This window comes from Ixodes scapularis, unplaced genomic scaffold (genome assembly GCF_016920785.2).
Source record: "Ixodes scapularis isolate PalLabHiFi unplaced genomic scaffold, ASM1692078v2 PGA_scaffold1__304_contigs__length_218370807, whole genome shotgun sequence".
NCBI lineage: Eukaryota > Metazoa > Arthropoda > Arachnida > Ixodida > Ixodidae > Ixodes > Ixodes scapularis.
The window spans coordinates 68,836,848-68,981,026 of record NW_024609846.1 but is presented as its reverse complement, the minus strand read 5'-3'; the positions used below and the strand labels follow the sequence as shown (position 1 = coordinate 68,981,026).

The 144,179-nt window shown below is 45.1% G+C and overlaps 6 protein-coding genes across 12 annotated transcripts in view; 4 read left to right on the top strand and 2 right to left on the bottom strand.

The window, feature by feature from the left end:
* LOC8023102 (cuticle protein 64-like) overlaps positions 1–796 on the top strand; it is a gene marked incomplete at its 5' end in the record, with an annotated part of 6,899 nt that extends 6,103 nt beyond the window's left edge. Inside the window, one exon of the mRNA XM_042290222.1 lies at positions 430–796. Within this exon, the coding sequence (XP_042146156.1) occupies positions 430–796 (367 nt within the window). The remainder of the gene's footprint in view (positions 1–429) is intronic.
* Positions 797–8,406: 7,610 nt separating this feature from the next.
* On the top strand, positions 8,407–9,383 carry LOC115330799 (cuticle protein 12.5-like). Its single transcript, XM_029992834.2, has 2 exons — positions 8,407–8,423; positions 8,887–9,383. Exons 1-2 carry the CDS (start codon positions 8,415–8,417, stop codon positions 9,325–9,327), a joined length of 450 nt encoding a protein of 149 aa, XP_029848694.2. The 5' UTR covers positions 8,407–8,414; the 3' UTR covers positions 9,328–9,383.
* Positions 9,384–37,215: 27,832 nt separating this feature from the next.
* LOC115330798 (cuticle protein 16.5-like) lies at positions 37,216–48,377 on the top strand. The gene is made up of 3 exons (XM_040222747.1): positions 37,216–37,224; positions 38,342–38,629; positions 47,934–48,377. The coding sequence occupies exons 1-3, from the start codon at positions 37,216–37,218 to the stop codon at positions 48,375–48,377; spliced, it is 741 nt and encodes a 246-aa protein (XP_040078681.1).
* Positions 48,378–68,978: 20,601 nt separating this feature from the next.
* Positions 68,979–80,358, top strand: LOC8023968 (triple QxxK/R motif-containing protein). 7 transcript variants are annotated; one of them, XM_040498527.1, is made up of 4 exons: positions 68,979–69,138; positions 70,639–70,746; positions 71,288–71,376; positions 79,795–80,358. In XM_040498527.1, exons 2-4 carry the CDS (start codon positions 70,662–70,664, stop codon positions 79,906–79,908), a joined length of 288 nt encoding a protein of 95 aa, XP_040354461.1. In that variant the 5' UTR covers positions 68,979–69,138; positions 70,639–70,661; the 3' UTR covers positions 79,909–80,358. The 7 variants fall into 7 exon arrangements, with proteins under 7 accessions (XP_040354461.1, XP_040078698.1, XP_040078693.1 ...); XM_040222764.2 differs by lacking the exon at positions 79,795–80,358 and adding an exon at positions 75,747–76,076 and having other exon boundaries at positions 68,997–69,084; XM_040222759.3 differs by lacking the exon at positions 79,795–80,358 and adding an exon at positions 75,747–76,076 and having other exon boundaries at positions 69,013–69,138.
* A 4,965-nt stretch (positions 80,359–85,323) lies between these two features.
* LOC8023099 lies at positions 85,324–102,663 on the bottom strand. Its single transcript, XM_029992826.3, has 5 exons — positions 101,953–102,663; positions 101,692–101,806; positions 98,179–98,324; positions 86,845–86,977; positions 85,324–85,911 (listed from the first exon to the last, which is right to left on the bottom strand). Exons 1-5 carry the CDS (start codon positions 102,381–102,383, stop codon positions 85,690–85,692), a joined length of 1,047 nt encoding a protein of 348 aa, XP_029848686.2. The 5' UTR covers positions 102,384–102,663; the 3' UTR covers positions 85,324–85,689.
* Positions 102,664–105,255: 2,592 nt separating this feature from the next.
* On the bottom strand, positions 105,256–137,637 carry LOC8023100 (bleomycin hydrolase). Its single transcript, XM_029992825.4, has 11 exons — positions 137,330–137,637; positions 133,967–134,121; positions 130,006–130,158; positions 129,082–129,312; positions 125,538–125,630; positions 124,326–124,481; positions 123,432–123,590; positions 120,455–120,522; positions 119,732–119,852; positions 111,746–111,809; positions 105,256–105,634 (listed from the first exon to the last, which is right to left on the bottom strand). Exons 1-11 carry the CDS (start codon positions 137,604–137,606, stop codon positions 105,480–105,482), a joined length of 1,632 nt encoding a protein of 543 aa, XP_029848685.2. The 5' UTR covers positions 137,607–137,637; the 3' UTR covers positions 105,256–105,479.
* Between the last annotated feature and the right edge of the window lie 6,542 nt (positions 137,638–144,179).

Below are 144,179 nucleotides of genomic sequence, written 5' to 3'. Positions count from 1 at the left end.
ACTCTGTGGATATAAGTGTTCTAGATATTACCCCAACTTTAAGAAAACCTTTGAGGTGCATAGATATCAATGAGATGAACCGCAGCTGTTACAAGTCTCAATAACGCCTTTCCGTCATTGTTTAAAAACATTGTTTCATGCGCTTGGTTTTCAGATTCAGAAAATATTGTTAAAACAAATATGTTAAGGCTGCAACACACAGAAAACTAATCTATAATATATTTTTTTCCAACCGTCGCGTTCCGAGAACCCCAGCTTTTAAAAAGTGCACTTCAAAGTCACCCTTTATGGCTGAATGTAGTGCACTATTTCTGGTGTACGCCTTCTTGGATTGCTAATATTCTTCCCTTTTCAGTTCCGCACATGTGTCCTCTTGGCTTTGGCCGGTAGCGCCCTTGCTGGCTACGCCAGTCCTTTGTACGGCTACAGGGCCCCGGTGGCAGCCTACCACGCCGCCCCAGTGTACAGCAGAGTCGTGGCCCCAGCCGTCACCGCCGTCCACCACGGAGCAGCCGTGTCCCACGTGTCGAGCGTGAGCAGCTACCGCAGCCAGCACCCCGTGGCCACCCCGGTCGCCCGCTACGCCTCCGTCCACACGGCCCCGGCTGTGGCCACTGTCCACACCGTCCCGGCGGTCGCCAAGGTCGCCGCCTACGCTGCCCCGGCGCTCTCCGCTGTCCACGCAGTCCCAACATACGGCTACGGCCTCGGATACGGCTACGGTCTGGGCACCTACGGACTTCGCTACGGTCATGGCCTGAGAACCTACGGCTACGGACTCGGTTACCACCTGTGAAAACAATATTTGATTTAGCTAAAGGATATTAATAAAGTTCTGGATTTAATCAAAAGTTTTTACTTTGTACATTAGGACTCGCGTTCAGAAGATTACAGATTAAAATATGAGCTTCAGTGCTGCGTCTAAGAAGCAGTGACTTATTGTCATTCTCCAGAACTGCGATATTTAGATGGACTCTCTTTACACGTTGAAAACCACCTGGGATTTAAGTAACAGATTTAAAATCTTCAACAGCCACTTAGAAATAGTTGCTGCATGCCCAGTTATGAAAGTAAAAGGTCATGTTTATGCCTAATCCTAGAATGCCTCAATGTCCTTCTGTTTAGGGTGATGCCATCGTTTGTAGTACCGATGCCGACAGCACATGCTCACAGAGAAAAACAAAAGAAATCGCAGGAAACAAAAAGTCGCCGTAGCAGAGTCAGCGCCACGAGTGCGTTCAGGGACATGCTCTTTCACGCGCTTCAGAACAAAAAAATACAAATAAGCGTTCAAAACAAAATGGCCAGATGTCATCACCCCAAGCAAAGTGCACATGAAGGCAACCTACCTAAACCAATACGCCTATTTAAGTTCTTATCTTATACAGTCGTCAGAACTAGTTCCACGTATGTTTATAAAAAAAAATTTGAGGATTCAATTTTAGATATATTGAGGTTGCATTAACTTAAGTCGTGTTGTCTGCTTTGCGCTGTTGAGCCACTCGCGCTTCAGACCATTTCAGGCACGCTCAAGCTGAACTTATAGCATAGGAATAGTTAAGCCGCTTCAGAGTTTGTGCATGAAGTGCTAAGTTGCTCTGAATAGTTCACATCATTCAAAAAGAAACGTACAATGACTTTTCAGTCAAAATCGAATTTTATCAGAAAGCTTGAAACGGTAAAAAAAAAACACTAAGGAGACACTGTGGAGTGGTACTAAGGTGGTATTTCATTTATTCGTTTTTAACCCGCTGCCAGCCGTGAAGCCAGTGGCGGTATATAGAAATGTTAAAATAAAAAGCGACGTCAAGTGTTCAAAATATTATCCTGAGAAGCAGACTAGCACTATTTACAGCCTTCGTAGTTGGACAGTTCCATTTATCGATACATTTAACGAACAAGAGTTCCTACGACAATCGTGTGTTCAAGCGAGTAGGCATGAATATTTTTGTGTGTTTCATGCCTTATCACAGTTTTCACAGGTAACATATTTCCAATTATCAATACAGTAATGATTAGGTTAAAGATTAAAAAAATATTCATTCGAGTACACATCATCTTATACCTGGAGGAGTCTCTCTGTTCTTCTTTTTCTCGGTTGTTACGGGCGGATATACCTGGCACCTGCCATATATGTTTATTAATGGAACAAGCTTTGAGGGTTTTGGTGACCAAGCGTATATCTTTAAATTTCAAAATTAAAATGCTGTAAGATTTTAAATAAATTCAAAGCATGAATATGTTCGAAATTAAAGTATTTAAACGAGCACAACAGCTACCAAGTTTACTCGTGGTACGGATTGTCAAATCAGCAAGCAACCTTTAATGCCAAGCTAATTAAAAGCATTTTCAAGAACAAATTGCACCATTAGTATTCTAAATCAAATTATTTCTCAAGTGCATGCAGAAATGCCTCTTGCTTCCGCATAAATAAAGTGACAAGTGCTTAACTCATGTGTAAAAGAGTTACCTTAGTTGAATATGTTCTTCATTCAATGCTGATATTCAAGGGGTCATGAAACAATTTTTCAACTTTTCCCATCTTAGCTTTCCTGCTCAACTCACAAATCGCGCACTGTAGCAAACAGTTCAAGAAGACGGAAAGAAAGGACTCCCCTCTTGCTCTGACCCTCGTTTGTGTACCCAGACACCACCATTATCCCCCTGGAAGATTAGTCCGTCCCTCAAAACTCCAACAAAAGTTGTTTTCCCACTCCGTTGACTCCGAAGCTGACAGTACTGTGGAAGCTACGTGCTCGTTGGGCTAGACACACTTTTGCCACGGGATCACGTTCCCTCGAGCATACCCACAAGTAGAGAATGAGGGCAGGTGAGGAAATGGAGGCGGCTGATTGGTCCGGCAAGTGCATAACTTCTACCGCACTGTCAGCTTAAGTGTGAGTGGAATAAGTGAAGTCCGGTGTCGTGCGACGTGCGTTTGGGCTGGGTGACGCGCTTTGTGTACCGCGGATGTATGACAGTAAAAAGGCAGAGAGCTTTCGAAGGGAAGGAGGTACGAAATAGTCCGCTGTGTTTTCAAATTTTTGTACCGAAAATCAGGTTTTTGACTTTCTACCTCCTTTCTTTTGGCGCACTAAACGATATGCTATTTGTAAAATCCAAATCTAAGTTCATTTATCGCAGCCCAAAAAGCCCAAAATTCGTTTCATGTGCCCATTAATCGGTGATAAAAAAAAGTTGTCCTAACGGAATGGTTTCGGGTAAAATTGTACCAACGCAAACCCGGACAAAATATAGACTTCAGTGAAGTTTATCCCCTTCAAAGAACTTTAAAGAACTTTTCATATCGTATTGCTGCTGTGAAGTTTTTCTTCAACGTACATTTGAATATAGCATATTTATTTGTATCTAAGCATTTTGTTTTATGCTATTCAGGAGTAGTTAGTTCACAGCCCTCATTTCCCACATTAGAGCTCGAAAGATCCAGGTTTAAAAAGTGTAAAATATCTATCAATGCATTTACCAAGTTCTAACTTATTGTAGACATTTTTTATGCTTAGAAAAGTACACAAAATTGTATAGTTTTTTTTTTTTTTTATATATATATATAAATTTTTCGAATTGGTGGCGGCCAGAAAAACTGCGAACCAACTCAACGGGGTTTCTCGGTATACCGAGGGACGTCCAACCACCAATCAAGAGTGCAAACTTGTTAATTTCGTCCTGTTTGCTTCAGTATTTTTATTTCACGGGTGAGTTCCAAATCCACACTAGACACTTGCATGTTAAACTAAAAAGGGTGTTTCTAAAAACAAAGTTTATCCGTTAAATTTTCTCATTAAAGATAAACACCACGGACTGTAAACCATTCGTGATTTTACGTAAGACATTCTAAATTTTGTGCGGAGGTTGCCCTCCTGCATGCCCAACCCCGAGTTAAACCACGTAGCCTGTCAACACCACCTATATTAAAGGGCGACCCTACCCAGAAAAAAAAAAAAAAAAAAAAAAAGTTCTGCAAAAAACGTTGAGTTTTAAAAATGACATATTTACATCCTCCAACATCTAGAGAGTTAGTGAAGAATGGTAAAAAACGCAAGCGAGGTACTGAATGACGTCCGTAGTAACCCTGAGACGTAGTTAAAAAACGGACAGAACAACGAAGTCTCTAAGACAGTTTGAAATGTATTTAACAACCATCGCCTTATATATATGTCCCAGACCTCCATCACAATTCAAAAGACCTCCTCGCCCACTTCACAGTGTACCCTAACTTTCAACCTATACCGACAAACACACACAAAAAAGCATACGCGCCCGAAACAAAAAAGGGACACTAATTCGAAAAGGAAATGCAAGAACTTCCGCTTGTGGCAAGGTCAGACAGAACCCAGCAACACTTACGAACTCTTTTGTTCCCTTGTCGGGAGACAAACAAGGTTGTCCGACAAAAAAAACACAATAAACCACACCCAAAAAAAGAGAAGAACCCGAACCCCACAACAATTGACCGATCTTAAAAAAGAAACATGAATTATAAACCTAGAAATTTTTCGCTCCCTTATCAAGAGATAAAGAAGGTTAACTGATACAGTTCCCAGAGCTTAAAATACGCATAGTTTCCCTTAACACTCCCCTATGGCTATCCTTCTCTTTGTGTAAGACTTCAGTGCCCTCCCACTCTGGCACACAGTTGTTGCGTTTGACTACATGTTTAGCAATTTCCGAGTTCGTTGCATTATTGTTAACTGCCCTTTTGTGCTCTATTATACGATCGTTTAAACACCGACCAGTATGTCCTACGTGGGGAAAACAGCACCGCAGAGGAATATTATATACGACCTCTTCCTGACAAGGCACCGCAGAATCCCGGTGGTTTTTCGTACACCCCAAACCCGCCCCTGAAAAAGGCGTCAACCCTTCTAGCTTGTTCTGCGCTTTAAGCACAACGTTGTTGTGTTTAACACAACACCACGTTGTTGTGTTTAACACAACACAACGAGAGTATTCCCAGAATGTTTCATTAGTTTACACTACACAGTTCATTTTGTATAAATTATTTTCGGTCCGCCGATGCTAAAAAAAGAAAGGGTAGAGGCTGGAGCATTTGGGACACATTTTTCTCTCTTCCATTTTTTTGGCACAAATTTCACTTTAGGAAAACTATGGTTTTGTTTTTACAGAACTTGGATTCTTTTTTGCGTGTTTTTAAGGTTGCGATGCAAGTGAGTTGGTTCATGATTTAGGAAATTGGAAACAGCGCGCAAAAAGACGAAGATAACGAGAGAAGAGCACAGGACAAGCGCTGACTATCAACTGAAGTTTTATTAAAAACGGCTCAAACAAGAAAACACGACACAGCCAACCAACGCCGAAACAACCAGTGGCGTTTCGCTTACCGTGCATTTATAAAATCGATCTCTTTTTTGTGCAGATAAACCGAAGGCTGGCTGACGCAGTGCCCCGCGCCAGCTTTTTCGATAGCATGCGGTGCTGGAGGCGCAAGAGATGTGCTGGAGGCGCATGCAATCGAAAAAGCTGGTGCGGGGCACTGCGTCAGCCAGCCTTCGGTTTATCTGCACAAAAAAAGAGATCGATTTTATAGGTGCATGGTAAGCGACACGCCATTGGTTGTTTCGGCGTTGGTTGGCTGTGTGGTGTTTTCTTGCTTGAGCCATTATTAATAAAACTTCAGTTGATACTCAACGCTTGTCCTGTGCTCTTCTCTCGTTCTCTTCGTCTTTTTGAGCGCTGTTTTTAATTTCCTTTGCGTCTTTGTCTGGATGAAATTTTAAGGGAAAGATTGTTATAAGCTTGCATTTCTTTTGTCACTTTTCGTGCTCAAAAACATAACTTTTCGACATAGGAGGGAAATCTGGAAAAACAGAATGTGTATTTATGTGGCATTTCTGTCGTGAAAGATGGTATAGTATAGAAATATAGCTCTTAGCTATCTGCTCTGAACTGTCCTAAAGTAATATAACAAATAAAAACGCTAAATTTATACGTAATTTCAAAACGATGGTTTTCCTATGCAGACACGTCCACTTTCATTTTTAATCATTTGCAATTTTTATTTGTGTTTCACCCAGGTTAACAAATTTGGCAGAAATTTTCTGAACGTCAAAAGAAACGAGCCCCGTAAATGTCATTTAAATAAGACAAGTGGTTCAAACATTCACTTCTTTTTGGTTAGTGCCCCCAGTTAGTCAGGGCCTACGAACATCATCCTCTTCTCCATGGAACGTTATCACGGTCGGATTACACCAAGTCAGCTATTGAACCTGAACCCAACGCCGAGCATGCTTCAACGCGTTGACGGAACACGAGGCCCGCCGAACGCTGCACTCGTGTTCAATCTGCCGCCTGCACTCGATCTCATCGTCATAACTTCTAAGTTCTACTTCGCAGGTTTTGATTATGTGATTATTCTCGGTGGTGTTGTGCCATCATTCCCAAAACAAGACACTACATTTAGAGTTAGAAGAATAACACATTAAAAACGATGGAGGCAGATGACGTGCCACGGGCCATGGTGGGCGCTCGGAAGAATCACCGTCGCTTACGGCGGTGGTAATTTTGTAGGCAGGGCAACGCCTCCTTCGAGTGTTGCGTTCATCGCGCAAGCCCGGTGCGTACAGCTCATACCCCGGTGGCTGCTGTCAAGTGGCGACTGTACAATGCCGACTGAACGGTGTAAAATGTACGATGCCGCAATCGAGGTGCGTACAAGTTATGATACTTCCGTTCTAAGAACTAGCGGTAACACGGGAGTGCATAGCATTGGGTACTATCAGAGAACTTTAACGGCCCAATGCGCAACTAACACTACAACCACGCGGATGCACCGTTGCGCGCCGGGCCGTTAGAGCTCCCTGAAATTACCCAATGCCCCGCACTCCTGTGTTCCCGCGAACTGTGTTAAATATGGTACTCTATGCGTATATTCATATAAACAGCCTGGTCTTGTAAATAGAAAATCTCGATAATATGGACAAACTGGGTAAATGCACGCATCATCTCTTGGTCAATATAGACGACTCTTATTTTGAAAAAGTTTTGTTTTGTTTTGTTTTGTTTTGTGTTTTGAGGGGGAGGAGGGGGCGTCCATCATGTGGAGACGTAAACTGAGTATATCTACCCTGCTTGACGCCATTACTAGAGTGAAGGACTGAAAGTGCGCTAAAGTATTTTTCCACACATCAGGGTCTCGAGGCGTTAACTCAATCAAATCGCCCTTAGCATCCTAAAACAAAAACAAAAATGCAAACATGTGGCGTATTTTCTATTTCAAACGAAATCAAATCTGGCTGCATGTACTATTTCCTTTTTTTTATGTTTCTTAGAAAAGGAACATGTCGCGAACGGCGATTGCGTTTTAACCATACAAAAAATTAATCACATGATCGTCATTTTGGAAATTTTAGGATACTTAACATACAGATGGAGTGACCAACATAAAAAGACGAATTATAACTTCGCTTCAGGGTCCCTTTTAATCGAACTAAATGAATTTTAAGATGGCAAACGTTTCCTAACAATATAATTTTTCGAAGACTTACTTTTTCGAAATGTTCAATTTATATTGAGTATAAGCAATTTATCATCAACAAAATATTGAGACAACAATGCAATCAAATTGAAATAATTTCGTCGTAATTGTTGCATGTTGGACCATTTTATTCTGGCCATTTTAACAGGGTTCATTTTACCGTGATCATTCTGTCCGAGACCACCTTGTCCGGATCTCGATTTATATATGCGCAAGCAATGTACACGTGTGCGTTTCTCCAATTACTGATGCTCAACTAAGAGGTCATCGGCTACGGATCTGCACCACGTATTATGACACGCGACTCTAGACGTGCAATTTGTCTAGCTCTCGGAATATTTGTACAGTAAAAAATCCTTTCAGGTTTATCCAATGCCAATTGCACTAATAAGTTAGCAAAATTGAGAAAGAAAATAAAAATATATTTTTTTTTCTACCGTATAGTCACGTCTTTTTTTTTTCTCTCTTCTTTTTACACCTAAGGTCCTATCTATTTTTAAATATTTCAATATCCATAACCTTGCACTGCCTCGCTGCTTATTCCGCCTCCAGTGACTGACCCCTCCCACTAAGCTTTGTGTCCGCATGCTGAAAGCAAACAACTCAAAACGTAAAGGGAAAATAAGCTGACCGCTCTCCTCTCCATACGGCATTCCGCAAAGGAGACAACTTCATTCCGGCATTATATAAAACAGAAGCGGAAAGGCCGCCGTTAAAATGATCTTTGTACGTGATCCAAACACGTATTTTTTTTTTTTCTGCCAGATGTCCGCTTGTGTAGGCCTTGAGCGCGATGCTGGCCCCGCCTAGTTAGGTTCCCACCCTTTTTTGAAGTATAAAAAAGGCGACAATTCTTCGATTTATTACAAGAAGTTCTCACTCGGCTTCATTACAAACCATCATGTTCGCGGTAAGTCTCCTTTAGACGCTATGACACCGAATACCAGCTCACCTTTACTGATACCTTCATTACCTTTTCTAATCTCTATCCCAATGGTTAACTAACTCTTTACGAACGAAACTCGACTAGCTTTTGATATCAGCAGTATTGACACTAACCCTACAAAAAGCAAGCGTTTGAAGCCCGCAGCTCTTAAGGATGATCACCGAAGCAATTTCAGGCTTTGGTAAAGTCTCCCTTTTGATGTCTAAATATTAAATAATTAATTGATATGCTTGGTTTCAAAATGCAACTAAAAACTAATATGCGAAATGATGCAAAATCACAACCTGATCAACACTATCTTTCAAATGCCGTGTTTCGAAAACCCCTGCCCTTGAAGAGTGTACTTAGAAGTCACCCGTCGTTGCTTGGTTTAGTGCACTAATCGAGCTCACGCATTCACTAAATGCTAATATTATTTCCCATCCAGTTCCGTGCCTGTCTTCTCGTGGCTCTGGCCAGCTGCGCCCTCGCCGGCTACGCCAGCCCGTTGTACGGCTACAGCGCCCCGTTGGCAGCCTACCACGCCGCCCCAGTGTACAGCAGAGTCGTGGCCCCAGCCGTCACCGCCGTCCATCACGGAGCAGCCGTGTCCCACGTGTCCAGTGTGAGCAGCTACCGCAGCCAGCACCCCGTGGCCACCCCGGTCGCCCGCTACGCCTCCGTCCACACGGCCCCGGCTGTGGCCACTGTCCACACCGTCCCGGCCGTCGCCAAGGTCGCCGCCTACGCTGGTCCCGCGTTCTCCGCTGTTCATGCGGTCCCGACTCACGGATACGGCATCGGATACGGCTACGGTCTGGGCACTTACGGACTTCGCTACGGTCATGGCCTGAGAACCTACGGCTACGGACTTGGCTACCATTTGTAAACACTATAGTTTACTTTTAAAACGGCGATAAATAAAGCTTCTGGTTCAACTGTAAAGGTGTTTACAATGTAAATTGGCATTTGCGCTCACAATATCATAGATTACATATATTAAAACATATATTTTTCAGTGCAGAGAATAAGCACCCGTAAGGGCATGTCGACATGACCAGAAAGTGCAATATTTATATTGACTTTCTTGTACGCTCAATTGTGCTTGGACTATCAAAACAGATTCAAAGATCGTCTAAGCATCGGTCGAGTAATTTTCGCTGGATGCCCAAAGAAGAAAGTAAAATATATTTATGTCCAAAGCATTCCTCTGTTAATGTTATTGTAGTGTCGACGCAGGTAGTTACAATTGCATTTTTTAATACGATTATATCTAAATGCCGGATTCCTTGAGGTTACATTACCTGTGCGTGCTCTGACTATAGAAGGCTGATGAGCTAAGTTTGTTTAAAAATAATGTGCGGCAAGTTCAAGCTTAAAAAACAACATAATGATGGCTATTTTTCAAAAATCGACCATATCAAATGCCAATTTGCTCTGAATATTCTGGATAGTTATCATACGATCAGAATAAACTTGTGACCGTATTTTTGGGGACAAGACTGTACAAAAACACTTCGCATGTATTTTTATTTGTTACGTTTAGGTCTAAGGCATTAATCGTTATACTGAGGTAAACGCGATCGGTTCACCTCGTAGGTCGATGTACGGCTAGCTCACTCGGTAGCACAAGGGAGCCAACAGATGGCTCTCTCAGACAGTTGGCCCCCAAATATGAAATGTAAAATGCTTCGACAATTTCTTTCGTGACCTTCTCCCTGTAAGCCTCCAAGGCCCTGCCAGCACAAACTGTCCCTACAATGCAAAGAGATAAGGCCGCCCACCATTACTTTGAGCGAATACGTATGCTCTCGGAGTCTGTCGTCCAGACATCTCCCTGTCTGCCCAACATAGAAATTTCCATAAGACAGGGTAACTTGGTACACAACACACGAAACGCATGATACAAACGGTTTTGCGAGTTTTTTGTACTTGTGATTTTTACTCGCTTTTCAGTCCTTGCACCAACCCAAGCACAATTTTGGCTCATCTTCTGTGAAGCTGAGAAAACCATTGGCACTCCAAACCGACTTCCAACATTTTACAACTTACGGGAAACTCTGGGAGGGCACAGGGAGAACGTGCTGTGTGAGCCAACCATATATATTGCGTTGTCGCAAGAAGAGCTGACGTTCCTGGCATCTTCAATGAAGCGTCCGGATAGTATTGACGTAACGTGAAGTCACGTTTTGCCTGATAACAAGCAGCCGGGATGGCAAGTGTGTTTATGTGTCGGGATACTACCTGATGAAGGTATGATCTGTGTGCCATACAATCCCACCTAACATCAAGAGCAAATCGGGCGGAAATATGGAATGGGATAGCTTTCGGCGTACAATCAAGAAAAGTTTTAAAACATTGCTATTTTTAGGTTATGTCTCTTCCAAGCTTCTTATGGTGGCAAGAAGCAACGAAGCAAAGATGACTATTTCCCCGTCAGCAACGTTGGCTCCTATTCCACCATAGATAACCAGCCGCATTTACGCCGAGGCCATCATTTATCCCAACACTACTATTACTTGGAGTGTACTATCTTTCGGTGTCTAAAAAATATAGCAAATCACGTCAAAAACAGGGGTGGGCTATCTTTCGGGGGGGGGGGGGGGGGGGGCATCTCTTGTAATTTTACGTTATATATATAGCTTTCTTTTTTTTTCCTCTTTTTTTCGTCACAAGTAATACATTAAGTTGCGAATTCAGTTCCGTCCTGTTGTGTTTGTTCCTTCCTTCGTCCCCGTTTTCTGAAGCTGATTTTCATCAACTATGTTTAATTATTACCGAATTCCCAAGTTACTACTTTTTTAAAGTTTTTCAAGTTTTTACGTGTGACCAATTTAAGATATTTAATGAGCTTGGCATCCCCACAAAGCTCAAATCTAACTATCTTTAATTATTATATATTTAATGCTATAAGCACAAAATAAAATGTGTTGTATACATTCGATTGAACGAATGTTTCAGAAATCTAGCAAATTCAAAATAGATTTTATAAAAAACAAATTGTTATTATTTTTTTATCAGTAGCAGGGTATGATTGTGATGTCTTAGAAGAGATATATATAATATGATCTATTTTATATGAGCGCAATTAAAGATTGAACCTTGTCAGAAGCGCGTTTTAAAACGGCAAGCTTTGTTGCAGAGTAAAACACTTTTTACTCCGCATTACGCGTAATATTGCTTATTCCTAAGGTTACCTATTAATTAAAGTTTTAATATTATGTAATTAACTATACCACGCCACAGTATTAACCAGAATATCATCTATGTGAGGATGCAGTTAGAACGTAGAACTGAGAATGTCCAAGCTTTAATTGCGGTCATGCAAAAACAAATCATACAATAATTTGTTTTGTTTATATTTGCTGATAAACCACTATCATATCTTGCTACCAATAAAACTCAAATAAAATAGACACTTAATTTGTTTGTTTTTTAATTTGTTTTCAATTTGATGGATTTTGAAACATTGTTTATTCGATTGTATGTACCATATTTTCTTCTAACATATCGTATTCAATTTTTATGTAAATATATCTGCGTTTGAGATTCTCGGTGGTGTCAAAGTCATTAAAATACCTTCAATATGCCACACTTAAAAATTACCAAACTGTGCCAAAAGCTATCAAAGGACATAATGTGTTTTCTTCCAACTCTCGGAGATCGCATGTTTGACCGATCGTTATTGGGATTTTTTGTTGAACTCTCAAGATAGATTTATTGCGCTTAATAGATTTCAGAAGATTTTTATTTTTAAGTAATTTTTCACAAACTGTCTAATTGTGTCCCTTTCATTATTTTTGGCATATTTTCATAGCTCTGCAAGTTTCTTTAATGAACGCTGACATGGTATTACGCTCGTCAAGGTTTTTAAGTTGTACGTGACATATAAGAGCCCAACTACCCGAACACAATTTGCGGCACGAAATTCGTTTGCTTCCTGCCCGAAAACCGTCCATGTTGAACTGGCCGGTTTCAGTCGCGCTCATTCTATTCTCCGTGGTCACGTGCCGTTTTCTATGGTATAGACCAGGGGTGGTCAGGGTGACATGGGGTTAGAGCCGCAGACAAAGCCACAAACGTTCCGAGAGCCGCGGGAAAAAAAAGGGGGGTGGTGGCTACTTTTAAGAAGAAACGATATGGAGGGAACACTCTGTTCCAAAAGCAACAAGTATAATTGTAGACTACAACAAATACCACCAGGAAGCAAAGCGTTCCTTCAACCGCTAAGCAAACATAAATGCTTGGTTCGCTGGCGAGCGACTAATCCCCTGACACCTGTTATGCGTATACGGTTAGAAATTCTTTCTGGAACAATAAACAGTGCCCCTGGACACGTCTATGTGCCAACAAGCCGACCAGCTGTGTGTAGGCAGTGTAGTAAAACGCTGCCAAGATTGTGAGCTTGCTTAAAATTTTAGAACTCTTTTCGTCTTGGGGACGCGGGAGGGGAGGGGGCTACGCTTACCAAGGAGCCACGAACCGCCTTTGGACTCGCAAAAAGTCGCTTGCGGCTCGCAAGCCGCAGTTTGGCCGCCCCTGGTTTAGACACAAACACCAAAGCTAATCAGTCGCAGGTCATCGAAGGCACACACTCAAAACTAAAAACAGAAAAAAAATATATTCTTCCTATTTTTGCAGCTTTTAAAATGCTGCAAATACGTAGTCTCCTGACAACAAATTAGATGGCCTAATAAAAAAATGTAAACATAAATTTTGGAGTGTCAGTGTCCCTTTAAAGAATCACTGAAAAGAAAAAGTATGCTTTTCTATATTTTTTAACTGTCTGGTTGGGACACTTGTGTCAAGAAATAAATGTTAAGCGAAAACAAAAAATAATGTATGGCAATATTGACGGCACAAGATGCGATTTAGTGGGTAGTCACCTCCTTTCCACTTTTTTTCCCTCTCAGCATTGCGGGCGCGTGGAGAAGAGGTGGAACGGCTTGGCCATCACGTTGAGGTGGAGATAGTGTATGACCTTTTCATTGAGGTGGAAATAATGTATGACCATTCCGTGACTTAATGGACTTTGCGTGCAGAATTTAAGATAAATCTCGCGCCGTCAATATTTCTCTAAAACAATTTTGTTTCACGTACATTTCATTTTTCGATACGCGTGTCCCAACCAGACTGTTTAAAAAAAAAAACTTTTTTTGTCAGTGGCTTTTTATTAATCCTGGCGTATTTGTAAAAACTAATGTCTTTGACTTCACCGGAAAACTAAAACTAAATAAATTTTATTGAGTCGAAATTTCGTTGAATTGTTACCCCAAGTACTAGGACGCGCCTTCACACAATTAAATATTGGAAAGTAAATGTTATTGTACAAACCTCCTTAACTCATGAATTCATCCAGTGATATTTATTTCAATTAGATAACAAAAAAAAATTGCGGACGCTCGTGTATAATTTTTTTATTGCACTATGATGTTTGCAGCTTTTTTTTTTTTTTTTGTAACATCACACCCAAAGCCATGTCACACCGTAACTATTAGAGGTATTCTTATTTTGTGAAAGTATTGTACCTTTGCTCATTTCTGTCTCTGCAGCGGAAAACCCAAGCGCTCATATCCGTGTATTTTCTCAAGGCGTCCGCAGAGGATCTTACTTGCATTCATCTTTATTTAAGACGCATAATATCGTTCCGGGTGCTCTGAGGTGACGAGAATTATAATCGTGTTGTCTGTGGAAAACAGTTCAGCCAAGCACGTTTCGACAGACGCTCTCAAGCTTGACAACCAAACTTTCAGTTGCTATATAGGGTGACCGAAATAACCAGGCTCGATTCAAAATGGGCCGTAAAAATCGGCGCCTGCGCGTAGATGTCCAAACTTTTCGTCAAAGGTGTATTAAGCTAGTATGTTTATTTTATGTAAAATTAAAAAGCGTAGCATCCTTTCTGTGAAAAAAGAAAACAACCGGAAAGCTTGCTAGGATCAACGGCGGGCGGCGATGCAGACGACCGAGTCGAGTGACGGGGTGCGTTGGGCGCACGTATTGATAGATGGCGTCGGGAGCAGCGTCCGACGCTGTAGCCGGCCAGCGAAAGAAAGCGGACGACACGCAGACGAAATCCGTCGGCAGCAAAATCGCCTTCGTTATCCAACCGCGTATTTATTTAGTTTTTTACTTCAGGGTTTGGTACACACAAAAATATTATGTTCATTTAATTACACCACGGTCGTCGCGAGCAGTCTCGATAAGGAGGTAGCGCCATCTTTCAATACGTGCGTCAGACGTGCCCCGCTAATACGGTCGTCTGCGTCGCCATCCAGGGTTCACCCTGGCAAATTTTTTGGCCCTCTTTTTTTACGGAAAGGGATCTACGCTTTGTAATTTTACATGAAAAAACCCGACCTGTGAAATACATCTTTGAAGAAAAGTTTAGATTGCTACCTGCATGCGCCGATTTGTACGACCCATTTTAGTTCGAGTCTGGTTATTTCAGTCACCCTATACAATTACCTTCTGGTTCGCAAATTTAAAATAAAAAAGCATTAGTTTTTTAACCTGACCTAGGCAATGTAGAAAAACACTTTTTTTTAGCAAAAAATATGTTATATGCCTGGCACCTAACCATTACCGGTACTTAACTCTGTGGCGGAACCAGAAAACGCGAGTGCAAGTCGATCGCTTATGCCCGTGTCCCACTAGAGCGACAGGCAGAAACAAAAGACAGCGACAAGCCTCAAACACATGCAGCATGCTCGCGATGGTACCTCTGGCAGGCGTTTAGCCGTTCGGTGCTCGTGAAGTAAACACGAGTGATTGCCTGCCAAAGATACCCTGGTGTGCATGATGCTCATGTTTGAGCATAGCCTCCTTTATTCTACAAAAACTCTCAAATCGCGAAATACTCTGATTTGAGGCTTGTCGCTGTCTTTTGTCTCTGCCTGGCTCTAGTGGGAGTGGGACACGGGCATTACAGAACACTAACCAGACACGAATGCCAGGTGCGTCGTGCGGAGTAGATGCGAGTTACTACCGCGCACCCATCACGTGATCGATCATTGACGCCAGCGACGCAGTCTAGTTCTAGCACGATCGAAACCAGTAAGCTTTCCAAACTTTCAACGTTCCCGCAAAACAATCGCGGCTGCTCTATTTTTTTTTTTTTTTTTTTTTTTTTTTTTTTTACAGAGGTAGATGTTATGGACTTTTCTCACCACTGAAAATGACGTTCGTTGTTGATGATGTAGTTGTTAATGTTGTAGTTGGCGATGTAAGGCGTCCGTCGTCGATGTTGCCAAATCCTCGAAAAAGATCGCCCGCCGCCCGCGGGAATCGAATCTGCGGCAGCTGCGTGCGAACCGGAGGCGTTACCACTGGGCCACAGTGGTAACGCCTCCGTTAACGTTAACCCAACGTTAACAACCCGCGTTAAACTTAATTGCAGTACCCGATGCCCAGTGCACGCGCACTCTCGAAAAAGAAAATAGCAGATAACAAAACGCCGCCATTGCACTGTCAGTGCCAAGAGCTCTTGCTGGGAGACGCGCTTTCACGCACTTCGGAATAAAAAAAAAAAAAAAGAAACAAAGTTGTTCGGAACGAAATGGAACAAAACAAAGACGTTCGGAACAAAATTGAACAAAACAAAAACTTTTGGAACAAAATGGAAAAAAAACTAAAGCCTTCGGAAATAACAGGTGTATATTTTCTTCAGAACACTTTTGTTCACGTGCTCCATGGTACGTGAACGCCACGCCTATTCCCGACGACTTCGCCGAGACACCGCAGTTATCGCTGTGAATATAGTGTAAATTAACACAGGAATGTTCTTTTTTTTTTTTCGTTTTACTGCGTTACGTTTTGTTCTTTTTTTTTTTTTTTGGGGGGGGGGGGTGGAGGGGGGGAGGGCCGTTTACGAGGGAGCCGCAGCGGTTTCATCTCCGTTTCGTTGTGTCTCGCTCCCGGAATTATAATGTCGGAGTTGCCGCGGCAGTCAACCATTGTTGTGGAAACGCGCATGACACGTGCCACGAGCCGGTGCTCCGCCGCCATTCACTTCCAAAGGCCGCTCATTTCAGTGCTGTGCCGCCATCTGCTTCCAAGGGCCGCACGAGACACGAACCTCGTGCACTAGCGCATTTGACGCTACTTCCAAGACAAACGCAAACCCATCGAGGGGTTTTAGAGAGAGAGAATGACGTTTTAATACGAGGAGCTTTAGATTAGCCTATCTCGATACTACATCACGTTTTGTGGTATCACTTCTCTTGCCACGAAAAGGGGGGAAAGAAACGATATTTTTGGTTTCTTGTTTTACCTCTTAGAAACAATGACGGCTACTCTGGCCGCCCTACGGCTGCATTTATAAAAAGGCGCTAAAACCTTTTGTTCCAGAGGCTGGTTCAATCATAAAGCAAATTATTGCGTTCACTTTCACTTGCAAGTTGGCGTCAAAAGATAAACGTGAAACGCAGAAACAAATTACAGAAACAATAAATATCTTTTTTATTATTATTATTGTCTGCAATTCTTGAAGCTGCAAAATAAGTTCATTTGGATAAAGCAGCAAGGTCTTGTGGACTAGTGAATTGTACACAATGTGGATACATGAAACGGATGCATTGATGGTTAGTGAATCAAACTCAGCTTTGTAGTCCTTATAGTTTCTTTTTTTTTTTCTGGGTTATTTTTTTATTACACCATACTGAAAAGGTTAACGACTTAAAAACCTATTAGAATGAGCGCCGACATTTTAGTATATTCTTCTAATACCATTGCTACACGGTCACACTTAATTGCAGTTATTTTAAGTCACAGTTAGCGCACGATATTTGCGGACAACATTCTACAGCTATGCAGTGAAAGCTTTGTTCGAAAGTGCGATTCAGCATTTTGAGCACCTATCAATCAAACCAATGCACGCGCACTCTTCACTTCGTCTGAAATAGCTGTCCGAAAGTATAGTGCGGTAACTGTGGTGCCGTGTGACGGCAGTTAAAGCTGAGTTCACCGCGGTTAAGGGTGCCCGTGTAACAGGGGTATTACAGGGGTAAAACACCCCACAGCATTTGAGCAAAAGCTCGTGTTGCGTTCAGTCATTGCTAGTTCAATATCCACCTGTGCCACTTTCAATACGGAAGAACATGTGCACCTGCGTGCATCTGTGTTCTGAACAGAGTGCACGTGAAAACCTCGGCTTAGCAGTCGTACAGTCACCGTCAAATCTGCCATTTACAGCGCAAAACTAAAAACACCATGTAAAGACATAGTGACATTACACGTGGTCTAAATATTGAATTTCTAAATGTGATTAAACTACAGGGTAATATTTGTTTACTCTTTGCCCGCCCTAAACACATAACTCAAAAAGCAAAAAATAAAATTAATTTTATTATATTAGTGTTTGCATTGTCAATAGCACGCTGCATTATATATAGTGAATCAAATGGTAGCAAAAGCATCAATAAAGTGTTTCATTATTCTCCGTGTTTTCATAGAATGCGAGCTGTAGCCTCCGTTCAGCTACGGTAACTATCATCTTAAAAGAACGCAGGGCGAAGCGAGTTCCAATAAGAACACAGACAAAATCACAAAGCAACAAGCGTAAACATTACAAGTCACGTCCTGAGGTTCTCAAACTCTCATGGTATATTCGGCTGGTCACTTTCGAGCGCTCCAATCATCCGAGTCGGAGCTACCAGATCCCGGAGCGCCTCCGCATGGGAGCGAGAGAATCGGCGCGCCCAAGCCGAACGCTTCTCAACTTTTCGGAGCTGCAAGCCGAGCGGATAGAGGGTGGCCTGCGCCACTAGAGGACGATGCGAGCTGCCCTCTAGCGGAACTTTTGTTTCTCAGATTCAAAGGGTTCAGCAGTAATCAGTCATCCATCCATCCATCAATCCTTGAAAAATGGCGGCCGTCAACACGGACGCTGATAAGGTCATCGCAAGTCAGCGTGCCAAGCGGAAGTTCCTGCGAAACTATCAAAAAAGACAACATTACAGCTTGAAAAATCTCGTAGTTTGTTCTTACCCCTTTGTGCAAGTAGGTTCGCACTATAGACACATAGGCCTTGACCTTGGGCACCGTACAAGGTGCGTCAAACAACTCGGCAAACTTCGCTTCGTAAACACGGCCCTCGTCGTCGTCCTCCGAGCTGCTGGTGTTGTCGCTGTCTGCCAGCTTCGCCAGCAGCACTGACGGTGCCACCCTTAACATTAAACGTCTTCGTTTCAACGACATTTCACCTCAATTCGGGGGGCACAACACAGCGGTGACGGCGTCGAGACTGACGGCTGTTTTTCGCAGACCTTTTTCTGCGGAGTAGCTGCGTTCTCGCCGTCCGCTTCCAACACAAAAGCAAAATGGCGGAATGGCTGGAGTCACGTGACTGGTCGGCAGCCAGATCTTTCACGTGCTCCCACTTCCAAGTCAGAGCGCCTGAAACCGCTCCGATTCGGAGGACGGCGAGAGTCGGAGCTTCGAGAGCACTCCGAAAGAAGCCACCGAATATACTTGTAGCGCCTGGAGTCGACCAGTCGAATGCACGCCGGCTTTTCAGAGCACTCCAAAAGGCTGAAAAGCGACCAGCCGAATATACCATCAGTGACTGTAATCAGATGTCACCTCGCACGGCTTCACCGTTCACGCCCGCCAAACAGCACTGTCCGTCTGCAGGCCAAAGGCCAACCGTTACATCGCGATGAGGGTTAATAAACTGGTAGGAATCCTCTCCCGACGGCGTTCCTCGGATTAGGCGACTCGATTCAGGAAATATAAACATGGAAGCGACAAGGCCGATGTCGAAGCGATCTTTGAACGTGACCCAACGACCGTAGGGTTACCCCCCTTCCAGATGTCCGCTTGTTTGTGTGACTCAAGCGCAAAACAGGCTCCGCCCTAGAAGGACTTCCTCAATTCCACTCTATCAGAAGGTTTAAAAAGAGCGGCACCGTTCTGCCGTTCACTGCACACACCCAGCTCAACTACAAGCCGCCATGATCGCAGTAAGTCAAGACACTTTGGTTGAGCGGCGCGTATATCGAGAGAAAGTGAGGCGGCAGGAGGAGAGAAGAGCGCGTGGAGACGTCAGGGGCGTCGATCTTTGATTAGAGGGATAGTGGTTAGATACAGAGGCTATTTGCCTTTGCCTGTACTCATTTATCGCACACGCTCGAACGCCGAAAGTCGGTGTTCGAACGCGAGATACTGCTCGAGAAGCAAACGATTCTCTTGTTCGCTCTGTTGGAGGGAGAGGAGGGAGAAACCGGGTGGACTAAATACGGGTGTATCTCGAAACATCCCATTCTTATTTGAACCCTTCTCGTTTGAACCCATTCGCAAAACGCCCTTCTTGTTGTAACCTTTCGCGTTTCGACCCTTTCTTATTTATACCCGTCTCATTTGAACCCATTCTCATTTGAACTCTTCTCGTCTGAACCCATTCGCAAAACGCCCTTCGCGTTTTAACCTTTCGCGTTTCGACCCTTTCTCATTTGAACCCGTTGTCATTTGAACACCGTAGTGAGGTATAGAAAGAAGGAAAAACAGTTGAAGGATGGAGGTTGAAGATGAAGCGAAGCGGCAACATCTCTTGCATAGCATATGAAACAATTTTCCTTATGCCTGCGTGCCACCCCGAGTCTGTTGACGTAGCTACGTGGTCTCATGGTGACGTGGTTTCAAAAGTGCTAGCGCAGATTTGGTACTTCATTTCTCTTTTGTCGCTGTATGTCGTTAAAATGTCGTCGTGTGGAGCGGATGGATCATTGTGCTAGTCGTGTGTTATTGCTTGTAATGGCCAACTCGGGTGGTCATTTTCCCTGAAAAAACGTTTTTCCATATCTTCGGCAACGGCGTTCGCGTGGTCAAAGGCTGGCGGGTGCAAGCTTTTCGGGTTGCGCTTCTCAGTCGTGTACCGGCAATTTACCAGCAGAAGTTTTCCCGAGCTCCAAGAGGTCGGGCAGCATGTCTGCCAGACTATCTGGTATCGTCACATCCAAATCGGGATAGGGAACCAAACGAAACAATGCTCGCTGAGGCGGCAAATAGCGGGTTCGAGTGGCAAACGAAGCCATCGAGACAGGCACCCTTTTGTGCTCTGAGACAAGATAGCAAAAACAACGAAGAGAAAGATAATTCATGTTTCAAAGATAGTCAATATTTTTAGAAGAATTTATCCAGCCTGAGCAAGGTATGTTTGCTCTGAGACACGAACTGCATCATACATCACTTTATTTTACAACACTGTAATAAAAAGTTATTACACCATGAAAAAAAAAAGTATGCATAGTGATGCAGTTTGATACTTGAACACGCATTACAATTTCAAGCAGGGTGGGTGCAATGAGGAGACTGAGGATTCCAAAAAAGGTACTAGAGAGTTTTAGTAGATCGTTCCTATACCGCCGATAGCCCCGATAACGATACTATGCATGCGCAAGGGAGGCGGTGGCGGAGTATCGGGTATCGTTATCGGAGTCATGGGAACGATCTACTAAAACTCTCTACTAACAGTAAACAGAATATGGAAAGCGACGCTGGCAAGCCTCCGTGGCAACAGTTAATCGAAAATCCAAACGAAGTTTATTGAAGTTTCACGCGCGTGCGGGCAGCACCATACTGATATATACATCTGCCCTTTCATTGATTTTATATTTTAATATTCTGTCAGCTGTACGGACTGTGGTAATGCCAATATTTTGAAAAGTTTTGTGAAGCCGCTTCTGTTTACACAGATCTCAAAGAGTCGTAATTTATGTTGTTGGAGTATGCAGCGTGCTCATGGTACTATAGAATGATCGAAGAAGAAGGTAACAGAGCTCACTCGCGACCCAGTCAAAGAAAAACGCCAGTTCATTGTGCTTTGCATTCGGGTGGAGAGGGTCATGTGATGCGCCGCTGGCGCGTTTTTGGTTGCCGCTGCCACAGGCAAGGGCTCGAAGGCAATTAATTACCCGAATTCGCCATAAATACAGCACAAAGATTGCGAGATCAGGATGTTGGATTAATTTGGGTTCGAAATGAGAGAGGTTAAAATGAGAAAAGTCTTTCTGACAATGGTCAAAACCAGAAAGTATGTTTTGAGAAAATTTGAAATGAGAAAGGTTAAAATGAGAAAAGTCGTTTTGAGAAGGGTCAAAACCCGAAAGTTTGTTTAGAGAACGGTTTAAATGAGAAAGGGAGAAACGCGAAAGTTGTTTTGCGCTGGGTTGAAATGAGAAGGTGAAAACAAGAAGGTAGAAATGCGAACGGCTTCAAATGAGAACCACCCCCAAATACAGCTAGTCTCTGCTGTCTACCCACTATCTTTCCAAACAGAGTTCAGCGCCCTGACGATCCCGCGCGCTCTGATCTCCTCTCCCTCGGTTTCTTTCTGTATAAAAAAAAAATAGTTTTCGATTTGCTTCATGAGCTTAATTTCACCCGCATTAATATTTGTGCTGTAAACTTTTGGGAAATCAGAGAGTTTTAGATACCACTGGTTTCGACATGAACCAAATCTATTCAACCGTCTAAAGTCTCTGCGTAGTTATAAAATACAGTCACCCGACACTTCCAAGGTATGATAACCGGATACTCAAACAATATTGTTGCCTTTTAGAGCGTAAATTTGGTTTTACGTGCCTGAATCTGCAAGGTTTTCACTTAAAACAGAAAGGCGTTATTCTGTGCAGAACACGCACGGCTCAAGCTGTCTTTATAATGTCACCTTCCAAAAAAACAATATTTTAAATGGGCACTTTCGTACCACCCTTGTGGTTCCTTTGAACAAATCACTCTAAGACATAGTTTTCCCCTTCCAGTTCCGTGCCTGTCTCCTCGTGGCTCTGGCCAGTTGTGCCCTTGCCGGCTACGTCAGTCCTTTGCACGGCTACAGCGCCCCTGCGGCAGCCTACCACGCCGCCCCAGTGTACAGCAGAATCGTGGCCCCAGCCGTCACCGCCGTCCACCACGGAGCAGCCGTGTCCCACGTGTCGAGCGTGAGCAGCTACCGCAGCCAGCACCCCGTGGCCACCCCGGTCGCCCGCTACGCCTCCGTCCACACGGCTCCGGCTGTGGCCACTGTCCACACCGTTCCGGCGGTTGCCAAGGTCGCCGCCTACGCCAGTCCCGCGTTCTCCGCTGTCCACGCAATCCCGGCTCACGGATACGGCATCGGATACGGATACGGTCTCGGCACTTACGGACTTCGCTACGGTCATGGTCTGAGCACCTACGGCTACGGTCTTGGTTACCATGTGTAAACAATATGTTGTATTCTGATTAAGATGACAAATAAAGTTTCTGGCTCAGTGCAAAGGAAGAGTTTTGTGAATTAGCTTTCGAGTTTAGAATATCATAGATATTCTAAACTCGAAACTTCACAGCGTTCGGGATCAGTACTAATAATTTGTCCACATTTACAAAAAAAAAAAAGTGCAATAGTGCTAGATTAATTTTCGTTTACGTAGAAAGGAACTAGGCTTCTAAAGCGGTTTCAAAGACGCGTTCACGCAGCCTACTTGATGAAGGCTTTGCCTCTTCGTGTTTCATTTATGACTATCCTTATTTTTATGTATAAAAGTCTCAAGATATTTTGTAGTTCGTTTTAAGATTCTTTCCTTTGTTATTCCCGATTTGTGGTCGTCATTGAAGAAATGTTCAATAATATTACTACTGTTTCTATGATTTCCTAAACGTAGCACTCCTCGCTCCCTATACACAGCTTCTATGAGATCACTTTTCTTACTTTCTTAACCAATATTTCTCAGTAATTTTTCTGAATCAGATCGACTTTTAGTTCCAGATATTCGGCATAGTTATTTCATATTGCAGCGCACAATTTCCTAGTGAGCTGTGTAACGTTCTAAATACAAAATGAGGGGCCGGATTATGTATGTGATATAGTATACGTGCCGTTAAAGTTCTACATTTATTACATTTGAGGCTCGACATAGCTCTTTCATTTTAGATGGTTGTCAATCTGCATACCCGTGTATTTCATATTTTCACCGTACTTCACGGCAAAACATGAGCAGCGGCTAAAATTATGCTCGTAATTCTTTGTCCGTAATTCAGCTCCTTCTTTTTTGTGTATCTAAATCGTATCACCGGCATTTCTGGAACATCTATTATAGTGTTATTTTTACAGTACACCTGCAGAACGGATTAAATGTCTCCCTCTGTCGTCGGTATGTCCACTTCGTAAATCTTTTGGGCATGTACAGTTTCTGTATCATCCGAACATCAAAAAATTTTTAACCTGACCTAATGAATTTCATTGACATTTTTTTTATTTCTCGTTTTACAGCTTAGAAGTCATGAACTGGCTGATTGCCAACAGCCACCTGACTGCGTTATATTCGTTTATGAGAAGGGTGCTACACCCGTTCTTTCCAGAAGCAGATTATCTCTTTAAGGATATTAGTAATCGGGTCAGTTGCTTGTCTGCTACGAACAGTGAGCGCAAAACGCAGTAAAAGGAAAAAAAGAGGGAGACAATACATTACACTCAATACATTAATGCTACGGTTTCTCCTTGCAGAGGTTGGAAAAGTTTCTTCATACTACCTCTTTTTACCTGTATTTTTATTGTGATGATATGCTAATCCAACTAAGCTCACGGAAGCTATAAAAAATGCAATGCACTTTTTTCTGTTTTCAGCGCAGGTCTTAGGCGCCTGTTTACGGCTTGAGCGGCGTCGCCGTCAGCGTAACCGCGCGTTGCATTATGGGACATTCCCATAATGACATTACACGTGACGTCACCTGTGACGTAACGAGGGTCACCAGCAACGTCACGTGTGACGTCACCCTGGTGACGTCACACGGTGCCTAAATTTTAGCGGGAATATTTCCCCGGTATATTTAGCGGAAAAGATTCAACGCTATATTTAGCATAAAAATTTCCCCGCTTATATTAGCGAAAAATTTATCTGTACGTTTAGCGGGAAAGTTTCCTCGCTGAATTTAGCGTAAAAATGTTTTGGCTAAATCAAGCGAAAAAATTTTAACTGAAAAAGTTCCCCGCTAAATTTAGTGGCAAAGCTTCCTCATTAAATGTAGCGGGAAATTTAGCGAAAATGTTCCGCTAATTGGGAGGCTAGCGGAAGAGGAGGAGGGGAGAGGGAAAAGGGGCATACCCTCCCCCCCATACCCTCCCCTCCTCCTCCTGAAGAGCTGCGCTCTAATTCGTCATTACAGAAAGATATAAACGCCTTTCTTTTTTTTTCTTTTTTTTTTGTATTGCCTGATGCTGGAAAGATACACTATTTGGATATTGTTGTATGTATTCGCGTCTCCAGCAAAACGGGCGGCACCAAGCTGGAAAACCGGGAACCAGCCGGAACGGGTAGGTTTGCGCTTGTCCACGTCTCTTGTTGCTTTCGCGTACACGTGTTGTCGGCGCGGTGGCGAACAATGTAAATTGACGAATTTGACTATAGTTTGCCTCAGTGTACATTAGTGTGGTGAAGCTACAGTAGAGTGCTTCCTTTCATCACGTGTTTGAAAACCCGTTTACTACACAACCCATGGTCGCGTGCTTTCGATCTCTTGGATGGGGAGAAATCGCGGAACAACGTTTTGATATCTTGTCTGTCTCAAATCACATTCAAAGTGACGACTACTTGGTAACTGATAGGTGGTTTCTTTATAAGGATGTAAAACAGTGGACAGAAGACGACAGACGAAATGTTTCACTGGAGGGAACATCAATTTTGCAGTCAAGTGAATGGGAAGGTTCGATAGCTACCATTCTTGAGTTTGGTTGTGTCCGGTTATCTTCAAGATTGAGCCACCCACGTCGGTCGGTGCGTTGGCTATTCATCATGGATGCATTTCGCAAAAAAAAAGCCTCTGGACCACACCGAACAAGTTGGGCTGATTCCGCAATTACTTGATTACGGAAAACCTGCTCGCTGCATACGATTAATGAGGGAAATCGCCTGCTTTCAAAAGGTGGCGGACGCGTCTCGCAATAATGCATTTTATTTGCTGGGTTTTGTACCTATGAACAACTTCGCTCAGTGTAATCGGAAGTACCAATGCGGCTTATACTGTTTTAGATTTAGTTATTTTTAATGATCAGTGACCCCGAATTGATGCCTCCTGTACCCCGCTACTCAGAGTCGACAAGTATCATCCGCCTCTTGTACTTTCGGTCCCGTTGGGTCTCATGATCTCTATCTTTTTCGTATAGCAGGGGAGAGCAGTATGAATTGTACAAATATTTCGAAACCATTGGTCTATCGTAACAGAGATAAATTCCGTTGATAAAGCGACAGACACGATTTTGGAAGGAATGCGCATCTATATTTTCGTTGGTGCATCAGTTCCAAGTTTTCATTTTGGTTTTCTTTAGAAATTAGGCAGAACTGTCGTATAAAACTTCATTACCACAGACAGTATAAACAAACTGGCTTGCAATACTGGTGTAATACATACAGTGCGTGTAGTGTTTTGCTGAAAAACTTATATGCACAGGATGACAGGAGCTATAAAATTAGTGTTAAAAGAAACCTGAGCAAGAATCCTAGACGATTCATGGAAAGGATGTGACTTCTATTTTCCGGAATATTTAGCACAAAAGTTTTCTGAGGTGTTTCGTACTTTCCATCGAGCGCATTGGATGTAGAAACATTCCGTACTCATTTTAGTGGAGGAGACGGTACGGAAGCATGTGACGTGAACATCTCTGAAGTAATTGAGGTGGTTAAGAAGCTAAATCCAAACATATCCGTGGGTTTTCATGGCATTTCTAGTTTTATTTTCAAAGGTTGTTCCTGCATATTTGCAACGATATTGAAACACATTTTTGATTAGTCTCTCAAATCCTATTAATTTCAACTGTGTGGAAACGTACAGATATTTTACCAGTCTTCAAATCTGGAGATCCTACTAATAAAAAACACGTATAGGCCGGTTTTATTACAATCAAGCGTTTCTTTCAAGCGTTTGTATCGCTTCTTTGAGCGAAAAACTAATTTGGCGCAATGTGGCTAAATAAGGGCCACTTGGAAGTGTCTAAGGCTTGTACGTGTATGCATTTATGTACCTCATGAATACCAAGGGAGGTTGATGACAAAAGCATTCGATAAGGTCAGCCATGAACTGCTTCTAGTTAAGATGTCTGAATATGGTGTAACTAAGGGGTACATTAAATGGTTCAAATGTTATTCGTTCGGGGCGCTCAAACTTCGACCGCATACCCTGTCGGCCCTTGTCGGTCCCGTACACTTAAAATTCTGGAGTTCCTCAGAGATCTAATCATGTACCCCTTTTGTAAAGCAAATTTTCGAATGATTCCGTCAATTGTGTTCAGTTTCTCAACTGTTACAGTAGTCTTATGATGTAAAAATATTTCACGTGATTAAAGCCCGCTGTGACTGCATGGAAATAAAAATTGATATCGACGCAGTAAAAATATGGTGGAAAAATAATGATCTTGAGATAAATCTGAGAAACAAAAACTAGCGTTATTATATTAAGTCGAAAACAAATAGTGCATACGCATCTGTGGAATTCTTAAAGATCTATCAGTGAGACGGTGGACTTTGGCATCAGAAGGTCTATGTGACCGTTGGGTTTAATGGTAAAAAGTACAACACCCTCATCTTCATCTTTCTAAAGTCTCGATCGGTACTTCAATTCCTCGTGCCTTCTTCTTTCTTCTCTTCAACTTCCTCAACATCCTCCCGAGCAAGCAAAGCTGAATGTATTTCAAGTAGATGCAGCTTTTGAGCTGGTCTTCGATAAACGTTTCCATATTTGTCTCTGATGAGACATGCTCTAACGCAGCCATCTGTTCCAGCGTAGACTTCTGTAACTCGGGCGAGCTTCCAAAAATATCTTGGACATTTTTTGTCCTCTAACAGGACTACGTCATCAACTTTCAACGAAGCAGCCTTGACATTTGGGTACTGATGAGCCGATCGCAGTTACACGATATACTCTTTACTCCACCGATTCCAAAAGTGGTCCATAATCAGTTGTCTATACCTCAGCCTCCAAGTGGATTCCCTGTGAGTCATGGTCTTGGGAAGCTCAGAGTTTGAGCCGACTTCCGGAAGAACAATGAAGCTTTGACCAATCAGAAAATGAGCTGGACTGACAGGTGTCGGCTCCTTGAGGTCGAACGTATGTTAATGGTCGGGAATTAATAATGGCTTCTGCTTCTACAAGCACCGTTGCTAGCTCTTCAAACTTGAGACTGCTTTTTCACAAAACTTTCCTTAAAACTACCTTTACTGAGCGAACTAACCTCTCCCACCATCCTCCCCACCAGGGAGCGCTTTCAACAATAAATTTCCATCTAATTCTCCGTTCAGCAAGGTATGACGATAAGTCCGGATGACTCAGGGAGTTCCAAATTACCCTTAGGTCAGCCGACGCCCTCTTGAAGGAGGTAGCATTGTCAGAGTATATTGTACTTGGTATTGCCCTTCGGGAAATGAACCTTCGAAATGCGAGAAGAAACGCTTCCGTGGAGAGGTCGCTCGAGAGCTCCAGATGGACAGCTCTTGTTGTCGCGCACGTAAACAAGACAATATACGCCTTAGAGCTTCTAGTTCCTGCACTCGCTGCCTTCACATATAAAGGTCCTGCGAAGTCAATGCCTGAGATCTCAAACGGCTTTGTATCATTCACTCGTTCCGCTGGAAGGGGAGCGAACGGCACGAGTGTAGGCTTCGTGCGAAACCTCGAACATAAAAGACAGTTTCGGATAGTCTTCTTAATTACCTGTCGTGCTCGAGGTATCCAAAATCGCTGTCGGAGGGTGGCCATGGTGCTAGATACTCCTTCATGGCCGACTTGATAATGAGCATCCATAATAATCATCTCAGTCAGACGATGATCGTTCGGTAATATGATCGGCTGTGTCACGGAGCAAGGGGCGTTGAATTGTTGCAGCTGTCCCGTTACCTTGAGCGTATTACCATGGTCCAGAAATGGGTGCAGATCCGAAAGAGGAGAGTCCGGCTCAATGTCCTGATTGCTAGAAAGCAACTGATTCTCCCTTGAGAAGGCTTGTCCTTGAGCTTGCTTTATCCAATATTGTTCTGCTGCAGCATATTCTACGGCCTCCAATTGGCCGATTTGTCTATTTTCTTTAGAACTGCTCTTACGCGCAAACCTCATCACCCAGGCTGTTATTCTAAGCGCCTTCTGATATCCGTTGTACTTCTTTAGATCAAAAAGTGCGGCCATTTCTTGACCATCTGTTTCCAGGTACACCTGGGTCGGTTTCAACTCATTTGTTTCGAGCTCATTGAGTTCCCCTAATTGAGGTGGGGTTTCCGGCCAGTCATCTGCTCCAGAAATTAGCCATTTCGGCCCTTCCCACCACAGACAGCTATCGCAAAGAATCGATGGAGATTCTCCTCTTGTCAGCAGGTCTGCTGGGTTAGTCTCTCCCGGGCAATGTCTCCATTTCTCTGGCACGCTCTTAGTTTGAATTTCTAGAACGCGGTGTCTGACAAATGGCTTCCACCTGCTCGCCGGACCTCTTATCCAACTTAGCACAACTGTCGAGTCAGTCCACATGGTGTATGTTTCTTTAAGCTCTGTGTACATACAACCTAGGTATTCCAGCAGCCTCGTTCCAATTGTGGCTCCCATGAGCTCCAATCGTGGCAAAGACAATACCTTAAGAGGCGCCACTCTTGACTTTGCGGTAACTAAGGTAGTCCCAACGTGCCCGCTGTTATCTTCGATTCTTAGATCGGCGCATGCTCCATATGCCTGTGTGCTGGCTTCCACGAATATGTGCAACTGGACTTCTTTAAACGGTGTTTTTTGTCCATTCTTAATGTGCCTTGGCACATGTACTGCGTAGATGTTAGGAATGTCTTTGCACCAGTTGGACCATTTGACATATAGTTCTTCAGGTATTTCTTCATCCCAGTTCACTCCCAGTTTCCATAGTTTCTGGAAAAAGAGCTTAGCTCGTTTATTGAAAGGGGCAATGAATCCCATGGGATCAAATATTCTTGACGCACCTTGCAGAATGGAACGCTTAGTGTCCACTTTTGTGTGAAGGAACGATGTAAGAGAGTCCACCGAAAACTTGAAACTGTCACTGTCCTTGTCCCAAATCATTCCCAGCACCTTGGAGATTCTGGACAGCTTAAAGTTCCTGTCTGCCGGTACTGCATCTGCTTCCGCTTCGTTCAATATGTGCTTCACGCGCTTGTCGTTGGAGGCCCATTTTCTTAAGTTCATGCCCGCATCCTTCATGATAGAGTTAGACATCTCGTATAGCGTAATCGCTTCTTCGACCGTTCGGCACCCATCAAAATGTCATCGACATAAAAAGAGCTCCTCATCTTTTCAGCAATGTTCTTTGTAGCAGCCACATTTTTTAGGTGGTGTTGAATTGTCCCAGACAATAGAAAAGGACTGGAGGATACCCCGAAAGGGACTCTGGTCATTCGCCATTCCTGTGAGCTTTCTAAATCAAATGGCCCGGTGGGCTCATTGGCAAACCACAGGAATCTGACCGCATCACGGTCTTTTTGACTGATTTTTATCTGAAGGAAAGCCTTTTCAATGTCAGCTGTCAAGGCGATCGCATACCATCTAAATCGAAGAAGGATCTGGAGGATGTCTGGATTCAGGTTTGGTCCCTTTTCCAGGCAGTCATTGAGAGACTTGCATACTTTTGCATGTGACAAAGCGTCGAAGACTACTCGTAGCTTTGTGGTTGTAGCCTCCTCCCGGACAACTTCTCGGTGTGGCATGTAATAGATGCGTTTCTTGTTATCACCTTCCAAGTCGGATGGTACCACTTCCGCATGACCTAACTTTATGTACTGACGAATGGTGGTGTCGTACCGATGAAGTAAGCCCTCTTTGGATGAAAGTCGTCTGAGAAGCGAACGAAAGCGTGAGACTGCTATGTCTCGATTGTTCTGCAAGGACCCTGTGCAATCCTCCTTCCAAGGGAACGCTACTTCGTACCGTTGGCCATCTTTGATTATTTTGTCTTCAAAATATGCGCAGAGGCTTAGATTGTCGTCCGCAGCTTCCTTAGCCGAAATTCCCATGGCATCCAGCTCCCAGAAGGCTTTTAGTAATTCGGATGTAATTTCATCCTCTGTCAAAGTTTGGGTGTTCAGTACACATACCATCAAAGTCGATGCGGACGTCAAGATTTTTTTAGGTATAGACGGTCCCTGCAAAGTCCAACCTATTTTCGTGTTGACTGCCACCAGCCCCTCGCTTTCCTTACATCTCACGACCTCTCCTGTGAGGATTTTCCAAACTTGGTCTGATCCAATAAGTAAGCTGATTCCCGGCGTAACTTGCACTTCTGGAACCACTGTGTCATCTGCTAGATTTCTATTTTGTAGGCGTAATAACTCTACAAAACTGTCCTCAGAAATTTGCGTTGCAATGTCCTGGCAAATAACCGGAATGCTTACCGCTTCGATTAAGCACTCGCTATCGTCAAATTGACTCTTGAGGCGGACCTCCACTACATTGCTATGTTCAAACGCCTTGCTGGTAGTGCTGCCAAACGTGTTCAGTTTAAGCTTTGTCTTCCGCAGAATCTTGAGATTCAATCGCTGCGCCAAGTCTTCTTGAATAAATGATCGCTGACTGCCTCCGTCAAGAATTCCCCTTATATATCGGCCGGTGTCTTTGTTGATGACCCATGCTTTAAATGTCTGTAGGTGGACTCGATCTCCGATTGTCCGTTGACACGAGTCATCTCTCTTTTCATACGGCTTAGACGAAGACACACAGGCGACTGCTCCTTCTTTTGTTCGTGTGTATGACGGGTCACACATAGTGACGGCATGTCGACCACCGCATGATGAGCAGATCAATCTTTTTCGGCAATCCCTAGCACGATGCCCTTTTGTAGTACACCGGAAGCATCTCCCATCCCTTGCTAACATCTTTTTGTTGTATAGCGTCTCCTGAGCATCGCAAAATTGTGTCTCGTGCTTCTTCGAGTGACAAAAAAGGCATTCCCCTGGCGCTGAAGGTGCCGCACTATGGAGCGCTGATGCCGCCGGCTGGGACTGGTCCTTCGTTTCGTCTGTTTGCTCCTTGCCTCGAGCTGCGGGGTGGCCGCTTCGCTCTCTGCTTTCTACTTCGATGCGGAGGAAACTGAGAATCTCATTGAGATTCGAAGCGGCAGTGGATGTCTCTGATGCGGAACCGTCGCCCTGCATCACATTTGCGTTGCTTGAGAGCTTGTAGCTGACTTGCCGATGATATTGCACGACGATGTCATATGGCATTGCCTTCATCAGAATGTCGCTGAGCATTGCCGCAAAACTTGCAGTTGGAACATCTAGGGCGTTGAGGCAACGTATGTTCAGCTGCGTTGAATCATAAAGCTTGCGGAAACCCAGGGTGTCAACCGAAGATCGAATCTGAGGAAGGTTTCGCAGTGCTGATAGGTGCTCCTGCTTTATTCTTTCGGGGATCTCCGAAGCGCTGTTTCAGGAGTTCAATAGCATCTGCATAGCACCGCTCGGTCGTCGGTAACCCGGCAATTGCCGATGCTGCATCGCCTGCGAGGTAGCGTCGTAAGTAATGGAACTTGTCAGTTGTAGACAATGACCGACTTGAGTGGATTGTTCCATCAAATTGCTCCCAGAAAGTGCGCCAGTGGCTGATGTCGCCTTTAAAAATGGTTATGTCCAGTTTCGGCAATCTTGGACGACTCACTGGGGTGATACTTTCAGAAGTGCCTTGTAATTCGGCCGTTGTAGGAGGAACAGGGTTACGTCTGGTGATCTCCAGGTGTTCGATCCTGTATCGCAGCTATGCGAGAACCCTGATGGCGTGGTCTTGGTATTCGGCTACCGAAGCGTACTCATTTTCCAGCTCCGTCGTTGGCAATAATGGCTCCAGCTCCTCGTTGATGCGGTCTAGCTCAATGTTGCTGGCAGACAGCCGATCCTTGACCGCGTGGAGCCTGCCTAATGGTACGTTTACACCTGAAAAGAAATCCGCTGCCGCGGGAGCGGATCCGCTGCCGCGGGAGCGGATCCGCTCCCGGCGGCGGCGGCGACGAGCTGGTTGTGTTTACATCTATTTCCTTCGAGCAGTGGCGGCAGCGCCGGCTGCGGCAGCGGTTCCCGTAACGTCTCGTCAAATATGACGAGAAGGCGCGAGAGTTCCCGCCTCGGCTCTCTCTCTCTCTCCCGGGCGTTGCTGCTCCCGGAAGAACGCGTACTCGTGACGTAGGCAGCGTCGCGCTGCGCAAGAATGTCACATCCGGTCAGCGAAACGCCTCGTTCGGCGGCAGAAATAGATCCCGGACCTATACGGCTCGCCGCCGCGTTTTCCGCCCAGCGTTTCGCCCCAGCGGCAAAAGCTGGGCGGATCCGCTTGCGGATCCGCAAGTGTAAACGTACCATAAGTCTGTCTGTGGATCATTCAAGATAGTGTCGGCGTCGTTAATCCGCCGCGTGTTCTGGGCTCGTCGGGCTGAACGCTTGGCTTTCAACCGATCCATGGCTATTTGTGAGCTCAAAGGTCAGCTGATGCCGTTTCTAAGCTTGTAGATCTCTAAGCCGAAGAGTTTATCTTCGTGTTACTTCTCCCGGTCGTAATGCTTCCGTCGTTTGGCTCTTCGTGATCAATAAGATTTCCGTTTCACTTGCCTTCGCAACGTCTTGTTGAGCACGATACGATGACTTGAAGCTCTCTCCCGGGTTTCGGCACCATGTGGAATTCTTAAAGATCTATCCGTGAGACGGTGGACTTTGGCATCAGAATGTCTATGTGACCGTTGAGTTTAATGGTAAAAAGAACAACACCCTCATCTTCATCTTTCTAAAGTCTCGATCGGTACTTAAATTCCTCGTGCCTTCTTCTTTCTTCTCTTCGACTTCCTCAACAGCATCCTTACAGGCTCAACATGTCCTAAATATCAAGAACGTCTGTCATACGCGACCTTCGAGTGTAATGGTACTCCGCGCTTCGGATGGACTCTAACGTTAACGCTGTGGTGAGCTAATCACTAAAGATGCTCATTATGGTGTCAAAAATTATGCGAAAGTTCCAAATACTGTCATCTGCACTTGTGTTGTGGAATTGCCTTGTCCGCTCAAACTCGGAGTTTGATTCTACTGCTTGAATTCACTTAATTCTTCAAAATGTATGCGTATTGAAAGCATCCAGGGGCGCAGTATTCGTGTAGCTTATAACCGATACTCGAATATAAATTTTATTATGCCCACAGCTGACTGCTGAGTAAAATGGTATGGGCACATTTTCAGAAAAAAAAAAGATAGACCTTCATGATTTGTTATATTTGCACAAACTTCAAAACGGAAGAGTGTCATCAAGTTTTTATATCCGCCATGAGCTCTTGTTTGTAGTCTTGTGCGAATAGTAGATTTTGAGTTCGAGGCGAATTTGAAGCGAATAGTGGTTTCGGCCGAATATTTTTGAATCGAATATCGAATAGTTTTTTCACACCACTGCGTAATCACTACCCCTGCGTAATGCTTAGATGAAAACCCAGCTAAACTTATGAAGGTTCTTCCACTTGTTCATTTGCAAGCAACGTTTAATCTATCTATATTTATGAACTGTGAACTCAGAAGGTCTGGTGTTTTGGGATGGCAAGTAAACGACGGATTTGACATAAAATGAATCCTATAGGGATGGCAAACTATACACAATTGAGTGAATTTACAAATCTTGATATATAAAATATTCTTTATTTAATCTCGCGTTAAAACAGAATTAATCGGGCATGATGAATTCAGGCTGTAAGGGTATCCCTGCCTAATATAGTATACTCTTGCATAACAGTAATTTTAATTTTGAAAGTTTTACTACAATGTAGATATACACATTCACAATTTTTTTATTTATTTGAAAATACAGCCGGCACGAGTGCACCATTCCGCTTTGAACGTATGTTTTTCTTCCAAGCACGCAATGGCGATATTCGTACTTTTTTAAGTGTTTATCGCGGCATGTTACCTTGTTGAGTGCACTTCTTACCTATCTTAATTACAAAAGCGCAAAGGACAAGGACAGGACAAAGAATGAACAGGACAAGCGCTTACTAACAAACGATTGTTTAATGCATGATAAGAGAAAGAAGAAAATGAGAGGAGATTTAATAAATTAAAATGCCAATTGTATTCCGACGTAAAATGATTAAAAACTATTTGAGAAAAATTATGGACTGATAGAAAAACAAAAAATAAAGAAAAGCAGCCAGATTTTTTTTATTTATATTTATTTTTCTATCAGTCCTAATTTTTCTCAGATAGTTTTTAATCATTTTACGTCGGAATACAAATGACATTTTAATTTACTAAATCTCCTCTCATTTTCGTCTTTCTCTTATGCATTAAACAATCAGTTGTTAGTAAGCGCTTGTCCTGTTCATTCTTTGTCCTGTCCTTGTCCTTTGCGCTTTTGTAATTAAGATGTTTAACCAACTAGCCCAACAGTTAATTTTATTTCAGTATCCTTCTAACCTAGCACCGATGAAATGCAGAGAGCAACACCCGCGGAGCTCGCTTCCGCGGGTATTGCTTCACCGCAGTGCACCAGTGCTCGGTAAGAACCGCACTCAACGGAGCTAATCTGGCACAATCAAGACTTCGAAAAAAGCGAATAGTGCAGTTCTTCTCGAAGGGAATACCGAATAGTGAACTATTCGAAACTACTATTCGAAATTTCAAATATTCGCATAAACCTACTTGTTTGTCATATTGCTCATTGAGGCCAATGAAATTGTTTTATGTTGGTGGACGATCACAGTTTTCGCCTGTCACCCGAATATAAATTTTGTATAACTATTGTTATCATCTTCAATGGGCTTGTCTATATCTTAGAGCTATTTTAAAAGACTTAGCAATATCAAAACTATAAAAAGACGGTTAAAGTCCAGGCGAGCTGGTGTACGTTATACATGATGATTGAAACCTGAGACTGTGGTTTGAAAACAGAAGCTCGTGAAGTAGGAAGAAAAAGGGACAGACAACGTCTCAAACTCAGCTAAAAACTTTATTGCCTCTACACCTTCCCCGGAACGTCGCCGCAACCACAGCGGTTGATCACCGAACTACATACAAACAATACACCAGAATCACAATACACCGAACCGCGAACAATGCATAAAAAACACATAAAAAAAAAAGAGAGAGAAGCGTACCCTATCGTTACCATCTTCACCCAGTACACGGGGCCTCCAATACAAACAGAAACACAAGCTCGTCACCACCGCACCCGGAAGGACTTCGACGCGGACAGTGTACAGTGCAAACAGAAACCCAAGGTCGTCACCACCGCACCCGGAAGTTTACCCCACACGAAGTCCTCACAGTCAAACAAAATTTTTTTAACCATGTTGAATATACCTGAGACTGGGGTAGAAAATAACATAAAAGTCGAAGAAACAGAACGGGACAGGACGACGTCTCAATTTTTTACTCACTTCCAAGTTGCAGTAACGCTTGGCTAACGCAATTTCCCGATGTTTTTATGTGAACAGTCTCCCTCAACACGTGTCGTCTCCTCACGCTCTTTGTGTACGATTCCATTCTTCGACCAGTTCGCTGTACATGCTTTGCATTCCTGGAAATGCCTCGCTAGTTCAGAGTTTGAAGCGTTAATCCGCACAATCCGTTTATGTTCTATCTTGACCAACATATTTAAAGCCGCATTCCAAGGGAATTTCGTACACTACTGCACTCACACATGGAACAGATATGTCGCGGTGCATTTTTTTACATTCTTTCCGTCCTGCCTCAAAACGAGTCAGTTTCACTCATTTAATTCATGGTTCAGTTCAGGGGAAAGGGGGGTAGGTTAGAAATGATCATTGTGTGTTTCCCTGTGCTTGTATTACACTGCCCGCGTCAAAATCCTTCCGGGTGCAATGGTGACAACCTTGGGTTTCTGTTTGTATTGTACACTGTCCGCGTCGAAGCCCCCCCTTTCCCCTGAACTCTGTCTGTCTGTCTGTCTGTCTGTCTGTGCGTGCGTGCGTGCGTGCGTGCGTGCGTGCGTGCGTGTGTGTGTGCGTGCGCGTGTGTGTGTGTGTGTGTGTGTGTGTGTGTGTGTGTGTGTGTGTAGTTTGCGGTTCGCTGTATTGTGATTCAGGTGTATTGTTTTTTTTAGTTCGGTGATCAACCGTCGTGGTGGTGGCGACGTTCGGGGGAGGTCTATATAAGGCGTAGAGGCAATAAAGTTTTTAGCCGAGTTTGAGACGCTGTCTGTCCCTTTTTCTTCCTACTTCACGAGTTTCTGTTTTCAAACCACAGTCTCAGGTTTCAATCATCATCAAAGCTATAGTAGAATATGTGCATTTGTTTACCGCTTTTTTTTTTTTAGTTTGGTGTTTTCTGTGCATAATGTTAGAGCGTTTAATATGTGCCTATGTTTCTTCTTCGTCTGTGTTGTGGTGCACTACAGGGAAGGCATGTTGCTGTTGGTGGGCATCAGTAAATAATCATAAACATAAAAATAACTCGCACTGCTCCACCGTTCACGGACCCCGCAATTGCCGTTCCTTGTCGTCGAACAGCAGAGCGCGTCTGTAGGCTGAGGGCAAACCTGTGCGTCACGATGAAGGTCAATAGACTAGTAGAAATCCTTTCCTGACTTAGTTCCCAAGATAAGTCGACTTCATTGCAGAAATATCACCGCCGTCGATGGGGCGAGGCCAACGTCGAAGTAACCGTCGAACGTGACCAAACAACGTAAACTCGTTTCCACCCAGATGTTTACTTATTTGCAAAACAGACCCCGCCTAAACTTTTCCTCCTTCCCATCTCATTAAGATATATAAAAAGAATGTCAATGTGCTGTAGTTTACGGCCCGTACTCATCTCGGCCACAAGTCATCATGTTAGCAGTAAGTATTGACAGTTCGATTTTGCATCGCATAGATAATCGTTTTCAGTTTACTTGATGAGATTAATTTTTCCCACGCTCACATTTTTACAATTACCTATCGGTAATCAACACATTTTAGGTATTACATATTTTCTTTTTTCACATGAGCCATACCTACAACAACTGCTTGAATTTCCTGGGTAGCTATATAAGATACGCATCCAAAACTTCCACGATTTGTTAAAAAAATGTTATTAAAATTATATTTCTGCATTTTCAAGCAAAATATATGGTTTAAAATGCCTCAATCATCAAGGATAGTAATAGTAATCTTTAATGACTCATGAGAGCCGTGGAACCGCGGAAAGGCGACGATAGCCCGTACCATAGAGGCCCGCGGTGCCGCGTCTAATGGTGATAAGGGGTTGATATAAAATACAAAATGAATCTGAATGACGGTGTTGAAATGGAGCTTGTGGTCGAGGGTGCAGGCTGATGTTGCGGGTGATGGAGGCTCGTTAACTAGATCCATATGGGATGAGGTGATGATGGTATGGCAAAGAGGGTGAAGAGCGTTAGGCCTCACAGCGGTCTTCGCGAGGCCACCATGGGCTTCCGACGTCTAGCAGGCCGGTCACGAGCGCCTGGCAAGGGCTCCCAGCGTGCACAGCTTGCAGACGAGCCGGCCGAGTTTCCAGCGACGCAAGGAGTTAGGTACCGCCGTGGTGATCGCCCGGAGTTGGCGCCGGAGTTGGCGCCGGAGTTGGCGCCGGAGTTGGCGCCGGAGTTGGCCGGACGGCGGTCTTCGTGAAAGCGGGCTTTGAAATCTACCAACTTGCGGTCGAGCATGAAACCGAGCGGCATGTGCACCCTATCCATTGAAGACATGGTGTGGGCCACTGGTCCGGCTGGCTCTCTGACGATGAAAAAAACACGTCTTACGCCCAGCTAGCTTCCTCTTCCTGTGATGTGACTTAAAACTGATGCGTATGGCGCGCAAAAAAAAAAAAAAAAAAAACACAGCTCGAATTATATTTATAATGTCTCCTTCCAAAAGAAACAATACTTTGAACAGGGTATCTTCATTTCACACTTGTGATTCGATTCAATTGTCTAACACATATTTTTCCTTCCAGTTTCGTTCCTGTCTCTTCGTGGCTGTGGCCAGCTGCGCCTTTGCCGGTTACGCCAGTCCCTTGTACGGCTACAGGGCCCCGGTGGCAGCCTACCACCCCGCTCCTCTGTACAGCAGAGTCGTGGCCCCAGGCGTCACCGCCGTCCACCACGGAGCAGCCGTGTCTCACGTGTCGAGCGTGAGCGGTTACCGCAGCCAGCACCCCGTAGCCACCCCGGTCGCCCGCTACGCCTCCGTCCACACGGCCCCGGCTGTGGCCACCGTTCACACCGTCCCGGCGGTCGCCAAGGTCCCCGCCATCGGAATATATCCTGGACGCTAGCATAGCCACCAGGAATATGGAAGAGAGTATACTGCAGCAGCAAAAGTACCAAACAAGGATGAATTATGTTTATTGTAAGGCTGATTTCCGGGGGGGGGGGGGGGGGGGGGGGAATATACAGATATCCAATGTTGCCTGTATACACTTTCCTCTCCTCAGACAACGAGAAATTGAGTTTATTACAAATCAAAGTGGTAACATTAAACAGTATTAGTATTGTAATCACCCAAAACGAGCGAGCCAGGCAGGCCTTCTTCGCTGCGATGATGGCCCTGTGGTAACTTGGCCCGAAGCTACAGGGGCGACTTCAGCTGCAGGGGAAACTGGAGCTCCAGGCTTGAAGGGCTTGCTGTACGCCTGCCTTTGTTGGACTCTAGTTTCCATGTCGGCGAGAGCATGTACAGGGTTTGCAAAGAGCCCCGATGAATGGAACCCCACATAGTCCAGTCGGGATCCAGGAACACGACCATGGAGAAGCAAAGCAGCTGTCTCCCCCGTTGTGGCATTAGGTGTGCACCTGTAGACGCCCAGGTACTAAAGGGCGGTCACATCAAGAAGTCGACGCGCCAGAGCTTCCAACTGAATAAATCCCTTAAAGGCTTTGTTAAACCGCTTAACCTGACCATTGTATTGGTTGCGTTTACATGGATGCCAACGCAACGTGGCGAATTCTGCGTTGCGTTGGCATGGGCTATGATCACATTCATGTAAACCAGTAAACCAAACCATCGTAGGTAGTACACAGACGAGCAGCAGTGACGAATTCCAGGCTCGCACAAAAAGTATTCAAAGGCCTCAGCTATGAGTTGCGATCCACGATACGTCAGAACATTATCTGGGTAGCCTTCCCGGCTGAACGTAGTAGTTAGAAAATTTATCACTGTCATTTAGCCATGTGCTTTGCACAGGTTCGGTACAAATATGATACATCAAATTTTCGCAGGGATGATCGGTATATTATTGTCCTGCTTTGCCCGCTAAAGTGTGTTGCAATGCTCGATAAGAGCACAAAATCCTTTTGTTCCTGATTGCCGGTGACGTCGAGCGCAACCTCGGGGGGCCGGATGATCTTAAACATCTACTACAAAATATGCGAACAGCTCTGCAGGCCTCAATATACAAGGTTTCTTCCAATCAATCAGCGATGCAAGACACAATGAAAGCCAGATTTTCTGAGTTGAATAACTCATTGAAAGTCTTAACACAGCACACAGAAGAAATTAAGGATCTCCGGCTAGAAGTTTCTTACCTTAAAAAGATAATTACCGACCAGCAGAATAAATCGGATGACCTTGAAGACAGAAATCGACGTCGTAACCTGGTTAGCAATGCGAAAGCATTAACTCTCCCATGGAGCGGAGTCGGCGTTGTCCCTAACCGCGAAAAACGGCAGAGAAATTCTCTCCGCGCCGTAACCGCGAAAAAACGACAGAGAAATTTTCTCCTCAGAACGGCTTTAAAAATGGCTGCGACGCTGTTCACGTGCCGGATAGTTCCAGGGAACGCCGCCGCCGCCGCAGGAGCGCACATCTGCCGCTCCCCAGAGCCCGGCCGGCCGGCGTCCGCAGAGGCTGTCCGGCTGGCCTCTGTAGAGGATAGCGGGGCGTGAAGCTTGTAGGAATACGCTACGTATACAAATGCTTTCGCATCCCCACACCGTAAGCAGTCTTAAGTGTCCTCCTATAATTTTGGGGGGGCCTGCCTGAAATGGTAGGCGAAAACCCCGGACGCTTAAAACATCACGTTCTCAAAGAGGTCTTCCATGTAAAACTTGGTGTGATAGTTAACACCGTGGAAAGGCTGCACAGAATGGGCAAGAGCCGCTCAGCTTAAGCCCATCATGCTGAATTTCTTCGACTATAACGAAAAAATGCAAGTATTTCAGGATTGTTCGAAACTGAAGGGCTCACCTATTTCCATTAGTCGCAATGCCTACAAAGCTACTCTACTCAAACGCTCTAACTTATGGAAACACGGCAAAGAATTCAAAACCCAGAGCCATAAGGTAGCCCTCGACCATGACCGGCTGCGTGTGGACGATACTGTATGTATGTGGGACGAAGTAAACTCACGAGCGGAATGAGCCCACCCAGTTAATGTTCGACCAGAACAAGTTCACCAATCAAGCTTGGGGAAAGCATCTTCCTGAAACGAACTCAAAGTAGTCGGAAGCATTTTCCTGAATGCTCGAAGTATTGCAAACAAATTATGTCAATTAAAGTATGTGTTCTTTCTCCACAACCCACATATTCTAGCTGTTACGCAAACGTGGCTCTCATTAAACATTATTGACTCCGAAATTAGGCCCCCTTCACAGAAAAATAGTAAGACGAGATCGAGAAAGCAGATTTGGTGGCGTAGCAATTATAGTAAAAAAAAAAAGAAGTCCAACTAGGTTCAACTCGAAAACATTCCCGATCATTAAAGCATTTGGTGCAAAATTAATTATCGGAATTTTTCTACCTTGTTTGGCGTCGTTTACAGACCTCCTAAGAGCCCTGTATTTTATTTGGAATCCTAGGCGGACCATCTAGGACATATAATCACTCCTAATCAAAGATGTGTGCTCGCTGGTAATTTCGACTTACCAAGTATCAACTGGAGTACACAAGTAATCTCGGAAACTCAGGACGGTGACAGAGCGCACGTTCTCTTCTTGATTCAGCTTTTATTTATTTTTTCATGACCTTAAACAAATATTTACCGTCCCGACACGAGTAACTGATACAACTGAGTCTATCCTAGATCTTATTATTACTAAAAAATTTCCAGAAGATTGCACTGTTGGTACCAGCGAGGGAATCGCCGATCATAAATTACTCCATCTGAGTCTGAATATTCGTAATGATAAGAAAACTCGGTCAGTTCAAACTTTCTCCGATTTCGCAGCAGCAGATGATGAATCTATTCTCGATTGTTTTCAGTTTCCTTTCTCGGATGTCGAAGGCGCTGGTGACGCTTCGCTTCTTTGGGACAAGTTCAAGTCACTCGTGATGACTTGTGTTAATAGATTGGTTCCCACCCGTCGAAAAACAGTTAGACGACACAATCCAGGCTTCAGTCCAGAGATAATTCACCTAAAACAACGTGTTAAGCGAAAGGGCAGAGCAAATGTTAAGAGTAGCGCGGAGATGCACGCTCTAATTGACGAATAACTCTCTCAGCTGAGCAACTGATGTTACAAATTTTATGGGCGAACCCTTGCCAATTTTTGAAAACATTCTCCACAAAACCTTTGGCGCTTTCTCTCTTGCACCAAAGAATGCGTACACCAACTTAGAATTAACGATAGTGTAACTACTCATCTTAATATCATTTCCAATAAATTGAACGACAGTTTCCATACAGCGTTCATCAAGACGAATTCTCTTCTCACTCACTCCGCGAATTGTGTATCGTCATCTAGTGGTGTGATGATGCCTGATGTGGTTTCAAGCCGAGAGGGCGTATTTTCCTCATCATTGAATAGCAAGGTAAGCAAATCGTGCGATGCTGACGGTTTACCGAATGCTCTTCTTCCTCCCTACTCTGAATTATTTCCGAGTATGTTCACGTACTCTTCGATGCCTCACTCAACCAGAGTGCCCTACCCCGAGATTGGTTAACGGCTATACTCCGTTTTACCTTACGTTGGACTGCAAGCCAAAGCTACGGACTGCTAGAGTCAATCAAACGCATGGTTAGAAGTGACGTCAGCTTGCTCCTCAAGCGCGTATCAGTGCGCGGGTTGCAATGGCGCTGGCAGGAAGGCTTTGGCAGGCTCACTGGGGAGGAACCGGTCTCGTCTGCTGTTTTCGATGAGCATACCCGACTTTTTGCACTGTTCTTCACTTATTGCAGAACTCTGGAGCATTCTGGAGTCGTGAGGTCCACGCGCGACGGTTTTGTCGCCTTTCTGTGTGTGGGATAGGCTTACACGGATAGCATTACCCGTCGAGCAGAAGCAGGGTCCGTAAAAGTCGTTCGCTTTACTTACTGTGGCACACACAAACCCATACACGTTTTGAGTTACTCGACAATTCAGGTAAGCATTAACAATCGAACCTTGACTTTAACCAAAACGCTCTTGCTTGCTTGGAAGTGCGCCACATGCCCCTGCTTGCACGCAGAACGCGCAGGGTTTTATATATCGGAAAGTAAAAGTGTAAAAACAAGCAAAATGACAGTGATTTAATTCGTAGCTTTTTGCTGCAAAACCGTGCGTGCGTTTCACAAGAACTCCGAACATGACTGCCACGACGTAGAGGAGACGTTTACCAACCCTAGCTCTCGGAGAGCGAATGACGAACCCCGCACGGCGAAATGAAGCTGTTTTCGTTTCTTTTCTCTAACTCCGCAAAAACCATGCGGCATCGACGAATACACCTCCGTGTCACGGCGCAACCAGACATGTTGTCAATTGATGTTTTCTTTTCCATTCACTACCATGGCCTACCAGCTCGTCAGTCGTGATCCTGGCGATCACAGCTTTCTGAATCCACGAACGCTTCCGAGACGGCACCTACGTGCGAAGGCCCCTTGAGCTTCAAACTGCGCGAATTCGGACCTAGCGATGTTAGTCAAAATTATTCCAACTCGAACCTCGGGAAGTTCGTAACATCTCTAAAAAGTGTGTAACCCTGAAACCGAATTTAATGTTGCTCCCATTGCGTAAGCAGTCACGATGTTGTGAAGGTTGATCGAGTACAAATGGTATAAATTTTAGTTCTCAGTGTCAACAGTAATACCTATCGAAATAGATCCGGCTGCAGCAGGAAATAATAAAAACATAATTTTAATGAAAGGCACATTCACAAACAAGCCCAAAAGCAAAGTAAAATATACGTTAGTTCAAGACTGCCAGTGCGAAGTGACACTGGTTTATCCTATGGGTAAGAAATTTATCCAGTGCAGTACGATTGCACCACGCACCGCTGATAAATGACCGCACACCTGTATGATGCTTATTCAGAGGATCAAATATTTTCTTTATTTGGCTCTGGACAGGCGCCGCATCGCGGAAAGTCAAAAGCCCGTACCATGAAGACCCGCAGTGTTGCGTCTAATGAACATGACAATGCAATGAATATATACGAGAAAATGGGTTGCGTGTATGTTTATACAGCCTAGAACTTGGTCTGCCTCATCGGGCGATGAGTCTCACAGCTGTAGATGGGCAATTTAGCCAGTGTGGTACAACCGCTAACCTGGGGTCTTTAACGAGCACCACGCAGTAGTGATACACGACCGCACGTCGGTACGATGCTCATCCAGATCGAAACGGGCAGGGTTGGAGATTGAACCCAGGCTCCTGGGATCTACAGCGCGAGCTTTCGCTTCACGTTCTCCGAGCTGGTGTGCACTAGCCCACTCGGCCACCGATCCCCCCTGAATATATAACAAGATGACGACACTGCTGCAAAAACAAGCGCTGTTAGCACACACTGAGCAACAATCTCACTAGACCGAGAGTCGGTCGTAAACTATTAAGCAAGTTCAAGCCTTGGGACCAAACGACAGTGGTCGCAGGATGGTGTAGCCGACGCAGAGCAGACCAGTACGGCCTCATGAGGACGAGCAGCGGCGATGACACCCCACACTGCTGCGAAACAAGCCCATTAAGTTAATGTTAGCACACACTGAGCAACAATCTCAACCTCACTAAACCTCCGTCAGGAACTATTCTGCACGTTAAAGCTCTCCTACCATCTGAGAGTGCTTGAAGGGTGGTGTAGCAGACGCAGAACAGACCAGGATGTAGCAGACGCAGAACAGACCAGGACGGACTCGTGAGGACAGGCACCGACGAGGGCACCTCCCACACTGCTGCAAAACAAGCACATTGGGTTAATGTTAACACACACTGAGCAACAATCTCAATCACACTAAACCAAGACTCGGTCAAGAACTATTTTGCAAGTTCAAGCTTTCTTACCATCTGAGAGTGGTCGCGGATGGACGATCGCCTTGTAGGACTCGTTTGGAGACTCACTACAGAGATTGTAGTAAACGTTCAGCACAACTTGGCGCGCCTCTTTTCCATACGAGGTTTTAGCAAATGTCGTCTGGAAGCGAGCTGGCGATGGAAGTACCGGCGCCTTGGACGGAGACACGCCTGCCGATGCCGCAGCCATTACGCAAACAGCGGTAATTTGTCAGGCGACATAATACAAAAAAAAATCGTGGTCTCTTTTCGGTTATCTTCTCGATGTTTTCTATACTGTTCAACTTGCTATCTTTATGACGATGAATTGCCTGCCCATATTGCTCTAGTTTCTGTATTATGTTCAATTTTTTTAAGTAACGAGTAATTAAAGTAATTCGTTACCAATATTTGTAATAAAATTACATTACAAATTACTGCCGCAAAAAAAGTAAAGTGTCAATTACAAAATTACTTGAAAAATAACAGACTGCAAGTAACGAATTACAAGTAATCCGTTGCTTGTAACAGATTACTTCTCAATTCTGGCAGCACGTAAACGCGGATGATAATCTTAGCATCCGTGTGCTCACACCGCCAGTCTTGTGAACCTGCACACGTGGAAACTTTTGTGCACTACCAGGTTATCCACGCGCGCTCCAAATATTTCTCGAATTTACCAATTGAGTGGTTTTCGATGACGCTCAGGCAAGCGTCTATCCACTTTCACTAATTAAATAGTGAATTAACATATCTGAGTTAATTATCCCACTTATCGTCGCAATCAGCCATTCTATATATTGTCACCCTGGTCTTTAAGTATTGATTTTGTACACAGTATAAAAACGCTTGGAATTATTTTTTCTGAAACCTTGCTATGGAATGATCACATTAAATATCTTTGTGCTAAACTTGGAAAGGTAGTAGGAATTATGAATAAACATAGACATGTTCTTCCCACGAGTGTAAAAAGGGTGCTATACAATTCATTATTCTATTCCCATTTATGCTATTGTAACTTGGTCTGGGGCAATACATCCATGTCAAATTTAAATGCGATACATTTACTCCAGAAAAAGGTCGTAAGAATAATTACAAACGTTCCTTACATACATCCAACACAACCATTGTTTAAAATTTACAAAATTCTTAACATACATCAAATGCATGATTATCGACTGACACTCTCGTATAAGTATGCGGCACATGGACGTAACGACATAATTTTTGAACTCGCCGATTTAAAAGAAAAAGGTTACTATTACTCATCTAGACATCGCCAGCCTTGGCAGATTCCAAAATGCAGAACCAATTATGGTAAGCAGAAAATGAGCTACAGGTTACCTATGTTATTAAATTATTATTTTATTCGGAATATAGATGTTATTCAGCTTTCGAAGAATAATATCCTCGAATTGTTTTTTCTTAAATCTTGACCGTACATGTGTTACTTGTAATAATATCCTCGAATTGTTTTTTTCTTAAATATTGATCGTACATGCACAAAAAATGAAATGTTCATTGTAAATACATTTATGTGTCGTGTCGCAGCTGCTGAATGGGGGTCCGGAGCTTCGTCAAGCTGCGTTCATGCAGCTTTTTCTCTGGCCTCCCATTCACCACATGTATCTGTGGTGATGAATAAAGTTATTATTATTATTATTATTATTATTATTATTATTATTATTATTATTATTATTATTATATAACTCATCTGCACAAACCGCATTGTATAGCTTTCACAGCTCTTCTTTTTCTTTTTTTTTAGCATTTCGTAAAGTTTAGAAAAACACCCTGTACATTAACGCTTTTAAATCTTTCATCAGCAGGTTCACGGTCACTGCTCCCAGCGACGCAAATATGTTAGCGTAGTTTTTCCTTCTCACACGACACATCTGTATACGTTCAGGCAAAAACTAAGTGCATGCCTTCACGCGTCCCTACAGTGGCGAGTTGTTTACTATACGAATCGACGAAACGTACGAGGAGCGTCTCAAAATTGTTATTGGAAAAATGCTCGAGTCTCGATGCCCCACCCTTCTCTTTCCATAAAGAGTTGGGTATAAAAGAGGACGCGCATTTCCTGAATTTTCAAAGCAGTTGTGCATCGCCGACTCAAGTCACACCAACCATGATCGCTGTAAGTTAGCTTTCCTCTCTTCATGGTGCTCGGGGAGCCGTTTTATTGCGGCCAATGTATTATGCGGCCAACGATGGGCATGGCGTTCCAAGGAACGACGGCCCTGGAACGCGTTCCGTATAGGAGAAATGAAGGAACGCCGCTGTTCCATCTTGCAGCGGCAGAACTGGAAGGGGAACTCACTATGTTTTCGAGAATATACGGTAGTAAGAACGGCGTTCTTTTTTTTATTTATCTTCAATTTTAGCCGCATTTAGTAGGCATTTAGACTTTATCATCGACTATTTCAGCTTCCGACTTGAAGGGATGCGGAAGTGTCCGGGAGGCGTATAATAGTAGAAAACAAAGGACTGGAACAAATGTGATCGCGTCGACTTGACACGTAGTTCGATGCGGATATCTTCGCTCGTTCGCTTTCTTTTACATACGGATTATCCAGCGCCATAAAAATATTAAAATTAGTAAAAATAACGCTTATGTAACGACACGTTCGTGCCTTGGAAATTTAAAGGGAACGTGTTCCTTTCGAACTACTGCAACTTGTGACGGGAACTCGTTCCAAGATTGAGAAGGAAAGAGAAACGAGATTTTGCTCCTGCTTCGGAGGAACAGGTACAACACCGATTGCAGCAAACCACAGTAAAAAAAAAAAACAAAGAAAGAAACAAGGTTTTTAAAACGACTATGCTGCGCTTCGCAGTTCCTGAAGACGTTATCCGACGACGTAACACCAACGTAAATTGCGCAATATTAGAGTACACTCTTTTCTTTTTTTTTCTTTTTTTTTTAACAAAACATTTTTTGTGTGTTCTTATTTGTTAATGTGGTATTGCTCTTCCCTGCGGAGTGATAAGATGATTGGCACACACACTACTTTCCTTAAGCTCTCGATGACCGAAATTGCGTTGTTGGTGCTATTGTTTTTTGTTGTTGGTGGTGGTTTTTTTTTTTTGTTTTGTTTTTTAGTCAATTCAAGACATTTTATTGTGACGTGGTTTTTTCAAATGTTTTCGTGGCAAGCAAGTTTTGATGAACTAATTCCTTTCTGTTGTGTTTTTTTTCTGTTTTTACTTTAACAGCTGCTTTTGTGATTTAGGAGTGTTCGGTGCAGCATTCAGCGTGCTAATAATGTTGTCAACAATAATTTACGGTCACAAGATTATTAAGCTTTCCCTTCACAATTCCCAGTACCCAAATAGAGTATACAAATTTCTCGATTTTGCACGCAGCTCCGCGCAGGTCTTCTCCTGGCCGTGGCCAGCTGCGCCTTCGCCGGCTACGCCAGTCCCTTCCACGGCTTCGCCGCGCCTGTCGCCACCTACCAGCACGCGCCGACCTACACCCGAATCGTTGCCGCCGCCCCAGCCGTCACCGCCGTCCACCACGGAGCAGCCGTGTCCCACGTGTCGAGCGTGAGCAGCTACCGCAGCCCGCACCCCGTGGCCACACCGGTCGCCAGGCACGTCGCCGTCCACGCGGCTCCAGCGGTGGCCACCGTCCACACCGTCCCGGCTGTTGCTAAGGTCCACCATGCCTACGCTGCTCCGGCGGTCGCCGCTGTCCACCACCACGCCGTTCCCGCCTATGGCTACGGCTACGGACTCGGCACCTACGGCCTTCGTTATGGTCACGCTCTGGGAGCCTACGGCTACGGACTCGGCTACCACCTCTAATTACTGGCACTTAAAAGCGAATGAAGTGGGTGTTTAAAAGACTGGCTGGAGGGGATCGGGGAACGAGTGTGCTAAAGCTCGGAGCAGGTGGAGCGAAAACTTGCGCTCCAAAAGCCCGTGAGTTTGTGTTCGATCTCCACCCCTGCCCGTTTCGACTTGTCGCACCTGCGTGCTTTCGTAGACTATCTACCCCATAATACGCGATAAAATTAAAAGCCCCGGACTAACAATCGTATCGCACGGGCTAAATTTATCATATACAGCGGAGATACCGGACGCCTACTGGGGTTGACTAACTTCCGTCTGTCTAAACACAACACACATGTAAAATTCTGAAGATTTGGAATACTTACCTCTCTTGGACATACCGAGCAAAAAATAATTTGTTTGCCTTTTATGACGGGTTATTCGAGCTTAAACTGCCCCCCTCCCCCACAAAAAAAAATTAAGACGTTTACAACTCCCTGTAAGGCCGAATTAGAGCGCAGCTCTTGAGGAGGAGGTTGGAAGGGTACTGAGGGGAGGGTATACCCAGAGCCTTTTATACTGGGAGAGTTCGGCGGGTGGGAGGGGCTTACGGCCCGCTAGGTCTAGCGGACTCAGCGGGTGCCGCTTCCGCCATGATGTGCCTCCCAGCGAGTGGGTCCCCATGGACATGCGATGTATACGCGTGTAGGTTTTGCCGTTTGCGCCTTTGTTGGCGTAAGGAGAAAGTCGAAAAATCAAACATTTTGTTACGTTAATCATACGTTAATCATAAACTTACCTCGCACAATCGAGAACTCGGCTTCCAGTCAGCCCTTCTTGGTTTCCCAGATCTTGTGCCTTGCGCGGTTTTCTTTTATACCCCTCCTCCTCACCTCCTCATCCTCCCTGCCACTCCTCCTCCCCTCCTAACCTGCTCCTCCTCCTTCAATTCCTCCTCCCCGTCCCCTTCCCTCCTTCTCATCCCTCCTCCTCGCCTCTTCCCGTCTCCTCTTCTCCCCCATCCTCCTCCCCGTCCCCTTCCCTCCATCTAATCCCTCCTCCTCGCCTCTTCCCGTCTCCTCTTCTCCCCCATCCTCCTCCCCGTCCCCTTCCCTCCTTCTCATCCCTCCTCCTCGCCCCTTCCCGTCTCCTCTTCTCCCCCATCCTCCTCCCCGTCCCCTTCCCTCCTTCTCATCCCTCCTCCTCGCCCCTTCCCGTCTCCTCTTCTCCCCCATCCTCCTCCCCTCCCCCTCCTCCTCTCTCCTCCTCCTCCCCGCGCGGTGCATTATGGGTAGGGTTTACCAGACGTCACGTTTTGGCCGGGACAGTCCCATTTTTGAGGCTCGCCTCTGCCGTCCCGTCTTTTTGTCCCAATTAAGAATGATGTCCCGTTTTCACAGAAGTGCATAGTTTCGAAATTGCCACCAAGCGAGTTGAAGCAAACCGAAACTCGCTTTGAACCAAACGAGTCCATGCAACTGAACTGTGAGAGTGGCTGTTTTCTAGGCCCTAGTGCAACATGGTAACGTTTTGAAATAAGAGAATTTATTGCATGACATAGTTTCTCTTAATCTCAATCTTTAATATGGCCACCCCTTTCCCCCCCCCCCCCCCCCCCGTGGATGTCCCGTTTTCTACCTTGAGGAATATGGTCACCCTAATAATGGGAAATGTCCCATAATGCACCGCGCGGAACACTCGTGACGTCATACACGTGACGTCACGAGTGACATCACAAGGGTCCCGCGCGGTGCATTATGGGACATTTCCCCATAACATTTCCCGGTCGTGACGTCACGAGTGACATCACGAGGGTCCCGCGCGGTGCATTATGGGACATTTTCCATAATGCACCGCGCGGTTACGCCGACGCCGACGCCGCTCAAGCCGGAAACGGGCGCCTAAGAGCTGCGCTCTAAAACATGATGTTTGAACGAATTTTTTTTAATTGCATTTAAAAACTGACGTTTCACGAACGTGTGCGTATATTCCATGCATCATATCTCACGCGTGGTCAGAAACAGCAGGTAAATTTGATCTGTTATCAACGTCGGTCAATAAAAACGAGGTTTTAAATTGAAGCTTTGCTCTTGTATTGCTTTATTATACCTGTATCAAGGTTCCGATGACACGCAGATTTCACGCGTTTCGTTGTTGTTGTGTTTTTTCCACAGAAATGCGCCATGAATTTTACGGACCTATAACTGCAATTCAAAGAGCCACTAACCGAAAACAGCTAATTTTCCTTGCTAAATTGAAATATCCCCGGTAATAAAATTCGTAACACTTAGAACTTCAGAAACATCCTAATACTTTTGCCATGACAGCACACTGCCTGAAACGGATCTCCGACTGGAGTGTTTACCGCGTCCAAAAAAATGTTTCCTCGAATTCCGCCTGGTGACGGCATACAAGTGTCATGCTGCCACCAGCCGCGATCCTGGCGGTGTCGCAGCAGGTGGTGTACGTGGCAGACGCCTGTTTTATGACCAACTACCAGGATCGCGACATCCGACAGCATGACACTTGGACCTTTGGGACTTCATTTGTTGCTACTTCTGGACCACTTTCAGATGCATATGAACGGAATGGAACGCTGCTAAACACACCAGTCGGAGACGCGTTCCAGGCTCCGTACTGCAACCCATGAGATTGCGACATGGGTCCATAAAAACACCAAAGAACGAATCGGGAAGCAAGAAGCGTGGACATGATAAGCCACAAGCTGCGTTTTTGAAGCGGCAAGTGATATACTAGCTGAGTAGCCGTTCAGCAGCGTACGTACGTTCGTCATCGTCATAACGTTCATCAACTCATGCTATAATTGTTTTTTTCTATAGTGCCTGAAAAAAGCACACTTAATCAACGTCTGTTTCCTCGTGTTTGGTGAAACCTTCCGAACGCACGACGGGCCGCGACGAGTTGCTTGCGGTTCGTCGTCTGCTCCTCCAGGCCTCGCCGCCTCGGCCTCGCCAGCCTCGCCTTCGCTTCGCTCACATAAGCTCTGCCGGGCGGAAGCAAATGCAACACTATGGTCACGTGCACCCCATATGGGCACACATACCATATAAACTTTTTTTTTTTTTATGGCTGGGCATAAAAAAAAATCCCATAATCACTTCGTGATCCTCCTGAAAACACGTATCACGTAGTGGGTTCTTCATGAGAGGAAGAAGGCTGAAGTCACTGGAAGCGCGGGCAGGTGAATACGGGAGCACATACAGAATTAAATAGGCTAAAACCGCCGCAAGCGTCACCGATGCGTTGTGACGTCGCAAACGGTACTCCCGTGGGCAGCTACCCGCGATACTTGGTGGCCTCCCGTTATTTGGTCAAGATCGAGGTTCCGGTGATCTTTCCCTGTGGTTGTTTGGCTCTTACGGGCCTAATCTGTCAGAAACACACCATTCGAGTCCAAAAAGCGTGAATCGCCACCTTCTCCAATGAAAACTCTCTCATCACCTCTCTTTTTCTTTCTTTTTTTTTTTTTTGCAGTGTTGAATTGGCATGTTTCCACTATTTTCTTTGTTTTTTTGTCTCGTCTGAGCACCCATCCACGGTGATCAGGCGTTCAAAGAAGTCGTCATGGTCGGTTCGGCGAATCTGTAGCATTTCAGTTGCAGATTCCTTCCGGCACTTTGTTTCCATGGTGTTGAGCAACGGCGGAACCCTGCATCGCAACCTCCATGCATCGTTCTCAAACCATTGGCATAATGAGGAAAACGTTTTACAGCAATAGCCGTTATGGACAACGTTTCTAGATTAGCTCAATTACGGGACTGCCCATAGACGCTGCTTGCACGAGCAGTATATACCCCGACATCCCCCACAGCTCGTTCGACGAGCCAACGTTCTGGGGGGACGGCTGCTATGGTATACCTGCAGCGTATCCTATGGAATCCGTATGTTTCGAAGCACAGCGTCAAGATGGCATTTCACCGTACTCTATGGAACACACAGTTTTGAAACAAAAATCCAGATGGCGCTTCAAACGACAGAAGGCCAGAGGAAGGCGGACTGAAGGGAGTGAAGGGAGCGGTAGTTCCACAACTGAAGGGACTGAAGGGAGCGGTAGTTTCACAACTGAGTTAATCTAGTAACCTTCGGTTACGCGCTGTTCCCACAACTGGAAGTGACGTCCTGGCTGCTTGTAGCTGAGCTAGTTGAGCTTGTCCTGAGACAAAAACGTTTGCAAATGTTCTCTTCTTTTTTTTTTCCTTTTTTTTTTTTTTAGGAGGCCTCCACCATGTTTTGGCTAGCGCTGGCACTCTTAAAGCTCACGGACACTGAAGTGTTATCAACTGTAGGAACATCGAGCTAGAAGGGGACAACTACAAAAATTCACATGCTGTTCTTATTCCGTCGGTGACCATATATTATGCTTCTAAATATTGTATGTAAATTATAAGTTTGATGTTAAATAGCGTTATCCAGACAAGTCTCAATGACCTTCCCAAAGACTCAGCCAACTGCGTTACTATTTCCCTGTCACTGACAGGCGTGCATGTAAGATTTTCACTCGCCAAGGGGGCACTTGTCCGGTCCACTTTCTTTCAATTTGTCCTTGTCTCTGGGGGTCGTTTTAGGTCCCATTCCAAGTTCCCTGACCCCTCTTATACTCTGAACACTTTAAGGAAAGTGGGGATTGCAATAAAATGGTTACCTCTCAGGATTCGAAACACGCCTTCGTACTGCGAAACAAGTCGTAAACTCGTCACCTCACGAAACGAAAGATATTAGCAGTCAGTCACGTAAAGACATCACGTATCCTCATCTTGGCACTTAAACGTCTATGTTTCACAGGGCGTTTTACATTGACCGATGAATTTGAAGATACAGTGCTTATTCCTGTGTTCCGTTCGGTCGTTAAATGGGTGTGCTCTTGTAAATCGCGCGTTGCTTGTTCTCGCGTTGCTTGTGTGAGTGTGTGCGTGCTTGGGGGGGGGGGGGGGGGGATTTGTTGTTTCCTTGGAAATATTCTTTGCATGCGGTTGTTGCTTGCACGCTGTTCCTCTCAAGGCTGACGCGCTGTTTACAGACAAGCCCGCGGTCGCCAGGTGTGGGCACTGTATGCACGCAGTAGTGAGGTTCCCGTGAGGTGAAGCGCCTGCGCATGCTCCGTGCCGACAGCGGCGCCACCACTGCGTGTGACGTCAGAGCCCTGCGTTTGTCTATATATATATAAGACTGAAGATATGTCTGCTCTTTTCAAAGCCACACCAACCAGAGACTTGTTGTTTTGTTTTTTTCCTTCAGTGGCGCAATAAACAAATTGCATTTCTTCGTTGGCAATGCCCCAAGGGGCGTAGTCATGGGGGGGGATCAGGAAAATGTTTCGAAATATTTTCGCCCATCTTTCATTTATTATTATTTTTTTTTACGTACACTATTAAGGCATTGGCTCATACAGCAAAAAAAAGACGACGATGAATAGGAGGGTAGCTCGGTTTACAACCTTTATATCGGCGACAACGTCCTTCCTATCTCACACATCATCTTCCAGAGAACTTGATCAGAGTAATATTGGTTCGAGCCCCGAAACCCACACTTTTCCAGGGAGTGGACACAGTGGAGTGTCCGCTCCCTGGACCTCTGACGTTTACCCGCGCGCCAAGGACATGTTTCTCGAGCCCGTTAGGACACTCGAGAGAAAGCTATATGGTTGAAATCGCGCGGTTCTCCGCTGACAGTAAAATGGCTAAGTGGGCCAGTGGGGTATGTTTAACTAAAAAGCGCCTCAAAAATATTTCCACACGAGAAAGATGAGGACAGGGCCAAGCACTTCCACTGAGTCCCGCGCGACGCTGTCTCTCTGCTACTGTGGTTCACCCAGCGTTGGACAAGATACTCGACAAAAGTTTTTAAGATAAGTTACTAAATACCGGCTTCATAAAGTATTCAGAGTACCTCTCAAGTTACTTTCAGTAAAACAACTTCAGTAGAGTACAAATACTTAGGAATGTAGTCCAATTACTTTCAACCAGGGATGGGCAAAATACATGCAAATACGTATCGAAATACAAATACAAAATACTTCGTCAAAAATGTATTTATTTACAAATCTAATTAGATTTTCAAAAGAGCATTTAAGTACAAGATACAAATACAACTAAATGTATTTGATCTCCTCCAAACACTTTTTCAAAATACACTCCTCAAAATTTGCGTCAGCGACTTCAGGGCACCTGCAACGGGTTTATGGGTCTCATTTTAATTTTGCATCGCACACTCGGGAGTTAGTGTGCGCGGCTCTAGTAACGCAATAGAAATATAATCACAAAAAAATGTAATCAGCGTGGACGTAATAGGCGAAAACAGTACAAAGCTTCAAGCAGCTTTTTTTGCCGATTACATTTTGGTATAGACCAACAAAGAACCGAGACGACCAAGAGGCGTAGCGCCAGCTAGAGAATTTTTATTGTTGCAACTCGCACCAGTTACGAAAATCTGGACGACCCGCGCATTTAGAATGTTCCAGGCAGAAATATGGATGGAAATCAGGCTGGAAAGCATCGCAAGTTGTCGCAGGCACTTATTTAGCCAGTCTGCCTGTGAACGTCGATTTCGTCACTATTCTTGCCCTCGACTAGCACCGTAATCACAAAGTCGCTAAACGCTTGTGCATGATTGAGAGACACTGCATTCGGTGCAGGACGTAGTTTTCTTCCTGCTCTGGACAGTGACAATAAAGTTGAGGGATGTATTTTCGCCCACAAAATTGTATTTAATTACAATTGTATTTGAAATACCCACGTTTTAGTATTTAAATACACACGTCAAATACATTACCCAATTTGTAATTAAATACAAATGCAAAATACACAAAGTATTTGAAATACGTATTTCAAATACTTGTATTTGAACTACTGCCCCTCCCTGCTTTCAACGATACTTCTGCATTGCGCAGGTTGTACCGACTTTTGTTACATCAGGATTTATTTGCAACTAACAGAAGCAAAGAAAACCGCAGCGTTGTTCTATCCCGGTACAACGAGTAGTATTTCTGGTACGTCTTACGAGATAATATTTTTACGAAGCTGAAAATTATATTTTGTACCGGTTTTAAAAAATGCACCTTGAACGCATAGTATTACTTGGCGCCGTGGTTATATATATCCGGAGTTCTCGTTAAACAGATTTTTGATACACGAAAGAATAGAATAACACGGCACTTGACGCGCCTCCCTTGGCTATAGTTACCCAAAAACCTCATCAGAGATGACTAAACTTCAAAAAGGAATTCGGCACAAGCGGGTGCATGAGGAGGACTGCTGTCTTTCTCGCGATTGTCATTTTCTTTTTTTTTTACGAAAATTGTTTGCCTTGTCCGTCCTTTTTGTCTAACTCTTTTGTATCTTTGAAGCTCAATACTTCGTTTTAGTTTAATGTGGTCATGAAACAATATCGGGCTGGAATGTTCATGACTTTGCAGATGCATACTGGTCCTAGTCGCACAGATCGCCACTGGTTCGGAAGCTTCTTAGCCGCGGTGAAATAGCGAGGCTAAAAGGGGACTCTTTCTTACACTCTTTCCTTCTCAAAGCTTGATGGCGTGATTGTGGGCTGGAAATCACCTGCCTGGCGGCAATCGAGCGCGGCTCATGGAGTGGACACGAGAACTGCGTGAACACACGACTTCAGCAATGCATCGGCAGACCCTCGGACACTCGGGTAGTGGCTCTGTAAGGATGAGAATAGCCGAACTCTAACAATGCGTTTTCTACTTTGCCAATCCCAGCGCGTGGGTGTGACTAACGTTGGTGGCATAGGAGAGGCACCAGGCCACGTGGCCGCTCGTTCTGGCTCCAAATTGAGGGGATGAACGATGCTTATATGTCTCGAATTTTTGGGGCGACTGCCATTGACAGAAAGAAAACTAATGCAAGATCATTCAGTTGTTAACGTCCGCGAGTGATTCTAAGTAGCCTTTAGCGAAAGTAGACATATCGTTTCAAGACCCCTTTAAGTCCAGACGCTGTCAACGCTACGAGGTAACGGGACCAGTTGAGCAGCGTCAAAAGCGCAAGTCACTGCGCCTTCTCTGTTCATTATTGGTTTCGCGATGATAGACCACGTAAAGAAACATGACGAACACCATAATGGTGCGTTTTTGACGCTGTCTAATTGGTCCCATCAGCTCGTATAGCGTCGGGTGCGCAGTGTAGAAGCGCGTTCAGAAAAGCGCGTAACATTGGGAGGCCTCTTTGTACGCATTTTGAGAGCCCATTTTACTTAGCTTTGTTTCCTGCCTCTTTGCGATCTTTGTCCTCGTGACTCAGGGTCGGGGTTATCCCCCTCCCTCACAGGCAGTACTCCCGAAAGCCAGACTGGCGAACATTAAACATTAAATAAAAAAATATATTATTTATCTTCTTTTTTTTTTTTTTTTTTGGGGGGGGGGGGGGGGCGGGGGGAGGGGGAGGCATTTTGGGTGTGCATATTTGGTTCTGGCTTACTTCCTGCTTCGTGGTTGGTCGTGTTTGCTTCAAGTTTTTCAATCGGTCCAACTTTGCGCTGGGGTGTGCTGATTCCTATTCCGGTAAATATTCCTGCAACAAGCTTTTCCCAAAAATTGAAAAATGTATTCGAGATGATGAGTAGTAGTACAAGATAGTGAGAAATAAGATTAAAATAGAACACTAAATGCTCTCAATCAAATGTATTTGAAAGATATCAAATTACTACCGACGGTAATTTAAATACAATACCTTGAGTAGAGTGTTTGAGATAGGCACAAGTCTGGGTTGACCTAACGCTGCGCCCGCACTTTGCACGTCCATCCATTTTCGCAACTTTCAGCGATGGTGGTACCGCGGTGCGAGAGTCGCGATTCCTTGCCCCCGGGTGATCATATTCAGAATGAAGGTGCTTGCTTACACCTTCCTGAAGTGGAAGTGTAAGGTAACGCTCTTAAATCGCTCATATTTTACAAAATTTGATTTACTTACGCGTCGCAGACCCAACTCGTGCTACTGTTTTACTACAGTCATCCGGAAGACAGCCAAGTTGATAGGAACTAGTGCGCCACCGTAAATTTTATTTTGGTTCCAGTTTTTGTTTCAGTCATGCAGGGATATGTTTTTATAGCAGTAATATGTACACACTTGCGTACGTTCAGATTTTTAATCTGAGCAAATATTAAAGACAAAGTGAATACTTTTTCTCGGCTCCTCCTTCTCATTCCCCTCCGTCCGATAGAAATGGAGAGGTCCCGGCTTCGATACCCGAACCAGCCGTATTTTTTCGGTAGCGCACCAGCCACCTTGTTGTGTTTGGAGATTTTTGTTGTCCTTTGTTCCCCTTCTCTGCACCTCTGCATTAATTGCATTATCGTCATAACCTTAAAATGCAGGCCGTTCACCCTTGTTGGTGTTAGACTGGTGGCAGATGATAAAACCCATGTGCTCTACCGACGTCTAACTCCTGGTTAGCTCAGTTGGTAGCTGAGCGCTCCACTGGAAATAAAGAGGTCTCTTGTTCGATACCAGAGCCAGGCGGATTTTTTCGGTTGCGCACCAGTCACCTAGCAGTGTTTGTACATTTGTCCTTGTCCTTTGTCCCACTTGTTCCCCTTCTAAAGGGATTATTATCGTCAGTGTTGCCCAGCTCGCTTGCACCTTTGCATTAATTGCATTATCATCAGGACGGAACAGAGGGAGTTCTTTGCTTCAGTAGAAGCAAAGGACTCAGTAGAAGCAAAGAATTCAGTAGAAGGGAACAGAAACTGATCTTTCTCGATTCCCCCCAGCCCACCCCACCACCCTCTCACGAACACTTCAGACGCCCGTGGTTCTATTGTTTAAACGCAGCGATGTGGTTTGCAATGCAACAGTTCTGCAAGGTTGTCGCGCAGCGCTGGCAGGGTGTATTCACTCTCACATCAGGCAAACCAAATCGCCCCGAAGTCTGTGAAGTGATCGTGGATGAACTCGTAAAAACAGAAGGTGAAGAGCAGAAAGGTAAACTAATCGAATATTGCCACCTGATGCATATTTGGTAAAAAAGCTAAGTAATACCTCGAGCGTAGCGCGACACCTGTAAGATCAATACCGCTTAACACTCCTTCATAAAGCAGCAGTGGACATTTGCCTCTGCGCATACACGCACCCTCTACCTCAATTCCCAGTTCTTTTTTGCACTATCCCACTATTTCAACATTGTCAGTACATATTTTAGCCCATGTTTCAACATCTTTTTCTTTTGTTCTTTCTTTGGCATTTATAGCGTGCCTCCAGTGTGATTATCCGTGGTGTGCAGGGCAACCTTGAGACGTTTGCATCACTAAAGCAACTATGTCAGCATAGAATTCTGTCCTGCTAGAGTAACAACACATGAAATTGTGTTCACCAACCATAAAAAAAGATTAAAGTCAAGTTAGCGCTGCGCCGGTTTCGAGCCACGGTGTGGGCGCGGAGCGAGCGCGCTCGACCACTGCTCCAAGTTATCCGCAAGTGTTCGGATACCAAGTGAAGAACGATCTTTGAAGCCATGCGCCAACAGCCGTGAAACAGGCGGCGCTAAAAACTAGGACAGTGCCTCTTGTCTCCAAGAAAAAGGTCAGAGCACGAAATTCCAGGCGATAGTTGCGCGCACAGTTCTAGACACTGCTCCTCATCCTTGTCAACATTGCTGGTGTCATTGTCATAAAATCATCTGAACAAGAGTGCAATCAGCTCTCAATGCTTTACTATTGCAGTAAAGAGGTTATTTCTACAGTATCAAGACTAAAAGCTGTTTGTGGGTGCACTGAACTGAACAAAGTGACCTCAGCACCAAATTAGCAGAGAAAAACAGCTCCCCCTATTGTTAATTAGAGATGTCGCCAACGTTTTTGAGGTTGAGAACTATTATGAAATTGCCAAAACCTTACTGAGGTTAGAATTAGCAAAATTCATTTCCAGCAAGTTTCTGAAAGTCCGAGTTAGACAATTGCTAACTTTCTTTAAGCTAAAACATTAAAAAAAAAAAAAAAAAAAAAAAAAAGCTTCATTTTCAAGTTGAAAAAAGTGAGAGAAAATAAAATCTCATTCCTTTGCATTCTCAGTTTGAACTCTCCAAACCCATTGACGGGGACGGCGCACAACAGTTTCAAAGAAAAGTTTTTATGGTTCCCAATTTTTGGACATGTCTTTATACACATTCACTTCGAGGCTGGTACGTGAGCTATGTTTCGCCGTGCTCAAGTGCGGGATCTAGTGTTACGGCCCTGTAACACTAGCCCTCTAAGTAATTTTGAGCGGTGAACCTCGGTGTTTGGAACGCTGCCGGTCGAAAGGGTATGACACATCCTGTCATCAATATTAAGATGATTAATTTCTCATAAGGGAACACTGACAGCAAAATATATTTACTGCCTTGATAGGAAAAAGATGTTTCAAACTGAATTTTCATAAAACAAAAATCGTGCAATATTTACGGTGCAATACAGTTCTTGAAACCAACATTAACCTTGATTCGGCTATTCTGAGCATAGGTATAAACATTGCAAATTTTTTTTTCAATGCAGCACTTTCTTTTGAGATGTGCCTGTTTTATCCAGGCAATAAAACATTTTACTGTCGGAGTAAATAAAAACTTTTTTTTTTTTTTTGTGAAGAAAGGTAAAAAACACAGGCGAGCTAGTGAATGGTATTTATAATAACCCTGAGACGAAGGAAAAAAAAAAAAAACGGACAGTACAACGAAGTCTCTAACACAGCTTGAAAATTTATTTAACAACCATCGTCTTATATACACGTCACCGGCCTCCAAAACAGTTCAAAAGACCCCCTCGCCCACTTTACACAGTTCCCTTTTCGAGTTAGTGTCCCTTTGTGTTTTGGGCGTGTTTGCTTTGTGTGCGTTTGTCGGTTTATGTTGAGGGTGAGAGTACTGTGTAAAGTGAGCGAGGAGGTCTTTTGAACTGTTTGGGAGGTCGGTGACGTGTATATAAGACGATGGTTGTTAAGTAAATTTTCAAGCTGTGTTAGAGACTTCGTTGTACTGTCCGTTTTTTTTTTTATTTTTCCTTCGTCTCAGCTAGGGTTATTATGTTTTTTTTTTCGTTTTTTTTTTTTTATTTACAAGCTTCTGCTTTTGTGTGGCTCATTATTTTCAATGTCATCTGGACTAATCCATACCATTGTCACACCTAGTGCGTTTTGTTGCGAGGTTCTGCCGTACACCTTCGTCTTGTTTCTATTTACATTTAGGTGTTTATCTTGTACAGTTGCAACTCAAGTTTCCATCGTTTAGATGTCTAGTCCAAGGGAATAGGATTTTATGATCTACGTTAGAGTTGTAGGCTGAGATATTTTGTGATGAGCGTATTTATTCACCCAACAGTCTAGCCGTCTTCACCAAAGGCGCAGGGTGTATCACTTTCAAGTTGACATTTCTTGTGTATTTTACACTATACTTGTGAATGCCATTTTCTCCTGCTTTTTTCTCTATTGAGCGGGTGAATCTATAGCCGGTTCCAGAATAGAGCAATTCTTTTGCTCTACGTAGGATAACTAACGTTTTTTTGTTTTTTTTTTATCTTTTTATGTCTTCATTGTACGTTTTCCTGCCATACTATTTTTATTTTCTCATGTGTGCCAAATTTTGTCGTCCTATTTTTTTTCCAAATATTGTGATTAGCTCCACATATATAGCTCACAAACGTGCAAAGATTTTCGGTGTTCCCGTTTTATACATTGTTTTTGCCAAAGAGTATGACCCAAGACTGAAATAAACTTCTACTTCTTAAATTTCAGAAACCATGATTTTTCTAGCATTGTGACGCAGTTGTCATCTGGCACTATTTGTTCCTTGTTTGGGCATATAAAATAATCAGACTTGTATACGTTACTGAAAAAAAGTAACTGATTACAATTACAATTACTACAGTCAAAAAAGTAACCGATTACCGTTACTGATTACTGCCTCCCAGAAGTAATTGAACAATTACTGCAAAGTAATTGATTACTTTTCAAGTTACTTTCACGTTACTTTTTATTGCGATGACAGAAATACACAAATACACAGTAAAATATTGCGTACACAATTTTGTTTGGTTATTGTTCCCTTTTTTGTTTTCAGACCCGGACCTTGTCGTGTAGCTGACGCGTCGACCTAAGGAACAAAGCCCACTAAAAAGTCAATAGCGAGTTCCCGCTTCCCGTCGACTTTATCAGCAATCTGCAACGAGATCCGGAACTCCCCAGCCAAGGCTGGTGGCGCGCTTGTAGAAGAGCGTGGCGTAAAAGAAAAAAGGATTTGCCGACTAATCCTAGTTTTATTTTTTTAGATGTTAAAAAAAATGTCAATTATTTTTGCTCCATGGCTGAGTGACTATGCTGGTTTTTGTGAGAAAAAAAAATTGTGGGATGAAAAATGTAATTGGTAATTGTGTAATTGATTTTGTAATTGATTACAGAAAAAAAGTAATTGAATTACTCCAAGCGTTACAGCTTGACAAATGTAATTGAAGCGTTACAAAATTACACTTAACTGTAATTGATTACAAGTAATCAATTACTTGTAACGCGTTACGTACAAGTCTGGGCATAATCTCAAATGTCAGCGTCGTCAGTATTTTTTTAGTCACTGCTGTCTACTGTGCAGCACTGGCACAGTTCTTTTAGAAAACAACAAACTTCCCACAGGGGAGGCACCCAAAAAATGTCTGTGTGATTAATTCCTGACAGAGCACTTAGAGATGCAATCCCTGTGATCTACAGATAGAGGTTGGCGAATGGCAAGCCTTGAACTAAGTTTGGACCTGAAGATTAATGTTGAGTGGGGCACCGAGAAAATCTCAAGGGCTAATTCTTTCATTGCAGACTTCATTTTTGCATCTGAATATGTTTCTAGCTTCGCTTTTTCACAAAATGCGCCGCAAGACAAGGACAGAGTAAGTAACACAACACGAAGCGCTACTTTCAACTGAATGTTTATTGAAAACACACTATTTATATACCCAATCGGGCTTCTCAAGTAAGAATTCAAATTCTTTGTCTGTCAGATGCACTGACGGGGCACTAATGCACTTGTCATCCCCCTGCATTCTAATATTAAATGTCTCGGAAGATTTCTCTCGAGATTTTACTTCTCAGCTTTCCCAGAATTTTTGTTTTTTCTAGTACCGGGGCGCAAGGGCATCTGTCGCAATGAATTGCTAAGTTGCCCGAGGGGGAATTCTTTACTGATAGCGCGTGCTCTCTTGCCCTTTCATTAACGCATCTGCCCGTTTGACCCACGTACCCTTTTCCGCATGTCATTGGAATTTCGTATACGACCTAAGATGCGCATTCCACGAATTTTCTAGAGTGCTTCTTTCTGCAAACGTCACCTCCTTCTTGTTTATTGTTAATTCTTTGGCACAGGCTGAACAGCTTTTCCGGGGCCGAAAACACAACCGGCAAATCAAAGTGTGCCGCCACATTTTTTTAGGTTGTGTGAGACCTTGTGTATATACGGTATAACAGCGGGTCTCACTCTCCTCCTGGGCTCCTGTGCTTTCTCTTCTTTCTTTTTAATCTTGGAAACAAATGTTTCAGCCACCTCTTGAAGAAAGCGATCAGGGTATCCCGACGTTGTTGTTGAAAAACTTTATTGAGTTGAAAGATTTAGGAAAGGGAAGGAGAGAAAGGGGAAGAAAAAGGAGAGAGTGGTTGTGTGCCCCTATTCCGGGGCTCCAAGTGCGGAGTGAACTCGGAGTGCTCGGGCCACGAGCAGCCTCTGCTCGCTAGCCGTCGTGTACTTGAGTCCCGCTTCCCACTCCTCGAGTTTGGGCTCCTCGACTGGAGCCAGTCCTGGGAGGTTCTTGCATGCCCAGACAACGTGATAAACGTCCACCCAGGGCTCACCACAGAAGGGACAGTCCGCCGTGGCGTACCGCTCTGGGTACCACAGATGTAGCTGGATCGGTGTGACGAACGTGTTCGTCTGAAGTCGTCTCCACGTGAACTCTTCTTCTTTGCTGAAACCTTTGGCCGGCCCAGGATATTCTGCCCTATGTGTTCGTAGAGCCTTTAAGGCCTCACTGTAAGTGAGCGCACTGTCCAGATCCCTCTGGGGCAGAACCGAGTCCCGGTATAACGCACCTCGGGCCGCAGCATTCGCCGCCTCGTTTCCGACTTGCCCCATATGGCCGGGGGTCCAGATTAGATGTACTCCCTCTACTGCGGTTTTGCGGAGGAGCCTTAAAGCTGGTTGACCCACGACCCCTCGCGCAAAGTTTTGACAAGCTCTTTGTGAATCCGAAATTATCGTCGCACGAGGATTGCAAGCCACCGCCAACGATTTTAGGCGTTCCACCTGGGGCCCTAAACTCGTCAAACACAAAGTTGGAACCCAAAGTTCGCGGAGTGCGCCGATTGGATGTCGGCGAAAAAAGCGCGAAGTCATCGTCGGGATAGGCCAATGGGTGTGCTCCGTCAACTTCGGCCCCAACTTTGTGTTTGACGAGTTTAGAGGCCCTGGTTGCAAAAACTTCGCTTGTTCGCTTCATTGATGGCAGTCATTGGATCCCCGAATGGTGCACTGTAAATCAAACGCATAAACTTTTGTTTGTTTGTTTGTTTGTTGATTTTTTTTTTTGGGGGGGGAGGGGGAGGGGGGAGGAGGAGGAGGGTGCGCAAGGTTCACCCCTTAAAATACACCCAAAAAAGTGTATTACAGCTCCCCGAAGGAACAAAACATAATGCTGTACCACCCAAAAAAAAAAACAAAAAAAAAAACAATTCCTTAAAAAATCTTGCTGGCAAGTTATCTTAAAATTAAAAAGATTTGTACTGTTATTTTAATTTACGATAGCTCTGGACGATAGTCAAATACAATGCTAAGGTGCTTTACCGTGAAGGACAACAGTGCATTCCTTCTAAAAGGAAGTACCAGGGTCGGCACGATAAAGCAGGGCTGTTTCTTTCTAAACGAATGTTTTCATCTTTAACCCCCACCTATTAAAAATAGCGATTGCCATTAAAGCGTTCATTGATTATTCGGAAAGTTAATCTATCAATTGTTCAGCAGCTAATTGTCATTAGATGCGCCGCCTAAGCCTTCGGTGTAGGGGAGCTACTGGCGTTCCTCCCGCACAATGTTGCTGGTGTTGTTATTGTTGTTGTTGTTTTACGTATTACAAACAGCACGTTTCACTTTGTAATAGCTGCAATGTCGATGCCGATGAATTTTTGAAAACTGGAGCGCGTTCACTCAGGGAAAACACCAGTCCTAAGACGAACGCAGACTGACCATGATGTCGTACGTGACAAATTTGAGGCCCGTGTTAACCTTTCTTAGGTGACGTCAAAAAAAAAAATCACCACTCCGTTTTTTTTTTGTTTTTTTTTTTTTCATCTAGGCAGTAGTCAAACTAAGTTCGCTAGGTTCAACCACTATCGCCGTCTCACATCAGCAGATAATATTTTGTTTTGACAATATCTGGCGTGATTACGTGGCAGGCCGAACATTGTTAGAACAAAAGATTATATGCTGATTTATTAAACATATATCAAAGAGGAGAGGGAGTTATGAACGTTATTGCCCCTCTCCAGAGATTATTATCGTTATTCTTGTCCAGCTCGCTCACACTTTTGCATGAATTGCATTTATTGTGCGTGATTGGTTTAGTCGATGATGGTCAATTCCCACCAAGGTGATGAGCGTCGTGACCCGGTCTTCATAAACTATCGTTAGAGCAGCCGATCACCCCCAGGCAGATGAACTGATACCGCGGGTGCCATCAGATGCTCGCAACTTATTCTTATGCACCAAACGTAAGATACAATTCCCGACTTTCCGATTCGCACAGTAAAAAAGAAAACGCATTAAAAAAATACATAAAAAACGGCGTTCGCGATAAAGGATCACGGAAGTATAAAGAAAAGGGTAGTGGATGGCGTTGCATATATGTTAATGTTTCCGGAACTTTTTGTCTTTTCAGAGGACGGGAAGACAAGAAAGCCCCTGGAGGCCTGTATGAAGGGACAAAGAGCGACACGAAAACTCGAGATTTGTATTCATCGCGGACGCGCCGCTCCAGAAGCGCCAAGGCCGACCTTTGACTGCCTGCTGGAACTTTTGCCGTCGGCGAAGAGGACGGTACCGGTGAGCTAAGCCGCAGCCTCCAAGACCTCGGTTATCTTCCGCCAAGTTGGATCCAGAGCTGGGCTGTGGACGCGCTCGCGGCGTTTAATATTCCGCAGAGGTAAGCTACTGCGCATGCGTCTACCACCGCCCAGTGACTCGGCATTTTCACCCGCTTCGCAGGCGGCGAAGGCTACGGTCCCAGTGAGCCAATCGGAGCGTCGAAGAGAGACACGTCCGACGGCAGGGGACATAGCACGTGATCCGCTCTCCGCCCGCCACTGCTTCCCTCCTCCAACGTCATCCCACAGCGGTCGGTCCTAAGGAGAAACGGAACATACAGTTGCGCGCAGTGCTCTCGAAGCCACGTGGCGGGAGAGAGGAAAGACGTATTTCTACCAATTTTGAGCGACGGGCTCCGAGGGGGACAAAAGCGACGTTTGGAACACGCAAAAGAGGACGAGGAGGGTTCCTCCTTCCCCTCTTCTCCAACTTCTTGGGTTACGATATGGTCCCTGTACGGCCTGCAAGTTCGTCCGCTCCTTGAGCACTCGTGCGTTTGTTTACCACCCCCCTTCCCCAAACGCGTTCACCTGCTTTTGTCCCCCCAATAAAAATAATAATAATAATAATAATAATAATAATAATAATAATAATAATCTTTATTTGCACAACCAGGTGTTTTCCTGGGGGCGCGCGAGGCGAGAGAGAAAGGCGGAATCCCGTACGCTGGCGCGTCTGTTGGCCCAACCCCCAGGAAACGAAAACAAAGCTAAACAAAACAAGAAGCACGTAACATACAAATGTAATGAATTTATTAGCCCCGAGAGCGAACACAAGCGTCGCTGCGGTCGCCGCGCCCTGATTGGGTGAGGTGTACCGTGACGTCAGGGGGAGGACTCCGCTCCGCGATCTCGCATCGGCTCGCTTCCCAGCACCGGTTTCCTGGTTTGGCGTTGTGTGCCGCAAGCTCTTCGAGGAGCTGGACTTCGTTTATCCGGTGTACAAGACGTTGAGTTAGGCCGATATTGACGTGCTTCCGTACATTTTATAAGCCTGCTCGTCCCTTTTACTTTTAAAATTGGATTACAAATCCCGAAAGCTATCGGAAGAGGCAATTCCGCCGATGAACCTTCCCGCCCGTCCACACGACACAAGGCAATCTTGCGAGGGGTCGGTGAAGCGGTGGCGCAAGTGTTTCAGACGCTGGAATTCTGTTGCTTGCCTGTTCATGATTTAGGACGATATTACATCCCGCTTTCAAGGCATTTGGAGTGGCGTTTATATCAAGGGCCTTTGGGTGGTCGGCAAATCAGCTCGCGACCCCGACCCTGCGCTTCCACTCTGCACGCGCTGGTTCGCAGATGTTTTAAAGACCCTGCATCTGATGATCTTGGAAGTACTCGTGGAACAGGGCTGTTTTACGTAAATGTAGCTTCTTCGTGAATTAATTAAACTGTTTATACACGTAGTAGTTTATAGTTTATACACGTATGCAGGCATATTTCTTAGAAGAGGCACAATTACTGAAAATTAGTTTGTATGGTAGCAGCAAAAACGGCCGAATTGCCGCCAGTTGCCTGTATGATATGTATTGAAATGCCCAAAATATGCAAAGCAATAGTGCCGTAATTTGGAATGTTTATACTTTTTCCTGACATTCTTTATTCCAGCCTTGGGTATTAAAAAATACACGGTTTAGTCTGAATTGTCATTTCCAATTAAAAGAGACTGCTACAGGTCCCCAAAACCTTCCTCAGCCTTCAAACTCCCTACCGCTGGACTCTCTGCCAACAGAGCAAAACAGGAGTAAAAGCACGCATTAGAACGTCTGTCCAGCGGTAGATGCAGCACTAGTAGCAGAAAATGTGGAACCCGTGAAGGGCGACAGTCTGCGTGAGAAATGCTTCTGGTATTTTAGCTTCAGGACACTTCGATTTAAGTAAAATCTCAATTTTAGGGCTTAAGCGACTGATAACGAGCTAGACACCTTCGCTTACGTTTGTTATACATTACTTGAGGGTTGATATAAACAAGTCCACAAATATCACCCGAGTAGTCCTTTGAAATACTATCCGAATCCAGCAAAGGTTAAATGCGAGCAATATATATAATAAATGTTCCTTTGTTTTTTTTTACTTTGCTCCTGCACTTGGGCTGTCTTACTTTTTCTCCCCATGGCCCAGAGTGTATTTAGCATGTTGCTCGAGGAGCATGCAGCTTTTCTCCTTCGGCGATCTTGTTTAAAACAGATACAAAAGAAAAATAGTATACATAGCCGGCCAATTTATTCAGACCATCGACAGCATTTATTGTGCGAGATGTAAATTATAATGATGCTCCTGCAATTGTGGCCATATTTCTTTATTTTCATATACCAGCTGCGATTCATGCGTTGCCTGCCCTGTCAAGCATGCTTAAAATGTTGGTTGAAGTTTCGCCTGTAGCTACAGGCCATACCTAAATAAAGGCTCATATAAAAATTTACACTTCCTACGGAAAACACGCCTAAAAAAAATGAAATAGAAACGAGCGCGCCGACAGCTAGCGTCGTCACAGCCTCCACAGGGCGAGCGGAGCGAGTCGGGGAAAAATTCTCTCCTCGCCGTGACGTCACCCCGGTTCGCCGTAAGGGGGCGCCACGCGAACTTCTCGGGGCTAATAGGCTCCTTGCACAGGACGTCATTTCCGTTGCCCTCCAAAGAAGAGGGAAAGAAGGAGATCCCCTCTTATCAGGACCCTCCTTTGTACCTCCCGGATTTGTACAGGCGTCGCTATTCTCCCCCCAGAAGATTATAGAAGATTAACCTGCCACTCAAAATTCTTACAAAAGCAGCTTCCCTCTCCTCCTCTTAGTTGGTGTTCAAAAGTGTGCGATGTGACGTCAGTGCAACGTCATTTCCGTTGCCCTCCAAAGAAGAGGGAAAGAAGGAGATCCCCTCTTATCAGGACCCTCCTTTGTACCTCCCGGATTTGTACAGGCGTCGCTATTCTCCCCCCAGAAGATTATAGAAGATTAACCTGCCACTCAAAATTCTTACAAAAGCAGCTTCCCTCTCCTCCTCTTAGTTGGTGTTCAAAAGTGTGCGATGTGACGTCAGTGCAAGGGGCCTATACACAAATAACACTTGCCAAGCACTGATCACACGCGCTTTCATGTGAAATGTATTGAGGAAACACAAAACAATTATTTTCCGCGCTTAATATTTTTCTTTCCGCGTTTGACTACAACCGAAGCAAATCGAATTTCATCAAACGCTCGACCGGCAATCGAAAATCGGAGAACAGAACAAAACAAAAACGACAAAATAAATTGCTGGTTGCAGCGTTGCAGCAGGTTGGATCGTCGGGTGGCAGATGACCCGTAAACAAAACTGAACTCGTTCAATCCGAAGCTGTGTGTGCCTTCCCTGCAGTTACTCATTATTTTGATTGAAAAGTTGTAGGCATTCTAGTATAAGTGAAGACCGCGCTCAACGCCCACGCAGCCTTGGTCGGCGCAACGTTGTTGACCGGCGCGCACCTTTATGGCGCACACATTAGGCCACGGCTACAGTTGCCCCACGGCTAAACCGTCAGACAGCAGCGCCGCCGTCTACCCTGGTGCTTAGGCTGTGTACGAGTGTTGTAAACAAACAAAGCGCTGTCTGTCGTGCGGTCGTGCGTCTCCCCGAGGCTGTCTCGATGGGTGTGAACCTCTTGTATTAAATCGCCGGAGTACTGTGGTGCTGTAAATTCCCAAGCAAGTAGCTCACTCTTGTTATTCCCACTCGAAATACTGTCCACGTGTCGTCACCGCGAACGCGACAACCCGGCCGAGACCGCGAAAGATAACCCGAGCAAGTCGCTGATGTGCCTCTTTCCTGCTCTTTCCGTATCTTTCTTTTTGCTTTCTACAAACATCGCAGTGGCGAGACAGCTCACGTCCGAAACCTCTTGAACGGTCGTGAGTACACGCCCAAATAGCGATCTGTAATTTTTCATTAGCGCTCGCAAGTTCATTGAGATTCGCGCCAACAGTCGTTCAGTTGTCAGTTGTGTCGACGGAACAGTTACTACCGTTGCTTGCAGTGAAAACTCCGATCACGGAATCAAGCCCACATGCAGATTGCTTGTATGAAAAGGGCAGATAAGGGAAATTATTTTCGTGTTCGTCGGCCATTTATCGAAATTGAAAGTTGCAATCGAATTCTTCGCTGCAATTGCATGTGATTATTTATCCGTTTATTATGGTTACAAAGTTTGACTCGTACGTTAGTTGATGATGCAGTGTAAGAACAATCAGTAAGGTGGTGCAAATTTTATAGATCAAAGGGTGAACACCATTGGACTACAGATGAAAATACAGGTATAAGTCACAAGAGAACATAATACGCAGTGTTCACGTGACGTATTAAAAAAGAAATAGGGTGGGCAGTTAAGAAAAGTTGAAACGGGCGTTTGTGAGAAATCCGAAACCGGCTTTTCGCACCGCAAAAATAAACTAGACATTGCAGGGAGCTCCAACTCTATCAAAACGTAGCCCCAGCCGTTTGAGCAAGATGCCAAAGTTTCAGCACAAACTGGTATCTTATTCAAAAGTTAGAAAACGATTTTATAAAAATTTCAATGAAAAATGGCAGCTGACGGTGCTCTCGAATACATAGAGCTCTATGGTGCCAGAAACCACAAACGGGCAAAAATGGGCCCCATTTTCTTATTGGAAATTTAAGACAATCATTAATAACTTTTGAATAAGATAACAATTGGTACTGAAACTTTGACATCTTGCTCGAACGGCTGGGGCTCTGTTCTGACGGAGTTTGAGCTCACTGCGACGCCTAGTTTATTTTTGCGGAGCAAAAAGCCGGGTTCGGATTTCTCACAAGTGCCTGGTATTATAATTTATGGGGAAAGCCTGTCTTGTCTGTTTGTCTTCAATGTCCCTCTTTCCTTATCGTAAAGCCAATAGTATGCACAAATCATGCAAGATAACAGTTAAATGCATTTGCGAATGAATCTACATACATCGAGTGAACAATGCTCTCTGGCAAACGAAACGATTCCATTGAGACACTGCCCGTGGCAAAACACTACTATTTAAAAATTATGTTATTTTGATATTTTGTTGGTAGTCTTTCGTGGCTACTTCATGTGGCTCTGGATGTGTCCCAACCGAGATTGTTAGTTTTACCTATGAAGGTTTCGTCATTTATGATTTGAAGGAGGATAAGAAGGCTATTGTATTGTTTTGTCTCCTCAGGTCCTAATATCTTTTAATCCAACATGGGAAGGGACCGCGGCTTGAGCAAAGGAAAGAAGGATTCCTTCAGCTACCAGCCACCTGTCGACCATTATAGGAAGACTATAGGTAAGTAGTTCAATTTCTTTGCGACCTTTAACAACGAAGAATGAATCATGAAGCAAAAAACATAAACACAGTGAGCCACTCCTTGCATTCTTTATGCTGTCAGTGACTATAGTTAAAAGGCTTCTTAGTAATTAAACTCTGTCAGACATCTTTGACATCGTATTTTTGGGCCTGCCTAATATTTTTGAAATTTGGTAGTCAATTTTTGACAAAAGCAGACTAAGCATGTGTGCAAGTGGGCCTGGAGGTATTCACTGCTTAGGCTTAATGCCAAAACTATATTGTGTGGCACTCGAATTGTATGTAACTAAATAATAATGAGAGTGACATCTGAGCATGCCTTGGCTTATGAGTGGGCTTCAACTCATATGAAGTGTGGAGATAGTTCACACCAGCGTCATACTGTGTAACTTCTTTGCTTTTAATTTCTGAAAGGATGTTTTATGTTTCGAATTGCTCAAGGACCCTTTCTTTGGCGCTTCAACAAACCTTCGCAACTGTTTCAGTTCCCGTTTGATTAGCCATGATAACCTTTTGGCAGGAAAACAGGACTACAAGAAATCCAGGACAGAACTGAAAGAGTCGAAGAAGCGAGCGCAGTCGAAGAAGACCACATCGAAAACGTACAGGGTAGGTAGATTGATGTATACATTCCCCCGTGAAGTGTGAAGGCATTGCGTACAACAGCACAATGCGCGCACCTGTTTCGGATACTTGCGTTCAAATTTGCACAGCAGCAGTCCTTTTCATCTTGCAGCTGTTTTCACCATGCCGCATTGTTTGCTATACAAAGGCATTCAGTGCTCAATCATCTTGCAGTTTCTGTATAGTATCCATTATTGACCAAGGAGTGTATGGTCCTTTCTTGTTCTTTTCTGCTTTATATATATATATATATATATTTTTTTTTTACATTAAGGGACTTAAATGAAACATCAGCCCTTTGACAGTCGCCACCGTACATGTGTGGTGGCGATTACACAGTTTAAAGCGCCCACCTGAATGCGAAACCGTGTGCATCGCAGGAGGTGTTGCCATTTGTTTTGTTTTTGGCGAACTAGAAACTTTATATTTGCGCAGTGTTATTTATGGTTTTCAGGTTGGACGCTCTGCACACGTAATACTATGCAAAGAGATGGATCGCTTCGCATGTTGGCTGCTTTGGCAGTAGTGGAAATTGGAGCGCTGGCTCTTTCGATTAATTCATTTATTGCTACTCATAATCGAATTCAAAGAACGCGAACTTACCATCTAACAAAGAAGCTCTGTGATGTACCTCCGGTTCGAAATCTGAAACCACCGGAATGTCGTAGAAGAGGATGTGCCGAAACGAAACGAAATGAAAGGAAAGTTTTCACCTTCGATATATCCGTTTGACGTTTCTAAAGCTGAATGGCTTGCAAGTACTGTGTGTGTTCCTGCTAGATAAATAAGAAAAAAACCTGTGCATTGACTGTTTCTTTACACTATCCTTGGGAAACAAAGCCCGACCACTGGGAAACATCTTTCGGAGAAAAAAAAAACAACCTTAAAAGGGTTAACGAGACACGGGAGGCAAATGTGCTAACTCATCCTCAGCAGGGCTAAAAATCTTTTCCTTTCCCATCCTTTTTTTTTTTCTTTTTCATTTGTTTCAGAGCAGTTATTGCGGTCACCTTGCTGCCGAGCGCATACCATTCGCAGCACATGTTCCGCACCACCGAATTTTTTTAATTTTTTCGGCGCGAACAAGTGCGAATGACCGCCGGCATGGTGCTTCGACATCACGAGCAGGCCATGTACGAGAGCAAAAAAAAGCCATCTATGTGCAAGCTTCGAAGGACTAGAGTCTTTAGACTTAAGGCCCGTTCACACTCTTGCGACTGCTTGCGACCTCTTAAACCTGGGTTCCTTAAAACTTCTTAAACCAGAGAACACACTGGCGCCATCTATTGGGAAGCAGTGTAAACTCGGCGGTCCGGCATATTTTTTTTTATTTCTCGCGCAATATCCTTTCTTTTTTGGCTCGAAAAACTTTTGTCAATGTTATAAACGAGCCTTTCTATGGGTATTACGCACATTTGACCTCGGAAATCCCGCAAAACCTTCGCTTTTGTGAAATGCAGTTCTAGGGTCACCGCATAGATGGCGCCACAATGTCAGTGTGTTCCCTCATTCTAGAAACATTTAAGAAGTTGTAAGAGATCTCGTCTCTCTCAGTCGTACTCGGTCGCAAGAGTGTGAACGGGCCTTTAGAGTCACTGTGTGAGGCAACTTTCCCTGCAAAAGTAACAAGCTTTTCATTGTGCCGCCTCTCTCCACGATTGGTCAGAAAGGATTGCATGCATTAACCTTGGAGGCAGTTTGAGCTGGCTCAAATCCCGTGACACCCGACCGTGCCGAGGGTTGCCGAACGCTCTCAAACGGGATTTGGCCTTCGTCTGCTCTAGAGTCACAAAATAGGCTACGCTTCAGAGTAGAGACATTTCGACCACCTTGGGGTTTAAAATTATAATTGCCAGTCGTCCAAAGCTTTGTTAAAGTTGCAGAAAATGCTTTCCTGTCCTTCAGAAATGTTATTGGAAGCGTGCGACAAGACTGGGTAGCGCCACAGTGCGGCTCCTAGACGAGGCGTTTCGCATAAACCACAACTAGACTGGCATAGAGATCCGGCGTAGTGGCCAGCCTTAGTTTATAATTAATATCCGCTTATCCAAGCACATTGCTGTATACAAAACGTTTGGGGCGCATAGTCGGTGCTAAGTTTTTCCATGCAAGACCTGAATATTAAGAACACGGATCCCTTCTGTGCGCCAGCGAAAGGCATCCTCAATCGTCTGAACTTCACTATGGCTACTCAATCTGTTGGCAAGCAAAAAGCAATCCAGTAAAAAGAGTAATGAAAAATGCTTCTCGCATAGATTTTATCGATTACTGGCACCAGTGAATGTCGTCCCGTGGCAATTTCACAACCGTCGAAAACACAATTACTTCGTACGTGCATCTTCCAGCTCAGGTATATATTTAAGTAAAAAAACGACGACATGTCGCCGCCGTTGCCACTTGCAGCTGCGGGACACACAATTGAACCCGGGCTTTGAGCAACTCCCGCAAGTCGCAAGCAAAAAACACATACAGAGCGACGCTGGATGGAGGGTAGGTTTCGAATGCTAAGGTGCCAAATCTTTACTCCGGAGCTAGATGGAGAAGCGCGGTCGCGGGACCCCGGTGTAAGGTAGTGTGGCAAAACGCCATTTATTTTCGTTTAAGATTGTTCCATGTTATATTAAGCGGCGAAATGCCAAAGAACGAAATGGACTTCTTCCAAAACCGACGCGCCCCATCGCGGCGAAATACCACGCAGTGCACTCTGGGAACTAGTTGGCCACTCAGTTTCGGTTTCGACTGAGCAGCTTCATCTCATGCTATCACGCCGCGACCGAACGCGCTGCTTGCGTTTTCGATTATCTGACTTTTCAAGAACGTACAATACACTCATTCTCGAGCGATACAAAACGAAGACCGGGGCACTTTCCTTGGTTCCCGAAACACCGGATATTGTGCGTGCGTATGCGAACGTAGTAAGTCGTGGCTTAGTCACCTCACCCCAGGAGTGCATCTTTGAGCTCAATGTCAGTAATCCCGTCTAGTACTAGTGAACTACAACTGAAATTTGTTCGTCTGGATCCTTACACGCATTTTGTTTGCCAAATGTCTGCTTCTCGTTACTTCATTGGGCGAAAAGCAAGCCGCATCCTCACAGGAGTATCAAAGCTGAACCCAGCGTTGACGCATAAACTTGTAAGAAAACGCAATAAATTCGACCTCACTACTGCACAAAAGTTACTATGATGTCTTCCTCGTGTCATCATATATCTCCCACTAGAATTTTATGCTGATAAAAGATTAACTTTTCGCAAACGCTGAGATCGGCTAGCTACGACGGAGGCCATAACAAGCGTCCCCTACTCCTCGCTAAGCCTTTTTGGACGAGCTTTTACTGACGCCCGAGATCTGTGCCGGGAACGGTGTGTCTGAAATTATCTCGGCATACTCAGGCAGGAAGAAAGCAAACACATAACAAATATTATGGCCATTAGCAGCCGTCAAATGCGCTTTGAATTCGTTCGAGCACTTGTCTGAAGAATGTCGCACCGTGCGCCGGACGGGCATGCATGAACCCCAGTGCGGTGCGCATAGGGGTTCATGCCCGTCTGACGCACTACCGGCGAATGGTGCGACATTCTTCACACAAGTGCTCGACTTTTGCATTCTTAAAACGGCCTGTATGCGCGAATTTGCCTATATGATTGCAGGATAGCTTTATGCGCATACGCGATGTTGAATATTAGTGGAATGCAAGTGGGTGGGGGGGACTTCACTTCGTGCAGTGCTGCGGGTCAGTACAGATAAGAGATAAGTGTGTTAAAATTGAGCTTTTCAATGGCACCTCCGAGTTTTACCTCGCGTACTCAGGCACATTAAAATAAACAGTAATTGCAAAAAGTAATATTTCGCCTATGGACGCACGAAGCAAACTTCCCGGTCAACAGCACTAATGTAAAGGTGCGAGCTCGATATATGCATACTTATTGGTTGCTACAGCTTGTTGATTCGTACACAAGCAAGATCTCCGAGCACCCGAGCTTCGCAGCGTCGAGATTCCCAGCACTGGCTCGTCCACATACCTCGATTGGAACGCTAACAGGAAGGCTCAAGTACAAAAATACGACAAGCATGTGTTAAGACAAGCTATACGTCTCGGGATTGTGCTAAAGCTTCGAGGCATGACCATTTAGGTTAGTTTAGAGACCACAAATGACGCTCTCGGGACCAGAAAACAAACTCTTGTCGACGTGTCGATCGAAACCGAAACCATGCCACCCTCCTCCCTGGCCAACTAGTTCCCAGAGTGCAACGCGCGCCGTGTTGCATGCAGGGCTTTATGGAAGTAGTCTATTGGCTCGGACCAACAGGCTTTTTTTCAAAGATGCGCCTTTTGTCCGGTGTCATATAACTAGGGTGCGGGGGCCATCTGGAACCTGGGGACCGTCCGTGCGAGTTATGACCGGGGAGCGGGGCTGGCCTCGCCTCACCAGAGCGACCCCTCCGCGGCTCCCCGGACCCCACTGCAAAGAAGCGGGACCTTGTTAATGTATTCTTTGAAAACTCATTTCCCACTTGCTCTGGTTCTGTTGTCGCTTGCTTCGCTTTTAGAAGTTTGCTTTGATTTTGTTGTTGCTTGCTTCGCTTTTAGAAGCTTGCTTTGGTTCGTTTCGCTGGCTTGGGTTTGAGAGGTTTGCTTTGGTCTTTTCCCACGGAATGAGTCAGTCTGGAACTGGGAGCGGAGAGAGACGTTCTCAGCAACACCCTCCTAACCCACACTCCGGCAACAAGTGCGCCGATATCTGGCACCGTACTATTTCTGAAACCTTGTCCGATTGATAGTCCTGAATTTTCTATTAAATTACTTTTCACCTTTACGAGCGTCTGAGCGGTTTGGTGGTCTGCCAGCGAAGTCACAGGTGTGAGCAGAATTGCTGGACGTCCGGAAGCTTTTCAACGAGCGACGCCCAGCAGCGACGAAACATCCATCGTCGACCGAACAACGAAGCAAAAGAACATTTACGCCCAGCAGCGACGAAACATCCATTGTCGACCGAACAACAAAGCGAAGGAACCTTTACTCCCAGGACCCCACGGGTCGAATAGAATAGGTTGGAGCGGGCAGCGTTTCACTATGCAACGCAATGTGGATGCCGCCAACCAGCTGCTAAGGAGGAGCGCTGTGCCCCCTTTAGGTGTCGCAGATCCTCAATAACGGTCCACAACATAGTAAAAAAAATTTAGCCCGAGCTTCCCATTGCAGCGCCCGGTGCTCAGGAAGAAGCATTTTTTTAACTGTAACCGTCGGCGCCCTCTCTGCACTGAGCAACCGAATGGTGGTGCTTGCAAGACTGTCGGGGATGGAGTGCAAGAACTTCGAGCGTAGCTTGTTTGGTGGCTCTAGTCTGCTCTTCCTGCCAATACTCTGCCCTCCGAAGGTGTAAAGTTTCAAACTTTATTATTCCAGGCGAAAGGGTACAGATACACAGACTCTGATCCATAGCCAAAAGCTAGTGACAAAGCCATCAAAAAGAAATACTAATATGAACCCTTACAACTCGAGGCGCCCACAAATAAATGTCAAAATTGTGACAAACATTGAAATTGGCGCGGTCTATAAACATTGTCAAAGCAACGAAGCATTGTTTTGATGAATTACATGTTTTGTGACGTAGTAAATGTATGAAGTTTGATTGCTTCATCTGTAAATGCTGCGTAATAAAGTAAATGTTAACCTTTCTTACACTTTTGCTAATGTTTGCTGATGGTGGGATAAGTATTCCACTCACATTTGGGTTACTTATGACAAGAAAACAAATTTTTTTAGGTGTAGTGTTTTTGTTAAAGGAATATAAATATTCAATGGAATATTATTCCATACTTTGGTACCAATATGTTCTATTTGCTGCTGGCCATAGTCGTTATGGAATGTTGGGACTTTCTGAAATGAAGCAGGAATTAGTCTTTTGTGAACTAAATATACCAGGAGGGAAGTGAGCCTGGTTACGTATTAATTTGCTAACCAATAGCACTAGGTGATGGTGCTGCAAGCTTAGCACAGGCATCATTCAATTTTAACATGGTTCTGAATGGGTACCAACAGCTACAAAATTCGTAATCGTCAGAACTTTCTTCTGCAGGGTGTCTGGCAAATTATTATATTGAAATTCCCTGACTTTTCCGGGTTTTCCCTGACAATTTCAGGTGAAATTCCCTGACCACTGTAGAGGCAGTTAAGTATACGAGACCATTACAACACAAAGCATTGAGCATCGAGCACTGCGAGGGTCATTTTGCACGAGCTTAATCCAACTTGCATATTCCGAAATATTCGGGTTCATCCGCCTCAGAGAAACGAGCACTTTCTTGCCGCTGACATCGCCAGCGAAGAGGCCACTTCCGGAAACACAATCAAAACACGACGCTCATTTTGCACGAGCTTAATCCAACTTGCATATTCCGAAATATTCGGGTTCATCCACCACGGAGAAACGAGCACTTTCTTGCCGCCGACATCGTCAGCGAAGAGGCCACTTCCGGAAACACAATCAAAACACGACGCTCAACCACACACGTCAATAACCAAATGGCAGGATGGCCGCATGGCCGCCAGATGCTCACTTTCGACTTAAGGTTTGGATTAAATTACGGTCTGCGGCTTCTTCAATGGTTACTAAATCTAGTAGCTTTAACTTAATCTAGCCTAGTGTTGTGCCCTCATTCCAATTCAATCCATTTTAAGGTTTGGATTGGATTTGTCGGCTCTTCCCTTTGCATCAGGTAGCATACTCTACATCGGGTGAGCAGGGCCTGCGCTCCACTTTAAGCAGAATTTATTGCCTATTTTTCTGCCCCCAAGTCGTCGAGCCTTTGCTCAGTGAACTCGATGGCGTTTCCGGCTCATTTTCCCTGACAGGGCTCAGTTTTTGATAATAACCCTGACAATTCCCTGATCTTTCCCGGCAATTAAAATTTCCCTGACAATTCCCAGTTTTTCCAGTCGTTAGACACCTTGCTTCTGTAACTTCATGATAGGCTTGAGTTTGCATTGGTATCACTTCTCTGTCTAAGTTGAATAATCTTTGCCTATATTCTCATTGCTATTCCATGTCCCAGACTTAAATCAACATGCTTGGGTTAAAGAAGCAATTAAGTTTAATAAAATAGTCACAAGGGGCTTCTAGGAATCTCATTGTAAGTCATTTTCAGGACCAAAATGAGAGTACTACTATTGCTTCTAATATTGTGCATCTAGTTTTGTCTCTTAGAGCTTATGCTGCCATATACAGTGGCCCCCGTATCTCATATGTAAGGGGGCAATGCAGCCAGTCTAGTATGACTGCTTAGTGACCACGTGCAGCAATTGAATGTCTGCAAACCTGGTTGCTTCTACAGTGCATTTTTACCTCCATTCACAATGTGTTTACTAGGGGTGTGTGAATATTATTTATTTTCTAGAATATGAATAGTTAGTTTTGAAAATTGTATCAAATGTTGAATAGTCAAAGGCAGATGCATGTATTCAGAACAGCATTTTTATTTTCACATGTTGAAACACCCCAGCTGTGTTGACGAGAATAAAAAGGTATTTAGAGTTTGCATTGCCTGCTCTGGCAGGAGCTTGCTACGGCACATAAAGTCTGTCAGCATTGGTTGATCTTTTCCTGACATACCCGCAGCAATTTCTCAATAATATCTCATCAAGGCTGGATCCAGTTTTAAATGGTTAACAGGGGGGCGTTGCGCTACTTCTCGGTATTGTGAAGTGTCGAGTCGCATGTCGTGCATTGCACCATTGATGCCATCACCCCCGCAAAGAATTTCCAAATGGTGCCCCCCCTCCCTTCTTCGGCTTGGCGCCGTCTCCCCTTCATTCCGCAGACTGTTCGCTGCACTCATCTTCGTCCGCCGTAGTACGGGCGAACAAAGTAGTGCCATACCAGATGCACAATAGTATAGTTGTAAAATCAGTCGAACGACGGGTTAAATAGTCAAAATAAGAATGCTAAAGCCACAGATTACTCCATCGCTGACTGGAAGGTCTGAGTGCAAAGCACAGACCATTCAATAGGGGATGCGGTAGCTGTCTCTGTGTGCCTCGCTCACTGCAACCGAGAGAACTTGTGCTTGCAAATGTGTTCTCGATTATTCGATTACTTGCGAACATTCGTAGCATTTCGAATATTTTAAAAATATAGAAGACTTGGTTTACAAATCAAATATGAATATTAAATTCATAATATTCGATTCATATTCAAAGTTTCAAATATTTCCTCATGCCTAGTATTTTTATATCCTAAGACATGCTTTTGCATCACCATGACTGACTGGACTGCTCTGTCCAGTTCTTTAAACACTAACTCATCTTGCTCGAGAAACCTTTTTTTCACATACGACGTTGTTGCACATGGGCACTCGTAAAATCTACCTCAGCCTAACAAATTGTATTTGTTCGTGTTGCAGGAAATTGGCAAAATGTTGGCGGTCCTGATTGCAGCTTTGTCTCTGGGCTACTTCATTTCCTACGTGTTCCTGACTCAAGGCATTTCCTCCCTGTGGAGCTCGCCCCTGAAATGAACAGACGGCAGCTTGGTTGTCAGCGGAAGCAGTTCCTACATTGAGACCATGCTGAAATGTCGCTGGGAGCTTTTTACCTTTCCAAGTCACATGCACTGCCATTCTTGCATTCCGCGTGTGGTTTGCACGTTTCTCATTTGCTCCGAGAAAGATGTGTGCTACGGACTATGAGTCGCATAGTTGCTTCCCCATCTTAAGGTTGCAATAATGGATCCTTCTATGGTTTTTACTTCCGCATTCATTTTTCGAAGAACTCGGACGGTCGTCGCAAAAGTTACACGTGACCGTCCGGACTGATCTCACAGAATTCTAGTACAAGGCATACATATGCGATTCCGCACAGAGCTTGTGGGTGTTGCAACTGCCATATCGAGCTTCACTCCACTTTTGCTTTGGGACCAATCTATTTACGACACAGTGCAAAGAAATAAAATGCTATACGTTGTACAACCTGGCGCCTTTCTCGTTGTCAGAAACATTGTCTGTTCGCAAATTGCGAAGGCAACTTCTCCATTTTGACACTTTCAAGCATGCTTTGCGAGTTGGCAAAAATGCCGACCACCATGCACCTCCGCAGACATGGTATGGTGCAAAACGTTTGCAGCTCCAGCAACGTATGTGCCACACCTCAATGGAGAACATGCAGAAAGAAAGAATGAAAATGCTTAGCGGCAGCTTAGTGGCACCCGTCGGCTAAAATTACTCATGTCGCCGACAGAACAAGAACGGCAGAATGTCTCTTTCCGATACCTAACCTCCAGCAAACGCGCCCGTTGCCTTTTGCCGTGCTTTGGCTGCGCATGCACACGGGAACTTAACAAGGCCCCCAAGTATTACCGAGGGTAGGAGGCTTACGCTGGAGGTGGGGAAACTAAAAGACATCCCCTTCCTTCTCAGTCTGTCGGTGATTATAGCTGTTGACCTGCCTTCGGTACCCTCAGTCAGTACCAGTGCAAAGATGGAAATGAAATAACTACAATTTGTGTTTTTCGCTATCACAGAACAGGGGTCTCAAACGTGTGCATGCTCAGACACGACCTGCAAGCATCCCACGGCCGTAACGGTCTCGTGGCAACCGTTCGTTCCTGCTCAAAACTTAGCTCTGCCCTTAAGTGTTCAGATATTTTAAACTATTCTATGCCTCTTTTTGCATTGTTTGTCTTAATTTTTGCTTCTCGGCTCTTTCTCACGTTAATTGCCAGTACAAAGATCTCGCTACGAGGCTGCAAGCGCGAGCTTCTTGGTCACAGACCAAGAATCGACTGCACAAACTTCCACTCGCCAGGAACAATACACCGATCTCACCAAGCATCCCGCGCATGTGTGAAGCCGCCATAACTTTAGTGCACAAGAGGTAGGCGGCAGTGTTTGAGACACCTGGTCCCGTCTCCTGTTCTACACGCGCAGAGCTTCAGCGAGGTTCGATCACATGCAGAAAGACTGTTCCCTCCATGGATTGCGGCAGCGGTGGCATAGCCAAACTGGCCGGTGCAATCGGTCTATTGCTTCCAAATATGAAGCTTTGAGCTCTGCCTTCTTGCCTTCCGGAGATATCAGTAAAACACAAGTACTTTCCTATAATGTTTCTATAAAACTCGTCATAAAAAAGAAAAAACTGTTGTATAAAAATACTTTTTGGCACGTTGAGCTCGATTAATTCCAGAGTAATTTGAGCAACGGGGGCAGTGAAGTATATCTGCTCCCTTGTTCTACTGAAAAATGCCAGCATGTTGAAGAGGCTTTGCTATTTTATATCTTGTTATAACATCAGGTAAGGGCCCAAAGTGCTTGTATGAACAAATGTTCACTGGCAATATATGGGAAGTTTAGAAGAAGCAGAGAAGACTAGGCTCCTTCTATAGACCTTTTCTGCTTACTCTCGCCCCCGGCCGCCAAGAAGGCATATCCGGTATGGGCGACGAAAAAATATTAAAACGTTTCAACCTGCAAATAGTAAAAAAATAAAGGGGAGACAAAACGAGAATGGGCGACAGTCACGTTCCTGAAGTGACGGTTAAAGTGGAAGATGAAGAAGGGGAAAAGCTCGAGCACAAAGGAAAAGGATAAGCTCGCGAGAGAAGATGACATTCGACGACTGAACCTGAAGGGCGGCAGTTGAGCCGCCAACGCTCCCGGCAGACCAGGCTTCGCTCCTGGTGAACCCTGGCTCCGCTCCAGGTCTTCTCGCCGCCATCGAGCCGGAGCGACGTTGTGCTTGCTGCTCGCACCAGAAGCTCAAAGCATCGGACTTTGAGCTCGAAGACGGACGCGAAGGGGTGTCCTCGCAACACTCCTGTCAACCCAGGCCGCGTACCTGGTTGGTCAAGCGACACCATCGAAGCGGTGCTGGGTGGCCCAGACCTCCTAGCAAGCTTGGACCCACACCCGTAACATCGAAGAACAAGGCCTGGTTCCGGCCTAAGCAAGATCGACGCTCAAGACTGTCAGTGTTCTCAGCTCCCACTTAAAGACGACCGAGACTGACTGTAGTGACTGTAGCTATTTAATCACTCTATTTTTTTTTTTCCTTTCGCTTCCGCTTATAATTTTGTTCTCTGTTCTGCCTTTTTTTTGTGCTTGTGAGTAAATTGATTTTTGTTTGTCTATTTATGTGTCGCTTTGTCTTTTGACCTGCCCTCGTCCCCTCGGAGGAACATGACAGTGACGGTTACGCTTATCTCCTAAATGCATTCTATTGGCGTGGCGACGGCAAAACAATGTTTTTGCTTATACTGGAAATGACGATATTTCAAGATGGTGGCGCCCTTGTGAAAAAGGTCTATATAAATCCCTAAGGTGTCAGCTACTGTACAAAGTAAAAAACGATTGCTGCATTTTATTTTTTTTTCCTATCCTGCAAGAGCAATTACCATTTAAAAGGAAGGTGAAGAGGCTCTTGAAAAAAAATTATGAGTTAGAAGTGAATTCTAGAGTATTTTTCTCATGTGAATTTGAATATTGCAAGGATACGACCCAAATGTATCGAAAGACGCGAGAAAAACCTAAAAAACAACCACTGGGTGTGATGTCATACCTGGAGGTTTCAGCTGTCTTGCACATGCCGCTTGTGAGGGAACATGTGCAGCGCTTGTGACTGCTCGGGTAAGGCTTGCAGAAAGCACGGAGATGTTGAGATCTCTCCCTTCTTGCCTGAACGCGACGGGAAGGAAGGGTCTCAGCGCTATTTTGAAGGCGCTGTTGTGGCTACTTGGCTTATCAATCTGAAATATAATTTTGGTATTCATGATCCTGGAGGCCAAATAAAGACGATTTAAGTGTTTTTTCTCAAATACAAGACCGCTTCAGTTTCTCTTTAAATGGGAGTTGCGAGTGAAATCATTTTTACCTGCCAAAATACGTTCCGGGCGCCCAGTCAAAGACCCATGGAACGCTCTTTGTGTCGTTTGTAGACGGGTTGTTCTACAGAAGACGCCCCTGTATTAAACTAACCAGCACTTGGAAGTTGTGCCATGCTCAAGCCACCTAGCTTCAGCCAACATTATGACGAATGATGCCAAGTTATCACACAGGACTTTATGGTCTCTAGAAAGTTTCAGCAAAGGTCATGACATGCAAAGCTCTGTTGTTAAACTTTCACTTTTACACTCAATTTGCCTGCACTGCAAAGCTGTAGTAATTGTTTCTTTTTTCCAAGCAGCTCGTGCTTTTGCAAGCTTTACTTGTGGTACTGCCTTCTATAATTTGTGAATCTCTTGTCATCATTGAGGGATTTTTTTTTTTTTTAACTTCACGAAAATGTTAATGCTTCATGTCCTAATCACACTTGCACTGCTCTTTTACGCCCTTCCAACTATTTTGTGATGTTGTCCAAGACAGATATACCTGTGCACGAAAACTATTGGCCCAGTTCATGAAGGCAAGAAGCCCAGTAGAAATGCTTTGAGTGGGCACAGCACTTGCAGTGGTTAAGTACAAGTTTTTTTGGTCTAGACATGAGCCAGGTTCAGAACAGAAACTGGGTCAATGTTCTACTGCACTGAATCTATAGTCGGTGACAGGTCAAGAACAAAGTGGAAGCTCGTCCCACCTCTTTCCACTTTAGTAGTGTAAATGCTGGAGGGGAGGCAACCTCCTCTCCACCGTTCGCTCCGCTCAAGTGGAAAGGGCAGGAGCTTCCACTTCGTTCTTGACCTGTCACCGACTATAGGGAGCCTTTTGTTCTTAAACTGCATCAGGCTGCAATGGGATGATACAGATATGGGAGACAGATTGTGCTAAATACCACAGTTCATACAGTCAAACCTCCAGACTGAAGACATTAACAAGGTACTGCTTGGATTAAACTGAGAGAAGAGAAGAAGTACAGGCAAGCTGGTGAATTGCAGACGTAACTAATGCCGAGACACCGGAAGAAGGAAAAAGGAGGACAGAAAAAAGAGGACGACACACACAATGTCTTGACATCTCGAGACGTGTGTGTCGTCCTCTTTTTCCTTCTTCCGCTGTCTCAGGTTTAGTTATGTCTACTAGATTAAACTGGTTAATTAGGCTAGTTGGTTGGTGGTACTGGAGATAATAAAGAGGTCAATCATTCCAAACTGAAATTTCTGTACCAAAGGCTCAAACCGAAATTTATGTACCGAAGACTCAAATTTCGAGCCTTTGGTAGAGCTCGAACCTGAAGGGTGGCAACACCTGTTGCATGAGTAGAAACTGAAGGGAATAAGCTTTCATCTCATTTTTCTTTTCTACTAAGTGTACAATGTTCCGTGTACCATAATATCCCAAGAGATAGCCCACCTAAAATCGAAAGTGAATCAGGTAAAAATAAGGAGTATGTTAACTTTCAGTGTGCGATAAAAAAAAAAAAGTTGAAAAGTGCTAGTTTTAAATCTTGTAACCCGCGAAACTTGTGATCACAGTGAGAGAGCGATGAACCAAATTTGACTGTAGTTCCCAGTCAGAAATGTTTGCTTATCTCCCACCATAGCCAAGTAATACCATTCCTGCCAAGGTCAATATTGGCCAGGGCCCTGCAATTATGGTCAGATACAACCTAAGAAAGGCAGTGCAAGGGGAAAAGAGCAGAAACTAGGAAAGCTGAAGTGGAGAAGGGCCACCTCCTTTCCACAACGACTTTTCTTGTGCGCAACCTTTTCCCCCTCACACTGTCTTTCTTAGGTGGTATCTGACTATAGTAGAAGTGGGCTCTCGTTCGATGTTTTTGAAAAAATAGCAAATCATGCCAAAAATATGTGTGGCTTATGTTTCGGTTGTATCTGTACCATAATATCTCTCAAGATATTATGGTATATGTATATATATATATTTTTTTAGCTGAAGGAAATAGGATAGGTTTTTGTTTGAAATAATGTGTTCCATAAAAATATTGTTTGGCGAGAGTACTGCTCAAATGTTAAAAGAGATCATCTCAAATAAACAGGAAGCCATGTGTGTAGTAAATAAAGTAGCATCTGCATTTTCTTGTCTTTACAGGCAATAAAAAGTTAGTTTTCACGGTAACTAACATTTCTAGAATTGGGTAACCTCTGACCCCCGATGGGTACTTTGATCGATGAGTAACTTGGTAGCATAACTTGATTGCTTTTTCTCAGTAATTTATACATACAAGCAATCAAAACTCAGGGCACCACACAGCATTCTTTTTGCCTTGCCTGGCTAGTAACAAACGCAACGGTGGTTGTTCCTTGCCACACACAGAGCTCAGTTGCCAATCATTCAACTTCCATGGCACATCCCGACATGCAAGCTGTATTCAAAGTTTGTATCCTTGGAATGGCTGCCAGTGTTCCTCCCCTCTCAGACTTTTGCCAGCGGGTTGCTCACGATGGGCTTTGGCCTTGCACGGAACACCAACTTCTTAGTCACAACTCCCTCAACATGGTATTCCCTGGCAGTGTGCTTCGACGTGCCATTGCTTGCAGACTCCTGCATCACCTTTCTCATCACCAAGAACGGCTTCTCAGCCTTTTGCTCTTTGCCGTACAGGACATGGTGGCCAACCAGCAGCACCGGCACACCCTGAAAGTGCAAGCATTTCCCTGTAAGTACTGGGGGGATCGGGGGCCGAGTGGGTTAGCGCACACCAACTCGGAGCACGTGGAGCGAAAGTTTGCGCTGCAGAACCCAGGGATCCTAATCTCAATCCCCACCCCTGCCCGTTTCGATCTAGATGATCATCGTATCGGCGTGCAGTCGTGTATCACTACTGCGTGGTGCACGTTAAAGACCCCAGGCTAGCAGTTCTACTGCACTGGCTAAACCGCTCATCTACAGCTGAGACGCCCACTGAGGCAGACTAACTTCTGGCTGTATAAACATACACACAACAATTTGCTTGCCTGTAAGTACTGTGCTTCTGTGGTGTTGCAAACCCTTCAGGGTCGATTAATTATTATTACGTATCATTATTATTTGAAATGGATGCATAATGGTCTCGAATGGACTTTCACTGCCTTGGAAGCCTACCGGCCCGCCTTCTCACACCACCAGCCTCGCGCCTGTTTGCACGGGGAGGCACTCACTTGATCGAATGACGTTTTAGCGAACTCCCACGTTTCATCGAACGAGTGGGAAGTTTAGCGCACTACCATACTTTCCACGCGCTTCGGGTTTTTCTAAAATTCACGAATATATTGGTTCTCTAAGAGGCTTCTCATTTCAACCATAAGTTTATTTTCAGTAATTAAAAACGTCATTAATGCATTTTAGATAATTATTCGCCTTATCGTGAAGAGATTAGCCCACACAAACCGCACTAGGGTACTTTTCACAACTGTTCTGTTTTTTTCTTTCTCTCTAGACTGAGGTTCGATCGAATTAAAATCGAACACCCTGTAAAATAAAGACCTCGTGCGTACGTTTTCGCGGGAGGCACTCACTTGATCGAATGACGTTTTAGCGAACGCCCAATGTTTCACCGAATGACCACTTTAGCAAATCAATTCAACTTACCGCTTTAGTGTAGTGGAGATCTCCGATGTACTTTCCGAGGAAGCTGCTGTCATGTGTCACCAGATCCCCTTGCAACTCAACGATCCGGAATTCTGGTATTTGGGATTTGCCGCCGGCCTTCGTCGACGCGGGCCTGCATGAAAATCGTTGTAGTCAACAAACGAAGTGCGCTCCGCTCGAAGAGCTCGTCCACGGAACTCACGTTTTCACGATTATTTGTACCATTCTTAACGTTGCGCGCTTCTGCTGAAGAAATGAGCAAACGTCTAAAAGAAACGATCGACTTATGGTGAATTCCGCTCGCAGATCTCGAGCGCTCCAAAAGCGCTCCATTTGGAGCGCGCATATTCCGCTCGCAGATCTGGCTCAAGTTGGTCATCTTCCGCTCGTAGATCTCTGGCAGCGCCCGCTCCACGGAGCGCCCCAAACTCCGCCGAACTTGCACTGCGGGGTTTCACAGATCTCTCCGGAAGTTGACAGAGCGGCCCACGTGATTTCCGTCTAAATCGGCGGTGCGCATGCGCGGCGAGGTTGGAGAGATCGGCGGGCCGGTTGGGTCGTGGAGTTGGAACTGTAGAACTGTGCGGGTGCGTCGGTTGTTTACTGTGGATTGTGACGGCTCGAACGCTTCTACTTCGCGTAGATCAGGGATAAAAAGCCGGGAATGTGGAGCGTGGCAAATCGTAAGCGCTGACATCTGTGAATGCGAGAGGAAGAACGAGAAAAAGAACGACAGAAAAGCCGGAGGAAGACGCAAGGTTAGGCCTATTCATTATGCAGCCAGTGATTGTTTACCTTTTTGCACTGCATTCCGTCGGCGTTTTCTCGTGAAATAAAACAAGAAGTGGTTAGGCAATGACCGCGCAAGTGATGGTTTGTTACCTCTGAGTTTATTAAAGTCGTACTACAAATCTGAACTCCACCGCTGCCAATCGCTGTCCGTGCCCCGCCGCTTCGAGGCGGCGGGCCGAAAGGTATGTGACGGTGCCGAACGCGGACTTCGTTATTTGTGACATGGGCGCCGTGGTACGTATAATTTCGCCCGGCCTGTGTCGCGTGTTACTTCTGCAGCTAAGCAGTGACAGTCGTCACTGGTCGTTGGAAAGATCAGCCGGCTGAGGCGTTGGGGGGACTGGTCAAGTTCGAGCAGCGGCCATTTTCTACGGCGGAGGGAGAAGGGGTGTGGGGAGAGGTCGCTCCAAAAATGCAAGTTTATCTTCCCCTCGTCGATTCGGAGCGGGTCCCACGGAGCGGAATTTTGCCTCCCTCGCGGATTTTGGAAGGCGCTCCAGATCTACGAGTGGAATTCACCATTAAATCTTCCTTACGTTAAAACCACTTCACGCGCGAAAGCAACAAAACAGCGGATCCCAGCTTTGGATTGGATAGATTTGACTTGATTCTGTTGACACCGTCGGGCCGCGGGCGCCAACTACGAATTCGTTTCGGTTTCAAACCGTAAATACAGCTCCGATTTTTTTACATTTTTTTGCTCGTTAATTTGTTTTATAATTTCTTTTCATCTAGGTTGTTCATTTTTTTCCTTTGCTTATGTTTCTAAAATTATTAAGTTTCGTTTTCTCCATAAAGTGCGCAAGTAGAAACCCTACAATAACTCTATGGCTCATACAGGCTTACTTACATTGCTTTGGGGTGCAGACTAAATTAATGTTGTATCGTCGTCGTGTCTATTTTTTCCAAAAAAAAAAAAAGAACTAGAAACAAAGAAAACAGTACTTGGCATAAAGAGCGTGCTGGTAGGGGTAAAATATACATAAGGGAAGGACCCTTATTTCTAAGAAAACAGTCTCACAACAACCGGTGTTGCAGATCTTTTTATTATTATTATTGTTATTATTATTGACACACACACACACATCACGTCTCCAGAGACATTCTGCGTATTCGTAATCTTTTTGCCATGCTTTTCTAGTTCTGGGTTATGATAACGACTATGATTGTTTGGTGGGCTCCTTGGGATTGATTAGATTATATGGATCCGTCGAGCCTCGAGCCCTTCGGCTCTTGAAATCGACTGCCATATTCATCCGTGCAACAAACTGTAGTTTATTTAATGAAACAGCAGTGTATTTTAAGCTTTAACAGCGATAATACAGCTGATCTGGTTTTATGCACTGCCATTGACAGGGTGATCTAATATTAACTTTATGTATGAGTATTCTCACACCCTTTGCAGAGCAAACGTTCGTCTTTCTTGCACAGGGGTTCCGTTGATGTCAGAACGCCAAGCTCTTATTGGGTGATTGAAAAAAATAGTGGGTATACCTCAAGCATCTAGCAGTGAGGTCCACCCATTATTCTTCCAATCAAAGCCAATCAGAGCTCGGGGTTGTTCTGACGTCACCGCAACTCCTGCGCAAGAAGCAGGCGACTTGCACACCACAATCCTTATACGTTTGTTAATATTGTTGCAAAAAATGACCGAGTGCATCATGACTAATTGCAGAACTTATTGTCCAAGAGTTGGTGCATGCACAGGCTCCATTTGAACTGTCCACTACATTTAAGAGACAACAGGATAATGCTCACTTTGTCAGATAAATAATTTGTACTCCAAGGGTCTGCCATCTCAAAGCTTTGCCGCAGCTGCAACAGAGTGAATACTCGGAGCTGATTTTTTCTGCAGTGATGTTTGAATACTTTTCACAATTATCTGTCATGTGTTAAATCTCCACCAGCAAAGATACATAATTTTGTTTTGTAGTATGTGGGTTACATTCAGTCTTGATAAGTTACCTTTAAAAAGTAATTAGTCACAGTTACAGATAGTTTGTAAAAAAAAATGTATTTAAGTTAGTTACTGCATCATATTAACTTTCAAGATACTTTCTTTTTACTATTATTTAACTATGGAGGCATTGATGACAGCACAATGACTACAGTGTATATTTATTTAGAACTCTCAGAAAACTTTCATTTCACTTTTTGAGCTATATATTAATACTGTCGCTGGGCTTTGTTGAATCGAGGCATTTGGTGCTTCGATACAGGCTGTACTAAATAATAAGTTAGTTAGTCCATGTAACGCCACCGCAAATACTTTGCAAAGTTATAACTCAGCTTTCCCCTTTTCATGACATGCTTTTCCTCACTAAAGAGGTGCTAACGGATGTGCTGGGCGGCAGTTCAGTATTAAGGCGTAAAAAGCTTTCCTAATGGCGAAAAAGTCGTTGAGACTGCAGAGCGCTCTTGAGGCTTCAGCCTTCCATTGTTCCGTCTCCATGCCTAGCGGTGGTGACCAGAAATAAAAGTCGAAACTCATTTCGAGGTGCTTGTGAAGGTTAGAGGAAGAGGACCTCTCTGCTGCGTATACTCTTTTGCAGTGTTTGCAGCAAGCACTGAAGTTATCGCCACCATATTTGAGAAGGTCAAAGTGCAGTTCATAGCCGGGCCACAGCAACACCTGCTGATCTGCTGTTCGTCACCCATGACAGCCTCTCGTTTCAGTGATAATGGTTAATTACAATCTAAATATTTCCATCTTTCTTGCGACATTCACTATCTGTCCCTTTCTTTTAAGAACTCTCCTATTCCCCTTTCTCAGCTGACAGGAAAGGGGATACCAATGAGCAGACGAGTCCATTATAATAGGGAGGGGAGCAGAAGGCTAAAACAATTTGTAACTGAATAAAGTGGAAAACACCGTTCCTACCAACAAGGTAAAGAAAAAAGTGAACAAAAACAACACAAAGTCTTCTCGAAATGCGTTACGCTTCTCTTAATTTCTTCTGTGCAATGCACAACAAAAAACTGGATTGTAGATCAAGGGCTCACAGCCCCTCGGAAAAGGCAAGTCGACCAATAGAAACATCGTCTGTGGCCCCGGTCAGACAGTGTCTTCCCTTGCGGAAACGCACTTTCGCAAAGAAAGCTATTGCCATGACTGCGGCAGAACCGGCGACAGAGGCTCTCGTTTGGCGTCAAACAGTCAACTGTTAGGTGTCTACACGTCGCGTGTTTGCGCGAGGTGGCTCTGTCGCTTGGATGGAGAGACGGGGGTACGATGGTGTTCGATGAGACCGGAAAGGTGAAGACAGGGCGAGAGAGCCCCGCACAAAAATATTGAAATAAAGCAAATGTTAAATTAGCTTTTCCACCTGATGAAAAAGGAGAAACAAAAGTAGAAAAACGCTGTCCCCCTTTGCTCTGATAAAAAAAAGTTAGAAAAGTTTCGAGTTATTTTATTTTGTCGTGTCTAATCTGGGGCCCAGCTTCTGCGGTCGAACCCGCTGTAGTTTTCACAAGATAGGGTCACTTCTTTTTCTCAAAAAGTATCTGTATCTTTGCAGATACTTTTAGTTAGTTTTTCAAAAAAGTATTTAAGTTGATGTTACAGTTACTGCAAAAAGATGTATCGAGTTACAGTTAAGTTACAAGAAAAAGTAAAAAGTTACGGTATCACAATACAAATATCGCTATACTACCCAAGACTGGTTACATTAAGCTACGGCATAAATGCTAAAGCGAGTATTGTCAATTCCAACTTTCTATTTTAAAACTCCATTTTCGCGACGTCAAATTTGGGGGTTTTACGTCCCAAACGAACGAAGGGCATCTGACCTGCCTCAGCAAAGAACCGAGAATTAATTTTGGCCACTCTGTGATCTTTTGACATGCAACCAAGACCTCGATTACATGGCACCTTCTCCACAACATGCTTCCGTCAGATTGCTAGCACATTGGCTGAAGTTTGAACCTAGCATCTAGAAATCCGTATGCGAGTGTCTTGCCTCGGATTCATTGAGGCAGCTAGCGTAGAAGTAGAATCACAAAGACACAAGAACAGAGAAAAATAATTTATGTGCTCTCCTTCCTGGAGGAGGGAGCCTTCCCTGGTCCCTAGACTAAACAGCTCCGTGCTCGTGGAGACTTGCGCCTGAGCAACCTCAGGTAGCGCATGCGGTCCCACACAGACTGGCACATCTTGGCCAGTCTGGGCTCCCGCTGTCCCTCGGCTGACACGGCAAACTGGTGCTGCTCCCTGTAGCCAAAACAAAAGCAAAAAAAGAGTGGCTTGGATTAGACATTTTGTCACATGCAATGCAAATAGCACTAACACCCGGTTCCTATCTCACTAGGTAGCCCCCGATCCAATGCAGCGGAGGGGGGAGGGGAGAGGAAAGATTTGGTGCCTCACCCCTCAATCTACATGGTGCAACATCACTGGCAGCAGGCGCAATGACGTTGAGCCAATGGAAGCTCTTAGGGCCTTGCTAAGGCGCCAGCAAGGCCCTTGCGAGGTTCCCACATAGAGCTCTCGCTTTAAAATGTTTCGACATCAAATAGGGTGTGACGTAAACTTTTCATGCAGCGCCCGCACGATTTCACAAAATTATGTTTTAAGCTCCCAGAGCTTGCTATCCTAGCAAAGTATCCCAACTACTTTTCGAGAAAAAAAAAGGCCTAAAACCATAAATAAAAATAGTGTGACGTAAAAGACCAATTTCTCATTAGCTCGTAGGGACCAAGATTTGCATAGAAGCATTCAGTAGTACAATTTATTGTTTACTTATTAAAGCAGTAGCTTTATACACCTTTCCAAAAAACACTCGACCTCAGGGGCAACAAACCGTTTTCGAGCCCAGTCACCGAGTTTGAGGCTAGACTCTCAACGGCGTCCCTCCTAACCCTAACCGAGTGGACTGTGATTTCAACAGGCGCGGCCTGCGTAGGCGCAGTTTCAAACGCTGCTGGCGGTTAAATTCTCGTCTTTTTCCGCTATATTTTGTGTTTCATGGTACATGTATTTTCCCGAGGACACTGCGAAAGCAATGTACCACATTTAAAAAAACAAAAAAAGCAAAAAAAAAAAAAAAATTTTTGTTGGGTACGCACGCGACAGAACGAATGCGACTATAATGTATACTCCTAGTTATTTGTTTTTTTTCCTTACGATAAGTTTAGACGGCGCCGCAGGATTTGCCGCATGTTGAACGACAAAACGCTTTGCTGTCAAAAATAAATTGCAACAGAAGAGGGTCTAAAGTCATGCATTTTTCACGCTCACAAATAATGTGTTTACTGATGGACAGGACACAGACATACAGTTGAGGAAGTGTTAACATTCAAACAATATATCGTACGTACCACACGATGCAGCGTTATCCGAAAAGAATTTATTTGAGAAAGATCTCAAATAACACAGTCACAGTCGACGACAGTCACATCTTGACGATCGGACGGAATCCGAGATGACTTCGTTTTGGGGCACGTTTCGGGAGAGCTTCCTTTTTTCACAACCGCACCAAGGCAAAGAAACAAACGTGACGGACTCGTTTCTCACCCCAACCCGGACAACTATTTTTGGAAATGACTGAGGATTCTACGCAGATTACCTCTGGGAGTGGGGAAAACAAAGTTCGCAAAATCGCGTCGAGGGTTGTTCGACGTCCTTCACCTCCTTCATTTCCCATGAATGTCGAGCAGAAAAGCTTGAATGGCAGGCACTTACCAGCCTTATTTCTCACAATGGAAGATAATACAAAAAGGGTACGCAGCACGCATAAAAAAATTTAAATGGAAACTTTCAAGAGGGGCGAGAAAACGTAGAATGAAAAACCGCAAAAACGTAGGTAGACGACCGCGCTGAGCGGGTCTTCAGTCCCAGAGAGTGGCAGAAAATTTCTAGCTGATAGAGGGCGCGAGAGTCGCACCAGCCGCATCAGCATCAGTAACATGGCGTCGGCCTAGGAGCGTTTTTTGGAAAGGTGTATAGGGCCAACCAACCTCAGAGGCCGCTTAAGAATGAAATGTGTAGGTCAGTCAGTCCATAACCGCTAAACTATTTTGAAAAAAAAAAAATGCCAACCAGTGTTACAAATTTAGCACGCAGTAACGGGAGGAGAAGAAGCAGGTGGTGTGAGGAAGCGCGAGTGGAAGGGGCAAGAAAGAGAGGAGCAGAAACAGGTGGTGAGGAAAGAGTGTGCAAAATGAGGAGTGGAAAGGGCAGGAAAGTGCCCTTCTCTTCTCTTGGCGACCCAGAAAATTCAGATCAAAGAACAGGAACAAAGAAGAGAGGAAACAACACAAGGTGCACTTGCCCAAGTGAAGTTTATAAAAACATATAATATAGGCCGTTGTAAGATTCTAGTGAAATATAAAGCAAAAGTGTGCCGAGAAGTTCATGAAGCATTTGAGATAATGCAAAAGGAAATCAATGCGTCAGTGAGCCCTCCCTTGTCCTCCCAGGGAGTTTGATTTTATCAAGACATTTCGTTGATTGTTGTGACGAGTAAGCGTTCTGCAACGGCCTATATTAAATTCTTAAATAAACTTCAACTGCGAGTGTGCCTTGTGTTGTTTCCACTCTTCTTTGTCCCTGTCGGTTTTGGAGCTTTTATATATTTGACTATGAACCAACTTGCCTAACTTTTCACTTTCTTGTGTCATAACTCTTTCAAACTGTATCAGCAGATCTACCATTCTCACAAGTCTTCTGCCCTGTGTGGTTATGCTAAAGTTAATGCGCACTTTGATTTATGCCTGGTAAGCTCTCTGAGCTACAATTTTTTGTGACGTCATAATTAGCAAGATATTACATTTAAAATAAAGTATGTATTCATCCACCTTACATTTCGTTTTTAATTTTTTGCTTTAGTTCAGATCTTTTGTATTGAAATCCTTATTTAGGTTCATTAATTTAGTATTTTCTCATTTATATTGCTCAACTACTTTCTAGTCCTTGAGACTGTGACAGGTTCCCAATTTGGCACCTTAGCCAAGACGTTTAGAGGCACCTGCAATAAAGCAACATTGATGCAAATATTTTTCTGACTCCTGCAAGATTGTGGCCAAATTCCTCGACTTTTGCAAGTTTTCACTGTTGGCAAACACAAAGGTCCACACTGGGACGGCCTGTCAAATGTCGAAAAAAAAAAAAAACCAGCAGTCCTCACGATAAGCCAGAACGGAAACACTATTACTTTATAAAACGCTCCACGACTAGGCACTCAACATGACTTCCATTCTAGGAGACATTCCTTGGTGCATTTTCTCACAACAGGAGACTGTCACAAAACAGATCGCGCACAAGGCTTACAGTACTGTTCGAATTCAATAGATGTGTCCCATGAACTAAAGCATGACAAGACTTCTACTGAAAATTGTCTTGGCTAAATAAATTCTTTAGGAGGAAAGAATGTTCCACTCCCTTGAGAAACAATCCACAACTGTGAGAAGACAGCTGGCAAGCAAAAACAATATGGATGGTGCGAGTGCTTATAAAGCCAAAGGTCTGTCTGCATTCGAGGCGTGGCAACAATGGTCCAACACTGTGGAGGACCGATCCAGCCAGAACGATACAACTGCTAACCTGAACCTTTAACCCCTTAAAGGGACACCAACATCCCCCTCCCCAAACTTTTTTTTTTTTTTTTTAATTTTTGCCAAGCCATTTATTATGGTGTCGGAATATTACCCAATTAATATTTTGCTACAGAGTCGCATATTTTTTTAATAAAGCCAAAAAAAAAAACGGAACTGCTCGCAACCGAAACCCTAGCACCGCACGGAGAAGTGGAGAAGAGAGAGAGAGTGGCGGAAGTCACGTGGCTACACCCAACCGTGTGAATTTTTTTTTCTTTTGCACGCAGCAGACGAAATGCGTTATGGGATCCGTTTGCCGTGAAACTCCTTTGCAGTTATGTTTGTTCTGCTCGCTGTTCTGTACTTCAAGATGAGTTGTTTTGTACATTTAAGTGTTGGCAATTAGTAGTGAGTGCCCGTGGTGAATTCCTGTGATCGGCTCCGAAAAGAATACTCCCAAGATGTTGCGTGAAAAGCTGCCTCACATGTCCTGTATCTGAAAGTGGCATTGTGGGGCAGAGTGCACAAGTTTCCGAAAGATCAATGGGTCGGGATCAATGGCTGGCTGCAATTCCTGTAGAACAGTTACTGGAGCCTCGGAAAGCGGACGCTACCCGATTTATATGCTCCTTTCATTTTGTGGAAAGTGACTACATTGAGTTCGCAAGTGTCAAAAATGGAATCCCATATCATTTAGTTCCAGCGACGTATCGTCCACAACAATTGTTTTTTTCAGCGATAACTGCAAAAAAAAAATGTCTGACAAAAAAAAAAAAGGTACGCCCACACTAGGGATTGAACCCGTGCCCGCTGTGTGTGAAGTGGACACCTTTCCACTGAGCTACCGAAGGAACTCTTTTGTTCGCAGCCGGTAGACTGTATGTCGGAACGTTTGCTGCCGATTTCCCTCCACTACATGCACTCCCGGCTTGAAGTCGGACAGCACCACGCATTGGCCACATTTACACCTAGTAAAGAAACCGTACGCGAGCGTGTTCAACTTGAAGCACGCACTTTGTGCTTGACGTTTGAGTGAGCAATGTCTTCAACCATGAGAAGGGACGACGGCTCAGCGATTTCGTGCAATCGGCTTGCTGGTCAGGCATGTCATACGGGATGAATGTCAATTCTTTTGATCGGTTCAAAATTTCTCTTTCGAAGGAAGACAGAATTTGCCGGTACTGTGAACGACAGTTCTGAAGTAGAGATCCCACGCCCGTCGTCCTCTGCCATCCGCTAGTCACACGATACGCGAAACGACGCCATGTTGAGAATTATCCAGTAAATGCACAGAATGCTTCCAATTGTCTGTGCAACCTTTTTTTTTTTTTTTTTTTTTTCAATCAACATATATGCAGTTTTTTGGAAACCGCAAAAAATGGGTTTCATATTTTCTTTTCTATTTTTATATTGGCTGTGTACCCACGACTTTGATTAAATTTGGTGGTCGTGACTAACCTTTAGAAAACGGCCCGTGACCACGGAAAAGAGAGTGAGCACGACTCAAACTGGTCAGATCACGATCGGCGGTTTTCGGGCAGAAAGAAACTGAATTTCGAGCCGCAAATTCTGCTCTGGGTAGTTGGGCTCTCATATGTCACGTACAACTAAAAACCTCGGCGAACATAAATACCCTGTCAGTGTCCCTTTAACCAATTTGGACGAGCCTACCTCGTTAACATAGAGATGTCCCCAAACCATGCAGGACAAGTATAGCTTGCCTGCTTCCCCCGTTCTTGCAGTCAATAGACCATTTGCTATAACCCCAAGTGCCCCGGCCCGTGCTAAAAGAATCATGGAAACGGTGTTCCTTCAGCCCCTTAGTGATCGGTAATTTTAACTCTATTCTTGGTTATACAGGTTTTGAGTGTAATTCGGAGTTACCCTGAACAAGCACCTGATGACCTGTCATATCACTTTTAACATTTCTTCTCAATGTCAGCGTTTTTGATACTGTGCTGTCCACCCTTCAACCTGGATAGGCTGCAAAAATCTCTTACATTATTATCATGCTGATATTAAGTTAGAAACGCTAAAAATGCTATAAACAGCCCCGCAGACTCTGAGCTAAATCCTGGTTTTTGTTGTTGTGCATTATCGGCTTTTTAAGCAATTCCTGCTCAAACAACAACCACGAGAATGATAATATTGTAAGAGATTTCTGCAGCTCAGCCAGGTTGAAAGGTGGATCGCATGCGCAGTATCAAAAATGCTGACGTTGACGAGCAATTTTAAAAGTCATATGGCAGGTCCTTGGGGTATATCAGGTGCTTGTTCAGGGTGACCACGAATTATGCTCGAAAACTCTGTAACCATGAAGCTGATCGAAAATTAGCTATCACTAGGGAGCTGAAGGAACACCGTTCCCATGATTCCTTGAGAGCGGGCCGGGGCGCTCGGGAATACTGCAAATGGTCTATTATTTTGGACGAACCAGGCTCGCTCACTGCTTAGTTTGAGGCTCTGCCAAAAGATGGCAGCACTGTTTATTTTTTTTTTTTTTTAATATTTGCCTCCTATTTTGATTGTGGCTGGGAGCTTGATTTTGAAGGCTAAAAACGGTTAAGGGGCTAACATACCTCCAACAGTAGTGATAAGACGACCCCAAACCGGTACAATGCTCATCCATACCGAAATGGACAGGGATGGTGAGCGAGCCTAGGATCCCCGAGTTCTATGGCGCGAGCTCTGTTGCTACGAGCCCCGAGCTGTGGTGCACAAACGCACTAGGGTCTGTTACAGCTAGTTCTCTATGGCAGAGGCTCACAGGCAAACGACTAACTGAGAACAGGCCTAACTGAGACCGACTGGAAAGCGTACCTCTTAAATAGGGCACCTTCTCGCACACATTATTCACCATGTTTTTGATTGGAGGTCCAATGAACTGCCTATTTCCCTTCAACTGTCTCACTCTTTCAAGCTTAACGATGCAGAACCGATCCACATTCTAGATCACACTTCGAACGGGCCCCAACTATGGAGGCAGGACAAACGAGACAAAGCAGCCACCTCAGGAGCCTTCGACAGGAGCGGAAGTAGCCCCTCTGCAGCAGGCTCATGGCAATGTAGATACGGCAACGGCACAGGGTTGCTGGATCTCCTATTCTCAGTGCCAGCTTCAGCTGCTGCACCGACACCTGACTGGCGGCTTCCGCCTGCAACACAATTCACAAAAAACAAACTAAAATTTCAGAAATAAAAAAAAAAAAAAAAAAATATAAAGTGAAACCAGCTTGTGAAAGGACAAACCACTGCTACAGCAAGTTCCCAAATGAACACCAAAACAGAAGTTAAATTTTTCTGAGCAGAGGTATTTCTCAATTGCTAGTTTGCTTAAACTAGGATATTGATCAACAAATTTTAGTGTACATGGTTGAAAAAACCCCGAGACTGCGGGTAAACGACACAACACTAAAAAGTCTCTACTTTTTAGTGTTGTGTCGTTTACCCGCAGTCTCTGGGATTTTTCAACCGCGTGCAATGCAGTCTCTGGGTTTTTTCAACCACGTGCAATGTACACCAGCTCGTTTGCGCCCTTACTTTTTGTTCAAATTTTAGTGTCTTTGTTTTTCTTAACACTTCCAAAACCAAAAAGATCATATTGCCGTGTCCTTGTTCTCCTCAATGCAACATTGAGAGGACCACACCAGCGACATAAAATACAGTTAACATTGTGAAAATTTGTTCAGCAGAAGGGCTGCACACCCTGCCGCTTGACAATTTACGAATTGCAACCACTTTCTGCAAAATAAACACTACCGATGGACACCTGGAGATGGAAGAACTAGCTAAAAATGATGGAAAAACAAAAAAGCCTAAACTTTACTGAAATTTATAAAAATATATGTTTTTTGTTGCTGCTGTTTGTATTTACAACAGATGCATGACAACCTATAAATATAGGAAGTGGATATTTTGCAGGCAGCCGGCACAACAACCCAGGAAAAATACTGCCGGCAGTTCTCCCCTATTGGCTGGCTATACAATCACATGACGACTGCCGTAATCTGCTGGTAACAGACCTGGAAAAAAAAAATGCCGGCTGCTTTGGGCACCTACTTACAGTTTAGACTCCGCAAGTCCCGTAGCATGCACTCATTCGGCGATTTTTTAGAAGGTTCGTATTCCTTCTGAAATGCCTCTGAAAGAGGAACCAAATCTACGGGCCCTGCGGCGCATGTGACCCTCACAGGTGTGCCGTAAAATCTAAGCGGGCGGAGAAACGGGAGACGGTGGCTTCAGTAGTGAAAGCAAATTGGAGGATTCCTAAAGCCTGTGATGTTCAACACTGGGGCAACATAACCTAAGCCCCACACCGTCCTCCTTCTGCACTATAAAGCAGACAAGGCGGCAGAGTTTCTGTGGCAATCCAATCAAAGGTATAGCAACGTTCGCCATTGACGAAAGACAAATACTTTGCTAAGAGAACACAGGACACTCTCCTCATTTGCATTAGACGGAACGACGGCAGCGCCACAGAACAACCCTGGTGAAGTGGCTTATTCGCCGATGCCTCTCCCCCTACCCGCCTCCTCTTGCTGCCAGAGCATGTGAAGGCAACGCCTCAGAATGCGGTGCGGTTGACGGAGTTATGGATGTGAAGACGGTAAAGGCTGAACCGCATGTAAGCGATTTAGCAAGCGATGAGATGAGCGAAGGCGACAGTGACGGAGATTTCTTAGTGTTGCTCGGTTTCTGAAATTCTAGAAAACGTTGCTCATTGCCTTGGTTGCTTGTTCCCGTCGCTTTCATGCGGTTTGCCTCAGTGACAGCGAAGCAGGTTGCCATTGCTTGTCTCGTCGCTCGTCAAATCGCATACATGTGGTTTATACTTAAAGGGCAACTCCGCTTGATTTTTGATATTTAGAAAACTATGTAACCCTCTTCAGTATCATATAGGAAGACCCCATGTCAAATATTACGATCTAATTCCGTTTATATATTTAATAAACTGGCCAGCAAAGCTTTAAGCGAGCAAAGTCGCCGAAATCTGCCAACTCTAGCGTGCGGCGCGAGGCACAATCATCAGCGCAGTCAATGCCACGGAGTTGGAGCAGTCGACATTGAGACACTACGTCAGAGACATGACTAAGTCATTCTCACGTTTTGTTTGTTTTTACTTCTCAGAGCGAAATTGAACGATGACGTCACGAGTTTCTCCTCCCGGTGTTGGCTGACCGGGCGTTCACGTGCTCACCGTAACGCGGATGCGCTAGTTTGCACTGCCCTGCGCACTTATCGATCTGTTTCTCTGCTCCCCTTCTCCTCTTTCGTCTTCTCCCCTTCCCCCTCTCCCCCGGGCCATTACCGTCCACGCCATGCGAAGCGACCTACCCCAACCTGCCCGCGCGTCGCGTGTCCTGTTTCTCGCTCGCTCCCGAACGTCACAAGACCACGTGGTTCAACGTGACGTGGCCATGACTCTGACAACCCGAGACAATGTTGCCTGACGCAACCAAAGTTTCGGTTTCGGTATCAGCGGATGTTTAAATTAGTATTACACAAATAAAATTCCACATTTCGCGAATCCGAAGACGTGGAGTTGTTTAGTAGTGCTTTGTGAATTTGAATCACATGTAAGCCTAAATTTTTCGGAATTGAGAGGAGTTGCCCTTTAATGCTGCCACCGTTACGCATTACCTCGGATCTTTGTTGTCATATTTTTCTATGTATTCTCGGGACATGTCCATTATTCCTTTAGTAAAGTATTTGCTAAAGATGTGAACACACACAACCCTTTCTTCTGAAATGCCATAGTAAGTGCCTAGAAAGTTTTGGCAGAGTTGGGCATCCCTTGACAGTAGCCAGCCAATCTGAGGACACTGCCGGCAAAGTATCCACTTCCCTATATTTTCTATCCAAGGTGTATAGAAGGGTAGGAGAGAGCATGACGTCAGCTGCGTAGCCTCTACAAGCCATGCTCCCTTGACGCCTCGCCTCTTGCTCATTTTCCTCCTTACTCTCCTCACTTATCAAGCAAATGTGACCACATCACGTGACCGTAGCTAGCCTTCGATCTGATAAAACCTACCAGACGGAGCGCGCGCAAGCCTGCAAGGAATCCTTCTACAATCAACCATCCATCTCACACGTGACATGTCACGCACACCAATTGCCAGAGAGATCTACGGTCACGTTGGTCACAACATCGTTTAAACTTTTTATGACTACGGTAGGCTTCACCAATATTGCAACGTGGCCCCTCCTAGTACTTATAACCTCCTTGTTTCTATCTGTACTGAGGACGGAAAGGCACTGGAGCACAACTTTAATAGAGGAGCAAGTGTATGGGATGCCTTGTATCTTGAGGTTCTTCAATGCTTTATGTGTGTGTATATGTATTACATTCACTTCCTAGAAATTGCTTGCATGCACGGATCAGATACTACTGCCAGTTTCGGGTCCCGTGGGCTCTCTTTAGCGCTAATGATCATGTGACATGGCTACATGACTAACAGCCTGCAGGGCAACAGAAGGAAGAAAACGGCAGCGGATTAGGTCCGCCAGTGAAGTTTTACTTACAAACTTGACGTTGTTATCACCCAGAGCAGAGTAGGCGCCACCGAGTGTCGACAGCCAGGCCATCGCGTTTTCCAACTCCACTTGCTCAGCCACCAGATAGCCCAGTTTTACGTCCCTGGTCAAAGAACCGAACACTGAACAGAGGCTCTGTCGAGACTCGCAACAACTCTTAACAGCGATGAATAAATCAGTCAAGCAATGTTGTCGCAATTCCCAACAATCGTTTCAATTATAAAAAAGAAAAGTAGCTTTTCTGCTTACCACGATTTATCCATAACTGCGTTCCAAGGCACTAGCTGCATGCGGAAAGACAAATGCAACGGGCCGCCGAGGCAGTGTTCTCGTCGGCACCTTCTCTGCACTGCTTGGAAGCACAGCCTCCTGTAGTTGTGAGATCTCGAGAGTTCGATGATGGTGCTCCAAAACAGCCTTTCGTCCACCAAGCGCGTTCCCGCCGGCCAGGCAGAGTTGCGGACTAGCGGCCATGCAAGTGGCGTCTCTGGGCCAGACTCGGCGGAGTTTACGTCCGAGTTGGTTGCAACCGGTGCGAGACAAAGAGTTCTCTCAAAACGCGGTGAGATGTCTTCGTAAGGTAGGGTGACCGAATGGCGAGTAACCCAGAAGCGGTCTCCTGTGGCCTCAACGCTGAACTCGATCGAATCGATTAGAACTTGCTCGCGTTTGAAGCTCATGCTTTGCGATGCGAGTCACTTCCCGCATAGCTTCACTCCTGGACCAGATACGTCGGCACCGAGAGAACTTCGCGAGTATCTGTTCAGTTGAAGTGATAAGGACCGCGCTTTGCCGGCCACATGGAGGACGCCATGACAGACGCAAACGAAACAAGCAAACAAAAGCCGGTGCGCGGAAGTTGCCAGACCAACGCTTCGCGGTCGCTAAATACAGGGTCTCACAAAAGAAAATTTACACGGTCTTTTTTACCGCAAAAATAAACTAGGCGTCGCCGAACGCTCATTCTTCGCCCAAAGTACGGTGCCTGGAACGCGTCTCCGACTGGTGTGTTTACCGTGGCCAAAAAAGTGGTCCCTCGATTTCCGCCTGATGACGTCATAGAAGTGTCATGCTTTCGCCGGTCGCGACCCTGGCGGCGTCCCAACAGCTGTGGTGTCTGTAGCAGATGCCTGTTCTGCTGCAGGTCGCTTTCCACTGTGACAGTTCACGGAAGCTTGTGCAGCCGGAAGTTGGGACGCCTAACGGGACGCCGTGACGACAGCGACACTCGCGTTCGCTCGTGCTTTTCGCCAGCATTTCTACGGCCAACCGCCAGGATCGCGACAGGCAACAGCATGACACTCGCGTCATTTGTTGCCACATCGGGACCACTTTTGATGTATGGGCGGGATAGGACGCTAAACACACCAGTCAAAGACGCGATCCAGGCACCATAGCCCAAAGGTAAAGCTAGAGGTCACAACCAGTGTTGCCAACTCAAAAATTGAAAACCCGCAGTCAGAACCCCGAAAACCGCTAAAAAACCGCTAAATCCAAAACACAGCACAAAACACTTTTTGAACTATGTTTTGCTTTAATTCTTGACAAAGGTATAATAACAGTATAGATCATATCAATGCCATTTGAAAAAAAAAAAAGCTTTCCTTTTGTTTTGACTAGAAATCTGTCACGCCACGCCACAGTTCACCCAGGTGATCCGAACATGGCAAGGGACCCTTCAGCGGTGCGTGACTAGTCAGACCCGTTCAACTTGAAGAGTCGTCTGCTACCAGAGGAGAAAGGTGCAGCGGCCGAAACATGCTTCTTCGTTGCAGCGTGCATGACCAAATCCACATTCTTCGCAGATAGTTCCGTTTTGAAATAGCGGCACCTGGCTCGTCTGCTGTTACCAGGAACCTCCAGTAGCCAGTCTTCAAGTTTGGGGCTTATAGCCAGTCTTTTCTAAACTTTCGAGCGTACTTCACCGCGCCCCTTTCACGAAACAGTGACAAAAACGTCAAAGGAAAATTGGAACATTCATGCTGCTAAAACGTACGCGCACAAAACGGGGAGGCGTGTTTCAATATTCGACGTCTTAATGTTTTGATGACGTCACAGGCGTTACTCTCACAAACCAGAACATACTGAGAGTCAGCGAAGACGACTATGGCTTATTATTCTTATTATTATATTTATGAAAGGTGCACAGTCGACAGTAAATTGATATAAAACTTCTATACCTCTAAAAAACCGCCAAGATTACATAAAACCGGCTAAAAATCCCGCCGCCCGCAAAACAATAATTTATCCCGCTAAACAGTACCAAAAACCGCTAAGTTTAGCGGGAAAACCGCTAAATTGGCAACACTGGTCACAACCAGATGCCAAGGTTTCAGCCCGATCTGATTTTCTGAAAATTTCAATGGGAAAATGGCGGCCGACGGAGTTTTCGAAGAAACTAGGGGTCTCGCGAACTTTTGTCGAACCGGATTTTTAGCTCGAACTTTCGGGGTTCGACTGAGTCGAACCGGTTCGACGAACCTTCGACCTTTTAACCAAATTCGACCGGATGGATGGATATATGTTAATGCAGAGCCGTGTGTTAATGGCTATTCCCTTTGTAACGGGCGGTAACTTGCGCCACCTAGCCTAAAAGACAAAAACGTGATTTCTCCCGCCCTTTTAAGACCAATTTTTCTCCCCCTAACTATCACCAGGCAGTGTGGGATATCACCAGGATGACCTTCGGGCAATGCAAAGGTGCAAGCGAGCTGCGCAAGATTAACGATAACACCTGGGGAGGGGGGACAAAAGACAAACACAACTCTCCAAACACAGCCAAGCGACTGGTGCATGACAGAAAAAATCCGCCTGGGCCTGGTATCCAATCAGGGACCTCCCATTGGCTTCGCAGAGTCGAGCTATACTTCGTTTCAGTTTAAGTCCAGACGCAGTAGATGCTACAAGCGCAACCATGTGGCCCTGAACAGTGCTCGCACTGCACGAGTGTGCATGCTTTGCAGGGACGCTGAAAGCCCGGAGCTCGCCCTTGTAGTTTCTATGCTCACACTTTAAGTGAAACTGAGTATAGCATGATCTAAACTGCACCCCAGTTTGTTGCTCCAGAAGATATCCTCGAGCTCCCTTTTCAGACAGGCGGCGGCTGCTCGAGCTCTTATCTTCTTGGTTCTTTTAACACCAACCGGTGGTGGACAACAGGCAACTACAAACATGAGACCGCACTCAGTCTCGTTTGCAGTTGCCCGTTGTTCACCCATTAGCGTTCTAAAGACCAAGAATGTGTGTTTTACCAATGCACTCTTCTAATTTTATCTATGCTTGAGCTCATTCCACAAGTCCTGCAAGATAGGATCCTATTTTAACTAGAATATGCAGGCCCATGGGTGGTCATAACATCTCTGCTCTCTCGTCTTTCTGGATATTTCATCTTCCCAAAATCGTTTTCTCCTAAAGTTGTAAAGCTACTTTTGTTGTGAATCAAACTGCACTAGAGCTCAACATATCCCCGAATTGGCACATCAGTGCCACACCAACCTGTGCCTCATACCAGCAGAGGAAGATTGTTCACTTCTGAACAAGGAAACAAGCGTGTCAGGTGCAAACATAATTTACCCTTTAATGACAAAACTGAGAAAATTTGCTGATAACCGAAGAGGACATCATGCATTCCGAACAAACTTCAATTCCACACTGGCATGCTGACATAAAATTACACATGACAAGCATGAAAAGTTAAACTCTGTAAAGTTGCAGATGCTAGCAAGAATATAAATGCACTTTTTTACTTTTCTTTTTCACATAATCCTGTTGCATAATCAACAGCGTGCAAGAGCACCCATGGGATCCCAGGCCGGTAGCACTTTGGGTTCCTTTTCGTTCACGGCCAGCACCTCGGGAGATGCAAACTTCCTGTCCACTATCACTTCAAACACAAACTCCCGGAACCATTCCTGAGTCATGATGATGTATCCTGAGAAAGGCAAAGAGAACAATTAAGTAGGAAATGATTAAAAATCCTGAAAGGTATACCACAAATGGTGATTCAATAATCTGAAACATTTCTTCTGAGAAAGATGTAAGAAAAAAAAAGATGAAAGGCAGAAGCATAAGAAAACAACAAGAAACTAATTTAAGGGGGGAAGCGGGGCTTTAGAGTAATTTTATCATAATATCCACTAATACAACATCTCACACCTATTCCAAATATGCAATCAGATATTTAATATCTTTACTAGAACCCGAGTTATGGGAGATCGGTCTAATTTGATTAGGTCAATTGTTACGTGTCGTAGAAAAATTATTTGTAAATTATCAAAATTTTTAATGCAACTGCATTCACAAAGGTGCAATTTGTGCGGTGATGCTATTTTAGATCTCACCTGAAAGGATGATGTTACCTGGGTTGTAATGTACCTAGGTACAAGTAACTGGAAATCGGTATCTAGGTACTTTTGTTGTACCCGGGGTACAAACCTAGGTACTTTCATTTCTCGGTATCTATCTGTGTCTTAGGTACATTTTCCAGTAACTTGTAACTAAGTGAAGTTACTTTTTACAGGTATTTTTTTATTCACTTTATCAAAATGGTAGATGCTATAAATCCTGAAGTATTAGCACACTACCATGTGCCGTGATTAACGTTGAGTTAGGTACGACCTGGGAGGCACTGACTTGATCGAACGACGTTTTGGCGAACGGAGCCCCGGCCCTGATGTTTCATCGAACGACGCTTTAGCGAATGGCGGTGTTCATTTGAGCGAACGGTGGATTAGCGATGCAGTTCAAGCGACACCAATTTATTGAGTCGCTTCGGAACTACGTTTAGGGAAAATAGCGACCTGCTTCCTTCATCTCAAACCAAAATCGACTTCATTGCGTGTTTGAAGCTCTTCTGAGAACTATACAAGAGAAAAGATAACTTGAAAGATGTGCACAGTTTCTGTTGATTATATCTTGTCCTGGTGGTGGCTCTCTTCTGCCATAATTACAATATAAAATATAATTGAAAATGAATTATAATTACAACCGTAAAAAAATGTAACACGGTGTATATAATTCAGTTTCCACTGAATAAATCGGACTCAAACTTGGCGGTTATCAAAACTGAGAAAGTTCCGAAAGAAAAAAAAAAGCTCCTTTTTCTTCAAACTAGCGAAAGAAAAAACAAACGAGGACGCTTGAAGCCTTTCGCTTGATGTCGCAAAGGTTACGTGCATATGCTCTCGACTCATGCGTTTCTTCATGCGGCCGACGTATTCTGGGCACTTCGACGTCAGCGCCGGCTCATGTGAATACGGTTTTCCTGATTTCTCGCATTGACACCAATAAAGCACTTTTATCTAACTCGTTTTTGTGTTTATCCTTCGTATAAAAAGCTTCACTTCCAATATATATTCACGAATTCGGGGAAAATAAAGTATCGTTAAAGTAACTGTACCTGTACCTAGGTACTTTTTAAGTGAGTACCTAGTTACATACCTAGGTACCTTTTCGTATGAGTAACTGTAACTGTATCTTAGGTACATTTTTGAAGTAACTTTTACAACCCTAGATGTTACTAAGAAACGATTGTATTAGTGTAAAAGACATGCTTTCTTGTTATTTAAGAAAATAATTAATTGGATAGAACTCTTAAGTTGGAGACTATAAAAACAGAATCACCGCACAGCTCCATTCTTCCCGATTAAAATGGCAACAAACATGTTCATATTGTCGAAGACAAACTTCAGAAACATGTGTACTTGTGACTTGTGAAAAAGTACTTGTGAAAAAAGTGTGAAAAGAGAAAAAAAGCCCTTGAAGTATGCGTACAGCCGAACCCAGAAATATTGAATTCAAAGGGGATCGTAAAATAGTTTGATTTATCGATAACTTATTATACAAAAATATGTTAACTTAAGCTCCCAGTTGAAATTTCCGCGCATCTCTGCTAATACCTTAGGCCGTGATAAACTGGCCCTAACCAAATCGAGCCTCTAAGAGCCACTTATTACGGTAGAGCTTAGCTGGTGAACATCACAAACACCGCCAGATTTAGCAACGGTGTTTGCGATTGTTTACGTCTACCACGACATCCACACAGCGCCTGCAAAAAGACACGAAAATTTAAAAAAAATGAAAAAGCGAGTTGGATAAAAAAAATTTCGATCCATAGAATAAAGTTAAGCAAGCAAAAAAAGAAAAAAAAAAAGAAACTTCACTAAATTAAGGCAACAAAAAAAAAAAAAAACGCAAGAAAAGAAAAAGTGGGTACAGCAATAACGGGGAAAGAAAAAGGTAAACAAAGATAAGGCGTTCAAGTGTGATTGCTCAACCGTTGTTGTCAACCCACTCAACTTGACGAAATATTTTTTTTTTCGCTTATTTTATTTTGGGGCTAAGGAGTCGTGCAGCGACAGCGGTGTTCGGGGAAAGAGCACACGCTACCGTTCCAACAGCGAGCACTCCCTGCCTTCCCTACATACGCGCGTGCCCTTTCCCTTGCTTTTGGCAGTCTCCTCATTTTCTTTATCCTTTTCTTTTTACTTTTTTTTTTTTTTTGCATATTTTTGAGCACGTGTGCTGGCTTGGTGGTCTGCCAGGCCCGCATTGCGAGCTATGTGCTCGCCACCCGCGCACTACGACCGTGGGAGTAGAGCGACCAGGGGCCATATTAGTTCGCTATATCGAGTGTCTTTGCCATCGGAGTTCGATACAAAAAACAACGCCCTATACTATTACATGCGATTTTCAAGAAGATGTTTGGACTATTCGATATAAACAATAATTCGAAATTTCCGGTTGTGATAGAACCTGGCTCGACTGTATTCCTACTGAATGCTAATAGAAAATTAAGACTTCATATTTTTCTTTTCTATTTAAAAATTAGCAATAATATTTTGCAGAGAGCTGGGTGGGTATGTCTAGACATGAGAAAATACATTTGGTCAAAAAGAACTTTTCCCCAACTTTTCACCATTTCAAGACCAGCCTCTTAAGTGATATTTCACTAGCATAGAAACAACAGTCATGTTTCCTTTGCAGAGTAATAGAATTTGCAACGTAATTCACCTAGCTTCAATATTCACAGTTGTGAGTGATCTACGATCCTTTACCGTCTGTACTGTAGCACATGCCAACTCACTTATCTTAAAAAAAGATTTTATTGTAAATGTTGTGTGCCTCGATAAATAAGCCCCACGACTGGGACAGAGACGGCATCAATCTTACTTCTATGAGATGCATAGTTCTTACAAAAATTTGGATCGGCGTTTCATGAAACGCCGGGTAAAAGAGTTGGTGGTACAAAACTACCGAGAGTACTAAGTAAACTATCGATAGTCAACCATTGTGAAATTATTGATAGTATACTATCGATTGTAGATTATCGTGAAACTGTCGATAACATACTATCAATGCTCGACTACCATAAATTTATCGATAGCGTACTAGCATAAAGCTATTGATCGCATTTTATTAGTTGACCAAGAACGTCGGCAGTCCATCCAGAAAATCTTGTGAAGCTCGAAGAAAATTGCCACTGCAATTAGGGACTTCCAAATGACTAATGAGGAACAATCTAAAACCTATCGAAAAAAAACAGACAGCCTTTTCACTTTCGTGAAGAAGGAAGATCAGCAGAGCTGCACTCGATATGCTGCCGCAACACGCACGCGGCCGTTTCCCGCTTCTTTTCCGACACGCTGCGATCGTGGGTACGTCTCCGGCGACCCAGAGTCTGTCGCACTAGGGTCGCACACGGCGCACGTGACGCCAAATGGGTAATCCACAAACTCCCACCGAAACATCGCCGTCGCGCCCCGGAACTGTTCAGACTTCGCGCCCCAGAACTGTTCAGCCGGCGTGGAGTGCAGTCGTCGCCGGGCCTCGCACTTGCGCTTGGCCTCCGTGGCACAATCGTCGTCTGTGGCATTGGCCCGCCAGCGCCCTTTACATCGCCGGTTCTGTTCTCGGCGGCGGCTTTCCAGGCGAGCGATGTGCTCTTCTTTGCAAGGGAATCTCAAGCGCTTGACGCAGTGGAAGTTGAGGCGACAGCGGCTTTGCGGCGGTTACGGACCCATTCACGCTGCTGCGTACGTCGCCACTCCTTCCGCAGCCAGTTTTCTTTCCCCTAAAGGGCATGCAATCGACCCATCCTAAGTCCAAACCGAAACTGATAAGAGCGTAGGAAACAGCGTTCAAAACAGGCGAGGATGAAAAAACACACGTGACGAGGCTTCGCTCATTACATGTGCTTCTTTGTCGTCATCTGTTCTTCGCGCTGTTTCGTACAATGAATTCACACCAACGTGCCGCCCAACTATCCATTCTTCTATGATAGCTGGAAAGGTTGGCGCCATCTACGAGGGACGGCGGCAACCATACTGGTTGTGTGCTTGCCGCCGTCACTTATAGATGGCGGTAGCTGTCCAGAGGTGTTTTTGTCGACAGTACCGGACACGATTTCGGAAACCTAGCCCTTCACAGCTCCGCTGTAAAACTATAGAAAAACTGCAGATATCCTCCTTAGAAACTATTGAGAATAAACTATAGAAAAACTATGCATTGTATAGTGCCAAAAAACCACGAATAACAAATATTGATATTTTTGTCTTGATAGGCCGTTGAAGTTTTTTTGTTTTTTTTTGCTTCTAGATTACTTTTCGGAAGTTGGATCTAATTTTCACGAACATCGCAACCTGAATAATAACGCAAAATACATTCAGTCAATAGGTTTTCTTATGATAAAATATATATTGCATACCTCACCAATTCGTAAAATTTCGTGCCTGCGAAATATTCCCCAATTATTTGCCAAATTCATAAAATATTGAGCCCGCATAATAGAGTCTTTTAAAGTATACTCCTTTACTTTAAGTTTTATTTTACAAATGCAGGCATACTAATTTGCAAAGCCTGATATCTGAACCGCAGGAGTATGCAAAATATGTGCACAAGAAAAGTAGCAAAAACGCTATTTCTGTTTTGTATCTAAATATAATATATCTAAATATGTTTATGAGAATGCAACTTGATGCTTAGTTTTCTCCTTTTTCATGTTTTTCCCAGCGGAAATCTTTATTCCCCAACTTTGATATGATCGCGATTGCACAACCTTTGCCTCTTTGCGTCGCGTCGTCGTACATGAGCGTTTTGAGAGCGGATAACCAGTTTTGCCCTCTCCCTCGCAATCTCCTCTTCCACATCCCATTCGGAGAGGTCTTTTCCTCCTCGCTCGAAAAACCGGTCTGCGCGACGGGCTAGTCTTCCCGTGCCTGAGTGGTAGGGGGTGCTCTCTTGGACCCCATTGTTGAAGGATGTGTATTGTCAACCTCCGACGACAATAAAGGATGTATTCGTCTCTCCCGTCGACAAGCGCTTCGGGGCCTATGACCCAACACTATCTCGACCACAGTGCGGTTAAGGAACCCTAGTTTTAACAAACGAGGTCTGGATCTGGATCATCGTCTGATATGGCGTGGCTACTTCTACTCAATTCAGTCAGCGAACGGACCCGGCGTGGCAACCGCCTTCCTGATAGCGTGGCTGCACGGTGCTCCTAGGGTATAGCACCTTTATTGGCTCGGCCCTGTGAGTAACTGGATCCCCACAGCCCCGAGCTCCCTGCTGTCTGCCCGACGCCTGTAGATAATCGTCGTCATATCCTTTTTGGGTTGCGCTTTTATTTTCGCAACACTCGACAGTTTGCTGGAAGTAGACTTTCGATAGTATCAACAATAAACCGAAAGCCAGCTATCGATAGTCGACTATCGATAATACTATCGATGGCACTGTCGACAGTCTACTATCATCAGTTTTTGACACTATCGATAGTTCTTTTATACTAATAATAGTTTTGAAAAAAAAACTATTGATAGTACTTATAGCCAATTTTTCGGTAGTTTTGCATCACTAATAAGAGTACACCAACGTTGCATAGCAAGATGCCAGCAAACACCGGTGGCTGCCCAAGGCTCCATTTCTATGAACGTTTCGACCATGTTCACAATGAAACCAACATCCCCTCGCCCAATTACAGAGACTAAAAATGTCTTGGAGAACCCCCTCACGAAATTCCTACTCGCAGCCCAAAAGTGTTTACCTTTATCTCCACTGTCGTCGCCCCAAGAGTTCTCTACGCGGAACTTGACAGGGTTGTTTTCCGCCTGCAATAAAAAAACTGAATGACCTCGCGAAACGAGGAGGCCTCAATGGCGGGAGGCAAACTGGTAAGTGCACATATCCTACAAACGAGTAAAATGCGCTCGTATTTTAACACTGCACCCATGCAGTGGCAACTGCGACAAATATAGTAGAATCCCACTGATGCATTTCGGGACCATAGTAAAAAAAAATAAAAATATGATCTAGGACAGGGGTCTCTAAACTTTTTGGCTAAGGGGCCGGATTAGTGATCTGTTGCACTCTCAAGGGCCAGAAAGAGTAAATATAAACGAAGAAAAACAAAATAAACTTAGATAAGCATGCAAATGCAGAAATTAATGTGCATGTATGAAAAAATGAACAACCTAAGGTGGATTACTACACTTCAATTTGAAATTTAAGATTTAGCTAACAAGACATTACAGAACACTTAAAACTCGCCAGGCATAAATGAAAGCGCATGGGAACTTTGGCACATTCGTGCAGTACAAAGAAACTAACGAGAATGAAAACTAATGATGACAACATGCAATAGTCGACAGAAGACACTAGGCACAATGCAGAGTCCTGAACGAAAAGCGAACGATCAAGACCGACAGCCTCTCGCGCCACCTAAAGGGCAACTCCGCTTCATTCTTGTTTTTGAAAAAACAATGCAGTTCTCTTGAGTATCATCTACGAAGACCACACGTCAAATAGTATGACCTAGTTCTGTCTTAATATTTCTTAAATGGTCCGGCAAACTTTAGAACTCACCAAGTTGCCGAAATCGGCTGACTCTAGCGAGAGAATCGAGGCGAAATAAACAGTACAGTCAAGGCTATGGTGTGGGAATAGCCAACATTGAGCTATAAACGTCATCACCATTGCCCCTTTATGCTTGTTTTTACTTCTCCGGGCAAGCATAACGGGCGACGTCAGTAACATTTCCTCTTGGCGCTTAGCGGCGTCCAAGTGACTGGCGTAATGCACCTGTGAAGGAGCTTCGTCCACACTACGGACACTGCGTGCGCAGACCTCTGCTGCAGTTGTGTAGACAACGTCAAATGTCGTAAAGACCAAGACATGGTGAAGAGTGCTGTGCAGACCACACTAGCGCCTGGCACACACCCACTCCAATCCCGCCCGTCGTTGCGTAGAGGATCACGTGACATCTCATACCATGTTATAGCCATGGCCAATGTTGCCGGACGAAGCCGAAGTATCCGTTTTGATAAAAAAAATTCGCTCCTACAATATATATCCTATTTTTTTGCGAAGCAAATGACAGTGTCTTTTACTATGCTTTTTAATGCAAAATCACTCATTATCCTGAAATCTTCAGAACTGAACGAAGTTTCCCTTTAACGGCAGTCAGTGGAAGCTCTCGCGGAGCTGGAGGTACGCTTCGAGAGCAGTGACGGTACCAAGTGGCCTGCCCAATGAGTAAATAGAATTTGTGTCGACTTGTTTCAGTTTACCGCAACGTGCGGCGCTAATTGCCAAGTCTTCGTCATGTTGAGAGGAGTTTTGACTGCCCCATGAGGACACACAAAAATAACTTTTCACACACTTCTGGGAAAATTGTGATATTATACTGCAATATCGATATAAGATTGGACTCTGCCTTGTGCCATCACTGGGCATTTTAAACACACATGCTGCATCTTCAACTCTGCGATTAGCACCGCATGTGGTGCAGAGCTGAAGCAGGTAGCTGCGAATTTAATTTATTGAAAGTGTCGGCCACTTGGCACCGTCACTACTCTCGAAGAGCTTTACAGGCTGCGCGAAAGCTGCCACTGGAAAACCGTCGAGTGACGCAAAGGAGGCGAGAGGCTGTCACTCCGTCGTTCGCATTTTTGTTCAAGACTGTACAGTATAGACCACTTACAACGTAACCGCTTATAGTGCAGGACCGGGTATAACGCGGTTTTTTTAAGCCACCGGTTCACCTCCCATAGAACTCCATGTAGTTACATACCGCTTAAAATGCAGGCGCGCGAAGGGAAATACCGGTTATAGTGCGGTTTCTGGCACAGCCCGCCGACCGCACCGACGACCGGAGCAGCGAGCACGCTTCCCCGTGCGACACTAGATAACGGCGCGAGGCGCAAGCGGCTCTCGCGGGGCAAGGAGGTTGCTCAGAGAAGCGAAGAGAGAGGCTTCAGTTGTCATAGCGACGGAAGGACGCACGCACGTGTCGTTCACGTGCGTGCGTCCCTCCGCTGCGTTGGAAACAAACAACCGCATCGACAGACCAATCACAGGTTGAGGAGAAGTGTTCGCGCGCGTTGCATGCCGGTCGCGGGCCGACTGCTTCTATTCGCAAACATGGCGTCGGTTGTGATCGTCGTCGTAGACGGCGTTCATCTCATCGTTCCGCGTAAAAGCGCTATCCTTGACTGTGAATTTTCGTTGTTTGTGCTATGATAACCCAGCACGTACTAGAAGGGAAGATCCACCTACTCGTGCGGCGATGTCGTGGCGGCGCTCTCAAGACGGCAGAAACGCCCGTGTCGTCGCGTTTGTTTACTTCGACTACAGTGGTGATTTCTTGCATTTGTGCCCTCGAACATCGCCCGGATTTCTTATTTGGCGCGTTTCATGCGTGTGCTCAAGTTCAATGTATTACTGGCGCGTACCGTATGAAGGATGCGAATTTTCACGAGTTTTCATCTCCGGAGAAAAGTGATTAGGTTTAGCAATCCTGAACGCTCGCAACGTCCATCCGCAACCCGCGACGCCGCTAAAAGGCTGCGCCAGGCAAAAGCCGCTCATTTCTTTCAAAATGTGTGCCACACTTGAGACAGAACTGTACTAAGTCTGGTAAAATAAAGACTTTCCTCAAACTAAGCTTTATTTTTCATCTAACATAAAATAAATTCTTTTACAAAGGTAAGTTGTCTCATGGCATGTATTTTGGCCTGAAAAATTGATGTTTTGGTTATAACGCGGTACCGCTATAAGTGCGGATTTTCGCGACTCCCGCGACATACGTTATATGCGGTCTACACTGTAAATGAGAACGCAAAATAATTTTAACGCGAGGTTTGTTCGATTTGCCCAGTAAGTTCTGAACTAGTTCTGTCCAAGATCAGAGGAGTGCAGGTGTCATGTAGTGCCAGCGCCAAACAAGTACAGCCACCGCACTAGGACTGGCCCTGTGATCGGCTTCAAAGTGGAAGCGCATGATGTCGTCTGCATCTGTGGGCTCTTGTATCTTTACACCATGTCACACGCTACAAATAAATTATTTGCAATTTAATGAGCCCCTCTTGCGTTTCACCAATATCTTTTCTGGCATGTTTCTGTAATATGAGTGTCCTAAAAACGTTTTCAGCATAAATTTCGTTTCAGTCTGCATTTTAACGGTTACCGTCTGCTTCATATTGTTTCCGTAAGCTCGTATCCTTCGACTGCATATGCCACAACAGAATTCACGTTCATTTAGAAATAAAAGATTAATGCCAAGTCCCTCAAGTTTTGCATTTTGACGATGGGTTTGCGGCATTAAGATGATTTTGTGTCAGGAATTACTGGCGGCAGCGCTCAGTAGCGGCCACTTCAAAGACGAAGGCCTGGCGAGAAAATGGGCTTGGCCAAAACAGTTATCGACCGTTACTTTGACGTAGAATTGAAAAGTTTATTCAGATTCTCAACAAAGGCCCGTGTGGAACTACCAAGCCAATGCAGACTCTCGGCGTTTTTCCCCCAGGCCCGTTAATGGGCGGCCACAGGTATTGACAGAAAAATGTTCAGCCTTTCCACTCTCGTGAAGAAGGAAGACCAGCGGAGCTGTACTCTATACACTGGCGCAACGCGCAAGCGCCCATTTCCCGCTTCTTCTCGTCCGACAGGCCGCCGATCGTGGATACGTCTCCAGGGAACCAGAGTCGGTCGCACACGGCGCACGTGACGCCAAACGGGTTCTCCACGAACTCCCTCCAGAACCTCGCAGTCGTGCCCAGAAACTGTTTAGCCGGCGTGGAGTGCAATCGTCACTGAACCTCGCGCTTGTGCTTGGCCTCCGTGGCACGATCGTCGTCCGTGGCGTTGGCCCGCCAGCGCCCTTTACATCGCTGGTTTGGTTCTCGGTGGAGGCTTTCCAGGCGAGCGATGTGCTCTTCTTTGGCAAGGGAGTCTGAAGCGCTCGACGCAGTGGAAGTCGAGGCGACAGCGGCTTTGCGGCGGTTACGGACCCATTTGCGCTGCTGTGTACATCGCCGCTCCTTCCGCAGCCAGTCTTCTTTCCCCGAAAGGGCCCGCGGCCGACCCATCCTAAGTCCAAACCGAAACTGATAAGAGCGTAGGAAACAGCGCGCAAAACAGACAAGGAGGAAGAAACACACGTGACCAACGCTGCGCTCGTTACATGTGGTTCTTCGTTGTCATCCTCTGTTTTTTGCACTGTTTCCTACGATGAATTCCCACCAACGCGCCCAACTATCCATTCTTCTATGATAGCTGGAAAGGTTGCCGCCATCTATGAGCGACGGCGGGAACCAGACTGGTTGTCTGGTTGCCGCCATCGCTTATAGATGGCGGTAATTGTCCAGGTAGGTTTGTGTCGACAGGCGCTTGATACCGGACACAATCCTGGGGAACCTAGCCTTAAAGGGGCCCTGCAATCATATTTAAGCATCTACCTTTTTTGCGATTTCCACGTCTCTTGGGGTTCGGGCAAGCCAACGGGCACGGAGAGAGTAACTAAATATCAGTGAGTCATATTTTAACCGGACGATGCGGAAACCTCCTCCACCGACGGGGGCGACCCGCGGTACCGAAAGCGTGCGAAATGTGACGTCTTTGGTCCTGTGCTTACTACTGGTCAGAGCCGCTAAAAGCTTCTTTTTAGTCGAAATACAAAATATAAGTGGCTCAAACCGTTTCAATTATTTATAAAAGTAGTTTTTCTTCAGTATTTTAGATCAGTAAAGAAACAAATGCAGTGTATAAAGTACGGAAACAAGAAATGACCCGTCGACATACCCGCCACCAAGCGGTGGGAAAGGCGGCGCATGTTAGAAAAGAGTAGTGGGATCAGGCGCTGACACAAAAAGGTCCCGGATGTACGCGGCGGTGCTGCGGTCGTTTATGGACTGGAGGATCCGACCGGCTCCGAGCGTTCCGAAGGCCTTCAGCGAGTAGCTTTGTCTTGTGTTTTGGCCATTTCGCGGTACGGCAGCGCAAAGTGACTCCCATTCTGAACTGATCTTTACCCCGTGTTTGCTGTCGTTTGTGGCCAATGAAGTGTCATGCCGAATAAGTGTTTAATCGCGCAGCAAATGCAATGAGAGCCGCTCTGGCAGCCCGCTGTATACAGTCTATCCAGAATACGCTTTAGTGGCGCCCTCTCGCGCCGTCAACAGGGAGTGCGGCAGCCGTGGGCGCTCGCTAAGCTCACTATCCCTCCTCTAGTTCACGGCCGCTCAAGCAACCAAGGACGTCATGAGGGAGGTTATTTTTTGCTTGTTTTTGTAATTTTAATTTGCCTATAACTTTTAAAATAAGGCGAAATTTGAGAAAAGAAAAGTTACATTAAGTTACTACAGTCAGTGCGCTCAGGTTTGGTGCAAATTAAAAACCAGTAAAAAAGTGCTTGCAGGGCCCCTTTAACAGCCTTAAAAAGCATGCAGCATTATGCTGAGCTACAGGAGCATACGAGCGCCAATGTACTACATCGCAGAACCTCTGCAATCGTTGGTCTGTATCCAAGAGCTACCGAAGGCGTGGGCTATCATGAGTGCAGTACCTTTCCTGTGTCTTAAGAATATCAACATACCTAGTACCACGCAGCACCAAAAACAAACAATTTGCTCCATCCGGTCTTTGAACGCTTACCAATTTCTATCCTCTGCTAGGAACTCGCTTCTGCGTCCAACAGGGGTACATTTTTATCAATGAGAAGAAATGTAACACCTGACTCGGCATTTTCTATTGTTAAGCATGGCAGACATTTGAACCGGGTCTGAGCTCGTTCGGAACTGGGATGAATCGAACGTGCCAGTGCAGCGGCCATACAACTTCGGATGAATAGAATGCGCCAGTTCCTGCACTGCTGAACTAGTTCAGCCAGTTGAGGCAAATCGAACAAACCTATAGTTACAGGCATGAAGCAGGGGACTAAGAATGTTATGTTGGTGATGACAATGTTTAATTAATAATGCGGTGAGAGGACCTGCATTATGGTGCAGTTTTTCTCATTCTTTCTGGTATCTTAGTTTGTGAATTTGAGGCGAGTCATGGTGTTGTTTCTTTATGAGCACCTCTTTTTCCACTAGCAGTGGGTGTGTTGGAAGCGAACCACGGGCCTGGCGTCATTGGAAAAACTGCGGCCAGCCGAGGGCCGGATCTGGCTCACGGGTCAGGGTTTGGAGACCCCTGATCCAGGAAAACGCAGCAACCAATAATGCTTTGGGGGACCTCGTGCACACAGTAATTTAGTTCATGCGGACTTACGACTGTGAGGAACAACCATATTCATTTAAATATATGTAGACTTATCTTTTCGGAATTGCTCTCTAAAATTAGGAGTCTACCTGTATTCCTAACCAAAGTCTGCAGGCGACACGTCACGGCAGTCGCTGGGCATTGGCATCATGTTCGTGCACCGTGGGGTGCATGAACAAAAGCGTTTTAGGGGGGGACACTACCCAAATAATTTAATGTTTTAACCACTTGTCCAATTTAAATGACATTTACAGGGCTTGTTTATGTTGATGTTGAGAACATTTCTGCCAAATTTTGTTAACCTGGGTGAACTATAAAAAAATTGTAAATGTTCAAAGTGAAAGTGGGTGTGGCTGCGTAGGAAAACTATTGTTTTAGAATTACTTATAAATTTGTCATTTTCATCCGTTATATTGCTTTAGAACAGTTCATGCAAGATAGCTGTGGAGCTATATTTCTGTATTATACCATCTCTCGTAACAAAAGCCACATAAACACAAATACTGTCTTTTAGATTTCCATCCTTTTTTCCAAAGTTTTAGTTCTTGAGCACAAAAAATGACAAAAATAAATAATACAAGCTCATAGCTCTCTTCCCGTTAAAATTTCGCCCCAGAAAAACTCAAGAAATGAATCCAAGTTACCTAATAACAAAACAATAGTTTTCCTGAAGTGAAATTTATGCCAAAAAGTGGAGTGGAAAAAAAATGTGTTCTAAAGGCTCCAACCTCTACTTTTTCCTTAACACTGGTGGACCAAAAACAATTTATAAAAAATTAACTATGCAGTGTAAACTAATGCTTTCTGGGAATACTCTAAATGATAGTGATGCAAATATGTAATTTTTCAAAATAAACTTTTTTTTGCAGAAATTGTTTTTTTCTGGGAAGTGTCCCCCCTTAAACAAAGCAGACATCCAACCATTTTGATCCGACCACTTTTGTTTCTTTTTTTTTTTTTTAATCCAAATCCTTTCTTTGTTTTTTTATTTGAATGCTTTGTTTCTTTTTTGTTCCGGAGCATGTGAAAGTGCGTCTCCTGGCACGAGCTCTTGGCATTGACAGAGCTATAACAACATTTTGTTATTAGCCATTTTTTTCTTAGAGAGTGTTTGCATTTTTCCGGCAGTTGACCGGGGTTGACATTTTTCGACGTAGCAGCCAGGAAAAAGTATCAAGCAGGTTCGGCTATAGAATGGGTTTCCAAACGGGTTTCCCACGAGTCCAAGCGTCCTCCAGAGTGACCTTGTGGTTCCCCAAACGCACAACTACGAACCAAACGCGCCCTAGCAGGCGCACCATTGTTTACAAGGCCCGTAGGCTTCAGAGCCTCTTCAACATGTCAATGTTGAGACCAAGAGGGCTTCTACGAGACGGAAGAGTTTGAGGAACTCTGTGTCGTAGCATGGGCCAGGGTGCGGAAGCCTTCCCGGAGATTGTCTCCCAGGCCTCGCAAACGCCGTCGGGACTATCTGTTCCAGGCGTCCACTCACGTCGAGCGAGACTCCGCTGAAGAGCACGGAGTGGGTCATGAGGGACTCTCCGTACAGCAGCCGCTCCGCCTTGCTCAAGCCAAGGCACACCTCCGTCCCGAACACGGACTCGTAGTCATGTCTGGAGGGAGAGGGCACCTTCTGTGAAATCTTGAGTCTGTTACAACCGACGTAACACAGAACTACTTCAACATTGCACTGGCGACGGTTCAAACACGTTATTGTAAGATGAAAAAGGTGACATGTGACTGAGTTGCGTCGCGGACAACTGCCAGAAATAAGGTTTCATCTGCGTGAAAAAGCCGAGACTCTCATACTATAAAAAACACTGTCGCTAAACCAAACTCGCAAAGAGCGCCGCACAAAAACTGTTCTCTTATGTTCTGAAAATCTAATTAGTTAAAGATCCTCAATTAAAAGCTGCACCACACAAAACTTTCACCACTTTAACGCATTCCAGTCAGTATGAAGTAAAACTTTTCGCACTTCCGGTAATTCCGATAACGCGTTATCGCTGGCCCTACCCCTTAAGATTCAATCTAAGGAGGGTTGAGCGCACAGAAATAGAAACCCCCACCAAAAATAAAAATTCACCGAGAGCATCCCCCTTCAAACCTCAGCCCCTGCCAGCATCAGTACCATGAAGTCAATGGCTGGGCGCCCCCCAATCCTAACATTGGTTTATCGAGAGAAAGCGGACTTCCGAAATAAGCTAGTACGTACAGGGCCAGGTCCAGTATGCCGCGCTTGAGGTCGAACATCTTGGCAACCTCGCAGCCAAACCACACAGCCTAAAAAAAAAACAAGAGGAAAGAGAATTTTGTTGAAGATAGCAGTTGTACTGTCCCAAAAACAAATGACCATGCAAGTGATGTTTTAGTAATGCCCAAGTCCCATTAGAGTGGCATGCAAAAACAACCGACACTGAAAAGGCTCGTGCGTGTGGAACACGCACACAGTAACCTTTAGCAGGCTTGCAATCGCTCGTGCTTACTTCACGAGCTTTGAGAGACTGCAAGCCTGCCAAAGGCAGTTTCCTGCAATACAAAAAAAAAAAAATTTCGTGTATTTAGTTTATGCGTTGGTGTTAAGCCCACACTTGCCAGACACATCTAATTTTCAGGGGAGGGAGGGGGGGGAAGAAAGAAGATTCATTATTTTTTTTGCACTAAGAAATGTTCTTGTCAAAGCGAATTCAACAGATCGAACTTAATATGCATTCTCTAATGGGTCTTTAATATTGCAGGGGGGTGTACCTTCGTGTACATGCTGCACATGCTTAAGGCTCGTCGATGTCCGTTTTTTCTGTTTTATGGCTCCAGTGAGACTCAGGCACAGCAAACAAAGAAGGGTACTATGAGCACACACGAGGAAGGCATACGAAAACAGACTTCAACAAAGTAGACGATAGACTCGCAACCAGTAGAATCAAGTTTGAGCATGACAAGACGGTAGGCAGAGGTGGGATATCAAAGGGCGGGTACAGAGTAAATGGGACACACTTTTCTCACATTTCCTTTCTGTGCATGTGCGGCATCTTTCTAATGCACTTACGCATTCCTCCGGATGCGTCGTCTTGTATCGAGTTTGCACACGTTTCGCATTATTCCTGCGCTGCCTGAACAGTAAAAGGCCCGGGCTGTTCCAGCCCATTTGAGCTTCTGGCTCTAAAGAACCCAAATAAATTGTAATAAAAAAATTCCCTCAACCTTAATCAGAAGAGAAGTTACGGGCTGACAACTACAGTTGGGGTAGACCGAGAGAAGGCAAGAAGGGGACGCCAGCAATGGATGCAAAAGCAAATAGCAGGGAGGCACATAGTGTGGTGCCTGGAACCCGTCCTCGACGGGTCCTTTATCGGCGTGCCATCCTGCACGTGCATCAACGGCGACGAATGTCGTCGCAAGAGCTGTTGGATGTCGCAAACCTGGTGGCTGGTCGCAGAAGTTTCAACAAAAACGAGTAAATGTCGCTGTTGTCGCTATGTTCCCCCTCATGGCTACCAAACTTTTCGTATCGACCGTCGAGCCAGGGAGCCACCTACAGCGGGCAACAGCGGGGTACTTTTACGACGCCGTCCGGAAGAAGTTAAGGGACCGGATTCGAGGATGCGGCATGCACGCCGATCGGGGATGCATTCCAAGCGCCAACGCATAGGAAGTAGGGGTGTGCGAATACCGAATAGTAGTTTTCGAATCGAATACCGAATCGAATCAAGAAAAAAAAGCCGAATATTGAATTGAATATCGAATAGTGATTTTATTTGTAGGAATTTTTCAAAGTGCACTGAGAATGAGATTATTACATGTGCAGAGTATGCGCCTGTTGCAGAATATGCATCTTGTACAGAACAAAAGCTAAAATGTAAAAAAAATTCTGGTGAAAAAAAAATAAAAGCTGTAGCTGTTGGATGTTGGGCACTAAAGATCCAATGTTGTGGCACAAATATAATCTATCTACCCTAAACGTCACAAAAAAAAAGTTACAGCCATGCGTGCCTTTTTTTTCTTGTTAAAAACACAACCTTACACCGCAACTTTTTTTTTTTTTTTATAAATAATTGTGTATCTCAGAAAAGGGGCTTTTTGAGAAATTTGGTTTCCACTTGAAAGAAGAAAAAGGGCACCCAAGATTTTATTTCACATAAATAAACAGATATGTGTTAAATCTGAGTAAACAGGCTTAAACAATATAATCTGAAGCAAGAAAAAAAAATGTGGTTAGGTGGCGCAAGACACCGTCCAACTGCCGCTATGCATCCATTCTCTTGTCTATCTATCCTGTTTTAGAGAGTCTTGACTTAAAAGAGGGAGCAAGCGAAACTGAAACCACGGAGACGGCTCCAGCGCAGATTAGTCGTAACTGCACATGTGTTGTGTTGTCGCGTGGAAAAAGGCGAGCAAACAGAAGGGCGACGATGCCTGCCCTGCCTGCCCGATCGACGCTTTCGTCTTTTCGTCCCCTTTTCGCAGTTCGTAATTCAAACGCGGCTATCGAACGGTTGGAAACCCTTTCAAATCTAGGCACACTATTTTCCCGTCTGTTCCGTTTCGTTCCGAATCAGAATTTGCGGCTTGCGGTTCCAAAAGAACAACAACGATAACTCAGCTAGTTTTATCAGCGTGGTTACCGCGGTTTTCTTTCTGTGATTGTGCAGTCGCCGATTTCTGTGAGTGCGGCCAAGTGTGTTTTACATCGGTGCTTCAATTTGTAACGAGGGGCTTTACTCGTGAAAAGAATTATGCATGGCGCGGGATTCCGGCCTCCCAACAATTCTTCTCTGGAAGCGGTGCAAACGGGATGTTTCGGTTGTGATTCAAGGGTAGATTGTGTCACAATCGTGAGTAAATCTGCGTGCTATAAAGTTTGTGGCGTTCGTTACATCTCTTTTTTCTAACCTGTGCGTTAGATTTTTGTGGAACGGTAGGACCAAGAGCTGTTTTTCGCATGGTCTGTCAAACATCACGGCGCTTACATCGGGAGAAAAAACGGCTTTTTTGTCAGCTCCATGCCGACCGCGCGTCTTTGACCGAATATATTGAATATTCGAGTTTTGAATACTAGGAATTCGATTCGCGAATCAAATTATTTGGGAACTTTCTATTCGATTTGAATTCGTATATTCGAGTATTCGCACACCCTCAGTAGAAAGCGCCACCGAGAAACAATCTCACAGAGAGGGGGCGACAAAAGGGCCTACCTCGTTGGCCTTGACGGAGTCCACGACCATCTGCATGAGCACCTCGAGGGGCTGGTTGTTGTAGAGGACCCGGCGGCCACCCACCATGTTGCCCAGGTACTCCACCGTGTACGTGCGGCCAAAGGGGTTCTCTGGCCGGGGGTCGTGTACCAGGCAGATCTGGGCAGGAAGCGCGAGCGCCGAGGCCATTTCTAGGCTCGAGATTTGATCGCTTGCTCATTCTCATTAATGCGGCCGAACGCGACTTCAAACCGGCCCACGGTAGAGACGAGACGGAGTCTAAAATCTCTGAAACGACCACCGAGAAACCGTCCAACTCTGTCGTTTTGTTGTAGCAGTTTGTACCCTACTACGCAGCCCCTGCTCCCATGCAGTAGCGGGAATAGGGGAGAGAGGGGAGTGCTAGCCCACTGCTTACCCTCCCCCCTCCGCATGGCCAACACCCTCAAGAACGATCAAAGCCCGTCCACTATCATTTTTGCGTCGTCAAAGCGAGATTGAGCGCAGACACGGATTGGACACGAGTGCTGCATCGGCAATCCGCTGGACCTCGTGTCCCACAGATGCACCTACTGCTCGGCGTCGGACTCTGGGCCCAACTGCCGACTTGGCGCCGTCTCGTGCGATAACCTTGCATGGAAGCAGAGGAGGCTCTTCGCATGCTTTGATTACTTCACGTGGTGCTGGCATAGTGCAACGCCACGGGTCTTGCACGCAACGACGTCAAACCAACGGCCACGTTCCACTGCCGCCACTCTCTCCCACTATTTCGCAGCGGCGCGACCAACGCAGACACGAGCGAACGAGCTCCGCAAAGGATTCTTGTACCGAGCAGTCGCTCTAAAAACGGGAGCCAGACTGGACGGAGCGGAGGACTCGAGGAGAGTGGCCCACCTTGTCGTCCATGTTGAAGTGCGGCTTGACCACATTCTCATAGAACTCGAGCGGCGTCGTGGGCCCCAGGGAGCAGTACACCTTGTTCTTGTTGTAGTACTCCCAGGTGAAGGTTGTGGGGGGGGTGCCCAGGCAGATGGACACTATGCGGTACACCTGGGGACACGGGATACCACGCACCCGTCGCATGTTTACGGGTCGAAAATGGGGGGGACATGCGCGTGCGAAAACGCGCTGCAAGAGGGGGGAGGGGATCGTACACTCTTCCACCGCTCGTCATGCGCAAGAAATTCCGAGTCGCTGGACTGTTGATGCGTGTGTGGTGACCGACATTCCGCAGAAAAGAGAACGGAATTGACGCATTGCAAAGACGTAGGCTGACAAAGAAAGCCACCGTGCAAGCTCTGAACACATTCCACAGCCTGGCAGACATAGATGGTAACTTGCAGAAGACGATTAGTATCTGAATGGTCTATAGTGGTCTGCGACATGCATCTGCAGCATAGGTCCAGGAACACTCATTTGCTACATAAGCACACCCTGTCACCCACTTTATTTGTCGGGGGCTTGGTAAAGCGGGTGAATTAGTTGTTCACCTAAGGAGCCTTTTTCCTTGTGGGGCGTACTGTAAACCAAAGAGCTTAGTGGAATAAACACGACGTGCATTTACTTTACGAAAAGCATAGATAAGAAATTACTAGCCCATGAAGGCAAATTTAGCTAGGGAACCAAACAGATATAACTTCCTTCGTATCTAAAGCACCTGAACGACGGACAAAATTCACATTCTTTAAGTATTTCAGGGCAGAAACACAAGAAAAACAAATTTAAGGCAAATCATGAGAATGTAAAAGCAAGTGTTCGCAGCTGCATTTAAAATTACTGAACCCAGATGAGCCTTACTTGAGGAGCCTCGGAAGTTCTTTCAGACCACGGATGCAAGAGTACACACTGTATGTGCATTAAAGTAGGTGCTTTGAAACATGCACAGAACACTGAAAAATCGCCACAACACCATGAAATTAACACTTGATGTGTACATTTAATAATACAAAATAATAAAGTTGCAAGGTAAATTCGGGTCAATTATGCTTGCCAACTTGACAACAAACAAACCAAACGAAGCACTAGCTATAACTGGGTAGGTACGTCGGGTCACTATGAGGTGAATAACAAGACTGGAGAAGGCAGGAAAATATTCTAGCAACTTACCGTCTCCATCATTTGTTCGATCCTTGGCTGGATGTCGGCATCTGAGCAGCCTTTCTCAACGAGTTGGCGCAAATCTCTGGCATACTCTCGCAACTGGAAGCAAAAAAGAAATGGCACAGCTGCAATGGCACTAAAATACCTGTGTTCAATTAAGAAAGGTAGAATCGTCCTCATTTGTCTCCCAGAATCACAAATATCACTCATTTTGCCATTTGATGCACAGAACATCCACAAAAGCTCTTCCAAAAAAGTTCACAAAGTTCCAGCACAGTCAGTGCAAGAGGAGAACCTGAGAAGGCGCACAATGCCGTAAAAGCTCTCGGGATCTCTGCCAACTTTACCAAGATCCCCTCTAAATTTCATAATTTTTGATGTCACAAATAAAAAAGAAAAAGCGAGGAGGCGAGAAGAGGAAGAGGAAAATGCCAAAAATAAAAAGAAGTGCGCACACGTGGCAAATTTTTTTTTTTTCACGTTGTGGTAGTTTTTACCGCGACGTGACGTCAGGAGGGTGCTGCGCCAGTGTTCCATGACTAAAAGCTAACCCGCTCGCAGCCCACTAAAGAGCAGCTGGTCGTATCTAAAAAAGAGTTTAGTGGAGTATGCAACTTCACTTGGACGTAATATTTCGGTTGTGTTCATAATTCGTGCCACTAAAGTGATAGCACTAATTTATTTTGGTTTCGGTCTCAACTGGAGTTGCCCTTTAAAAGGTAACTTCAAAGAAAAAAGCTTTTTTTAAACAGTCTAATTTGGACAAGCATGTCAAAAAACTATTTTTCCGCGAGAAAAAAAATGCTCACAGTAATATCAGCAATATTTATTGCGTAAGATAGATTTTAGTTTGCGGCTATTTCATCAGTTTAAATTTGTGCGCCAAAAAATTGGTGTTCCGTGACATTTAGCCCCAAACGGCTGCTATACTTCTCATTGGCTAAGAGATTGATTGACAGCTTAGATCTTGGTTGCTAAACCTTTGTTATGTTGTAATTTCCTTTTGAGCAGCTTATTCTTATGTTTAAAGAATAACCCATGTGATGAGTTATTATTCTTTACAAAAGGTTTACAAGACGGGCACTTCCGTTTGGATTCATACCATAACAAACAAAAGCTTCGCCCTTCTTTCATGGCCGCCGAAGACTCTGCTCCCGCCTGTCTTGTCTACCTCGACTAGTCATTTCGCCGAAGAGATCAGTGTTTCGTGCCGACCCAGGTGCTTGAGTGAGACTTCTTGAAGTGAAGTAGTGTGTGTTTAGCAGCTGTCGCAGGTGTTAGTGATAAGAAGCGACGCGGGGTTTTGGCTTTCATAGCGCGGTTCTTTCGTTTTCCTCTTTGCTTGCTTAGCATGCTTTTTTTTTGCTTGCACGTGCAAATGTCGACTTTTTTGGAGATGTCAGATGGGTGATCCCGACAACGAGCCTTCCAGCAGCCATGTCGCCCCGAAAAGGAATGCTATTTGGCTGGAGGCAATCGGGCATTCGCATAGTGACAAACGTGTCCAGTTACGTTCTCGTCATATTGCTCCAGAGGCCGTCGACCAGACGTCCGTGACTAGACACATCTGTTACGTAAAAAAACCTGGCACAACGTAATAGCTGTCCGCAGAAGCCTTTAGACGTCCGAATTCTGCGTTAGCCGACAAATTTTTTTTTCTCGCCTTCCAAACCATTTGACGTAAAGTTGTTTGAATGAACGTGTACTGTTATCGTAAATCTTGGCTTGTGATTGCGACTTTGTAGATTATCTTATTCATTTAGCTGGAGAGACGCAAACGACGGGCATAACAAAATCAGTTGCATATTCCACATAACTTGCAAAAGCACTTCCCCAGTCACCTTGCGAAAAGCGCGAAACATGGAGTCCGCACCGTCCCGACTTCCCAGTCTTTTACCTGCTGGCCGCTAGTAGGTATGTCTACTGAAACCAACTTGAAACTAGGGGCAGTGCCAGAGAGCAAAGAGACAAAGTTCGGAAAGCTTGCTCGCCCTCCCCAATTTCTGAACTCTCAAGTGATTGTACCGTAATAAATGCACAACGCCACTTCCCAAATAAAAAAAAGCACTATGTTCACTACGTAAAAAATGTTCTCAGTTCAGGCATCTGTGGGCAGGTAGGAAATCTTGCCCAAATTTATTCACACTGTACGATGAGCGCAACACGTCGCTGTGCAAATGCAGTGCAACACGAAGCATAAAAACGGCAGATTTAGGACAATTCTAAGCCCATTGTTCAATTAAAACGACGTAATTTTGTTGAAAACGCCCGCAGCTTTTTACTCACGGTATGCGTCGGGAATCTTCCACATTTTGAAACTGAACGAAGGAAGATTTACTTTTAAAAACGCTCGCTACGTCCTCTCGGACCAGTTTGACTGGATCAGCTGACGACGATGGGACTGAACCCATTGAACCTCAACCCAACAACAACCAATTTGCGCTCCGTGTTACTGTGGGTGTCTACTTCCAAGCACCGCACCACACACACCACAAACATTTCAGTTCTTTGTCGAATCGCCGTGTTGTACCAAATAGAATGAGATCGCCGGAGTCAATGCAGCACTGTCGTGAACGTTGGCCTGTGGCTGCGCACTCGTGGACCCTATGACTCCCTTCGCCTTCAAAGCACACACGACGATTACGGATGATACTTTCCGTCTTCTGGGAACATCACAGGGGCACTTCTCAGGTCACGTGTTCGCTATGTGCTCTCAAATTGCGCAGCTTTTTGTGTCCCGTCAAACCAAAAAAATACTGACGCCATGTTTAATGTGCGTTGTTGCCAGATCTTACCGGAAGTCAAGATGCTGCATCGTTCAACTCCGCAGCCAAGTCAAGGCGTACTTCTCCCCCGCGGGGGTCGAAAGAGCGGGAGTTTCAAATGTGGAGAGGTTCCGACTCTGACTAAATTACGTCCTGTAGTGTAAATATTGCTAAAAAAAATTTTTTTTGCGGAACATTTGTTTTGCGACATGCTTGTCCCAATTAGGCTGTTTAAAAAAACACTTTTTCTTTGCAGTTACCCTTTAAGAGGGGGAAGGTTTTGACAAAAAAAACAGTTCTTGCTACAGCAAAACTTTCAAGAGCGTAGTGTTTTCCAGTTTGCACAGATTTTGTATTTCTGATACAGACGAGCATTTCAAGGTTTTAAATGTATGGCTTACTCGTACATGCCGTCGCACTCTGAAGGGTCTATAGGTGGTATTCACTGGACACCATATTTGAGGTAACTGCCCACAGCGCATGCCTGGGAAGAATTTCCCGTCAGCTCTAGGGAAACCGCAAGAGAAGAGGGGAAGGAGAAATTCTATCACCAGGACTCCTCCTTTGTAGGTCCCAGGCTTCCCCAAACGTCGCTATTCTCCCTTTAGAAGATTATAGAAGATTCACTTGCCACTCAAAATTCGTACAAAAGCATCTTTCCCCTCTCTCTCTTTCCCGGTGGTTTGAAAGCAACAGCGAGCTCGGCTATGACTGCCAGTGAATACAACCTATACCGAGGGGCCGACTGACATGTGACCGAGGCACGACTAGGCCGGTCCACGCACCTTGCTACTGAGCAACGTGTTGAGCCGGCCGCTGGACTCTGAGCAGAGGGTCTCGGCAAAGCACCTCTTGGGCATGAGGCCATACTTTGTGATAAGGTTGTACAGCATGTCCCACTGTCCACCGTCGTTCAGGGGATCCTTGAGCAGGAACGAGACCAGGCGCCCGTCCACGGGTTCCCCCCTGCGCGCTGTCTCCACCATGCTGTTCAGGAAGAAGTTGCACCGCTCTACCTGCAGGGAGAGGCACAGGCAGAGGGCACTCAAGACCCGGATGGGCGGATGCACCATGAACCTCGCGACGGTTGGAAGATTGCACTGCCCAAGACTCGACGCGGATTCCGACGGCGTACAGTAGAGCTCAATTCGGACTGAAAGCTTCCCAGAACTTCCCGCGAGAGTGCCAACGTTTTTCGTGGAAAGAAGCCACTCCTCTCGTCCTGCACAAGGGAATGATGATTTCGCTTGTTTCCTATGCAAGTAATGCACTATTTCTTTTTTTGTTCTTTTCTGGTTGCAGGATACGGTTTTATTTATTAATTTACCGCTTCACACAAGAACACAAGTCATGCCACGCTGCCATCACAAAAACGACATGTCGTCGCCAACTGCGATCCTGGCGGTGTCGTAGCAGTGGTGGTACGACGTGGCAGTTGCACGCTTTGCCGCAGGTCTCTCTTCAGCTCGACGGTCCATAAAAGCTGTGGCAGCCGGGAGCCGGGACGCCACAAAGACCGACTTGCGTTCGAACGCACTTTTCACCGGCGTTTCTACGACCGACCGACGGGATCACGACGTCCGAGAGAGTGACACGCCGGCTTCCGCGATGTCATTCATTGCCACGTCGAGACTGCCTTCAATGCGGGGACGGAATGAGACGCAAGACACACCGGTCAAAGATACATTCGAAAGTCCCCCTGTACTTGCCTTGTCCCAGAAGAAGAGGTAGGCCGCGCTCAGCTCCAGCTCCTCGAGCTGAAGGTGCCGCATCATGGGCACACGGATGGCGTTGAGACAGGCGAAGATCCAGCAGCGACCGGAGACCCTCTGGTTGGTCACAGGCTTGCCCTCGATGTCCACCTGGGCACAGACAAAAGCGCGCGTGAAAAAGACGAAGCCAAGAAGGCACGAAAACAATCTGCAGCGCAAAGTGTCTATGATCTCTCCACTCTAACAAAAATACTGGAGCGACTTCTTTTACCTTGTACCCTACCTTTTAGTATGTGCGTTCAAGGTTAAGATGAAACAAACAATTTGGTGAGTAGAGATGCCATGAAATTGATATTGTCCCATTTTTTTCTCCTTCTACTTCTCTAAATATTAAAGTCCATCAATAATAAAATATTAATTTTCTTGCTTTAAGCCCATCTTGGCGCAGGTGTTCCGCAATTTGAGCTCAAATGCCATTTCGGCTCAAGATGTGGCAGACTTTCGTTAATGAAGCAATCTGGTACAAATGACACAGCACTTCTATCACTGCATTTGTAGCCAAGCAAAATAATTTAAGCATACCGACCAGCGTCGGCAAGCAGGGGCACAGAAAATCTATCCAAGTCTCTTCCGCCATCTTGGAACTATCACCCTGCCATTTATGGGGCGTTAGAGTTGCGAAGACAGGTAAGCTGGTTACGAAACATTGCATTCTTAACCCTGAGACAAGCACTACTTTATTGTCAGAAGCTATTATTACCAAGCAGGCTCACTCCCAAATTTCCAGTACAAAGTTGTTCGTTGCAGACACTAATTCCACACGGTACTAAATAAGCATCGACAAGACCACATTCAATGCCATTGCCATTTGACGGCGAATTTTCCGGTGATATCTACATGCGCCAATTAATCCTGGACACACTTTAAGGCGTTTATCTATTTCATAAAATTTCATAGCTACCGAATTTCAAAAGAACAACTTTATCTTTCTCTACTCCAAGAGGAAAGTGAGCCCACGAATAAAGACGGGGAAACTAATCAAGCTGCTGCAACATACAATTGCGTTTTATCTGACTTGTGCTATTCAAGCCAGAAAGCTGGCAAAGAAAAGACATTTCAAAGCAGCAGCACCAAATTTCCTCAGTTTCTGGGTTCAAATGTGTTAACAAGCCACCAATGCCGATAACTTGCCTTGAGCACTCCAAATCTACTCTAACACATCAAATATTTTATCAGCATATCTCAAACAAGTAATTAAAAAGATGCTGCTGCTCGCAGCTGAGGGCTCCACTGCACCAAGTTTGGCCCTTATCAAGGTGAAGCAAAACCAAACAAAAGAAAAAGCAAAGTAAGAGCAAACTAGGCACCAAGCGTTTAGACAATCTGCAGTCAGTCATAGTATGGCGACAATGCGGATGAGGGCAATTATGAATTATATTCCTAACGAGCGTGTTGGTACGATGCACTAGATATATCGGGCAAACGGGCCGGTGCCTAAATGACCGCCTGAGGGAGCACTTCCGAGAGGTCGCCGATCCCAGCGAGGAAACGGTGCACCCGATTGCAGCACATCGTCGCACATGTGGAGGATGTAAGCCAAGGTTCAAAAATACGCGCGTGCTAGCTTGCCATCCTCAGAGATTCGGCAGGGAAGTTATCGAATCTTTTGCGATAAAAAAACTCCGTCGTCAATGTCTCTTCCACCTCGCTAGCCCTCTCCGATAGAGAGATAGATTATCTGAGCCAAGAGCTGTCCGGGGTGATTAGACGACCTCGGTGAGCGGCCCGACCCCAACGAGTCCACGCACCCAGCTGCCTCTCCCACCCTCCCTTCCTTCCTCTTACTCCCCCTCTGCCTCTGCCCTTTTCCCCCCTTTCCCTAAGTCTGCGCAGGGGAACATACGTTCGCACCCCATGGAATAAACTTTGTTGAGAGTTGAAAGAATGTACTCGTCTGTGTTTCGTCCTCTCTCTGTTTTATACTTTCTGTTATCTAGTGCAATTATGAAACAGGCACAAAAAGCACGAGCAGTTCCCACGAGAACTGCTGTTGGTTAAAAGTATTGGCAGTGGCATAGCATAGCACAAGCATGCCGCAGGGCAAAGCTAACTGAACATAATAACACTGCCCCTCGCAACATCTGCCTATGCGGGAAAGCAAAAACCAACCTTTTCCAGGAGGAGCGCTGGTATGAGTAACGCTCTTAAAAAATAGTCATAAATGGAAAGCCATATACTAGGTATTCACGGCGAGGTGTTTGGGAATCACCGCCTAGGGGAATTTCTTCACAGTCCAGAGCAAAAATACTTCAACTTCCTCTGCTGGTGCAAGCATGTGCAATGCCAAGCTTCTATGCACTATGAAAATTAAAGCATAACCACGTGGGTAGCACATGCACTACCATAGTGAGGAAAACAGAAGTGCCCCTTGCAAACTGCTCACTGCGACTATCTCATATGTGCTGGGTAAAACCAAATTTTAGAGAATTCTATTAGGAATACTCTTAGATGACCTGATCATATATGTAATGAGCAATTTGAGTACATGTAGTGACCTAGTGTTTTTGTACCAAAGAAATAGGGAATAAAATGCCACTTCCTTAGAAAGATCAAATGATAGGGCTAATTTAGGGTATACTCCATTCACCCTTAAGCCGAGACTGTAGCCGAGGCTACAAGCACAAGAGCTCGGCCTTCAAACTTTCCTCCGCAGAACGAACCCTCGCGCTAAGAAGTCACGTCTCAAAGCCAGGAGCTAGCTGGCACTTGTAGCTTTAGACTCAGACTCAACTTAAAGCTAAACAGAGTATGGGGACCAAAAGATTCCCCAATCAGAGCCTCCAGAGCACTGGGAAGAATTAGGATTTCAAAAAAAAAAATTTGTGTATGTACTTGAAGACGAAAAAATGTGCAGCAAAGTGCGAAGGAACCAATAGCACTATAAATTCATATAGTGGATTCTCATGAAGATCAACGGTTATATGACAGGCACTAAATTTGGCACTGCAGTGTGAATGGATTATCTTTCAACAACCGTTCCTCCCATGAATCTGAATGGCACAACTGACGAAGAGGAAGATTCAATCCTCGTTCCTGCCCATTTCATTCTGGATGAGCATTGTACCGGCGTGCAATTGTGTGTCATTACTGCATGATGCATGTTGAAGACCCCAGGCTATATACCACAGTGGAAACATTTCTGATCTACGGCAGAGACACCAAATGCCCGTTGGGGGGTGACCAACTTCCCAATGTCTAAACAAACACACAACAGAATTAGTTGCACAAAGAGGCTGTCTGAAGAAAGCCAGTCTCGATAGTAACGGATTACAAGCAACGGATTACTGCAACTTCTTTTTCGTTTTAATTAGCTCTAATGCACTACTTTTTCTAAATATAACTTGTAACTATGTAAACGTGACTTTGTGGTCCTATTAGTCTTTCTTGAGCAATGCTGAAAGTAACTAGGTTACTTTCATCATCTCTTCAGTTTCTTGAAGATTGAGATGTCGAATGAATACAATAGCCATCCCTAGCACTTTCCAAATTCCTAGTTCCGCCATTTTTAGTGCCCCGTTCGCTCTGTGCCAACTTGTGGATATGTATATTTTCTCACAAGTCACGCATGTTCAGCAATGACAGGGATGCGTTCACCATAGAAAGAGGGAAACTTCTAGACAATTCCAAGCAAACAAGAACTGGTGCTTGTTAACAGTATGAAGTAATTTGGATACTTTATTTGCATTTCATCCTAAGGAACTTAAAAAAAAAAAACTGATTTTCGCCTTTTTTTTTGTAATGGAAAAGTAGCTGAAAAGCAATGTCGTCGTAACTATAATGAGTTACTTCTTTGTTGCAGTAACTAAGGGTAACCTCGCTACTCTTTTTTAGAGAAATAACCCAAGCTATTTTTTAAAGGAACTTGTCCAAGACTGTAAAAAACTGCACATGATCCTACCTTGTGAGACACCACGTGATGTACATTGGTGGAGGTCTGGTGGCTGAGGTACACATCCTTCAAGTCCACTTTGGTGCAAACATTCTGGGCCAGCCTGTTCTTTGGGTCCTTTAGGAACTCCTTCTGGAACTTTTCCAGGACATCCTTCTGCAGAGCTAGAAGCATACAAGTGGCAGAGGGTACCATTAGGAGGTGGAAAAAAGAAACAAAGCACGGTGGCAGTACTTGACGTACATTTCAACACGACACTGCACTCTCGAAGTGGCTACTACAACTGCAGTAGGTCGTAGAGAATCAACCCAGATCACTGGGTTGATTCTCTACCCCTGCCGATTTCAGCACGTGAAGCAAAAGTGCAAGTGGAGCTTTTGCTCCACGTGCGCCAAGCTGCAGTGCTTTAACACACTCGGCCATCGATCACCCCCCACTAGGAGTGACAAAACACTGTTCCTGCAGCTGTGCATACTAGACAAAAAGAAGGAAGAGTTTTTTGCAAAAATTGAAGTGGTCTCCTGCAGCTTCGCTTAGTCTTGTGAATGAAATGAAAGCTGTGCTAAGTGGCCATGCTGGGGGCACGTTTGACGGGATATGGTCTCTTTGTCACTGGACGATTGGTAACAGGCCCATTGATAACTGCGTAACATTGGTCATAGGATGATTCGGCATGGGGGCAACCCGACGCATGATGGTTGGTCTCCAAAAATATATTATTGTTTGATTCAGGTCGACCAGGCAAGGCCCCTACAAGGTCAGTATGGTTGATTGTGGGTGAAGAAACTGAAGCAAATGTGTCCCGAACGGGACACGTCGCAGCAACTTGAGAACGACTACTGTCAAACTCATTTCATACCCAAAAATAGAGGTGATTGCAACGGAGAAAGGTGCAGCGATGCTGACTCACAACAGGTTTCAGTGTAAGTACATATAACAGAAGAACAACGCACTGTTGTAGTGGAGTTGCCGCAAAAGATCTTGATAGAAAGAAAAGCTTACAACTGATTCGTTTGCCAGTTGCATTATTGCCCATTTCAAGCAACCATATCCCCGTGGTGGACCCAACCGAGATCTGCATAGTCGTCTAACCAGCAGGTGTGTGCCAAAACCTTTTCTACATTTAGCACTGAAATATTTGCGCTTTTAATTACTTGTTTATGTTACAATAAAAAAACGTAAAACTCCACATAACATTTTATCAGGCACTCCTTTGGCCATTGTGATGTCACAAAGTTTGCAATGCCCACTTCGTCACCACTTCGACGTTGATAAAATGAAGATCTCACAGGCTGAAGGAGGCAGAAACGTTTAAGGCCCGTTCACACACTAGCAACCAAGTAGGACCGGCCGAGAAGAGACCGGCTTTTAACAAAGTTGTTCAGGTGGGCTAGTTGGTTCATGGCTGGATAAAAGCGCCGAAGGCGCTTCAATTTAGTCCACTCTGTGTTGTCGTTACCTCCTTCACTTTGTCCCTGTCCTTCGGCGCTTCTATCCTGGCCTTTAAACCTCTTGCTACAACGTAAAACTGGATGCGCTGCTGCATCGCTGGTCCTACGCCGTCGCAAGAGGCTTAACAGGCGGTCTTGTCTCAGTCGGTCCTACTCAGTTGCAAGTGTGTGAGCGGGCCTTTACAGGAGTGTTAAAAATAAAATAGACATGCCGACTGCAACAGGCAAAAACACATTAATGCAGGACAGTACGACACCACCTGCCGCATTGACAGCCCAGTGTAGCAACTCGAGACACCGTGTTTTGAAGTCTTGAACTTCCTATATCAGAATGGTAAAATTTCTTTCCCAAGTATTTCCTATTCCGAGTATATTTATACATATACATTATTTCTCGTAACTTGAAACAAATATGGGGTATTTATGCATGCTCGAATGATTATGCAGATCCTCCGACATTGCATGAATTTGCAACCCAATCTATTGTTCCAACAGCTCAGGCGACAGGAAACATAGCTAGTTACTGAAAATTGTGACTTGTAGATTATTATATCCTTCCCTGCGCTGTCAATGTGACCAGCTGTCCAATGGACGAGTCACCCTATGACGACTGTTCCTATGCGATGAATCGTCCTGTTATCAGTCGGCCTGCAACGAGTGCGCATATGATGAATTGTCCTCATCCCATGTTTGACATGCACTTCAATCGCTACATGTGACCCCGATAAAAGCCATTCTGCAAACAATCATGGTGACACAGAAGAGCACATATTTCTTATCAGAAATATATATATTTTTAAATACCTTATATTTAGCAAGATTTTTGCTTTGATAGTCATTGACGGAATGAAAATGGCAAGGCATGTCTTTCTCAAAGAACAATGCTGCCAGTGGAAAGCGTCCTCTCGTGAATGTTGTAATTACTTCTCTTTATAAAAAAAAGGAAACCTCTTACTGCTTGTTTCATAAGCGCTGTATGAAGGCCTCCAAAGCATGCAATAGGCCAGGGTATTAACTTTTAGCAGCAAGTTCCACCACATACTGTGGAAGTTCAAAGCACAGGCTCGCATAGAATGCAGGGTCGCAGTTCACATCACTCCACGGTCGGCTGGTGTGCGTGTGGTGTGCATTGACGTAAAAACCTCTGACTGTATGGGGAGCACCGTGCTGAATCAAAATTACCACTAGAGATAGGTTAGCAATCGTGGTAACCTTGATGCTCATGCAATGGGACGTTTTACAACTATGATGTTGTAACTCAATATCTTACTGAGAGTGAAAAAAAGGGTAAATATCTGAAGTTTTAATCACATTTAAGCTTAAGCAACTGATAACACTCTTCAACAGCAACTTTTATAGCTCCCTGGTTGGCTACCTAATGGTGATAGTGAGCTTTTGAATGCTAAATTTGTGAGTAGCTGCAACTCTTGGAATGTATTCAACGCAGTTTGTTGAAATTATAGCCACCAGCTGTTCCGTCCACACTCCGTACCTACGCCGCTGCGTGAGCGCAGACGGTTATCAAGTTTCGCCACGATTGTTTTGTCTCCTCCAAGTCGTTCGTTTTACACAGACAAGGGGTGGGCGGTTAACCGGCCGGCAAATATCTGCCAAAAGCGACTACTGTTCACTGAGACGAAAGCAAGCTGACGAGTCAAATTTAAAAAGTGCTCGCAGAGAGCATGTGTGCCACAATCACCTGTGTCAAGTTTCCAGCGGCATCACGCGTTTTATCACGTGAGATGTCACTCCGGTTTCTATGCAAGAACGACAAACTGTGGCTATTTTTGTCGTCATAACCAAGACGTAAAGTTTCAGTTACCTCAGCCTGAACGTCCGAACTTCCTGAAGGCGCCAACGCTGCAAGAACGAGGCGGTGCCGAGCAGTGACAATCTAAAAATAAGGGGCGAAAACGCTCACCCGAAGCCATTCCGAGCAGTACACCACACCGACTGACTGAATACGGCTTGAAGTTCTCGGCTTCGAAGCTACACCCACTACAACGGGCAGCAGTGTGCGACGAGCTGCGCAGCGCCGGCAGATGGGATGAAGTTGCTACTACCGCAACCGAGACCGCAGGGACCAACGTTGGCAGAGACGAATCAGTGTGACATCCAATGCAAACCACTTGACAAGGAAAAAACCGAAAGAGCAAGGAGCAAGCGCGAAACGTCAGAATAACTGAGCCTGCTATCATGCTATTTTCACGTCTGTGACGTCATCGCGATGAGCCGAACTTTTGCCGAATCCAAAATTCGGCGCCGAATCTTAGGATGCGGCAAGGCCGAATTTTCGCCGAACCTGGATTCGGCAAAGATGGATGGATGCTTGGATCCATCGCGTTTGCCCGCTCCGCGAATGCGGTCACTGGCGGCCATCTTTAGGTAGAGTTATATCACCTCTAGCCAATGTAAGCTGCTGCAGCCGCTATCATCCATCCATGTCAGATAGCGTTTTGGCAGGTGGGTTGGCAGGCTGCGATCAAAATAGCGTGGGTGATATTGCGTGCTTGATTAAAATTATTTGACGAAACATGTTTTTGAAACCCGGCGTGAACAGCAGTCCGGTTTTTGAGGACCTGGTAAAAGTTTCACGAAATCGCAGCACCGGAAGAAAAGCAGCACAGCACGTATCGAAAGTCGCATCGAAAGAAGCATCGAAAGCAGACGACGGTACGGAGTCTGCTTTTGATGCGAGCTGCGCTGCTTTCCCCCGGTGCTGCGCTTTCGTAGAACTTTTGTCGGGTCCTCAAAGATGAGGCTACCGTTCACGCCGGGTTTCAAGAATCTGCTTCGTCGAACAACTTCAATCAAGCACGAAATGTCACCCACGGTACAGTGTACTAGATCTATGGCTATTTTTATGGCAGCCTGCCGCCATTGCGCTGTCCGCCATATTACTATGATGGCTAGAGATGATATAACTCTACCTAAAGATGGCCGCCAGTGACCGCATTCCGCTCCATAGGAGGAGCTGGTCAAACGCGATCCAGCAAATAGACATAGAGATCAGTGATGGATATAGATCGGACCAGAGCCCTGGATCGGACCCAATCGGACCAGAGCCGTATATGTAGAGAGTTTGGTCAATGGGAGGCGCGGGCAGAGCCAGGGCGTGCGGCAGACTCGGAAAGAGGGCCTGGCATGCTTTCTTGACCATGGAGAATAGAAGGGTAGGAGAGGGCATGACGTCGACCGCGTAGCCTCCACAAGCCATGCTCCCTTGACGCCTCGCCTCTTTCTCATTTTCCTCCTTACTCTCCTCACTTACCATGCCAACGTGACCACATCACGTGACCTTAGCTAGACATCGTCTGGCTGTGGGGTACTAGAACACACCACAGTCTAGACTTCGACCTGATAAAACCTACCGGACGGAGCGCGCGCAAGCCTGCAAGGAGTCCTTCTACAATCAACCATCCATCTCACACGTGACATGTCACGCGCACCAATCGCCTGAGAGATCTGTGGTCACGCTGGGCACAAAATCGTTTAAACTTTTTATGACTAGGCTTCACCAATATTGCAACGTGCCCCCTCCTAGTACTTCTAACCTCCTTGCTCTTGACCAACCAGAAGCCGAAAAGAATCCCCTAGCGGTGGTAGCGGCAAACAGTTCTGATCAAAAGTCTATGTTCGTATATGGTTTTAATAAGCGCGTAAGAGTGAAGTGTAGCAACTCTTTGTGGTTGAAAATAGGGTACACGTGTTGTTTTGATCATAATCATGCAGAAAGATGTAGGAAACAAATGCGCCGCGCAACTCTGTTTTGCGCGGACCGTTCGGTCGGCAGACTCCCTGCCCTGGGCGCTTAGCGTACGGATCATGTCGATCGTTCCGCTAGTCGCACTCTACATCCATCATTTTAGATTAACGTGATTGAAACATCACGTGCACCATATTTTCACCCATTGAGAGTTACTCCAATGCAGTTATCAGGTTTGTTTCTCGCGACCACCGCCAGGGTATTATTTCCGGCTTCTGGTTGGTCGCATTCAAATTTCTGAAGACGCCCTGGAACACGCCCAGCCAATACCACCTAGAAGACAAGGCCTGCGCATGACGTTTCGTTAGTAGCAGAGGTTAGTAGATCCCCGACCCGCCCCAAGCGGCAAACACCCCGAAGCTTGACGAGAGTATATATGGGCCGCTTCAGAACTACGGCTGCGTTCCAAATCTTACCCAAACGGATCCGAGTTACTCCGACGGGTCGTGTCACGTGACAAGACAGATATTGAAAAACGCTGGACGCGGGTAGGTTTTAGAACGCCAAGGTATAAACACCTTATCCTGGAGTAAGATCGAGTAAATTTTGGAACACGGCCAACTAAGTCGCATTCACTTGCGGCCACAGCTGTGTGCGCGTCTGCTGAGCGCGAGCTGATAGCGAGCTTGCAGGTCATTTGTAACGTGCATGCGAACACTCCCTCGGCCAGAATCGCCACGAGCGTTTCGCCGCAGTAAGGTTGCAACGCCTATTGGCTGAGAGAAAAAAGCAAAAACAAGCAAAAGCAACACAAACCGGAAGTGACAAAAGTTTTTGTTTTGTTTGTTTTTGCTTGTTTCCATTTTATTTTTTGTTTTTACTTTTTGTTTCTCCAAGTGTTTGTTGGGTGCTCTTGGAGCGGTCGCGTCGGTTCCAACGGTCTTTCTTGTATTATACGTTGTCGTGTTATGTGCCGCCGTATTGCCGAGTGGAGTTGGTCGTGATATTCAATGCTTGGGAACGAGCGTCGGCAGTGAAGTTCACAGCGCATTCATGCAAGCTAGCAGGCCCCGTCTCGCCACATGGAGGCCCGTGGGACGCTTGTTCGGAACGTAAAAGGTGAGTGGAATTTACCTACTCTGGTGGCGTTCGATCGTCGATGCGACACCTCAGTGGTGGAATTTGATAGCGCTTGGCTACCTCACGTAGCGTCGGGGACAAAGAAGATAGTAGAGATAATCAACGGGAGTGACATGTGGCTCCCGGGTGCCGCCTGCGCCGCATTTGCATTCAGTAATCGCACTTAAAGAAGGACCAAGCGCGTTGGGAATGTCAGCTTTTGACGAGCTCGTGCAGTCACAAAAGCGTTCTGTCGAAAGACCGGATTTACAAACAGATCACGCTTCGCGAATGGCCCTCCCGGCGCGTCGAATTTGTGGCGGGTAATAATGTTACTGTTCATCCTGGTAGGCCTGCGATGGTGTTTTCTGCACAAATGCTGTATTCTGCCTCGTGGTACATTCACACCTGCAGCAGAACTGCTAAGCGATTCTGCTACAGGTTAATCGCGAAGAGTTGTGCTCTTCCATAATGTGCATGTTAAAGTGACAACAAATAAGTGCCTCTCTGTTCTACTTCTCCTTTGGTATTCAACTGGTTGTATTTTCTACTACATTTTGTTCAGACAGCCACTGCGAGACAGGCATTATACTATACTATCCAAAATAATGCTTGAGCATGAGACGAGGTAACAGAAATACTTCTATATGTGCCTGCTTTTTGTGTTTTTGCAAGACAAGGTTTTATGTGCCTGCTTTTTATGTTTTTGCAATTCACTGGCTAGACCACTCTTCTCATGGTTATTGTTTTGTTGGGTGCAAAATTTTCCACCCCAGGTGTCTGATGCTTGCGGCTGATGGCTTCTACCTACGTGCATCAAACAGCGGGCCTGCACCTTCGCCGAGACAGCAGTAAAACAGTTCTGGGTAACTGCAGCGACTGGGTCACCGATGCCGTTCCACTTCCTGCACTGCACTCCGCGTGGGTCAAAGGGCCAGCGCATGCCTTTTATGGGTTGTCGCCAGCCATAGTGAGTATGGCTTGGAGTCACGTCATGCGAGTGAAATGCTTGTCACCTGAGTGACGTCAGTGGGGGGTTGCCGCCACCGCCGTTGGTGGGGCTATGATGGTGGTCTGCGATCACAGACCACCAAGCACCATTGCACTGTTCCTGGATGAACTAGCCGCTCTTGAGGAAGAACAGGGTGCTTTGGGAAGAGCTATGGTGTCCGCTTTTTCACTAGCTCCAGCTGTCGCCACAGACATTTTGTCGAAAGGAGCAACATGTATGAATGAGTAGACGGCGCTGAATGGCCGCAAGGGGCCTCGCTTCTGATCGAGGGGTTCAAGATAGTTCTGTTTCAACAGAGCTACCTCTTGGGGTATTGTACAACACAGGAAATAAAGGGCCCAAAAGTTTTTTACCTTGACGAGGTGTGGGTTATGGCAGGACCAATTTTCTCAAAGGTGCGAGTAGACACAAATGCGGCTTTGTTCCGTGGACACCTTCATGTTTGGTGGCACGAGGCAGTCATTGCTTAACCCTGCTTAAAGATCAACGACTGGACTGGTCAAGGGTGGCATGCCTGAGAGTGGGACAGTAGACAGCTGTTGTATATCAACTTTAGACTTCATTCACCCCTTGAAGGGGCCCTGCAACAACATTTTGACTGATTTTTAATTTGCACCGATCCTGAGCGCACTGAACGTAGAAACTTAATGAACCTTTTCTTTTCTCAAATTTCGCTTTATTTTAAAAGTTATAGGCAAATTAGAATTACAAAAACAAGCAAAAAATAACCTCCTTCATGACGTCGTAGGTCCTGGCTTGAGTGGCCGTGAACTAGACGAGGGATAGTGAGGTCAGCGAGTGCTCACGGCTGCCGCACTCCGTGTCGACGGCTCGAGGGGGCGCCACTAAAGCACGTGTTGGATAGGCTGTATGGAGCGGGCGGTGAGGGCGGCTCGCATTGCATTTGCTGCACGATTAAAGACTAGTTGGGCATAACACTTCATAGGCCACAAACGACAGCAAACAAGGGGTAAATATCAGTTCAGAACGGGAGCCACTTCGCGCTGCCATACCGCCAAATGGCAAAATCTCCAGCTGTTATATACCAACTTTAGACTTCATTCACCCCTTAACTGACAGGGCACTGAAGGCTACATGCTCGGTGAACCAGCCGATTGTCAGTCTTGCATCACTTATCACGCCCCTTTCTCATACAGATGTGCAGGTCGGACATGAGGCAATAATAGCTTGGCCCACCAACCACATGGCTTCTACCACCCTGTCAGCGTAGGGGTGAATGGAGCGTAGGGGCAGCAGAGTTGGTGGGGTCTACTGAGTGCTTCTGGCGTAGCAGTTCGGCAGTGGTGAGTTACTAGAGCACAAAATGCAATACCGCACTTTACTCTGAATGTTGCGAGCCATCGGAGCCAATCCAGTGCCGAAGGTGTGTCACGTGGCCTGTCTGTTGGGCGCAACGGCACGTCGAGCACAGTGTCATCTGGCAGCGACAAAGAGTTGGATTGGCTCCGGTGGCTCGTATAGTCGGCTGTGGTACAACACAAGGTGAAACGGAGTAGAATGTGATGGCGTGTCGCATCACAGAAGGTGAGCAAATTAAACAGATAAAGGTTTGATTTTTAGAGTGCCTATTTTAGGTTTTTGTTGCCCTCTTTCGGTGTCCTTAAAGGGGCCCTTCATAGCTTTCTGCGATCGTCTGTTTATGTTATATTGCGTAGTAGGTGCAAGTTAATATGTATCCAAAGTTTTAGATTACAAAACCGTTTATTAAGCGGATGGCAGAAGAAATATATCGGGACTATTTTCTCTTGGAAGACAATCCCCCATTCCCTGCCCATCGCTAAAACTTGACCAATGGAAATGCTGCATCTCGGGGTGAATGCGAACATTATTATTGCAACACTTTTTAAGCTTGTTTTAAATTAGAGTTTGAGAAAAACGTAAACTGGTTGTGGTGCAGGAAACATAGTCCGCAATTATTGCTCCAAAACCAGCGAACTATGTTTTCTCCCCGCAAGCTTCTTGCTAGGGGGTGATGCGTCGGCTCGTCTGCTTCCCGGGGCGTCTGCAGGCGTGCGTTTGCGGGACACGTGTTCCTTCTTCCCATGGATCCCGACTCCGAAGCCAGCTTTGCGATCCTTCCACGTCAACGAGTCAAACTTTTCCTTGTCATCTGTGCAATGCGACTGCGTATTGCAGCAGCAGCGCGATGGTGCGGTGCGACGAACGACGACTGCCGAGCACTAAGTCCGGGCTCCTTGACGACGACGGTCCGCACGTGTTCGAGAGATTCCTCCGCGGATCGGCGGTCGGCCGCGTTGGTGACGCGCAGAGACGCCAGAATCCTTCGCTTGCTATTGGCTGACGCATAAAGAGATGCCCCTCCCGTTTTCCGGGGTCATCTCAGAAAGGGGGGCGTGCCGGGGACTTTGATAGCTACTTTAATAGGGAAATCCGCCACGCATGACCGTAATTTTATGATTTTTAGGATCCTTAGGGCCTGTAGATTGAGTTACCACCATAAACAGACCATCGCAGAACGCTCCGGAGGGCCCCTTTAAGAGCCCAAAGACCTGCCCATCCCGACATTTGTAGTCCCTATATTTCCGGACTTGAGTGACTGCACGACCGAGGACCAAATCAAACTGTTCCAGATCCTAAATATAGGTCTACACCCTTTTCAGTAAAAAGTTTGAGGGGAATAAAGCTATTGGTGCAGGTCCGTGACTCTGGCGGGAACTCTCGCTCATACAGCTGAATCACATTCAAAATGAGGAAGTTTCACCCTTTTCTCAACGACGGGCTGTTTTTGGCACAGTTGTTTGACTGGCTGCTAACACAGAAGCACAGTTTTTCAGCTTGGCAAACACCATGGCAGAGACTCAATGCTGGACATGGAATTTCATTCCAACTCTAGTAGCACTACAAGCAGCAAAGGTAGCCCTAGGATTACACTTGCAAAAGTTCTTCGACAGA

Coding starts and splice junctions, on each gene's coding strand:
- LOC115330798 (XM_040222747.1), top strand. Junction 38,630..47,933: donor CCGTCCCGGCGGTCGCCAAG/GTCCCCGCCATC, acceptor TTTTGCACGCAG/CTCCGCGCAGGTCTTCTCCT.
- LOC8023968 (XM_040222764.2), top strand. CDS start 70,662: ATGGGAAGGGACCGCGGCTTGAGCAAAGGAAAGAAGGATTCCTTCAGC. Junction 70,747..71,287: donor CCATTATAGGAAGACTATAG/GTAAGTAGTTCA, acceptor ACCTTTTGGCAG/GAAAACAGGACTACAAGAAA. Junction 71,377..75,746: donor CCACATCGAAAACGTACAGG/GTAGGTAGATTG, acceptor TCATATAACTAG/GGTGCGGGGGCCATCTGGAA.
- LOC8023099 (XM_029992826.3), bottom strand. CDS start 102,383: ATGAGCTTCAAACGCGAGCAAGTTCTAATCGATTCGATCGAGTTCAGC. Junction 101,807..101,952: donor GCAGTTATGGATAAATCGTG/GTAAGCAGAAAA, acceptor TTCTTTGACCAG/GGACGTAAAACTGGGCTATC. Junction 86,978..98,178: donor TCCTGTCGAAGGCTCCTGAG/GTGGCTGCTTTG, acceptor ATTTTCATGCAG/GCCCGCGTCGACGAAGGCCG.
- LOC8023100 (XM_029992825.4), bottom strand. CDS start 137,606: ATGATAGCAGGCTCAGTTATTCTGACGTTTCGCGCTTGCTCCTTGCTC. Junction 125,631..129,081: donor ACACGTTGCTCAGTAGCAAG/GTGCGTGGACCG, acceptor TTTTGCTTCCAG/TTGCGAGAGTATGCCAGAGA. Junction 120,523..123,431: donor ACTCCGTCAAGGCCAACGAG/GTAGGCCCTTTT, acceptor TTTTTTTTTTAG/GCTGTGTGGTTTGGCTGCGA.